This window comes from Pezoporus occidentalis, unplaced genomic scaffold (assembly GCF_034315485.1).
Source record: "Pezoporus occidentalis ecotype Australia unplaced genomic scaffold, CSIRO_AGI_Poc_V1 ctg266, whole genome shotgun sequence".
Taxonomy (NCBI): domain Eukaryota; kingdom Metazoa; phylum Chordata; class Aves; order Psittaciformes; family Psittacidae; genus Pezoporus; species Pezoporus occidentalis.
In genome coordinates this window covers 288,081-422,992 of record NW_026914567.1, presented here as the reverse complement: position 1 = coordinate 422,992, position 134,912 = coordinate 288,081, and the positions used below count along the sequence as shown (strand labels likewise).

General features: G+C 53.4%; 8 protein-coding genes across 18 annotated transcripts in view; 5 read left to right on the top strand and 3 right to left on the bottom strand.

Moving 5' to 3' along the window:
* CBX4 (chromobox 4) overlaps positions 1 to 980 on the bottom strand; it is a 4,444-nt gene extending 3,464 nt beyond the window's left edge. Inside the window, exons 1-2 of the mRNA XM_062624377.1 lie at positions 777 to 980; positions 650 to 693 (exon numbers count right to left, since the gene is read on the bottom strand). Coding sequence (XP_062480361.1) covers positions 650 to 693; positions 777 to 845 — 113 coding nt within the window. The 5' untranslated portion in view covers positions 846 to 980. The remainder of the gene's footprint in view (positions 1 to 649; positions 694 to 776) is intronic.
* A 16,368-nt stretch (positions 981 to 17,348) lies between these two features.
* TBC1D16 (TBC1 domain family member 16) lies at positions 17,349 to 47,795 on the bottom strand. Of its 8 annotated transcripts, none has more exons than XM_062624372.1 (13): positions 47,669 to 47,794; positions 41,297 to 41,532; positions 39,921 to 40,335; positions 39,705 to 39,755; positions 26,603 to 26,800; positions 25,951 to 26,098; positions 24,749 to 24,916; positions 23,945 to 24,093; positions 23,059 to 23,193; positions 21,804 to 21,990; positions 20,510 to 20,689; positions 19,804 to 19,950; positions 17,349 to 19,305 (listed from the first exon to the last, which is right to left on the bottom strand). In XM_062624372.1, exons 2-13 carry the CDS (start codon positions 41,472 to 41,474, stop codon positions 19,060 to 19,062), a joined length of 2,202 nt encoding a protein of 733 aa, XP_062480356.1. In that variant the 5' UTR covers positions 41,475 to 41,532; positions 47,669 to 47,794; the 3' UTR covers positions 17,349 to 19,059. The 8 variants fall into 8 exon arrangements, 7 of the variants coding, with proteins under 7 accessions (XP_062480356.1, XP_062480353.1, XP_062480355.1 ...); XM_062624369.1 differs by lacking the exon at positions 47,669 to 47,794 and adding exons at positions 45,985 to 46,200; positions 47,067 to 47,258 and having other exon boundaries at positions 39,705 to 40,335; XM_062624371.1 differs by having other exon boundaries at positions 24,749 to 24,913; positions 39,705 to 40,335; positions 47,669 to 47,795.
* CCDC40 (coiled-coil domain 40 molecular ruler complex subunit) lies at positions 47,636 to 59,912 on the top strand. Its single transcript, XM_062624365.1, has 20 exons — positions 47,636 to 47,905; positions 48,038 to 48,151; positions 48,634 to 48,744; positions 49,135 to 49,300; positions 49,459 to 49,628; positions 50,135 to 50,218; positions 50,307 to 50,526; positions 51,367 to 51,524; positions 52,362 to 52,484; positions 52,849 to 52,970; positions 53,679 to 53,922; positions 54,030 to 54,212; positions 55,220 to 55,465; positions 56,176 to 56,389; positions 56,823 to 56,992; positions 57,115 to 57,206; positions 57,764 to 57,884; positions 58,531 to 58,719; positions 58,873 to 59,031; positions 59,612 to 59,912. Exons 3-20 carry the CDS (start codon positions 48,637 to 48,639, stop codon positions 59,855 to 59,857), a joined length of 3,015 nt encoding a protein of 1,004 aa, XP_062480349.1. The 5' UTR covers positions 47,636 to 47,905; positions 48,038 to 48,151; positions 48,634 to 48,636; the 3' UTR covers positions 59,858 to 59,912.
* A 211-nt stretch (positions 59,913 to 60,123) lies between these two features.
* GAA (alpha glucosidase) lies at positions 60,124 to 66,028 on the top strand. The gene is made up of 19 exons (XM_062624366.1): positions 60,124 to 60,525; positions 60,613 to 60,758; positions 61,022 to 61,187; positions 61,519 to 61,615; positions 61,698 to 61,817; positions 61,960 to 62,078; positions 62,196 to 62,327; positions 62,453 to 62,563; positions 62,706 to 62,819; positions 62,931 to 63,015; positions 63,130 to 63,247; positions 63,568 to 63,701; positions 63,796 to 63,947; positions 64,066 to 64,214; positions 64,290 to 64,431; positions 64,642 to 64,740; positions 64,866 to 65,030; positions 65,414 to 65,566; positions 65,640 to 66,028. The coding sequence occupies exons 1-19, from the start codon at positions 60,139 to 60,141 to the stop codon at positions 65,697 to 65,699; spliced, it is 2,649 nt and encodes an 882-aa protein (XP_062480350.1). The 5' UTR covers positions 60,124 to 60,138; the 3' UTR covers positions 65,700 to 66,028.
* A 133-nt stretch (positions 66,029 to 66,161) lies between these two features.
* On the bottom strand, positions 66,162 to 69,515 carry SGSH (N-sulfoglucosamine sulfohydrolase). Of its 2 annotated transcripts, XM_062624374.1 has the most exons (9): positions 69,380 to 69,515; positions 69,006 to 69,166; positions 68,671 to 68,776; positions 68,111 to 68,261; positions 67,723 to 67,879; positions 67,465 to 67,546; positions 67,176 to 67,379; positions 66,749 to 66,906; positions 66,162 to 66,655 (listed from the first exon to the last, which is right to left on the bottom strand). In XM_062624374.1, exons 1-9 carry the CDS (start codon positions 69,471 to 69,473, stop codon positions 66,347 to 66,349), a joined length of 1,422 nt encoding a protein of 473 aa, XP_062480358.1. In that variant the 5' UTR covers positions 69,474 to 69,515; the 3' UTR covers positions 66,162 to 66,346. The 2 variants fall into 2 exon arrangements, with proteins under 2 accessions (XP_062480358.1, XP_062480359.1); XM_062624375.1 differs by having other exon boundaries at positions 66,162 to 66,906.
* Positions 69,516 to 69,542: 27 nt separating this feature from the next.
* On the top strand, positions 69,543 to 75,978 carry SLC26A11 (solute carrier family 26 member 11). Its single transcript, XM_062624376.1, has 15 exons — positions 69,543 to 69,851; positions 70,059 to 70,251; positions 70,432 to 70,517; positions 71,342 to 71,421; positions 72,093 to 72,235; positions 72,501 to 72,676; positions 72,821 to 72,893; positions 73,272 to 73,322; positions 73,882 to 73,942; positions 74,211 to 74,266; positions 74,373 to 74,513; positions 74,612 to 74,739; positions 74,851 to 74,959; positions 75,143 to 75,276; positions 75,591 to 75,978. The coding sequence occupies exons 1-15, from the start codon at positions 69,543 to 69,545 to the stop codon at positions 75,753 to 75,755; spliced, it is 1,905 nt and encodes a 634-aa protein (XP_062480360.1). The 3' UTR covers positions 75,756 to 75,978.
* A 1,056-nt stretch (positions 75,979 to 77,034) lies between these two features.
* On the top strand, positions 77,035 to 123,652 carry RNF213 (ring finger protein 213). The gene is made up of 66 exons (XM_062624407.1): positions 77,035 to 77,283; positions 78,985 to 79,295; positions 79,800 to 80,480; positions 80,573 to 80,748; positions 81,445 to 81,603; positions 81,886 to 82,079; positions 82,310 to 82,590; positions 83,669 to 83,937; positions 84,983 to 85,171; positions 85,561 to 85,759; positions 86,411 to 86,466; positions 86,873 to 87,026; positions 87,529 to 87,681; positions 88,298 to 88,396; positions 88,975 to 89,097; positions 89,491 to 89,671; positions 90,270 to 90,443; positions 90,691 to 90,849; positions 91,129 to 91,706; positions 91,967 to 92,132; positions 92,737 to 92,954; positions 93,483 to 93,623; positions 93,715 to 93,876; positions 94,288 to 95,428; positions 96,453 to 96,646; positions 97,031 to 97,183; positions 97,720 to 101,307; positions 101,523 to 101,659; positions 101,926 to 102,021; positions 102,314 to 102,432; positions 103,010 to 103,132; positions 103,510 to 103,592; positions 104,301 to 104,448; positions 104,815 to 104,950; positions 105,365 to 105,553; positions 105,975 to 106,114; positions 106,526 to 106,680; positions 106,858 to 107,079; positions 107,405 to 107,586; positions 108,308 to 108,428; positions 108,535 to 108,635; positions 108,906 to 109,085; positions 109,390 to 109,553; positions 109,648 to 109,750; positions 110,438 to 110,552; positions 111,440 to 111,650; positions 112,606 to 112,796; positions 113,127 to 113,255; positions 113,998 to 114,108; positions 114,340 to 114,582; positions 115,212 to 115,293; positions 115,910 to 115,944; positions 116,238 to 116,332; positions 117,092 to 117,251; positions 117,580 to 117,760; positions 118,457 to 118,551; positions 119,141 to 119,392; positions 119,703 to 119,835; positions 120,237 to 120,320; positions 120,688 to 120,868; positions 120,985 to 121,186; positions 121,326 to 121,403; positions 121,684 to 121,881; positions 122,632 to 122,721; positions 122,833 to 123,011; positions 123,436 to 123,652. Exons 2-66 carry the CDS (start codon positions 79,065 to 79,067, stop codon positions 123,587 to 123,589), a joined length of 15,417 nt encoding a protein of 5,138 aa, XP_062480391.1. The 5' UTR covers positions 77,035 to 77,283; positions 78,985 to 79,064; the 3' UTR covers positions 123,590 to 123,652.
* A 373-nt stretch (positions 123,653 to 124,025) lies between these two features.
* Positions 124,026 to 133,655, top strand: ENDOV (endonuclease V). Of its 3 annotated transcripts, none has more exons than XM_062624364.1 (9): positions 124,026 to 124,098; positions 124,508 to 124,679; positions 125,723 to 125,857; positions 125,980 to 126,019; positions 126,122 to 126,234; positions 126,330 to 126,398; positions 126,989 to 127,117; positions 132,237 to 132,313; positions 133,378 to 133,655. In XM_062624364.1, the coding sequence occupies exons 1-9, from the start codon at positions 124,055 to 124,057 to the stop codon at positions 133,403 to 133,405; spliced, it is 807 nt and encodes a 268-aa protein (XP_062480348.1). In that variant the 5' UTR covers positions 124,026 to 124,054; the 3' UTR covers positions 133,406 to 133,655. The 3 variants fall into 3 exon arrangements, with proteins under 3 accessions (XP_062480348.1, XP_062480347.1, XP_062480346.1); XM_062624363.1 differs by having other exon boundaries at positions 133,375 to 133,655; XM_062624362.1 differs by having other exon boundaries at positions 132,237 to 132,402.
* Positions 133,656 to 134,912: the final 1,257 nt, after the last annotated feature.

Here is a 134,912-nt window from a genome sequence, read left to right as displayed (position 1 = left end):
CCCGCCCGCAGCACCGGGCCCGCCTGGGAGTTGGTGATGGGCGCGGGTCCCGGGGGGCGGGGGGGATGGGCGGGGAGGGGGGGCGGCACGGGGACGGAGCTGTTTATTTAGCGCAGTTATTATTCCGGAGGAATTCGAGGCATGTCATGATGAAATTTTCCAAATCCCCTTTCCCGAACCCAGGAAAGCGGCCACGGCGCGGAGGAGGGACCGGGCCGAGCCCCCCCGCGCCCCCCGCCCGCCCTGTCACGCAGCTCCCGAAGCCCCCGCAGCGGCCGCGCTCGCTCCGCCGCCGGTGCCTCCGCCTCGGCGGGCTCCCGGGGCCGCTCGCCCGCCCGGGCTGCGGGTTATTTTTGCGGTTATTCCCCCTTCCCCCCTGCTCGCCCCCCCCCCGCTCGGTTCTGCAATATGGAGCCCGGCTCCCGAGGAGGGAAAGGGGGAAGGAGCCATTTTCTGGTGCACATCAGCCGCCGCCTGCCCGCCTCGCTCGGCTCCCGCCGCCGCCACCACCGGGCCCCGCGGCCGCCTCTCGCTGCCCGTCCGCCCGCCGCCCGGGCCGGGGCCCTGCCCGAGGAACGGAGCGCGGCGCAGCCCCGCCGCCGGGCCGGCCCTGCCCCGGCCCCGTCCCCGCTGCCCGCTCAGTACTCACTTGGGCGACCATCCCCTCCATTTCACCAGGTACTCGACTCTGCCCTGCGGAGCGCGGGAGGCAAAGACACGGCGTCAGCTGGACCCAGCGCCCGCTCGGTCGCCCCCCGCCACCCTCCGCCCCTCACCTTTCGGATCCGCTTCTTCTCGATGCTCTCCACCGCAAAGACGTGCTCCCCCACCGCCGGCAGCTCCATGCTGCACCCGGGAAGGGCCGCGCCGGGCCGGGCGTCCGCGGCCGCCGCTGCAGCCGAGCTGGGCTCCGGCTCCCGGCAGCTCCCGCCGCCGACCCGACAGACACTGAGCCGCGGCACCGCAACCCGTGCAAATCCCGGAGCGAGACGTCAGGGAGGCGGCGCCTCCCGGGCCCGGCTGCCCGTCAACGGCGGGGCCGGGGGATTGGCGCAGACCTGCCGGGGAGCGAGGCGGGGAGGGGGCGGGCGGCGGGGGGGGGGTGCGGGCAGCCCGGCCCCCGCCCCACGCGTGACTCAGCACGGCCCCCGCGGGGGGCGGTGGAGCCCCGGGGCAGGTGCGAAACCCGCAACACGGGGGGGGGGGGAGCAGGCGGGGGCCTCCCCACGGGGTCCGGCGACGGGGGATGCGCCCTCGGGAGGGCTCCACGCCACGTCGCGGGCTGCTGTGGGCGCGGGGAACGGCGGTGCCCACTCCTTGCACGGCCCGAGCCCGCTGCCTGCTCCCGGGGCCCGGCCCGCAGCGGGCCCTAGCCCGGCCCGGAGGATCCTTCGCCCCGCTGCGAGCCGGGCGCTGCTCGGAGGGTCCCCGTGGTCGCGGGAGCACGGCCCGAGCCACGCAGCGGCGGGGATCCTCTGCTGCAGGAAGGCCGGAGCGCCCCGGGGAAGCGGGGCCCGGGCAGGTGGCGATGGGTTTCCCTCGCCCGGTGCCGGAAGCCGCAAACGGCGGCGGCGTGCGGGGACCGGAGAGCACGGGGCGGGAGGCTCCGCGCACTCGTTCTCGTTCGAGCGGATGACGGGGAGCGGGCTGTGGCCCACGCGTGTCCGCGCGGAGCTGCGGCTTGACAGCGGGGACGCCTCAGCCGTTCCCTGCTCTGCACCGGGAAACGTGGCGGTGCCGAGCGGAAGCGACCTTCCTAGCCCTGGGCAGGTGGAGCGGGGCCAGCCGGGCACCTCCCGGTGCGGAGCCCCCGCCGAGGGCACGGTCCGCTCCGGGCCTTCCGCGCCGCCGCTGCGGGAGCTGTCCCTGCTGCCGACCCCCGCGGGGCAGGACGAGAACGAACGTGGGGCAGGTCCCGGGGGTCTCTGCTCCTGATGTTGGCCGGGATCGGTCCTCGCAGGTGCCAGAGGACCGGAGCCGCCGCTCCCTGTGCGCCCCGGGGCCGGGGTCCTGCTGCCGCCGTCCCCTCTCCGTCGGGACTCTGCCGGTTCACGGACGGAGCTGCCGCTCCCCGCAACTTTCGCGGTGGTGCCGGAGCCGCGGGGCTGAGCCCGAGCGGCACCGGGACCCGGAGCGGGTCCTCTGCCGGGGGTCGGGCCGTAGCGCCCGTCCACCCGAGAATGCGCCGCGTTCCCTCGGGGCCGTCCCCTCCTGGACCCGGGGGCACCGCTGAATGTCACCGCATCGGGGACCATAACAAAGACGCAGCCGCCGCGATCGCGGAGCCGAGCCAATAAAAAGCAAACTGATATTACAATTTTGATTTCCCTGGAGGGCCGAGGGGGCTTAATGTAAGAATTATTATCCATTGTGAACCGCAGCCCAAAGCAGCGCACGTGGCCACGCTTAAAGTCTTATTTTATCTATTTTTTAACTTAGCCGTTTTCCTAAGAACCACACATCCATTGAAATTTATGCCAACGGAGTTTGTTAACCCTCCCCTTTGACATTTCAAGCTTCTCCTGTTGCCAAAGGAGACAAGCCGAGCACAAGCCACTCACGCTGGCAATAAAACTGGATGCCCAGGGATGAGCAGGATTTGGTGCAATTCATCCCCAGCTCCGGGCCCAGCCGGCCGGGAATGCTGGGCTCTTCCCAGGCCCCCGGCAGGAAGAGGAGATAAGGAGGGCAGGGCTAGCTGCCTGCGTATATATATAAAATACATATATATTTTTAACCGTGTGAGCAGACATCCTTGGCATCGCGGCAGAACCTGCCTCGGGAGCAGGCTGAGAGGTCACTGATGAAATATTAAATAAATTTAAAAAGGTGAAAGCAACACCGAAAACCAACATTAAAAGCATTTAATGCTTCATAGCTCCCACAGCTCAGTGCCAGCTCCCGTCCTGTAGGCTTCTGCAGGATGTTCATCTGCTTTCTGTTACCAGGCTGATTGCACATGATTCACAGTAATGATTGTAATGGTGGTGATTTTCTCTCTCTTACCTTGCTCAGATAACAGCAGCTCATGAACTGATACATCATCCCCTTTGTCGAGTCGAAAGAGGACACCTTATTTGAACCACGTAACATACCCTAAATGAGGAAAGGAGGCAACGCTTCCAACTGTTGCCTCCTCTTGACTGGCTGGGGCATATCACAGGGATGAGAAAAGGGAGAGGAAGTTTCCAACCTAAAGAAACCAGAACCAGCTGCTGCCTGCTGGAACCAAGAGAGTGGTTGTTTCACACCACACAGATTATGATTTGCCCGTTTGGGGGAGGCACAAAGGGCAGACACACGTACTGTGGCTGCCACACACCGTGCAAGGTCTCAGGTTCCTTTACACCCACAGAGCATCAGCAGCCACAGGGCCCTGTGCCCAGTGAAGATGCCAGGAGTGGGCACAGACCAAGCACAGGGGCTCCAGCAACCCCCCCATGTGCCCTGATTCTGCATGGGGCAGCCCCGGGGCAGCTGTATGACAAAACCTCCAACAGCCAGAGCCAGATGTGCTTCCTGCAGGTGCTGGGAAACCCACAGAGGCAACTTCCCCTCAGATACTCGCTGGCCATGTTCCCTCCTCCTGCCCAGAGCTGAGGTCTGTCTGGGTTCATTGTTTTCATCATAATTTACCAAATTCTTACCCCAGAGCCAGGGCCAGGTTCTGCCCCTGAAACACGAGGCACTCACTTCCCCTCGCCCCTGCTTGATGCTGCTATCATCGGCACTGATTACACACGCCATCATTTCTGATGTTGCTCATTAGTCTGTATCATTATTAGCAATTCAAACCAGCAATTCTTCCTCAGCTGTAACCCTCCAGTGCCACCCACATGACTCCAAGGCTGCAGTTGGGGTGCCCTGGTGGGGCCAAGGGTTCCTCCTGGAGCCCCAGAGGGCCAGGATCACACCAGGCAAAGCACCAAAGAACAGAAAGTTAATTCATGAGTAGTTACAGCATTCCTTCCAAGGCCACTTGCTGGGGCCAGACACAGATTTTGTGACTCATATGAGGGTGTCCTTGGAGGGGGGGAGTGCTGGTCCCATTCATTCCTCCTACCTGGTCACCCACAGCCGTGGCCAATGGGGCTCCTGGGTTTGCCCTTCTGCTTTTGTCAGCCCTGGTTCACATCTGGAGTTGTGGCCAGTTTGAAAACCAGGTTATAATAAAGCCTGTGCTGAGGTCAGCACCGTGCTGGAGACAAGAAAAGGACGAGTAGGTAGGCTTGGGGAGGGGGAAAAAGCAAACCCACAAAAACAAAACCCACCACTCAATCAATAGGATGCCATGAGGTAAGATGCAGACAATGAAACCCTGCTCCAGGTTGCCAAGGCAAATCTGTCAATAGAGTATTGAACAAGCAGATCTGACTTGCAATTATTGTCTCCTTCTAAACACAAGCTGCCCCTTTGCCTCACGGTTCAAACCCACCACTGGTGCTGAGTGACTGCTGGCCAGGGCTGGTTCAGATGATGAGGGAAGACACAACTGCTGGCAGCTGGGCTGGAATTCACTCCAGCACAGGCGCTGAAAACCCCTGGAGCATCCCAGCACCTTCACTCCAGCAGCTGAAGTGACGCGCGCCCTGCCCCCAGTGTAACGGGCTTTCTAATGCAGCAAAACCCCCTTTGCACAAACCGTGCGCTTCTCAGTGCTCGCAGGAAAACATCCAGGGCCGCGGAGCACACACGAGCATTTTCAGACCCTGCAGCAGGAAGAAAACCGGTGCTCGGGGTGCCTGGCGCTGTAACGCTCGCAGGGTCTGAGCACTCGAGGCTGGGGCTGTCAGTGTGGAACGAGCCGGTGGCTTTAAACCCAATCACAGCAGCAGGGTCTGGAGCTGCCAGCACCCACACAGAGGCAGCAGCAGTGGGAAAATCCAGGGGCAAACCCCCCCTGAACTGGGTCATCACGTGGAGCTCTAAAGGGCTTCACAAGCGCATCGCTGCAGCCGCTGCCGGGCCACGCTGGGTGGATTTTCTCTCTGGAGCTGCTTCCGAGCACGGACGAGGAGAGGCTGCCTGCAGGATGCCCCCGCATGAGGCACGTGTCGGTGCACCGTGTGCTTCCCCAGCGCTTCAACAAAGCACAATGGAGCCTGCTCCCGTGCAGGGGCTGAGGCACGGGGTGCGCCTGGCACAGTTACCCGGGGTGCTCATTGTGTGGGCACCCTGGAAGCCCCCATGGATGGGGCAGCCCTGACGGAAGGAGGTGACTGCCCAGCCCCATGGAGCTGCAGGGAGGGCAGCGCCTAACAGCAGGTTCCAGGAGACCCCATCCCTTGGGAACTTGGATGGGAATAGCCCCCCTTCCCCAGGGCCCTTCTCCGCTGTGTCTTCACCCCCAGCCTTAGGCATGGGTGCCTCAGAGACCATCTGTCCTTAATCTTCTTAGAGTCAGGCAAGTCAGGAGAAATCCAGAGGAAAGAGGTGCTGGAATCCCTCTGTCCCCAGCCATGTCCATCCTTCCACAGCACAGGGCTCAGCACCCACCTGATGGGAGCAGATCCTGCCTGCCCCGTGTCCCATGGCAGTGCGAACTGCCTGAGGGCACAGGCGGTGAACACTGGGAAGCATTCCCACTCAGGAAGAGAGCAGGGGGCTGTGGGGTAGAGGGAGATGGGAACTCTTCCCCTGCTTACTGCAGGGAGCCCGGTGAGCATCATCTGCCCTACGAGCAGCCCTGCTGAGGGCTGAGCTCCGAGCTCCCTTCCACCTCGTGTCACTTAAGCAGATGCTGCTCCTTGCAGCCAAGAGCAGTGATGAGATTTCTCTCCATCAGCAGTGGGGCTGCGCATGTCTCTCCATGAGGCTGCAGTCACTGGTGGCAGCAGCGAGGAGCCGCTCAGCCCTGTGAAAGGACCGAGATGTGAGCACGCTTCTCCAGTCTGCTCCATGCACTTCCATGGGAAAACAAACAGCACCCACAGGCTGCAAGCCCCAGGCCGCTCCGCTTCGGAGCTGCTCCACAAAATCAGACAGGAAGCCACTGGAGTCGGGTAGAATTGTGGACACAAACCCAAGTGAAGCGCATTGCACAAAGGCTCCTCTGCAGCAGAAGCCGCACAGGGAACACCAGTGTCCCACACACAGCCCAGGAGCCAGGATGGCTCTGGCTGGCCCTGGCATAACAGCCCTGAGGTGAGTCTGGGTTTTCCTCTCCCCTCTCCAGGCAGATGGGAGCTGTGCTCCCCTTGCAGAGAGCGGGAGAAAGCAGGAGGCTCTGCCGAGGAGAGCAGAGCTCAGGTGGTGGTTTGGAAATACCATCAACAGAGGCTCTGGGAAGAAGTTACCCCTGTGGCTTCCCAGGGCTTCCCCCGTGACTCTCCAGCAAGCTCCAGAGGAGAACAAGAAATTCCCTTTTCCTTGGGAGCCGGGCGGAGAAGCTGCAGCTCGTTTCACACCAGAGGTGCCAGGACAGAAGCCTCCAGGCAGACACTTCCCCCATCAGAGCAAGCAGGAGCCAGGCCTCCGCACTCCTTAATGAGCAAAACCACCAACCTGCTCCCAATGGAGTGAGTCAAAGCCCAGACCTGCAGGAGGGTCCCCATCCCTCTCTAGGAAACAGTCCAAGATTGGGATCTAGTACAAAGCCTTGACCACTCAAAGGAGTCACTGGGCACTGGTTTCACCCCGTGTGGTCTGGTGGTGGGATGAGGGCAGATGATGCAACTGCAGTTGCTGGACAGTTACAGGAGCTTCCAGGGAAGGATTTTGTCTGGAGCTTCTCAGGTTGCTCTGACTCTGCATGGGCGGCCAGGGAGATGGCTTCAGTGGGAGGGCTGGGCCTCTGGAGCACAGAAGCATTAATCTGACATTTCAATGAGCAAACTGAAAGAAGATCAGAAACTTCGACCTGAAGTTTGTTTTGAAAGCATTAAACACAGGGAAAACCAGTCCCCAAATCATCCCTGGGAGATAAACACCACCTGAACCTCAGCAGCAACACACCGCTGGAGCTGCCACATGCAGCAAAACCTGATTCCTCCACTCACACTGCTGCAAAGCCAGCTTGGGCTGCACACACCCACAGGGATGGCAGTGCCAGGCTCTGCTCACCCTGCATCAGGCTGCTCCTCTGAGCCAGGAGAAGGGGCTTCAGCTGGGCTTCTTGGGGGGCAGCACACCCAGAGGTCACCCAATGGACTCATCCCATGCTCAAACTCCCTTAGCACCCACCCAAGCAACTGCTCCTCCTGGCAGGGACAAGCACCCATGAAGCCTTCTCCAGCTACAGAAGGAACTGTGCTGGTCATGCCAAGATAGTTAAGTGCAGACACTGATTGATGGATGGATTGGTTGCTTGATTGATAGGTTGATTGGCTGTGATTGCAGCGATTGCAGCCGTGGAGAGCGTTCCTGCACCAGGGTGCTGCCATAAGCTGCCTGGGAAGGGCAGGGGGACTGGTGTGGTGGAGAGCTGCTCCCAGGGTACAGGGCACGGGGAGGAGGGAAAGGGAAGCAGGGAAAGCTGCAGCCCTCCCATGCCAGGACCAGTGCTGCGGGCACCACCCGCTGCTGGGACCGGCTCCTCTGGCAGAGCCATCACACCCCGTGGTGCTGATCCCAAGTGGAGCCGCGGCCTCCGCTCCCCGAGCAGTGATGGGTAATTGCCCACAGACAGGAGTGGTAATTACTGGTTTGGGCTGGGACCGCTGGGAGAGCTGCAGGAAGAGGAGCAGGCGAGGGCTGTGTCAGCACTTGTCCTGGCCTGCGGTCCGGGAATGGCACATGGCGAGGCTGGCACATGGCGAAGGGTGCGTGGTCACGGGTAACTCATGGAATCACAGAATCCCAGCCGGATTTGGGTTGAAGGGGCTCTAAAACCCACCCAGTCCAAACAACCTGCCGCGGGCAGAGACACCTTCCCCGGGGCTGCGGCGTCCTGGCCGGTGGCACAGTGAGCTGCAGCTCCCGGTGCTTGGTGCTGCGCCCGTGCAATGAGCGGGTTTGTGGCTGCACTTTTGGGTCCCTCCTCACACAGGATCCTTGCTCCGGGCATGCGGTTCCCTTGGGAGTGACCTGGGAGCTGCTGCGGTGGAGCCGGCAGCCACAACTCGGCCGAGTGCTGCTGCCCCTGTGCTTCTCCCCTGGCTGATCCATGGCTGTGACCAGCAGCCACCGCACAGCGTGCGACAGCTCTGAAGGCGCTGCCGCCTGCGCGCAGGCTGTGCCGGTGCAGGCAGAGGGAGGAAGCTCGTGTGGCTCTGTGGTGAGGCCGTTTCCATCCTCCTGCACCTGAGCGAGGCAGCGGCGCAGCTCTCACAGCCCTTCCCTGCGATGCTGCCGCTTCCTTCCTGCTGCTGCTCGAGCATCACCTCGGCTGCTGCAGCCGCAGCCCATGGCCGGTGCAAGGAGGTTCCCCAGCCCCTGCCTGGGCACCTTCCCTGCAGCGGATTGCACCGAGTGCTGCTGCTTCCAAGGGTTTCACAAAGATTTTCCGGCCGTGCTGCCTGCCCTGTGCCTTGCGCTGTCACCGCAGAGCTCCTGCCACGAAGCTGCTTAGTGCAACCCAAGCCCAGCTACATTAAACCCATTAGAAGGACATGCTTGCCTGGGGGAGGGAGCCCGTCTGTGTTTGTAGACTGAAACCCACAGGGTCATGGGCCCCAAGACGAAGCAGCCATCACCATGTATCACAGTGCTGGGGTCCCCGCTCCATGTCCCTGCTCCTGCCAATCTGTGGGGCTCAGGCACCCTGCGTGGGTCCCTGCTGCAGACAGCTCAGCCCTGTGCCGGGATGCGGGTGGGACAGTGAGTACATCCCTTAGACCTCAAGGATAACCGGCAAGTCCATCGTGTGCTGTACAGGGCAGAGCAGGCGCTGGGCTCCTGGCTCACACCGGGGTGAAACAGCCACGCAGGAGCTGGGTGAGCACTACTGGGGAGGCACACTGGTGGCTGACTGGTTAGACTGGCTCCTGCAGCCTCGGCCCCTCCTTGGACTGGTGTATAGACAGGACTGCCTGCATTTGGAGGTACAGAGCTGAGTATTTGCTAAAGGACTCAAGTTGGCCCTGCCCCTGCCTGGGAGAGAGGTCCTGGCCCATACTGACATTGTCCTGGGCGCTGCGGGCGCTGGTGCCTGACCTTTGGGTGCTTTTCCATGCTGGATGTTCAGGTGAAGGTGTTGGAATTCACACACGGGAGAGTGGCAAAGCAGCATCACGGTGAGAGCAGGGTGTTCCTGTCCAGAGAGCCCTGCAGCCCGAGAGACCCCACATCATGGACCTCGCTGGGCAGGGGAAACCTCTCTGTGAGGCTGGGCAGGGCCTCGGCTGGGCCAGGGGCTGTTCCTTGGTGAGCTGCGGACCCTTCTCATTTCCCTTTTCTCTGTGCCCCGGGCACCTATTCTTAGGCTGCTGCTCACTGCCTGGTTTCCCCTGGGGATGCTGGGAAGGGTCTGGGAACTCCAGCATCCACACGGGCAGCATGAGCGATGCTTCGCTTCCGGAGCTCACTCCTTCGCCCTGCAGCGCATGCAGCAGCTCTGCTGCCCTCCTGCAGCCACCCCACGTCCCCTGCTGCTGGGGATCCATGTGCCGAGCACCCATGGGAGCACTGTGCCTCATCGTGTCCTCGGCACAGCCCATCCCTGACCCCCACTGCCACTGGGCAGTGGAGCAGCTTTTCGGCTGCCCATGGACCTTCTCAGGGAGCTCTGTGCAGTGGGAGCTCCACCAGCTCGGTGGAACAGGTTGAGAGCTCTTTTTGGAAACGTGCTTGCTGCTTCTAGTCACAACAGGGACAATTCTGTGCTCCAGCTGTTGGATCTGGTTGGGTTTCCCTGTGATAGATTAAGGAGCTTTCCCAGTCTGGAGAACCATCCTCCAGGTCGGCAGCACGGGCTGTGGTCACCCTGCTTGATCCCTCACGGGGATAAGCCACTGGCACTGGGCTCTCTGGGGGCTGAGACAGTCTCAGCTTCCAGCAGCTGGGAAGGGTCAGAACAATGTGAGAAATGAGCCAAGCAAAGCAGCTTGGCTGCTTTGACCAGCAAAGAACAGCAGGGCCCAGTGTGAGAGCAGAGGATGCAGGTGAGCATCAGACCAGGGCAGAGCTGTGGCTTCAGCCTGGGACCGGGGGCTTTGGTGATGCTGATGGTCAGCTCAGCAGGCGGGATTGCAGCGTGAACACAACTGCAGAGCTGATCCATGGAGCTCTGTCATTAAAACACAGCCACTGTCCCAGTCCCTGAGGATTTACTGCCCGCAGCCAGGAAACAACACGTGCTGCCTCCTTGTGTTGGAGAGGACAGTGGGGTTCAGTCCTGGAGCACCCCTTGCAGCAGCCTCGTCCCCCCTGTGAGCAACAGGGAGGTGTGAAAACACAGTGAACACACTGGGCACAGTGTGGATGGAGCACGAGGTGGGAATGGATGTGGAGATATCCAAGCCAGGGATAGGTGTAGGGATGTCTGAGCCAGGGATGGATGTGGGGATGTCCAAACCAGGGATGGGTGTAGGGATGTCCAAGGCAGGGATGGATGTGGGGATGTCTGAGCCAGGGATGGATGTGGGGATGTCCAAGGCAGGGATGGGGCTGTATGGGGCAGGGATGGGGGCTGTGAGGAGCAGGGGGATGGGGATGCAGCAGTGCAGGGGCTCGGGGACCCCCCAGGTAAGAGGGGTGCTGCCGACACGGGCACGGTGCTGCTCAGCCCTGGGCTGCTCCAGCTCCGCCGCTCCTCAGCCCATGTTTGGGCTGGGGCTGCAGCAGGGCCATAAAAGGCAGCGTTGGGAGGGCGCTGGGGCTGCTCCCGCTCATCGGCCGCTGCGCTGGGGAGCCCCGGGGGCTGCCGCCATGGGCAAAGCCTCACCGCAGCACCCATGGGTGCGCGGGGTGCTGGGAGCGCGTCTGCGGGGTTCTGCAGGAGCGCGGCCCGAGCTGCAGCCAGGATCCCGCTGGACACAGCCTCCAGTGTCCTGCCCAGGCTGCGGAGTCAGGGCTGCCCCTCTGGAATGTTGCTCTTCGCAAGGGGCAGTGACAGTCCATGGGTCAGGGAGGGTGTCTGCAGCTGAGACTGGCTCAGGAGGGGTGGCACACACCCAGACATGGGAATCGGAGGGACTGGCACGGGCTGAGAGCATGGAGATGAAATGCAGGCTGAAATCACGCTGCGAATCCATCCTGGGGGATGCTTGGGCTCGGAGGAGTCGAAGGGGAGAGGATGGGGCAGGAGCTGAGGCAGAGGGGAAGGAGCAGTAACCTCGACAGCTCATTATGGGGTGGCAGATACAGCGGTGGTGTGTCTGCGTGTTTTGGCTGAACCAAAGTGATGTAGGAGCTTTTGTAACACAAGCTGAGGACCAGAGCTTGGAGGTGTTCAGTGAGCTGAGGTCCAGCAGATGTGCGGTACCTGCACTACCTGCAGTAAATGCAGTCGAACCAGCCAGCTCCAGAGGACAACAGTGGGGAGCAAAGTGGAGGCAGTGGAATTTTGGGGTGATGCAGGACTCATTCCCTCTGCGAACTTGCTGTGGCTGACGCCAGGGACCTGAGCACTGACCAAAGCCCAGAGGGAACAGCAGCGAGGGGCAGGTAACAGCCCCATCACGCAGCAGGGACTGTGAGGAGAGCCCGGACGTGCGGCAGCGCTGCCGGGTGGGTGTGAGCCAGCCCGGAGGAATGCGAGGAAGATAAACAGTGAGGAGGAAGGGCGATTCCCAGGTATCGGGGTGGGCACCGCCAGCAGCAGGGCAAAGTGTGGGTGCTGCGGAGCTGGGGCCGTGCAAGGGGCCGCGATCCCAGCCAGCGGCGCGGGGGTTCCCTCCCGTATGGCGCTGCCTGGGGCCTTTGGCAAAGGCTCCCGCTTGAGCTGGCAAAGGGGCTTTGGCAGCGCAGTAACGCTCAGCCCGGCTGCAGCCATCTTAGACCTGGCATTACACAAAGCAAAGCGGATGCCCGGTGATGGCACCTCCTCGCACCCCACACGTGGCTGCCGGGGTCTGGGGGCTGCAGCCCCGGTGAGACCGGCTCCGGGGCCCGCTCAGCCCCTGGCTGCAGGGGACACGGGGCTGGTCCCTGCCTTGCCTCGGCTCGTGCTTCCGTACGGTCACACCGCTCGTTCCCTGCCTGAACGGCGAAATTAAGCCCAGCAACAATGGGCCATCGATTATCCCATTACATTGCCTCGGGGCCCGGCTCCACAGCTGGCTGCTGGAGGGGCAGCACACGGGGCCGGGGCAGCAGCTCTGCCCCGCCGAGCCCTCAGCACCAGGAGCCGCACACCCGGTGACGCGGGGCCCACAGCCCCGCAGCAGCCACTGCCCCATTCCCAGGAGCAGAGCCCGGGCCCCAGCCTGCGAGGGAAACGGCCCCAGTTCCGTGGGGACCGCCCCATCCCGGAGGGCTCTCGGGGCCACCCCAGCCCTGGCCAGCACGGGGCTTGCTCCTTCCATTTGCATGTGCTGGGGGGGATGTGCCCTCCTTGCTCCCCGCTTTCTGCGGGGCTGTTCTCCCCACAAGGTCCTTCTTCTTCCCTTGTTGCTTCCTGCTTGCAGCCATGGCTTCCTCTTGGGTGTTGCCTGTGAAGCTCAGAAGAAGCCAAGTGATGTGGTACCATGGGCGCCCTCATCCCATCCCCACTTCCATCCCATCCCATGCAGGGGAAAAGCCCCAAAAGCCCCAGGTCTTGGTTGGCCATTTCTTCCTGTGTCACCGATTTCAGCCTTGTTTGTTCCAAGTCTTTTTATTACCCAAACCACTGACAAGTGATTTTTCAGGACCAGGCACTCAGCACGTGTGGACCCTCATTGCCTGCCCCACAGCGCCCAACCCCTGCAGGGCTCCAGCTCTGCCTCCCCTTGTGGTGCCTGTGAGCATCCAGGTACCACGCAGCATCCTTCCAGCAGCGATTTGCAGGAGAAGGGGTGGTTTCAGGCCATGTTTTGGCAGCAAGAAACAGGGTGGGCACCCCAGGGTGCTTGTGGGTGGCAGCCAGGTCCCGGTCTGCTCCCTGCGTGGGGTGTTTGTCGCCCATTCACAGCCCGGTCAGCGGTGCCGGTGATGGTGATGCTGCGGTGTCTGCGTGGGGATGCTTTGCCTGCTGATCTCCCACCTGCGTCAGCAGCTGAATTCCCTGGTCTCATCCTGGCAGCTCCTTAACCCTTTCCTCCCAGCAGCGGTGCTGGAGCAGGCTCCGCACAGAGGCTTCCCTGAGCTCACATCACGGTGGCTGCGACCCTCTCCTGTGGTCACCAGGCCTGACCCTGCTCTTACACAGCTGCAGGAGGGGATGGAGGCACAGCCTTGGCTCAGTGCAGGCAGGACACAGCATCCCCCTCCCAGCCCTGTGTGTCCCTGCGGATGCTGAGCTCCCAGCATGTGGGAAACCTCCGGAGCAGGGAGGACTTTGGCGAATTCCCAGTGCCCAGAGCCTCCTCCCCGCTGCCCCTGTCACCACCAGGGCTGGCCAAGCACCAGCCGCAGAGAGAGGCGGCTCAGCTGGTTTGTGGCTCCTGAAGGACAGACCCAAGCCAAACAAGGTGAAAAGTGCCCGCGGGAGGCTTCGGCTGCTCCTCCTCCACGCTGCTGCTTCGCCGCATGAAGCGGAGCTCGGGCCGGGACTGGGCTTGCAGCCAGCTCAGCTCAGAGGGACCTGCTCTGTCTGGGCACCGCGGAGGTTGGGGTGGCCGGAGGATCCCTTCCAGCCACCAAAAAGCAGCCCTGGAAGTGCCGGCTGACACCAGGTCCCTTTCGCTGCATTGCCTGGGCTGTCCCTGGGCTCACTGCGGGGGCTTGGGGCACGCCTGGTGTCACTGGGTCACCCCAGGAGTCATGGACGGCTCCATGGGTCCCACCGGGCTGCAGAGACCCAGGTCCCTTCAATTTCCTGTCAAGAACTCGCTTGGTTAATTCTGCTTCAAGGAAGCGCCTGCGGCAGGGTGGTGGCTGTCTCATTGGGGCTCCTCTGACCTCCCTGAACCCAGCAAAACACAGGAGGACTCCCCACGGTGCAACGGACTGGAGCAGGTCCCAGTGTGAAAGCAGATCCCAGGCCGGGGTTCACACTCGCGTGTCCCTGCCCCAGGGGCTTTAACGGGAGCATGCATTTCACTTTGGTTTTCTGCTTTCTGCCCCATGGCTGGACGGGGACGGCCGTGTGCTGGGCAGGACAGCGAGCTGGGGAGGAGAAGCAGGGAAAACCACCCCTGCGGGACCCCGGGCCGGGGCTTTGCTGCAGAGCATCACTTGAAATGGCAGCAGCTTGCAGACAGTGACGGGTTTGGAAACAAACCAACATAGACAGGGGGATCCCCCCTGTTCCCCAGGCATGGGGCTGAGCTTTCCAAGAGAGGGAAAAGGGCCTGGGCACGGTCCCTGCCCTGATGCCACGGGTGAGAGCCCAGCATAGCCCCTGCTTCCCTCTCCAAGCCCTGCTCCGCCAGCAGCCAGAGAGCTCAAAGGCTTGCACAGCCAAAATCCACTCTGGAGCCTCTCTCCAGCACTGTTGCCATCATTCCCTTATCAGTTTCAAGCTAACATCTGTTCTAATTACCCCTGGGCTGAAGCGCCAGGGTGGCATTTGCCCCCAGGACTGGTGAGGGATGCTGCAGTGGGGCTGGTCCATGGGCGCTGCCCCTGTGGGCGACCTAGAGCTGGGTGCATTCAAGCATCTCGCCCCAGACCCAAACCAGTCTGTTGGGTTCCTCACCCAGAACTTGCTTCGTGACAACATTACCCAAATATTTCCTTATTAAAGCGCTCTGTGCTTGGCAGGTGAATGTGCTCACACAGAACAGGGCTGGGGAAGCTGCTCCCAACCACGGCACCTTCGGGTAGCTCCTGCAATAGAAAACGGTGCCCAGCTCCCGTGGGCACATCAAGGCAAACACTGCCACTGGTTACAGGTCAAACGCTTTCAGACTGAAAGTTCTGGCCTCTATTGGAGCAGGGCCGCAGCAGCGGGGCAGGGGCCGGGAGCAGCGGTGATGGGCAGGGGCTGAGGGGCGTGGGCAGGCGACGAGCTTGGGAAAGAGCCTGATTTTTGGTTAGAAAACATCAGTCTGCAGAGGAGGGAGATGAACCAGGACGTCAGGCACCCGCGCTGAGGGATGTGGGACACGGTACAAAGCCCAGCGCGGCAGCAGGCATGGCCTGACGGAGGCCAGAGCTCAGCAATGGCACCCGGAGAGGTTCTGAAGCAGGAGAGCCCAGACCTTCACAGCAGAACTGGATTTCAAAGCCCCTTTTCAGCTCGAACTAAGAGAGAGTCGCAGTTCATAACCAGGAGAAGAGCCGAGCTCCGCTCGAAGAGCAGCGATTTGGGGTCCTCGGATGATGCTGGAGCTCTTGGCTGAGGCACAGACTGCAGGAAAATTGGTCACAAAAATACTTAAGGAGCAACCTGGGTCTGGAGCAGCTCCAGGGACAGGGAAAGGGGGGGACCCAGCAGCTTTTGGGCTGCCACTCAGTTTGGGGAAGGGCTGAGCACGCCCAGGATGGGCAGCACCAGCTCCCATGGGATCTCCGGTAGCCCTGTGGCAAGTGCAAGCCAGTGCCTCTGGCGCAGCTCCTATTGGCCTCTGCTTCTGTTCCCCCATTGCACATTGTGGTTCCGACTGCTTAAATGAGAGAAGTAAATGGGGAGCAGAGCCCTCCCCAAAGCAGCAGCACCAGCAGGGCAGGACCAGCGCCCTGCAGCAGGATGTGACCATGAACTGCAGCCGGCCAGACGGGTCCCTTTTCATGACCCAAGCAGAGGCATGGGGATTAAAGAGGCAGCCCACGGGGACAAGCCAAGCTGGGTTTTAAATTCTTTGGGGCTTGCAATAACTCAGGTGAGTCTCTTTGTTCTCGGGAGCTGTAATTGTTCATTGGCCAGGCAGCCCTGTCCAAACACAGCCCGAGCGGGCAGCGAGGCCGAGGCCGCTCAGCCGCCTCCTGGCTCCAGGCACAGCCGCAGACCTTCCCCAGTGCAGCAGCACGGGCGCATCCCTGCCCCGTGCCCGGCGCCGCGGCAGGGGCTCAGTGGGGCAGGACGCGGCAGGCCCAGCCCCGGGCTGGGTGCTCGCTGCGCTCTGCACGCAGCGGGCTCCCCGCCGCAGTGCTCTTCGCTGCCAGGATCAAAGCCTTGGTTGGCTCTCTGCTGCTCGCCCCGCTCCCCTTCCCCCCGGCAGCGGGAGGCAGAAGGATGCGTCAGCTCGAAGCGGAGTCTAAAGAGCCTTATGCTGACTATTTACCTTTGCAAGGGTCTATTTTTGGCTGCTCAGCTGCAGCTAATGCAATGAACAGGGCAGCGGCTGAGGAGAGAAGCCACATGAGGGTCATGGCTCCCGGGATTCACTTCACTCCTTTGTCAGGGACAGAAGCTTTGATTCTTTTCTGTTCCTTGCGTCCACTCCAAAGAGTCACAAAGGAGAAGGGGATCCTGGGGACAGGTCAAAAGGACCCCAGAAACCTGCTCTCCTGTCCAACACTTGACGTGTTGCCTTCCTTCACGGCAGAGGAATTCCACGGCTGCTGGTCCCAGTGGCACGCTGGAACCAGTGATGTGCTCCCACACAGCCGAGCACCACTTCAAACAGAAACCCCAACTTTTTCCACGTGCTGGAAAACTGCAGTGCAGAATCCTTAAACAAATCCTGAGCGATTTCCACATTGCTGAGTGTCATTTTAATAGTGGAAAAACAGTGCTCAACATTATCTCCTTCATCTCTTCCTATTGTCTCTGAGAGGCTGGGAACAAGGGCTGCAGCAAAACCAGCTCCAGATCTCCTGGTCAGTGTTTGGTGGTGTGTCACAGCCCACTGCAAGTGTCCGGTAAGCCCAGGCAGGGTCTGCCCACACCAGCCTCTCCTTGTGCAGCCCTCCCAGGGAGGCATCCGTCAGCTTTGGCGTGGCCATTGAGCCACAGCAGTGCGGTGGCCTCTTGGTGATGTCCATCTGGCATGGGGAGGCAAGGTGACAGCCAGTGGTACCCACATCCTGCTGTCCCCATGGGGAGCTGGTGCCTGCCCGCTGCCACCATGTTGCTCCATGGGAAGATGCTTCTGGTGCTTTCTGACTTGTGGTTTTCCTGACCTTAATTCAGCCACCACCACTTAAGACCTTGAATCTTGATGAATGCACTGAGCCACACAGCCCCAGGCTGGAAGGGCTTGGAGCAAGCTGCTCCAGTGGAAGGTGTCCCTGCCAGTGGCAGGGATTGGAGCTGGAGGAGCTTTAAGGGCCCTTCCAACCCAAACCAGTCTGGGATTCTATGAAATCAGCAGAGCCCGGGGAGAGCAGCACAGCCCCAGCACCCAATACATCTTGTAGAGCTGCAAAAGGAACCACTCAAGCAGCATCCAACCAAGTGTTGTCCCCCCGCTGTTAGGTAGAGAGCAGCCTGCACAGCAATGTACCACACAAACGCCTCTCACAGACCTTTATTTTCATATGATGGAACATCATAAAACTGAAAGAACCCCCCCCTTTGCAGCAAAGCAGCCACCAGCCCTTATATGAGGTGTCACCTCCTACAACCCCAGCACATCCTGCAGCCTCGGCACCTCTCGAGGCTGGGCCGTTCTGAACGTGTGCCATGCTGCAGCAGGTTTCACCACTGCTCTCCTCAAAGGGAAGGTTTTCACCCTCTGAATTAAAGGCACACAAATAGGAAGCCAAACTGTCCTGCCACACAACAGCCTGTCTTTGGCATGTGCCTGCACTGGGTCAAGTCATCTTCCCCTTGTGAACGCAGCATGCTCTTGGTTTCACAGAAAGCATCCCAGTTGGCAGCCTCTTTTGTGAGGGTGCAAGGCAACTAGGAAAGGCTGCAAGGCCTCATACACCATGCAGAGGGATGCAGCAAACCAGCACAGTCCACTCTCACCTCGTCTCCTTTTCATTCTTACAAGGAGACTGTTTCCCTGGCTCCGTTTGCACTGGCTCAGGATGCACCTCTGGATGTCACTGATGTCACTGGAGGACGTTTGGCACCACGGCTGTGCTCAAGGCCCCAGCTCCCCTTACAGGAGACAAGAGGAGAAACGTGCTGTCCTTTCAGAAACACTCAGGGAAACCTTTACCAGAGACAGAGCTCAGCAAAAACGAACCAAGTTTCATTTTCACTTTGGGCAGGGGAAGCGGGTGCATAAATGGCACCAAGTGAAGAGCCCAAAACCCACTTGGAGTGTATGCACTGCAGCCTATGGCAAGGACAGGTAAGGACAGTAAATACTCAGTAATCAGGAAGAGCCAAAGGAAACACAATGGGAAACACACTGGAAACAACAGACTTCCATAAGCAAGTGTTGAAAGTCTGTAGTTGTCAGCATAAAGAAACAGCTTTGCTGTAATGTCATGAAGAAGTAAACTCTGAAAGGTGTCCATGAAAACCCTGACTACAGAAAAGCAGTGCTGTAAGACGTGTGGCTGTACATGTCCTGTACAAATGGGAGATAAAACAATCACGCCAAGCAGAACACCATATAAAACAGGCAAGAGACAAGACCTTTAGGTGACCAGTTCTGCCCCGCCAACAAAGCAGACACCTCCCCTGCAATCCCAATAGTCTGCAGGTTTATTTTTGGCAGATTATAATTAAAATGGTCTTTATGGCTTTTGAGAGAAGCCACAAAGCTGCACGTTTTGGTTGAAGCAGAGCACGTGTATGTGGTGTGCTCTGGATGAAGGGACATCACAGAGGCCGGCCTCGCCGCCGCTCTGCTCCTTCCGCCTGACCCACAAACGCTGCTGGTTGCACTTGGCTCTCTTTCGTGTTCTCATTTCTCATCAGCAAGTAGCAAAGTTCTGGTTGTGAATCAGTCCAGTCCCAGAGGCAGGATAAAAACTCCTTGTTAAGAGCTAGAAAAAGCATGTTTCTAACAAAATCAAATCCAAACACGTGCAAACACTGTTCCTGGTTTGATGCATCTTGTTCAGCTTCCAGCGCCAGTGCACTGGGATTTGCTTCTCCTGTAGAGGGATTTAATTCCTTTTCCATTCTCCACCTTTCAGTGTTCTCAGGAGTCTCGACAAGACCCCCCTCCATTTTTGTCTTCGACATTTATTCCTATGCACATCCTTCCTGCCCTTCCCTCTTCCTCTGCACACCCTGTTCCTCCACAGCTATTTTCGGAAAGCAAAGACGTCCCGTGTTTTCAAGCTTCTCTTGCCTTCACTTCCTGGTTTGGGAGAAGACACTTCCACCAGTCCCCCATACGGGCAGCTCTCAGACTCGGGGTGATGGCCAGAGCACTCCACAGCAGGGATAAAGCCACTGTCCCACATTCCTGTCCCACACAGCTTGCATAGGTCATGCAGGCTGCAGGGGATGCGGGGCAGCAGGTGGAACTGGTAGAGCAGACTCCTTGCCTAGAAAGGAGAGACAAAGTCATTCCTCACCAGGGATGAAGGACAGCACAGGTACCCATGGCCTCGCATCCCATCCTCCTGTTTCGCTACCTTAGAAGACTCAAAGCTTCAGGAAAGGAGCATCCCTCCTGAACACAGACCTGAAGGTCACTGGGACACTGCCATGTCACAGTAGAAGCACATCCCATGGCCTGTGGTCACTCCCAGCCTGAGATAACTGGGGACCATGGCACAAAGATGAACAGCTCTGTCTGCTGTTTCCCTCAGCACATGCAAGGGTCATCCCAACCATCCTGTTACCACCCGAGCACTCCAGAACTACCTCTTATTTCTCCAGTCTTGTTTTCCAGCAAACAGCAGCATCCCACCCTCCCAGGCTGCAGACAAGCAGGGGAGACCGGAGATGAGAAAGATGTAGCATCAGTCCCTGATTTTCTCAATGCTCTGACTCATCTCTTGGACCCGAGACTCAGCCCACATCAGCACATAGGCATTTACCTTCCTGAGTACAAGTTCTCCATTCATGTGCATAGCCAGGTTGCTGAAATGCAGCAGCATCTGGTCAGTGGGCAGCTGTTGTTCAATCACATCGTCCCCATAAATCACCACAATGGCCACACAGATAAAGAGGTGGAAATAGTCTGTCTGCAATGAGAAACCAGGGGCTGAAGTACAGCAGGTGGAGGCAGAGTCTGGCTTAACCTCCCCCCTCTCCACAAGCATGTCCTGAGTGACACTTTTTTGCTCCTTCAGTTTTGCCTGGTGGTACAGAGAACATGAGTTACTGGTGAATTCTGAACCAGAGCTGAGTCAAAGTCTCCTCCCTTTCCAGCACAGCAGCAAGCTTTACACCACAGCTTTCAAAGCAGACTAGTGATGTTGGGGAAGGCATTTTCCAGCTGTGTAAGAGAAGTCTGAACTTCAGAAGCGAATGTGGAGAAAACAGAACACAACCAAACCAAACCAAACCAAACATCTCCTTTTCAAGCCCAGAATCCTGAAGTAGGAGAGGCAGGGCTCCATCCTGCTGCCACACAGATAAGCCTCTTTGCTGATTACAGACCCTCTGTAGCACCCACTTATTTTGGATGCTTTGCTACTAAGAACCTTTACCGCAACGTGCAGTGCTTGCTGAGCTGGTGAGGGCTCAGCAAAGGCCCTGCTGCTGCCCTGTTTGCCCTGTGCCCATCACCAGGTGTCTTACCTGGTAGTGAGCCCAGCACGCTTCCCACATGCGCAGCGCCTCCGCATCTGGAAATTCCCGTTTGAAGCAGAGCAGGATCCAGCGGTGACAGAAGAGCATCTGCAGCCCATCCTCTCCCAAGGACCAAAGGTGCTGGTAGAACCGCGGGTGCATGAGGCGCAGCAGCTCTCGCAGGTACATCTGCAACAGATGCGCTGAGCACAGGGACCTGCACCCTCCGGCACCACCCCAAGGAGCTCCCCCTCTGTGTGCCAGCCCTGGGCTCCCGCAGAGCTGGCCACAGTCCTCTCACAGCCTGTTTCTTACAGCACAGCCAGCAGCATTATTGGATCTATCATTAAAGGCCAGAGCTTGCAGGGCACAGCAGCTATTTCACAAGGAAGGATGGAGGGTGAAAAGAAAACCCCCTGACAGGCACATTGTGAAAAGAAAGAAGGGGAGAGATTCAGGCTGGGGAAAGCAGCTAAAAACCAGAGAAAAGAAAGGGCACAGCTATCTCTGGCAGTATTTCATTTCAATAGAGGCTGAGCAATATGGAAGTGATTTTGGAAAGCCTGACTATACAGGCCCACTACAGTGCATAAATCTGTGCAATAACCAACTGCTCCGCACCAGCAGCCTCCCAGGGGGGTTCCACCACAAATTTACCACTTTAAATTGGTGCCATCATGATCTAGGCAGGATTGTTCAGATTTAGAACGGCTTTTTCAGGATTTTAACCAGAAAACAATTGACATTCATGTTAGAATCTAAAAAGTTGCTATTTTTTAACAGGATCACCTTATTTTAAGGAGCTCTCTCAGATATACCAGGCTTTTCTTTTGGACACAATTTAAAAAAAATCTGTTTAAAATGTTAAAACCTCAAAAAAAACCCAAGCAAAACCAACCCCACAGAGGAGAGGGCTGCAGCTCAATCAGTTCCTCCGCCTCATTCACACCGAATGCCCCAGAATCAGGACAAAAATGAACCTGTGAGACTGCACTGCCTGAAGGCAGTACAAAGAGAAAGCAAGCAGCATCCTGAGCACATTTGATCATAAAAGATTCCTTGAATCAGCAGCCTTTAGCATAGCCAAGGTAACCTCTCAGATGGTTTATTGGCTATAACTGCCTCAGGAGTGCCCTGATCCCCCAGGATCAATTTTATCCATCAGGTATTTTGTGCTTTGGAGCCTGATTTGGCATGCTGGAACCCAACAGCCCAGGCAACTGCTGTATGGCATCCTTCTAACTTGACTGGGGAGAGGAGAAGCTAAAGACAGGGCTGAAGGGAGCTAAGCATTCAGCCTCACCAGCTGCTTCTCCATGTCCTCATCCCGGGGTGAGCTGATGAAGATTGTGTTCTGCATCAGTCCTACAAAGCACCAGAAAGTATCCGACTCATCTAGAACCTCTGCCAGGAGTGGGGCAACCAGGTCAGACATCCCCTGGGAGTAGCCAATTGTTGGGTTAAATACTGCATAGTTCAGCAAGATCCTCCTGGAGAACAGATGCAAAGGGAGAGGTGAGACACGAGAGCACAGGGCCCTTTCCCTTCTACCACACAGGCTGAGACAGGCAAGGTGCAAAAGAGCAACAGATCACTCCTGCCATCTGAAACATTAACCTCCGGTTGCACCCGGAGGCTTGTGAACTCCTGAGCAGCTCTGCAGCATGCTGCACCCCACAGAACTGCATTCCCTAAAGGACTGTACCTAGAAGCATGCACTAACTAGCACAGATACACTAATACTATACCTAACTCTCTTTAGGATTACAACATTTTGCATCAATCAAAGAGGCTCCCGGATGGACATGAAGAGCTCTGGACAGCACACAGCAGCATAAGACAACTGATCTGAACAGAACTCTTTAGGGTTCTGTTTTCCAGCCCACTGGGAGCAGTGCAGTAGGAACAAGCAACACAGAACATCTCAGGTACAAGACACACAACCCTACTTTAACACATAGAGATATACCCTGCTGCAAACATCAGTCCAGTGAAATAAATGCGGGGAGAAGGTTTTGCATACACAGACACCAAAAAAAAGAAGAAAAGTAGAGTGAAAAAAGCCTAAGAGGACAGAAATGAAAGACCCAAGGGAAAGGAAAGATGGTACCTACACACCTATGGGGCTCCAAGCCATACTGTCAGATGAATTCCAGCTGTTTTGTAGGCACACATTCACAAGTGACACAGCCATGAAGCAGATTGTTGTGCTCATCCTCCACCCCATCAGGAGAACCACAGACCCAGGCAACTGCCCACAGCCCTGCTGCAGAATCCATGACCCTCCCACAGCCACAGAAGGCTCATATCTCTTCCATGCTTGTGTGTGCAGGGAAGCCAGGTGATGGGAACAGGGTTATTATATCAAGAAGTACATGGCTAAAGCAGCAGTGGAAGCACTGGAGAAGAAGTCCTCGTGTTTGCACCACTTGGTACCAGTTACCATACACGTGGTGCTCTTCAGCCCTCCCAAGGCAGTTGACCAGAGCCAAGCTTACTGAGATTTCTATGCACCCAGCAGGACACGTTGCTTGGGACACTGGAATCAGACACCTCACCTCATAGTTTCCACATTTGGGTTGTTCTCCCCTCGAAAGAACTGGTTGCTGCGGTCAGTCCTCACCACGTCTTTATCCACTGTGAACTGTACTTTACGCCAGAAGTCCTTCTGCTCCTCTGCAGTCATGGAGAGCCTGGAAATTGAGCAGCGACAGCACTATGTTGCCAAGAGAGGGATATGGTTGAAACAAGGAACAAAAAGCCTTATTTCAGCTTTAGATTGCAGAGAAGAACTCTTCCTGTTCAGAGTTTTCTCATCCCCTGGAAAACAGACAAGCAGGTCTGTCCAGAACAGCAGTGTCTGTCCAGTGGATCACCAGAAGGAGCCTCTTGGGCTATAAATGGGATGACATGGTGGGTTTTCTGTGATAAACTCCACTTCAGAAGCAGCTGAACTCTCCTTTGCACTGCTCCTTGTGGCTGGCACACCAGAACTAACCACTCTGTTTTGATTGTCTCCTAATTAATAAAACTGCTGTCCCTCTCCGGCTTAAATGTACCCACAACTGGGTTACAACATGCAGTTCTTGCAGTAATAACTTCTTTGAATTAGATATCCTTTTTTTCTTCCCTATTTTTATTTACAGATATATTTATAAAGAACTGTAAGTTTCCATTTCCACCTTCAGTGCATGCTAAGCTCGTAGTCTTGCCTATGAGATAAGCTTCCCTGCGTGGCACTGATGAGTATTAGCTGGTATTAGCTCCAGACCCTCAAGAGTTCAGCTGTGCCCATACACCTCCCTTACCACCCCTCTCACTTCTCTACTCCAATCAGCTTCTGCTGAGGAGGAGGAGGCAGAGACTCCGTACGTCAGCAGCAGTATCACTGCGACGTCAGGCCTGAGCAGGGATGAGCAGGGGAGGATGAAGCTGGTCTGTTACCTTTTCTCCTGGATCTCAAAGTATTCTTTCCTCTTCTGCAGTCTCAGTGCCTCCCTCTCTTCAGAGGTGGACTCGTAGCTGTAGTAGTGCAGCAGGAAGGGCCACACTTCCCCACGGATAGAAATATCAATCCCACCAAAGAAAATGGCCTGGAAGAAAGAGCAAAAGTTATGACTGGTACAGTTTTAACACTCCCCAAAACAGCAACAAGAAACTGCCTGCCACTATGCTTTGGTGGCTTTGCAGTTCTTTCCTGACAAGTGACGCCTTGATTCAAGCTCCTGCAATTTGCACATGTTTAGAGGGAAAGTGCTGGCCTTCTATTCCCAGACCAGACACAAATCGGGCTCATTTCAATGTCAATAACCCCCCCTGGAGAGGCTCTATGATTAACGTGTCGTTCTCATGTCACGGCTTAATCCCCAATCTTAGAGACACTGCATTTCACTGCAAACTTCTCTCTCAGGACCTGCACCCAGTGCTCCCCCTGCACTATTTCATACAGCAGTCTCCATTTTTCTCTCTTTGATTTGTTCACACTGCGTTTTGCAAACACGTCTGGCTCTGGACACTTCGGTTTACTCACTTCAAGCGGCAGCAGAAGCTGGGCAGGGAGATTCTCTACCATCCAGACTCACCTCCAGTCACCAGAAGACTTCCAGCCAAGCACTACACACCAGTCTTTACACCCTAACACCCAGTTCTTGCCCCCACCATGGAAGCAAACTTTTGCAGCTTCCACCTGGGGACTTGCACTCCCTGGCAGTAGCAAAAGGCTCAAACCAGCAGCACGCAGCCCCTCACCTTCTGCAGCTTGTACTCCTCTTCCACCTGTCCGGATTCATTCAGGTGATGGAGCCAGGCAGACACATCAAGGCGCTTGTAGGCGTTCTCCTCCGGGTGGGTTTCCGAGGAGGGCAGCTTGGGGCGGCGGATGGAGAACTGCATACACGTCCTCTCGTCTGTAAGCTGCTGAATGGGGGCAAAGACAGCAGAACACTGGAGGCAGGAGCCAGGGGTAGCAGCAGAGTGTGAAACCCAGCAATTTTCAGAGCAGGAAAACCTTTTTGCGTGGTTCCCGCAGGATTAAGCACTGAGGCACCGCACTCGGGGAGGGGTTTTTAGACTCCAACCATTACAATAGCGAGAGTGATTAGAATAATTAAAAACCTGAGAGCCACAAACCAGCTTCATCCTGGAAAAAAATTGTTTCCATTCCTCCCCCAGTCTTATCCCTGACCTGAAACTGAATTAATGCTGCTTACAGCAAAACTTCACCCTGCCAGGAATGCCTGCAATAAATTACATATGATTGGCCATATACAAAGGGATTGCTGTTAGGCAAGCAGGGAACTGCACTGCCAGGCTCTCTGAGGGCACTCATGATCCCAGTGCAAGACTGCAGCTGACATTTAATTTAAAAATCAAAGGTTGTTCAATGCAAAAAGTGAGCCCATGCGACCATAATAAGAAAAGCAGCAGGGGGCTCTGTGGGAAGGATGGAAATTTAAAAATCACTGTTTCTAATAAGCACATACAGTATCTTAAACAGATAATTAAAGAGCTCTTATCACATTTGTATGTAGATTGAACAAAATATGGCAAGATGCCTTGTCAAAACATTTCCCAAGCAGTGTGCTATGGTGCACAAAATGGATGAAAGACTCTTGACAGGATTTCAGACCTACCACTGCAGATCCCCCCCTTCACACACCTGAAGCCCCGAGCTGACCTGTTGGGTCTAGCAAATACCTACCTATGCAGGTCCCTGGATTGTCTTCCCCCACATTCCACAGCCAAAACGGGAATGGATGGCGACAAGCAAGTACAAGAGAGACCACACGTCCCACCCACAGCTCCAACCTAAACGTGCAATGCATTGTATCTATCTGCTTGACTTGGTGACATGAACTCATTGCTCCACTTCTCTAACACGCTTCCCTGCTTAAAAACCTGTGAAACACCTGCTGGAAACCCTCGTTGTGCCATGAACCTTGCTCAGGTACCTGGTCCTTGAGGTGGGTCTCTGTGCAGTACTTCCATTGCTGAAACACCTCGGACAGCTTATCCAGGCCACCATGGTGAAAATGGAAGATCTTGTACTGGCTCTCCCTGCTCGCAACAACCAGCTGTCCACAGGTACACGCCTCATCGCTGTGGGACGAAACAACGGGGAGAAGAACCTGCATTTATTGCCCAGGACAGCAAGGGGCCTGGTGGGAAGGGGAACACCAGATGAGAGGGAGTGGAAAGCAAATTACAAGGAAGTGTAGCCCCAAGTTATCCCTTATAACAGGGCACAGAGGTAATTTTATACTCTGGGACTTGATGATCCTTATGGGCCCCTTCCAACTTGAGATATTCCATGACTGCATGTCATGGCCATAGTGACTATTTTCCCCAAGAAGCTCCACTCCTGGTAACAGTATTTTTTTGCCATTATCTGAAATGTTTTTGGTAGGACAGGCAAGAGCAACCTTTACCTTACTAGGCAAAAAAATCCTTTAGGCCCTATAACTGTAATTCAAAGGCTCTCCTTGGGAAGGCTGACAACCAGGAACAGTCTTCCAAGGAGGATGGCAGAAGCCATCTGCCCCCAAGAGCCCAGCATGCACTGATCAAGAGCACACAGAACTGCCACACAGAGGAACACATTACCTGAAGAAGAGGCGAAGGGATCTCATTTGTCCCAGGTCCACTCTGAAGACACCACAGACCTGCTCGAGGGCAAATACTTTCTGCTGTTCATCCCATCTGGTGCTCTGTGTCTGCCCGTTATTGTCCTGGAACTGGGCACTGGTGTCGAGGCTGGAGGCAGAGCTGGTGGAGCAGGTCAAGTGATTGTCACATGTGTCCCTGCAGACAGGAGCATGGAGGGAGAAACCCCACAAGACATCAGCCAAGAGGACTACAGTTACATGCAATAACCACAGATGTTCCACGTTAGAGATCTTTCGTCAGAGCTCTGGAACTGGAATTCAGTGCAGGTCTATGGAGTCAAGAACTGACAGCCCACACAAGAGATGATATTATTTTAATGTGAATTAGTTCCCTACCATCCCTAAAAACGATCCTGTTTTGGGTCTGTTCATAAATTGCACACAGACCCAGGGAGAGCCAAAACCAAACTGACTTTTGAGGAGGCAAAATGAAGAAGCCCAGCATGGGAAGAGCCGGGCTCCTCCAAGGAATAGCCTGTCCCTGCTCCTTGGCACAGCACAAGGACCAGTTTGGGGAGCCGGTACAACGGCACTTGCCTGCTTTCCAGCCACGCCACAGAGCTCTGAGCTGCAGGATCCCTTCAAAGTGACCTGACGAACCTGGAATCCTGTGTATGAACTTCAGGCAAATGGTTTCCATTGCAAAAGTGAAACTTTGGAGAGTTAAGGAGTGGGAAATCACACAGGAGCTCTTTAGCTCACCACAGAGAAAGTGAAGCCGACTGCTCGCAACACACTAGGAGCTCACTGCACCCCACATAGCCATCCTTAAGGGTAAAAAGAGTTTAGATTTAAAGCCCCACAAACCCACCACCAACCCTGATCCCCAAAGAAAAATATCACTGCTTTGAGAATTAAGTGAATCTGAAACTGTGACCCCTTGATTCTTAAAAAGGCCAATACATGTGAACAATCTCAGCACAAGCTCTGAATGGGTTCCGCTGTGAAATCAGGGTTTGCAAAACAAGGCAAGTAGCAGGTATAAAGACAGCCCCCTGCAATGCCACTTTATGCAATGTTTTCTAATCCGCTTATCTAACAATGTAGGCACTGAACGCTGAAAATCACACACTCAGCATGCATCTGCAGCACACCACATCAGTATGCTCTCCAAGCCTGGCTACAGTGCCTCTTCCACAGGGACGAGCCTCATTTGTAGCATCCACCCATGGTTCAGGTCACTGCATTCCAATGGACAGGTCTCCGGACATCCCAGTTAGTTGTGGGTTAAATTTTTATCCATGCCCCTGTGTGCTGCCCTGTTCAAACGTGTGACTCAAAACCTCAGTGCCCACACGCAGGGGAAATAAATCCTCAGGCCCCCTCCTCTAGTTCTGCAGCATTATGCAGATGAGACCAAGCCTGGGTTACCCTCAGCTAAAAGAGCAGCTCCACTACTCTGTTCATAAAGTTTTGCTGCTTCAGGTTGCTGAAAGAAAGCATCAAAGCAAAACCTGCATTCAAGCCATTCGGAAGGTGAGGTCCTAGATGGGGCATGGCCATATCTCCATGTGAGCAGGCTCACACAACATACCCAGAATCACTCAGTGAGGAATGATAGCAGTTTTTTTAGGTTGGACACTGGGATACTTCCAGGCTCAAGCTTGGCTATACACCATCACCTGGGGATTTTTCCATTAGAATTGTATCGGCCTTTGTGAAAACCCTAGAATCACAGATCCACAGAACACCAGGTTGGAAGGGACTTCAACCTTGAATCTGGTCCAGCCTCTCTAGGCAAATCGAGCATTACTTTCTGATAAAGCTGCAAAATACACTTTCCAAAACATTCAGCACCTCATGCTAACACCAAAGTAACAGGAGTCCTGGTACGAGACACTTGTGCTGGGCTGCTCGCTACAAGCAGCTGGTATTTATGGAGCAACACTTCACAACAGCCACAGCTGGTTCCACAGGATTTTCCTGGAAGAGGTGACTCAAACCAGCTCGAAGACTAAGCAGAGGCAACACATTTTCTAAAGCTCTTGCAAAGATGAACTGGTCAGGATGACAAAGGGCTGCAAGCCAGGTTGGCTCCGAGGATTATTGTCCTGCGGTTCCCTCATCCCAGAGGCCAATGTGCCTGTTCTTCAAGAGCATCATCTGGAACAACCAGCAGCAGAGAGATACTGCCAAGAAACAAGAGTTCCAGTACAGCTGGGCTGGCTCGCTCTGATCCCGGGAATTGTGTAGCTGCTATTGCCAGCTGCAGTTCCTTCTGCTCCACAACCAAAATCTGCTTCAGGTACAAGCAGCTACCCGGGCACGTGGGGGTTGGAGCACCCAGCCACAAATGTGCAGTGTGGTATATCCTGGAAATGCTTCTTCCAGACAGATGTTTGCAGCTCACATTCAGCCACTGGTTACAAGCTTGCACATGATCCCAACACACACGGAAGCGATGTGAGGCAACATGTGTAAGTGGATTTACCCTTTCTGGACAGCAGAAAGCCAGCAAGTGAAAGCACAGAGCCTCGGAGTGTGCAGCCCAGGAAATTCCAGGGCTATCAGTGATGTAGAAACTGAAATCTGAAAGAGACATCTGTGCACCCTGTGCCCTTTGGGAGGCCGATGGACATGTGCATTCACACATACTGCAGATGCAGAGTCCAACCTTATGCACTGGTGCAGACTGTGGAAGTTAAGGAAAAAACCTTACTGCTTAAAATTACTTTTCCCTGTCTATATTGATTGGGAAAAAATAAAGAAAATGATCTGCTGGACTTCTGTTTAAAATCATCTTAATATTGAGATCATTCTGTAAGTAAGAACAATTAGTGTGATCAATGCTAACAGTGTGGATGTGGGGAGTCCCTTAACCAGGCACACACGATACACAGATGCAAGGGAAGAATTCGTTGTTTGTCAGACTATTCAATCTGTTAGATGAGGAATTTGTATCAGAGTGCCCTGCAAAAGCAGGGAGCTGGCACTGCAAGGAAAATAGCTGGAGGAACATTCCAGAGAGATTTGGGTTGTAGGACCCAGGAAAAACAGAGCAGCAGTTAAGATACAGCACTGCTCAAAGGATAAGAGAACAAGTGCAATGGTCCTTGGGAATAAAGGTCCTGATCTTAAAGGTCTTTCCCAACTTCAATGATTCTGTGATTCTATGATTCCGCTCAAGCCTTTTCCCCCACCCAAGTCCCCTTACTCTTTTGTCTCAAAATACATCTCATTTCTGCTGCTGCGCAAGACCACTCAGCAATCAACTACAGCCATCAACCATATCTGCATCCCCCCAGCTTCGCAGCCCCTGTGAAAGCAAGTGCTTGTGTCAAGACCCACTGTCGTCCCACCACACGCTGATCCAAGGGGGTCAGCCGCTCTGCAAAGGAGACCTCTGATATTCAGCAATGGGACCCAACTTACTGTGTGGTCAAAGCGTTTGCACACACCTGGAGCATAAAGAGAGACAAACCCCATTATTATTTGTGCTACAGAGCCAGGGCAGAGACCTGAACCGACTGCATGGCAAGACTGTTTCAGCAACACAGACCTAAGAACTCATTTTACAACACGATGTGACAAATGTAATTATAAGAGGGAAAGGGGCTGAAGATTACAGCTGTGGTGTGGCAGTTACCTAAGCTGTCAGGGTGCACCACCCAAATCCCAGAGAGCCTCTTGCAAGAGCCAAACCCTCCTCCTTGGCTCTCCACCACCATGGTACCAAAGCATGCCTTCACTAATAACAGCTCTCCTTACAGCCCGAGCTGCTCCTGCATGCTGGCTGCTGAAGCATCATTTAAAGACAATAGGTATCATCATAATGTATGAGGATCCATGTAATGGGAATTACATGCCCCTTTTCCTCCCCAGGGGTTAGCATTTCTCTGTTTCTCCACTATTCCCCACAGGCACTGACCTTCCAGGTCTTTCTTCTTTCCAGCAAGGTAAAATAGTAGCGGCTGCATCAGCTGCCTGAAACGCCTAAGACAGGTACCTTCAAAGGAATAATCCATCAATAAAAGTTCAAAGCTATCCTGAAATGCCCAAAAAATTAGTGCAATGACTGTACAAAGTCAGGGAATATAGGGAAGCTGGAACCCAAATCTATTGTTCTGGTAAAACAGTGCCCCTGACGATATACATGTATTATGAATTGTGAAACATGCTGGGTGAAGAATTGTGTCAAATTCTCCCTGTGGCTGGAAATGTTTGGAACCTGAAGTTTAAATACTGAACAGCCCAAACAGAACCCATCTCCACTGACATCAGTGAATAGGGGAAAAGGTGCGGGATAATCTGGACAGAAGCCTGACCAGAATTGCTGAAATTGAATGTCAAACATCCTCCCACGGAAGCGTGTCCATAGGTGGGCAAACACAGGGAAACACATCCAACAATTCTTCCTATTTGTGGGGGAAACCTGGGGAAAACTGCCCAGGATGTCACAGTACAAAGTACACGAATGTCAACGTGGACTTTCCAGAAGCTCGTTCCACAGCTTCCCATTGATCTGTTTGCTTTCAAAACATAAATTTCCTCACGTTGAACTGCACTAAATGCTATTTAGTAGCTAATTAACTTTCTGTGCTGAAAACCTCCTGTAATTGCACTTCTTTCACCTTTTTTAGCCTGTGTCCTCCAGGGAACCCAAGCTGTCCTATGGCATTTGTTCTGCTCATTTCTATCTCAGAGGCACAAGTTCCTTCCCGACACCAGACTGCCAATCACGGCTCCAGAGGTCACTGGAGACCAAATTAGGAGCACTCTGCCCCTGACAAACTTGCTTTGCTTAGCTCACCGTAAAGGGAAAATAAAAGGTTATGAAAAATAATTGTATCCTTTCATGCTGGGCACCAGGAAGCAGATTCAGCAGCGCTTCTAGAAGTCAGCGTATTGTCGTTAGTCACTCTCATATTGTTAATGTCATTAATGCTATTCAAAGAACACGCTGGTTACATCTTAAAGATGCTGGAATCCCTCCCCTGGTGAGCAAAGGCGCAGGAGGTGGTTTGTGGTTACCACCTTGCCGGCACTCACTGCGGGGCCAGCAGCAACTCCTACATCCCCCTCTGACCTTGGGCCGGAACAGCAAGCTCATGATCGGGGACAGAGCTTTGAATGAGCATCAACTCTGCGACCACGAGCCTGGGAAATAAAACATTTTAACAGGATGAAACCAGGGACTCAAGGAAAGCCGATTACAGCGCTGCCTTCCGATGGGCGGGATCCGTCTGTCCTTGGGAAATAAAGATCAAAACAATTTGTTATGCTTTACATGGCTATCGCAATCCATGCTCACAGCACCCTGCCTGCCTTCCCAGAGCACACACACCACCCCCAGCGCAGGCAGGACCCCGCGTCCACCTCTATGGCAGTTCATCACCCCAAAGCTCGGGGGACAAAAGCAACCTGTGTGGTGCCCGGGGTGAGCCACCTCCGCAGCTGGGTGCTGCCTCCCTGCCCGCTGCTGAGCGAGAAGCCTCACTACACTGCGGGCTTTGTGGCTCCTAACTCCTTCCTCCAAGTCCTCGTGGCCTAAAGGGAAGCCAAGAGATTTTAGCCAGCAAGAGGGGGGCACTAAGAAAAGCAGCCCTGCTTACCTCCAAAGGGTTCCCCCAACTGCTGTGTGTTAAACCAGAGGAAAACAAAATAAACCAGTAATTCTTGAGTCATTTACTTTGACTGTAAATGGGAAGGAGAAAAAGAAACATCATCAGAAGTTTGTATTGAATTAAGGCGTGTTTCACCCTTCCACCCAATCAAAGTCAGGAATGTGATTCACACCTCCAGCTAAAAGACACTCAAGGTGTTTTCTGCAGGTGAGACTCCAGGCAGGCGGAGGTTCCCCAAGTAAAACCCAGGCGAGGCTTTTCCCTGTGACTTCTTCTTGCACTGAGGTAGCAGGGGCAGAATTAGCAGTTTGATGCTTATGACTAAAATACACCTTTGGCTCCCGAGGAGCCAAACACAACAAATCACTTGGAACCGAGCGTATGCTGCTCGAGGATGCAAATGTTACCTTCGTTCTAAGGAAGGAAAACATTCCCGCTGCTGAATGGTGGGTTCCCACAATCCAGACAGGGAAGGGGCACCTCCTGCCTGCCTGCAGCTCATTAATAAATCAGTCGAGAGGCAACACTTAAAAACCCCAGCTCCTTCGATGGAAAAAGTGATTTCTCAGCAAAGCCCCCAAAAGAATGTTTGCTTTTCAGCCCACTCCAGCCTGGCAGAGGGGACCTTTCTTGCCGGTGTTTATTTGAGTTGGAAAATCAATGGATTATTTTGCTTTTTCTCTTTCAGTTCTCTCCATGCAAAAATAAAACTCCACACTAATTATGCTAATTCCAATCAAGGCTCAAGCCCGGGCCCCGGGAAGCCCTCAGCATTACCTTTGTTCCTGGATCCCGGGCTCTAAGCACTGAACCGGGCCTTTTGGGGGGACTTTTGCTGCGAGCTGCGGTGAACCCATCCCCGGCGCTGACCCATCCCCAGCGCCAGCACCACCCAGGGAGGGTTTCACTGTTTCCACCACACAATGCGGATTTCCCAAGGGAAGAGCTTTCTTCAAGTAGCAGAAAAGGGAGAGGAAAAAGGCGAGCTGACTAAAAGCATGTTTCAGAGTTATTGTAAATGCTTAATGCTCTTATAATTGCGAGGACCCAGCCGAGCCGACAAAGACTATGCAGATTTATTTGCATATACAGTTGTACTTCAGAGGGGACATGCTCTTTATTTTGATCCAGTTAACGCAATTCTTCCCTCACAAAGCTGTGGATACCTGCCAGCGCCATTTATCTCCACTCTCAATTAGGATTTCTGGGCGTTGCAGCCATATAAATAAGGAACAGAAGAAACGCAAGAATATCCTGGGAAAAGGCGTTTTATTGCAATGCCTCCCGCAGAAAACGGCCACGGTGGCAGATTCCTGCTCCTGCAGCTCAGCCAGCCCATGGTGCCGACCTCCCAGCCACGCCTGGGGGTCAGGGGATCACAGGATCCCAGATTGGTTTGGGTTGGAAAAGACCTCAAAGCTCCTCCAGCTCCAACCCCTGCCACTGGCAGGGACCCCTTCCATAGAGCAGCTTGCTCCAAGCCCCTGTGTCCAACCTGGCCTTGAGCACTGCCAGGGATGGGGCAGCCACAGCTTCTCTGGGCACCCTGTGCCAGCGCCTCAGCACCCTCACAGGGAAGAGCTTCTGCCTAAGAGCTCATCTCAGTCTCCCCTGGCAGGTTAAAGCCATTCCCCTTGGCCTGTCCCTACAGGCCCTTGTCCCAAGCCCCTCTCCAGGTTTCCTGCAGCCCCTTCAGGCACTGGAGCTGCTCTCAGCGCTCCCCTTCAGGAGCCTTCTCTTCTCCAGGCTGCACAACCCCGGGGGTACCGGGGACGGGGCGGGGGGGGCAGAGCGGCCCCCGGCACCGGCGAGCGCCGGGCTGCGCCTCTGGGCAGAGCCCGCCCCCTGGCGGCCACGCCGCGCCCGCCGCCCGCCCCGGCACCCAGGGCCCCTGGAACAGGCCCGGCCACGGGCACGACCCCACGGCCCGGCCGCTCCTTCCCGCAGGCGTCAAGCGCTTCCCCTCCTCCTCAGCCACCCCTCACAGCCCTGGCACCCCAAAACCCTGCGGGGCAAAGCGGTTCCTCCGTCCCCCCACACCGCTCCTGCCTGCGTGGCCATAGGGTCTCTTTTCCAGGCATCACCTGCTCTCATTCCCACTGTTCCTCCCCAGAAACCCCAAATACAGCTTCCCGATCCCGCCAGCGGCAGTTCCCAATCGCGAGTTTGCTGTCACTATTTCCTTCCACAGAAATCTGGCGTTGAACCAAAGGAGGCAAAACCCAAACCTGCTGTAATTAATGCTCTTGCTGTTCAAATATTGATGTAAAGCCAGATCAAGCTGAGAGCCTCGGCAAGCTCCGGGTCTGCCAGCCTCCTCAGCTCTGCTGCCGTAACGACTCCTAACTGATTACACAGCAATGCCACGGTCATCCCGGTGCCCAGCTCCCTGCAAACCACCCGAGAGCACTGCCTTGGATGAGGTTCACACCAGCCCTATGGCTCAGAAAGGGAAGAGGGACCATCTTTGTGATGGAAGAAGGATTTGGGGATGTTTTTTTCCTAGGCCTGAATTTGGGTGCAAATGGTATGAGGTGCTTTGGTGTCTTACACTGTGATCACACTTGTTCAGGCCATGTCCTGGGGAACTGGAGCCTGACCCAGGAGCAGCAGAACCCTGTGGACTCATCCCCAAGGCTGGAATCATCAAAAGTAAGATGCTGCAAGAAGTGTGTGCCCAATTCCCCTGGTTCTGAGAATATAATCACCCCTGTTACAACAGCAATGATTCCCCAGCCTGCCGGTGGCTCCAGAGCTCCTGCCAGTTCACACTAATTTCAGCTCATTTCCCCTATAATTTTCCCTCCTGTTTATCCTGCAGAGGGCTGAGCAGCACTGAGCCCTTCAGGTGAGCTGCCAAAACAACATGATGCAACTCCACACACTGTTACCACTGCTCCCACCGGCACTGCCACCCTCCGCAGCGCTGAGCCTCCGCTCCCTCCCGAGGAGGTGATTTACTCATCAGCTCCCTGGGAAGAGGCTTAACAACAGGATGTGCAACACAGCTGTAAAAATTGCATCAACTGCAGCACCAGAGCAGTTCCCCCCTGTGCTGTGTGGTTCGCCTGGGCCGCCTGCGCTAGCTGGGTCAGGTGAATTCACCTCTGCTGGAGAACACCAGAACTGGGGCTTTGTTTAGCTCCTGTGGAAACCTGTCACTATTTTTATTACTGGCAGCTAAAATCACCACCTTCTTATGGAAGAAGGCTCCTTCTCCATTGGTACCCGTGACCACATCACTCACATCACTTCTGCCTGTCCTTTAAGGCTGTGGAAGTGTGAGCTGTGTCTATTCCACCACCTGCAGGACCCTTCACAGAGCTCCAGCCTCTGGCCGATGTTGCCCCAAGCTCTGCTCATGTGATTGCCCCACTGAGGCGTCTCCAAATTCTCACTGCACCAACCAACATCTCAACCTAATGCTAGCGAAGGAACCAACGCCAGCATTTATTTGTCCTCTTCAGCATTTTTGCATGGTGCTCATCAGATAATAGCAATCACAGTTGACTACTGAAGCAAAAAGCCTTTAGCAGCCTGACCGCTCACTGCCAGGGGAAGCTCCTGTCAACCAGGCACAGCACAGAAAACACCAAACCCCCAAACAAACCCCACTTACAGAGCACTAAGTGCTTCTGCAGCAACTGGTATAGATCTGATGTCATGGTCAGTTAAAATAACTTGAGGCAATGGTTGAAAGACATTATATTGGTGTCAGATACTATTTGGTTGCCAGGATATAACAAAAGGCTTCTAGTTTCACTTTACTGATGGGGAAAATGGAAGCTGAGTAATTGAACAGGGCGGCAGCAAGCCAAAGCTGAGTGTAGAACACAGCTCTCCTCAAGTAGTGCCCTTCAGACCACATGGCAAATGTTTCCTGAGAGTCAGCAAACAATGGTGACAGGGGAGAAAGGGAACAGAATGGAATGATTTTATTTCTAGCATCCCTCCTTTCCTGCAGGAATAGTCAATAATAAAGCCACCACCAGTCCAGGGATTTCACATATTAGCTACCTCCCTGCAGGAACCATGTATCACAAGCACAAAGGGACCCCCAAAGTTAAGAAGGCCACAAACCCCAAGAGAGTAAAGCCACCTCTCCATGCGAGAGGAGTGCACTATGCAGAAGTGCTGGGCTCATCTAAAAAGAAAAACAAGAATGTGTATGCTGGTGATGGGACACTCCCATAGCTCCTAGCCTGAGGACTTGTGTAAATGGGAGGAAAGCATCGGTCGCTGCATGGGATCCCTGGCAGGCTGTCAGCTGAGAAGCAAAGAGGGAAAAAAAAAAACCAAAACAATGGATATGTTTTTATTTCCTTATGTTCTACCAGGCAAGTTGTTAACTCACAATGACTGACTCGCTGCACAACTCAAACACTGCCGCCTACCTCCCTGCCCCTGCACGCCGCTCTGTTGTCGGCTCCCTTCTGCCCCACAGTCAGGTCACCTCGGAGCACCCCTGGCAGTGCTCAAGGCCAGGTTGGATGGGGCTTGGAGCAAGCTGCTCTAGTGGAAGGTGTCCCTGCCCGTGGCAGGGGGTTGGAGCTGGATGAGCTTTAAGGTCCCTTCCAACCCAAGCCTGTCTGGGATTCCATGATGCTCCAAGAGGCATAAGGGACCTGTGACTCCTGGTTATGTGGATATTTTGGTAAGCAGCTTGCTGAGCCCCTGATCTCATCTGATCCAAGTCCATTCGTGCATCCTAATTCTTCTACAGTGTCACATTTTTCTGTTTCTGATACCTGCTTGCACAGAAAGACTGGACTGAAACACCCAGCAATGCTCTGCTTCAGCTCCTGAAGCAATCCCAGGGGAAAGCAGAGCTCTCTTCACATCAACTCCCCGATGCAGAGGGGAATAACCAGAAACATTTGTTCCTCTTTGCAGGGAGGAGATGGTGACCGGGAGGTAGGGAGGGAAAAATGTTCAAACCATCTGCCAGCAGCACAAACTTTGTTCACACTCCAGTTCTGGCTCAGATGGGAAGCAGCCAGCAGAAGGAAAAAAAAACCCTTAAGAAACAAGGAAGCTGTTCTCACGCTGCAGTGACTTCTGAACCGGCATTCTCCCACCCCCAACACACCGGGATGAACGTAGGGAATAAGGGAACGCCTTATGGGACTTCTGCAAAGTATTGTATGCAAAATCTCCTACTCAGAGAGCTGGTAAGATCCTGCAGATGCCAAGCAAGGGGGCTCTGTAGGGAAGAACAGACTGGCATAAAGCACGGCCACGCTGGACAAAAGCCGTTCAAGTCTGAAGTCCCAAACAATGAAAGGTCTGTTTTATTAATCTGCTGCAAATGATGAGTGCTGCACACGCTGTGTGAGGCTTCCAGCCTGGTGCTGCGGGAGGGAAAAGGAAAACGGAGAAAAATAGGAAAAGGGGGGGGAAGGGAAAGGGGAAAATCTCGCAGGAGCAAGAGCTGTTTCCCAGCCAGGCGGCAGCAAAGCCGGCAGAAGGCTCGCCCGAGCCAGGCTGCAGGGATTCAGAGCAGGGGGTGAGGATGCAAGAGCAATGTTCCCTTCCTCTCCTGACACCGCCGCAGCTCAGAGCATCAGCGCTGCACAACAGTTACACCACAAGGCTCCTCAGCTGCCTGCCGTGCCCGGAGCCCTGCGCCCGCAGCCGCTCACACCTCGCACTGCACATGGGCCAAGGGCTGGCATTTCCCCCGGATCAGTTCAACCTCCTGGTTTCCAGCAGGAATAGGATGTTGTTTGAAATGTGTCCTGCACTATTCCCACTCCTAACTGCTAAAGCCAGGATAATGCCTCGGGGTGTGCAGTGAGCAGGGCCATAGCTTCCACACACACACAATAAGGGACAGGAACATTTGCCCTTCAAGAATCTTATTTGGAACTCAGAAGCATTGTAATTGTACTTTATCTAGCAAAATATGCTTAATCCCCCCCCCGCCAAACTTTTTTCAGAGTAACAGAGACAGGTCAAACACAAACTGTTATGGAAACAAGATTACCAAAGAGACGCTTTGGGTGCAGAGGATTTGGGGGCTTTCTGGTTTTTAGCTCAATGCTGAGAAGTTTCTAACGCAACATGACACTCTCTAAAGGTGTGTGTGACTGAAGTTTCAAGCCCTAAGCAGTAGCCCAGTGCTAGAACACAATCTGAATGGGACAAAAAGCCTGGAAACCAGCAAAATCAAGCCAGTTCTTAGTAGTGGTATTTAAACATTCAAAGGCCTCTCTAAAATTCTTTTCAAGGGTGTTCTGTGACATCTATGTAGTTTCCAAAGTCTTTTACATTGAATACTTGTCAGGCATGATTTAGAAAGCTGAGAGAGATGCCGTCAAATTGACCTTGTTCAACACAAATTGGAAACGAAAACATGACAAGATGGGATGGGCTGGAATGGGATGGGCTGGCCGAGGTGCTGCTCAAACCACTGCCCACCCAGCTGCTGCAGAGCTCAAGCCAGAAACCCCTGTGGTTCGTGGTTAATTAGAAGCATACTGGTAAGACATGTATCAGTGTAAAGCTGATCCAAAGTCTGACGTCACTGCTCTGAAGTGGTTTAAAATACCCAGAGAGAGATGAACCAATTTGAATACTTCCTTCACAAACCCTGTTCTTACCAGCATTATCTGGGCTTGAATTAGCCATAAAATAAGGGGGCAAAACCTCTTCAGAGGTCAAGTCTTCATGTAGCTGTACATTGCTGACACACAAAGGAGAGCTTGCTTTTCCTAGTTTCAGGTGTAGTTTCAAAGTTGAGCCTTAAAATCAGCCCCATGGTGCTTCATGAACACAGCACACGCATCCTCCCCAAGATGGAAATGAGGGATACACAGCACAGAGCAGAAAGCCAGAAACATTGTGTGTCAGTAGAGGGAGTTATACAGGCATCCTACTCTTCATTATTCCTCTGCCAGGGTGCCCTCTTTCTCCTAGGTGAAGGTTGCTGCAGATGCTGTTGAGAAGCATTGCCATTTGGATATAGCAGCACTGACTAAAACATCCAGGATAGACATGCAAGAATTAATATTTGTGTGTCATAAGTGGAACCACGCTCTGAACACCAGCAAAAACAGTCCCACAAACAGGCTTCATGTCAACACAGTGCCTTGCAGTGAGGCAGCCATGGCTCAGAGGCAGTCAGGTTGACACTTTGATGTGGTTCTCCACAAGCAGTAACTTGCATCTCTCCTCAGAGAGCCAATTAGACCAACAAAGGACCTTTTTAATTTAGTGATGGTGCTCAAAGGGCTCAAGACAGTTCACCTGTAAGACTGTACATGCACAGCCCTGAATATTCAGGGCCAGGGTTCACTGAGCAGAAGCAGGACTGGCTGTCAAACAATTCCCTGTGAATTATACAGGTGTCTGAAGCGAGACAGGATTTTCAGCTCAGTGCCACTCTGAAGCTTCTCAGTTTCCTTCAGCACCTCCAAGCTCAGCTACCAGCACCCCAGCTATTCACCCAGAAACTAGAGAAAAAGATGCACTCACCTGCTTTCATTATCCAGGAACACGGAACTACTGCTTTTCCCGAGGGCTTCACTGATGGGAGAGAGGCAAAAGGGGGAAGAGAAGGCATCAGAATCAGAGTCAAAAGTACTGTCCCTGCTCACGTCATCAGCAGACAGCTCCAGGGAGCCCTCGTCCTCCCCTGGCTCTGGCCTGCAGTCCAGGCCTTCCTCTGTCCCCTCCACTGACAGCTCCGACCTGTTCTGCTCCTCCTGAGAGCTGATTGTCAAGAGGATTCCTGAGTCACTGCGTGCAGGCTGGGGGGACCGGTGGGTGCCATCACTTGCGGGGCAGCACTGCGGGAGCTTCTCCCCTTCCGAAGAGGGGGAGCTGATGTAAGCCACGTCTTTCACAAGCTGTGACACAGTCAGGATGTCTTCTCCTCTCAGGACCATGGCCCCTCTCTGCTCGGTGGGGGAAGGCTGCCGGACAGTGCCGAAGCCCGCAGCGTGGCGGCCGCGCTTGCGGGGGGCTTTGCGCACAGGGGAGCTCTCGGGGGTGATGTAGCGCAGCGCTTCCTCATCCTGCCGCTGGATGCGGGAGTTGGGCACCCAGGCAAGGATCAGCGTGGTTCCCAGGAGCTCATCCTTCTCCATGTACAAGCACAAGTAGCCTTCAAGAGAGCAAAGAAACCATCGGTTATGATGCAGATTTAGTCTAAGGAAACTCCATAAACTTGAAATTTGCTCTTCCCCATCTCCCCTCACTTCACCACCATTACACAAGGGCAAAACAAACCCTTTCATTAACCAGGACAGAATTCTGCCAAATGAACTGCAGTGTGCTCAGCATTACTCAGTATTTACAAATAATTTCAAGTCTCCATATGGCTTTTGAACAGTCTAAATTCCCTCTGGCCTAAGTGGACAGAGAAACAACATGCAAATACTTCAGCTTCCTGCGTGGATTATTACATTCTGAAACATGTTGGCACATGAAAAACTTCCACTGTTTGTTAGTTAAACGATTCCAAGTGCCAGCTAAACATTTCTTTCTCAAGACTATTTACCTTGGTGTAGCCAAAGGGCTACAATATTCATGACAAGCCAATAGAAAGAAGAGAGTCACACACACAAAAAAGGAAGCTTGGGTCAATGTTCAGAGAATAGTTTTGTGAAGCTAAGCCAGCAGCCACAGCTCTCTTTGATGAGGACATGAAAGAGCAAAGGAACAGATGAGAATAAAGGGATAGAGCTGTATTTATATTCATTTACTCCATGTTTTCTTTCTTTTCCCTCTATCAATGGTTGTTGAGGCTTCACCAGCAACGACAGTTGCAGGATGATACTTGGCTTTCCTGAGCAATACACATATTTGAAAGAGCAACAGGAGTTACTGTCCTCAAACGACAACTGTCCATCTTCTAGCAATTCAAAAGGACCTACTAGAAGAGGTAAACTGATGAAGAAAAGAAAGAAATAGCATGGCTGTCCTTAGTCTTCCATAAGACTGCCTTCCCCTGTCCCCTACTGGCACCTCTTCATTCTTTAGAGCCCAAGAGGTAGAATTCCATACAAACACACCCCCAGGAGAGAGAAAAGAGCAAGTGAGCAGAGTCTGCAACACCCCATCACCTGGGTGATGCTCCCCGATGCCTTGCAGCAGCTCAGGTGGGTGGACACAGACATTGTTCTTGGAGTAGATGATCTCCCCATCAAGTATGGAGGGTGAGCTGCTGCCACCACCAGGAGTCAAGGTCAGGAGGTCGGAGGCTTTGGAAGAGGCGCGTCGGAGGAGTCGCCCCAGAGACATCGCCAAGGAAATGTTTCCATTATCCGTCAGCTCTGATCAGGAGCCAAACTGGGAAGACCTGCCAAGAAGGTGCAAAGAACAGTGTTAGAACAGACACGACACCACAGCACATGCCCTCCACTGTCTGAGAAGGAAGAGGTCTCCCGTAACTGCTGCATCCATCGTACAGCCCAAGCAACAGCCTCCAAGTGCTTTGGAGCTGTAACTTTACATTTTAAAGATGAAATACAGAATCCCAGGATGTTTTTCTCTGCAATGAAGAAATATGAAGGCAGCGAACCCCCCACGTTTTAATACTGTGGGGGAAAGAGAAAAGTAATGCTTGTCACTGCAAACTGCCCATTAAGGGAATAGCTCAGTGATGCAGAGATGCCCGATGTATCACTGTCCTGGGAATGCCAAAGAGAGTCAGAGTAGACCCTGGAGGATTCCTTCATCATGGAAAAACTGCTGAGACCATGACATTAAACAAGGGGCTGCTGCTTTGCCTGCAGTAACCACTGATCTCCAAAGAAAACATTAAGCAAAACAAGTTCATGTTGTGCTCACCATTTTTTGGCATATTCCTGCTGTGTGTCTGAGGGTTTTGGGTTGGGATTTGGGAGTTTGGGGGTTTTGTTGTTTGTTTGAGCAGTGTGGTGACATAGAGCCTTTGCAGATATAAGTGGCAGGAGGCCCACATTCAGCAGAGCAGGCAGGCTCCAGGAGCAGAGCGTGGCACACTGCCTCCAGCAGACAGCTCATCTATGGATAGGTGACTCCAGCTAACCAGGGAGTTCAATCCCCAGCTCATCACTGAGGAAGCTCTGTACCCAAATGAGACGTTCTCTCCTCCAGGGCTCTGGATGAGGAGCTCTACAGTGAGCCCAGGGGGGCCACCCAAACTGTAAACTAGCAGATGGATCAGGAAGAAGACTTGAGGTGTTGAAACAACAGATGGGTGTTGCGTCCCACAGACAGCCCAGCCCAGCTCAACACGGAGCAGGCTCTACCTGCTCCTGCTGTGCCCTGCTGGGAAGCAGACTGTCCGAGGCACAGCAGCTTCTGTTCTGTCAAAAGTGCACGAGGAGAGGCCCCATCTACTTTTGTTCCTTTGTATTTACATGGCCTCACTCGCTCGTGAACAGGCCAGTCTGACCCAGCAGACACCACACATCACCACGGTCCCAGGTCCAGGGGCAGCCCACTGTGTTCCTCATGACAATTCCCACACCATGACCTGCAGAGCATGCAACAAGGGCAGCCAGCCATAAAACCAAGAGCAGACAGGCCCTGACTTGTACTATCCGGGCACTATATGCAGGAAACATGTAGGGGCCTAAAGCATCGTCAACCACTGAACAGCTCCGGTTTCTTGAAACATGCTTTTAAAGGTATCTCCAGGCAAACACGAAGCGAGAAGGCAGAAAGAGCCAATGGAAACGAGTGCTTCTCAAAGAGCAGAATGAAAGCTGCAGGGAAGGAAAGTAACTGTCCTGATTCTGACAGATTTGCACATACAGAAGATTGCAAATGAGGCTGCCAAGTGGTTGACAGAGCCTTCATTAAAGGACAAACCATTGGTTTAACTGGCAATCACTGCATTTGCCAGCTTGAATCACAGCATAAGCAGGTCCTGCATTTCAGTCTTTGCTGGAACTGGAGAGAGAAGCCTCATCCCTCCTACATCCTGTGCCCAGCAAGTGTTTGGGGTAAGACAAGTACTTTGCAAGCCCTTTGCACTCATGTTGCCTTCTAGCGCCAAACACAACATGTATCTTCACTTCTCAGCCCCCAAAACCAAACCCCAGTGGAGCCATATGCTCATTCTTGTCCAGATCATCAAAAACCACAGCACTGTTTGAGGCTCTGGGTCACATCTTGGAAAAAGTCATTTACCTCAACCACATTTAAAGAGCAGGTCACCTTTCCTCTCATTGCACTGCAAGAGCACACAGCAAACTGCTGCAATTCCTCCCTGCCACCACCGAGTTACAACACACCATTTCAACACAGTGCTGAGGGAGTCCATAGCAGTGATGTGGAGCAACCTGTACGGCATCAGAGGCCCTGAGCCTCCAGCACAGCTGAGGAGGGTACCGCTGCCAGGCAGCGCGGTGTGTGCAGCTCTGCCCATTGCTGTCAAGCCCGGATATCCGGACCTTCAGCTGTGCCAGCTATTTCATGAGAGCTCGAAGGCACTAAACCTGCAAAGGAGGAGGGTGGTACACAGCCGCTTCCTCAGGAAACACTAGTGAGCTTTTCCCGCTAGGGACAGCAGATGGAGATGCAGGTATGAAACGAGCTGGTGTAATGCTTTCCTGCTGCTCTCCAGGGGCTCTCAGAGCACAGCAGAGGTGCAGGATTCACTGCCAACAGAGGCAGCATTTAATTAGCTTTACCTAGCCCAGAAAGAACAAAGCCACAGGTAAAGATCAAAAGCTGCTCCCTGGAAAGCAGGAGGAATTTAAAGGGAAATACTGCTGTGATCCTGCAGAACACGTGTTGCTCCAGCACTGCCCTGATGTGCAGTTGGACGGCACTGCAGGTACACACATGGATACGTGTGCTGGGAAGAGGAAACAACAGCAATGACAGGACGTGAAGAATATGGTGTCCTGCCAGCACAGAAACTCAGCCTGTGGCATCTGACTTGCCAAAGAGCCGCGCATCAGAAATCAGAAACCACTACAGTGCTGCAACCAAGCAGGCAAACATACTGGGAGATAGAAACATCACCAGCAAGACTGGAATTAATCCTCTCACAGCTGTTAAGCTGTGGTAAGGAATATGTAGTTTACTCATTCCAATAGCAGGGATAAAGGTGTGAAGACCAGGGCAAGCTGGAGAGGCCATTTCCATCACTGAGGGGTTTCAAAGACTGGCCACAGAAATAGATGGTCCCAGCAAGGACCAGATGATGGAGTGGACCTTTGAAGGTCATCAAGTCTATATGTACAACCCCAAAGTCTCTGAAACAGCTTGTGAAGAAGGTGCCTCTCTTTCCCGAAAGGCAAGAGTTCATACAACAGAAACCAGCAAACAAAGAGACCCGGTCTGCAGGGTTTGCTCTATTCTCAGTCCTTTTTGTGTGGAACAATGTCTGCACACACAGGCCACGGGCCTGGAGAAGCAGCAGGATTTGCTGCTGCCTCTTGTGTGAGCTTGGGAAGGCCAGCAAGATCTGTCCTGCTGCTCAGTCAGCAGTGAATTAGCACCATTCACAAAAAAAGGTTCTCTCCTATTGGTTTTCTATTTATGCCCTGATCTGAAGGGATCCTTTTCAACGTGGCAGAGACAACCCAGCTCCCCAGCAGCTCAGGCACCGAATTAGCTGAAAAGCTCTTGCTGAGTGCCAATATTTATTAAGCACACATACATTTTCTTCTCCCACACATCAACTGTCGCCGCTAAAGCTCTTTGCTACAGCTACTGAGTCTGTTCACGCAGCCCTTGGCTGCTCTCCCAGGCAGTGCCAGCACTTCTCAGCTACACCAGAGCTCACAAACGTGCTGGGGAGCCAGCTCCTGAAATCACCCCAGGAGACTCTTCGCAAGAGCCTGAGCAGTTCCAGCCAGCAGCAGCTCAAGTAACGCCGGCTGCTCGCCTCCCTCAGACGTGCCCTTCTCCCAAACCCACCACCAACAAATGCTGTTTGCCTTGGCAGATCACACCCTCACCTTGGCACTCGCTGCTGGACCAAATGGTGCTGCCTCCGGTTGCACAAGATTCCTGTATTCCAGCACAGGAGGGCAATGCAGGGCTTCTGCACATTACAAAGCTGACAAGGAGCATACAAGGCAACAAGGCTCCTCTCACAAATGAGTTTAGCCCATAGAGGCAGATGACAGCCACGCTTTGGGGTCGGCTGCTGCCGACACTGCTGAGCACTTGGTGCCTGGCAGAGGGTCTTGTGGCTCCAAGGACAAACTTGCTGTGCGAGTTTAATAGCTTTACAAGCAAAATAAGCTGAGCTACAGGGCTCTTGAAGCGAAATATGAGACCTACAGCATGTCTGGGCGCAGAGGAGAAATGTGAGCCGTCAAACATCGGCACGGAACTGAAGCATGAAATGCCTGAAGTAAGAAAAATGGAACAGTCTTTTGTCTTTTCTGCCCTTAACAACTTCAGTTTGATGTTACATGTTTAAGGAGTACAGAGTCACTGCACCACGGAGGTCTCTGACACTGCACAAGCTCCTGCCCCTTCCTCCCCTTGGGAAAAGCAGACGTGTCTCTGTATCTCTGGTGGTTCAAGCACAGGTTACAGCGTGCTGGAAGGCAGAGCAGGGACTGGAGCCTGGGGTCAGGACTCACAGGTTTTTTCCAGTCCTCTGAATGGATTATCTGTGTGCCGCTCAGCTAGTCACTCCCTTCATCTCTACTACTCTAGTTATACATGAGAGCTGTGAAACAACCTTCCTTTTGTACTGCAATACCTCTTCATTAGAGGGAAATAAAGCTCCCAGAACTACTAGCCATTAGCTGGAGCTATTTAAGATGACCTAGCCAAATCGAGGAAAAAAGTTTACCACAGGAAACCATTCTGAAGCCATCCCATTGCATGGGGAGAATTATGTAGGTCACCAGAAAGTCTTTCATTCCTGAGCTGCTGGTGCAGCAGTGGCACGTGGAGCACAGAGGAAAGGCAGAGAACCAGCAGTCACCAGCCAGGGCTGGGATCCTGACAGGATTCAGCTCTGATCCCAGTCGCTTCAGTGGAACAGCTTCACTCAGATGTGTCTCAGCTGAGAAGGTAAAAAAGGGACAGCAGACTAAATACTGCAAGATTGTGACTCAGAGACAAAACGGGAAACCAAATGCTATGGTGGGAGCCTTCCTGCTGCTTCCAGCCACACCTGCTGAGGCAGAAAGAAAGCAAACAAGAAGCTTCCCTCCCTCCAGCACCAGGAGCCAAACCACAACACACGCTTCTGTGCAGGAAGTTATTTGTGCCATATGTCCCTCCATCTCCAGATTAAACATAATTTCATGTCACTTAACTGCAGCGCTTGTGCAGTAGGTAACTTTGTATGGCCTTTGATTCCCAATGCCGTGCAGCTGTGGCATGGTAACGCCCTCAGTACCAGATCCCCAGTAACAGCAGGTAAAGAATTCCCGGAACCTGATATCACAGCTGAGCCGATGAACTAATTGCAAAGTCGTTTCTTAATACAACAGAAGTCAGAACAGGTGTCTCTGATGCTTTGAAAGAGTCACCTTTCCTCCTGCCCCCCATTCGTGCCTGCCGGACAACACTGCCCCATCCCAGCAATCCAGCAAAATTATCACGAGAACAAGGATGAGCTCCTCTAAGCCCACAAACTTAAAGGAGCAAAAGAAGCAGCAAGCCCCAGATCTTCGCCCTGAGCTGTCCTGGTCTCAATATTTCTATCATTTTCTCTTAAAAGATATTTCATTTTTATTACTTCTTATTCAGAGTGGCAGCTGAGAACACAATACCTTTGCAAGACAAGCTTCCAGCCTGAAAACCAAAAAGGCAGACTTCAGAGAGGAAGAAGCAGAGTTATTTTAGTGTCAGCAGCACAGGGAGCAATGTATCAACATGTAATCCCTGCCCCGGAGCGCCTGAGGGCCGCACATCAATAATTACCAAGGATCCCAACATCCATCTTCGTGTCTCCGCTGAACTCGGCAAAGGAAGAAACAGACAACGGGGTGGGTTGGGAGCGGGGCCTCCTCCCGAAGGGAAGGAACGGGGCCGGTAGCCGGGGCTGCGCGGAGCCGCTGATGAAGTTTAAGAACTGTTCCTCATCCCGGTTTCACAGCCCCTCCCCAGCGACTCTCGGGAAGACAAAGAACGGGGTAAGGAAATGGTGCCCCACCGGGCGGGACACCGGGAGCCGCGGCCCCGTGTGACAGCCCCACGCGTGAGGAGCGGCCGGGCCGGGCCAGCGCCGCTGCACAGAGCGAACCCCCCCTCCGCGGCCCCGGTGCTTTTACCGGCAACGACGAGCCCCGGGGAAACTTCTGGCGGAGGGACGGGACGGGACGGGCCCGACCCGACCGGACCAGCGCCCACCCCGGGCCCCGCACCGGGACCTCCGGCAGGGGTGTGCCCGCCCGACGGCCCCGCCCCGCCCGCTCGCCGCCGGCGTGACCCGGGGCTGCGCGGAGCTGCCTCAGGTGGGGCCGCCCCAGGGAAGGAAGAGCAAAGAGCGACCCCGGCACGCCCCGCCCGGCCCCCGCCGTTACCTGCTGCCCCGCACCGGGGCCGGCGCGGCCATGGCGGCCGGGACACAGCCAGCTCCGGCCCGGGCCCGGCGGGCTGAGGTAGTGCGGCCCGTGCACACCCCCACCCCCCCCCAACGGCTGAGGTGGTGCGGCCCGAGTTCCCCCTCCGCGGGCCGAGATGGTGCGGCCCAAAGCCAGCACGTGACCAGGTGTTGACGCGTCGCCGGGCAACGGGGAAGATGGTGCTGCCGGTGGCGGGTGAGTGCGGAGCTGGGCCCCACCGGGGCTGCTCCGCCGCGACCGGGGCTGCTCCGCCGCGACCGAGGCTCCTCCGGGGCCCCACTGGGGCCTGCGGCTGGGGCTCACTCTCTCTCCTGCCTCTGGTTGCAGGTACAGGCCAGCCCCGTTGATAAGGCTCCTGCTGCAGCAGCAGGGGGGTCTGGACCCGAATTAGGCTCTGCTGAGCAGGATATAATCCAAGTTCCCCCGCATCTCGCTGTGGAGGTGATTTCCTTTGACACGTTTCTGCTGCAGGCACCTTAAAAAGGTTTTCCATGTTTCATAGATACATATACTTGGTCTTTTTTTATTGGGCTGCGTTGGTGATAAGTTTTCTTCTTCCGTTGCACAATACTTGAATTTGGTAAAAAGGGTATGGGATGTAACAGTGTCTCTTTGAAAAGAAAACAAAAAGAGAACAATTTGGCTACATGTGTTGCATGCCAGAGGCGGTTCTTTAATAAATGCCTAAGAGCATTTATTTGTTTCACAAGATGTAAGCTAAAATCACATGAGATCACAAGGTGTGAAGGACTCTGTCGGGTCTGTCCTGTCTCCGTCCTTGCTGTGTGACTGGTTTGTGAATGAGAGACTTCTAAATTGAACGCCTGTGCCCAGTTGTTACATTCCTGTTACAATAATGTTAAACAAAGTACACACACCTTCTAATGCTGCCTGTTCTACTCTTCCCCTGTGTTGTATGCTAGGCCATGGAAGCAGAGAAGGGGAAGGAGAACGAAGAGGAAGAGTCTGTTCCTCTGGAGAAAAAAGAAAAGGTGCTTCCCCCAGCAGAAGGAGAGGTCTCTGGAGCTACAGAAGTGAGACACTATAATATTACCTATAACCTTATTCACAGAATGTGTGACCAGTGTTTGTAACTTCACATTCTGCTGGTGCAGTTTCATTGCTGCAAACACAAACCCAATGAAAGCTGGGACAGAGAAGCAGTGAACTGGTCAAACACAAAGTATAGAAAAGCTCTGACAAACCTGGGGAGGTTCCTTTGTTGTGCTGTGTATGTGCAAGGTTTTCTTAATGAAGAGTAACGCAGCTTTGCCAGTATCTCTGTGCACTGATTTTAGAAAAAGGCCTCTTGCTGATCCTTGTCTGCATTGTTCATGCCTCATGTTGACAAAAATAAGGAGACTTTTAGGGGCAAATAGGGTTAGATTGAAAAGCTGTTTCAGGTGCTGAGTCTTATGTTTCAGGAAAAACCTCCTGAGACGTTCTGGGACAAAGCAGAATGTGACAGTTCTCCTGGGCTGGGTGACATGGAGCAGCCAGTGACAGACAGAGGAAACACTCCCCTTCCTGCAGGAGCTCCTCTGCAGGCATCTGCTTTGTCAGTGGAGCTGAGCAGCTGCACAGAGTCAGGTATCATTCAGTTCCTTATTGACAGCACAACACTTGATACCAGCTATTGAGCACAGTTCCTGGTTTTCTCTCTTTCTGATCATTACTAACTCAACTGAAGGCACAATACTATGACATCTAAGCTTTTATCTTCTTATTTTGGGGGGTGTGGGGTTCAGGTAACACTGGAGAACCCAGTTCTCTCTATTCAGAATCAGCACTTACTAGTGAGCATGGTGACCAAAAATGGGAAGAGGAATGGCAGCAGCATGGGGCTGAGGAACGTGAAATATGCAGAAGTGAGAAAACCACAGAAGAAACAGAACTGGTTGTCTTGGATCCAGAACATGTGAGAAGTCTTCAAATCTTGTCACACTCCTTTGCAGGCTTGAGATTTTTATTTGTCTAAAATGTGTGAGGTAAATTGTAAGCAGGGGCTTGGCTGTCTGCTAAAACTGTGTGTTTAAAAATAGCTTTCACAAAAGTAGGGAGTGTGTCTGCTCCCTCAGCATTAACCCCGGAGCTGCAGGTTCAGAAGTAGGCAATGTAAAGGGTAAACCTGATGCTCTTCAGGGCTCCTGAAAGAGCAGTACTTGCAGTGAGTGGACGGGTTCTCAGATATAGCTCTTCTGAGATGTTTCTGACTTTCAGATATTCTCAGTAGTCCCTTTCTGATTTCAGCTAATACCCACTATGTAACTCTCCTTGCTTGCCGAATGAGTGCAGCTAAATTAAGAATGGGAGTGTCTAGGGCAGAAAATAAGATGTTTTATTTCATAGTGGGAATAGCAGCAAGGTTTCTTCATAATTTATTGACAAAAGTATGTTAAAGTTTATCAACATCCTACTTTACAGCCTCTGATGAGAAGATTCCAGGCTGCTCTGAAGAATTACCTTACTAAGCAGATGGAAAAAGTGAACCTAGAGCTTCAGGAGCTGGTATGCAGCATCCTTTCTTTGCCCTCCTGCAGCAGCCCGTCCCTGTGCAAGCTGAAGTGAGAGAGCTGATTTCCTCTTGTGTTGGCAGAGGGCAGATACGAGGAAGGGCAAAGAACAGTGGGAAGAGCTCGGGGTGGTTCTGTACGGAGCACAGCAGCAGTTGGCCCATTTGCAGCTGGAGCTGGAGAAGAGCCAAGACCGCTGCTCACAGGCGGCCGCAGTGCACCAGCAGCTGGAAGAGGAACTGGAGGGCCTGAGGCTCACTTACAAGACCATGTGTCAGAACGCAGATGAAGAACGCAGGAAAGGTGACTGAGGCAGTATTTCCTAATTCTGGTATTATAAGGAGAAATGAATTTGAATCTGAGTCAAGCATTGGGTTGAAAAACACAGTAAATTAAATGGGAATAATGCACTCGCTGAAAAGTTTCACAGCTATTCCTGCTTAATTATATTCCCTCATATAATTTCTGTTGTTTCCAAGACCATGGTTTTATGTTGTAATTCTCAGAAGGTCTTTAGGACTAAAACTAAGTCCATTCCTGGCAGGTGGCTGTTCTGCAACTTAGCAGGGACAAATTCCTAGCAGTGTAATGTTGACCTGTGTCTCTGCAGGGCTGCGATGAGATTGCAAATGTCATTAGGGGTATCCTGGAGTATGAGAGCACCGTCCATGTGGCAGCCCATTCCAGCCCCAGAATCAGACTTGGCTAATTCTTTTTGTGCTGCAGGCATTTGGATAGGAAACAGTAAAACAATTGCAATGGCAAGGATAGCAAAGCATTCAAATGATTGCCTGGAAAGTTTCTGAAGGTTATTGAAAAAAATTAGGGAAGCATTGAACAGGCTGAGAAAGAGACAGTTCTGGTTTGGGGCAGAGGAGTGGACTGCCAGCCTCCTGAGGCCCCTCTTTGATTTCCTGGGATTTGTGTGCTGGGGGTCAAGGGAATTGCTTACCAATCATTTTAGCTTTGCTTGTGGAGCTATACTTCAAAGCTGATGCAAATTGCTATTTCAGGGAGGGCTGATTTACCTTGTATGCGTGTGGTTTTGTTTTGGGTCCTTCTATATTCCTTTCCCTTTTATCACTCTTTAAAGTCTATCCTACAAATGCGTTTCTCTAAATATTTTTTCTCCTGCCTCCTCAGTTTCTGCAATGCAGACCCAGGTTGAAAACCTGGCCTTGCACCTCATCTACATGCAGAGTATGGACGAGGATATGCAACATAACATTTTGCTTATGAAAAAGTCAACAAAGAAGGCTGAGGCAGAGAAGCTCCAGGCTGAGGTGGAAAAGAGAAAACAGGTACCAAGTAAAACTGTCTTTACAGTAAGCAACTAACTACAGATGACAGTGGTGGTGGTGGAGGACGTGCTGCCTTGCCAGAGGAAGGCTGCAGTGACTCAGTCAGGGAGCATCGGTGGGGACTTTTTTCCCAAATAATTGAGAACAACCCCAAACCCCACAGGCTTTTCTAAAACTGAGAATCCTCACCCCAAGACAGTGGCACTGCCCAGAGGTTTTTGACGAGCATTATAATAGTCACTCTGCACTGAAGCGAAGGGGGTGTGGGAGAACAAAGATATTTAATGAAGAAGTTTCATATGTTCAAGTCTCGAGAATTGTTCTGAGTCACAACGAGTTTCACAATGAAAAGCAAACTTTGAAGCTGAGCAGAGCTGGTTGGTGGCCTGGAGCTCCCTCTGCTGCCTTCTGCCTGCAGCACGACGCAGGCTGAGGGTTACTAACGGAGAACTGGATGCAAACAGTAGAAATCAGTGGGTTTAGATGTTTCTTTAACAAAGGATTTAAAACCAGAAATCATTAAGGTTCCCGGCTGCTGGGGAGGTGGCACAATATAATGCATGCTGACAGGAATGGATGTTGCTTCAGACCTGAAGTATCAATTACTACTGCAAATACAATAATAAAAAAATAAAAATGGAAAAAAAAGGTCTTAATCTGTTGACAATTGTCACTGCTGCGTCCATGAGCCATTTGCATAGGAATGGGAAGTTTTATCAGGAATACAGTCTAATCCAGTTGCCAATATAATTCCTTTTCTAGCCAATGTTATTCTTGCAGAATATAGCTGGTTAAGACTGGATTATGTTACTCATCCTGAGCTGTTTGGCTCTTTAGGACTTTCTCCTAGACCGCTTAACCAGAAAAGCGTATGAACTCCAAGAACAGATTGCTCTGCTTGAAGCTCAGTTTGTGGCACAGGCAGAGGACACAAAAGTAACTCGGCAAGCAGTAAATGAGGTAGGAGGGTGCTTTATTCACTTCTGGTTAGTATTTCCCTCTGGAAGGACTGGCCCCTTTGGTTCACACTCACGTGGTACGTACAAAGTAGGCCAGAGTTGTATGGTTTGTTTCTGCTTGGAGGAATGAAAACTTCTCGTTTTTCCCTCTCCCCCCACCTTTGTCACTAGGAATTGCCAGTAAATCTCTTCCTCCTCCAACTTCTCAGCATTTTTCTTCCTGCAGACGTATGCTCTGTGGTCTGCTGTGACAGTAACCCAGGCACATGTTAGCTGAAGCTGTTCCTGCCCAGGATATTATGAACAGAATTTGGTTTTTCAACACAGTATAGGTTAATCCCATCTACCAACTCTCTCTTCCCTAGGCTTGTATGGAGGTACAGGCTATTAACATGGAGAAAAAGCGACTGATGAACTACTGGAATAGTAGCTTGGCTGGAATGAAGCAAAGAGATGAGGCCTATGTTGCCACACAGGAGCTGCTGAGGTAGGGTGTCTGTAAACAATCCCAGGAGAAGGCTCAAATAATCTGGACAAGAGGGATTCAAAAAGGGACAGTGTGTCTTTGTCAAGTTCATTAATGTAAGTGCAGGATATGTCAGTCAGAACAAGTCTGCTGCTCTAAAGCACATGATGAGGTTAAGGATAAGAAGCACACTTCTTTGTTATTATTTTCTTTATTCAAAACACAGCTCTCCCTTGAAATGTGTGGGGCATTTTAAGCTGTTTAGAGTTTTTCTATTCTATTTTATTCCTTTAAAAGAGTTCCATCACCTTTGCAACATCTCTCAATCCAGAGAGCTCAACATCAAGAAGGATTTATCTGCCACTTTTAGTTAGGGCTTGTGATGGCTTTAGGAATCTTCAGGAAAGCCTTCCTATTGTTGCCAAAGGAAGTGTTTATTTGGTCTGGAGTCTTAAAGCTTGACTGGTTCTCTGTGAACAAACAATATGCTTTTACATGGTGGCATCCTGATAAGAATGGGAGGTGGGACATGTCTGTAGGAAAATTAATTCCATCTTTGTCATTTCCTTTTAAATCTTAATGCCTCCATCCATCTTCTGATGATTCTGCACTGTCGCAGCAAACTAGCCTTTATAAAGATCTCCCTTCTGGGTGAGTTGTTGCTGCAATAGTATGTTCAGCACACAAATCAACCCCTGTGGTGATTTTCCATTCTCTTTGCCCCTCCAGCAAATACAGTCGCGACCTCAAGTCCCTAGAAACGGACATCCTTGGCTGTAGCAAATCGATCAGGAAAGAGGAGGAGAAGAATGAGACTCTTGTCAGCACCCTGAGCCGGTCACAGAACCATGCCAGTACAACAAAGAAACTGATTGCCCAGTGCCTTTCAGCGCAGGAGGCCCTGAAGATTGAATTTAGCACCTATGATCGTGTTCTGCGTGAGACAGAGCAGGCTATCAATAGGACTAAGATGGTGAGAAGGGTCCATGAAAGAAGAATCTTTTAGAATTGGATACAGGGATTTAATACCCTTCCCCAAACAGTTGTCATGATCCTGTCTCTGTCTTCCCTGCTTTTTAGGATCAAGCTGCTCATCTGAATGAGCTGCTGTTGATCATTAAGGATATAGAGAAAGGAACCAAGGTCAAAGAGCAGACGGAGAATGAAATTGTGGCAAAGCTTCAGGACCAGCTGATATCCAACAAAGCCACAAAGCACTTCTCACAGCTGATTGCACAACTTCAGAGGAGAAAAACAGATCTGGTATGGTATTGGGAGGGCAGGGAAAGGAAACTGCCCAGAGCAGTGTTTCTCAAGCATGTTTTGTCAGTGTCTTCATTCTGGTTTTCAGGTCTGCAATTGAGAGTCTGCTGAGTCTGTGACTCCAATTTGGTTCTTCCAGTGTCTTATTGCAGGTTTCTGGTGTATGTGAAAGAGCTCGGCCAAAGGGGCCTGGCACATAACTTACTATTCCTTCTTTACTTAAAAAATGGGGCAGAATAATGAATTCTGGAAGTATTTACCATAAAGTATTACCAGTACTTCTGTACTCCACATCAAACTAACTTAAATCTCTGTGCTCTACCACAGAATGCGATATTAGCATGCTTTCAGTTCCCTGGTGAGGATTACAGTCCAGGGAACAGTCAAACCTAGACCCACAGTTCTTTATGGCATGACAAGTTGCTCTCTTTGGGTGTGTACAATGGGTACAGATAGGAAAAGCTAGAAGCCTCAGTGCGGTATTTATCATACTGAGCTGTGTAGGCTGGCACTAACGCAACATGCTCGCGCTTCTACATTTCCATGTGTTACTTCAGCCTGCTCCTGGCTCTTTTAAATCGAGGGCATATCTTAAGTAACTGGAAGACTTCCAGGGTTGGCTTCCATTGTGAGAAATTGTTAGGTGGGGGGGGTGTGTGTGTCAGGTATGGTGGAGAAGGTACAATATAGCAATGTCCTACTACTGTTAGCTAGATAGAGATGGGCAAGGAAGATAATTGCAGAAGTGAAGAGTGTGGTCTGTTAAAGGGGGTTGAGATGTTTAGGCTCCTTAATGCTTTCCAACAGCCTTATGGCAGAGGTAAATATTGCTATCTTCTGTCAACAGATGAGGAAATAAAGGTACAGAGAAGGTAAATAGCTTGCTTATGGCTTGTAGCACAGACCTGGGAGCAGAATCTAGAACCTGTGTTTGATAAGTGGGCATTACAAATCACTGAGTTGCTGGTGGTGACAGTAATTTGTTTTCTGTCTGTTGATATTCCCAGGAGCTGCATTTTTCCAAGGTTGAGAATGATATGGCCCAGGTTATTCTGAACACAACTCACACCACCTGCAGGCTGGCAGTGCTCCAGAAAACACTTTGTGAGCTGGACAAGGAAATAAGTAATATCCATAATCTGGTCAGCTACAGGCAAAGAGAAATCACAAAGGGCAACCTCCTGGCTGAGAGCAAGCAACGGGCCATCAGCCAATACAACAAGAGGCTGGAGGAGATTCTTTCTGAGCTGGGAGTATGTACTTTTGTGTTTCAGTCCCAAATTTGATTTTTTCTTTGTGGTGACCACAGATCCTTGCTAAATGTAACTGGTGGGTGGCTCACACCTACCAGGCATCCGCATTGTGAGTTAACAGCTGCAGTATTTAATGTAAGTGTTTACATTTGTCAGATAGCTCTTAAGGCATGGGAAGAGGAGGTGGCATTAGGGAACTGTGCAATGAGGGTGTGCCTGATGAAAATACTGAGTGGCATCCATACTCTGGGAGTAAATAGGATCTCCTTATGGAATCTGCAAAGGCTGGCAATGGGGAATGGAGTAGGTGGAGTGATTTAAGTCACTTGATGGTGGCCCCATTCAGGTGATACCCAGCTCTGTCCATAGCACTGTGAGCCCTTTATGGATACAAGTGTGAAGATGGGTGCTATGGCATATACTCTGCAAACTTGTGTGTGTCCAGATTTACATGGTGGGAGAGCTTAGTTTGCCACAGAGTTTGAGAACCTTTAGGGCTTCTGTTGGATTTATTCCTGCAAGGTCAGGAATGATTGCTCCCATCCAACTCATGGGAAATGGAGGCAGAAAGTAACTAACTGGCAAATTAACAGTACAGCTGAAGTATTTAGTTGGCAGCTCAGCAGCTGGATGGGCTTTCTGCAAGGGTGCTATAAACAAGTGCTCCAGCAGCTTCTGCCTGATTTATCCCAAACCTTGCTCTTGTACAGGGGCAAGAATTGGGCCCACTGGAAATTGAGATTAACAAGCTGAATAAGGAGATAGAAGAATGTAATTCTGAGGTGATGACACTGCAGAAGAACTGGCTGAATCAGCAAAAAGAGCTGGTCAAGCTAACACATGAACAGGAGGAGCAAATTGCCTCCTTGGATATGTTAAAGAAACGGTTGACCATAATGCAGCAGAAGAAACTGCGCACGGAAAGTAAGTCATTCCCCAGCTCTTCCTTAAGATGTTCATCCTTGAAGGGAGGAAAAAGGGAATGAAGGCCTGCAGATGGGTGATGCTAGGCCTTCACCAAAGAATTCTCTCTGTCCTCCTATACATTGTGTGAACAGTAACACCAGTGTCTCCAGTGCTATATCCTGGAGCTCTGAGCCAGGCACCTTCTGCTGCTTTGTGTGTTATTTCCTCTAACGATTGATCCTACTGTCTGAACTGACAGTTACACCCTAGTGACCATGTCATGAGTTACACCTCTTAAAACCAAGTCTGCAAGTAGTTGTAGGTATCTCTCGCAGTGATAGCACTTTCCTTGGCCAAGAGCAACTGTGGTCTAATGGCAGCCTGTCACCCCCTGGCTGTAGTCAGCCCAGTGCTTGAGAGAAGTTAAAGACATTTCTCTGTTCACCTGTAGATGAAATTCAGCAGGAAACAAAAGAACAGAAAGACATCGAACATCACATGAAGAACATGTACAATGACTTGATAAAGTTGAATGTGTTGATCAACAAGAATAACAGCAGCTATGAGGAGCTGCAGTGTAACAACATAATAACAGAGAACGAGTTCATACGTGCTCTCAAGGTACAGAGGGTGACATCTCATTTCCAGGCCTCAACCTCCCATGCAGATTGGAGGCAAATAGTGATCCTGTCAAACTTCCTCAGTCTGACAGTGTCCTGTTGTTCTATGCTTCCCCAATCTAGGAAGCAGAAAAAGAAGCAGTTGAGATGCAGGAGAGACATAGTCAATTGTCTGAGGAGAAGGAAAGACTCCTGAACAGCCTGGTGGAAGCAGAGTAGGTACCAGAGAGGTTCCTGCTTTGTGCCACAGTCTTTGAACTTTTGTATCTATGTCCATGTTACAGCACCAGCAAATGTGCTCTGTCCTTCTTGAGGAGGATGAAAGGGATTTAATTAATTTTTGAAAGACAGAAACTGAAGGATGCTTTAGTTAACTCTGGAACCAGCAAGAGCTGAAAGATGTTGGCTTTAACGATTCCAGCACACTTACTTGTGCTGGATGTTGCCAGGATCTCTGTGGGAATCTGCATGCTGTCCCCCATGCTACCTCTCAGAGTGAGTGTGCTGCTCTGGGCAGTTAACTGGGATCCAGCAGCCCTCTGGCAGTCTGGGCACGCCTGTTTTTACAGTCTTCATACCATTTTCTGAGTAGTGGAGCTTCCTGTGTGCTCCCACACTGCTCTGCTCCTGCCCTTTTCTATGTCCCATGCACAAATCCTCAGTTTCTGCTGAACCATTCCCCTATGTTCAGAGTGGCTTTCAGGAGTGTGCACACAGAGAGCATCCTCCCTGTCGTTTACATAGGCACCACTTTCCCTTTCTGTCCTTGAAGGCATCAAATCATGCTATGGGAGAAGAAGATCCAGCTGACAAGAGAGATGCGGGCAGCAGTGGATTCTGCAACAGGAGAGGGTGAAATCCCAGCCATGAAAATAGAGATTCACAGGATGCAAGTAAGCCTCTGGGAAAGAGGGCTGAGGAGGGGAAGCTGCTCACAGCATATTCAGCTTTGGTGGGCTGACATGCAAGGCAAGAGGTGAGAAACAGGCAGGAGAGGTAGGATCTTCCAGGCCGCAGCAGTATGGGAAATCTTAGCACCCTGCAGCCAGCCTGAATTAAATGCACCCAGCACGTGTGCCCTGGCTGTGTCTGTGTGCTGCATACCAGGCTGCAGCAGAGTGCGTTTAAAATGCTGTATGTGCCTCCTTCCTCCATGACCCCAATTTATAAGCAAAGAAATGCTGACTACTAAACACTGCATCATCCTCATCACGGGTTAGGGAAGTTGTCTCTCTTCTGGCAAAGCAACTCTTCCCTTTCATTCTTGGGATGCTTCTGCTCTTCTGCTGCTGCTCTTGCTAATGAGTTCCAGTGAAGCAATTTGAAGGTTACTTTATACAAGTTGATAATCCAGCCTTCTGCCTTCCAGATCCACACAGGGCAAATCAGGTCTGGATATAGAACAGATTTGGCTTGCCGACACTCACGTGTCCCATGTATCTGGTTCATGCTGATGGGATGGGCCGCACAGGAGACTTCAGTGAGGGGCCATTTGTACACAGTCATTTTCAGCCTGTTTTGTATCGTGACAAATGGCAGGTCCGCTACAGCCAGCTGATGAAGCAACAGGAGAAGATGGTTCGTGAGATGGAGGCATGTGTTTCTCGCAGAGAGGCAGTAACAGTTCGTGGAGAGGGGCAGAAGACTGCAGATAAGAAACGTTTCACCAAGAGCGACTTCCACCGCAAGAAAGAGGAGCTGAGAAAGAAGATCAGTGAGACCCAGAAGGTGAGCAAGAAGGGCAGGGCTGTGAGAGCTGGTGGGCTATGGCCCATATGTGCCTTGTCATTAGCACCAGCACAGGAGTTCTGGGAACATGGCCAGGAGCGCAGCTGAACTATGGAACCAGAACCTGCCATTTCCTTATCTTCCATTAACCAGAGTACTCAGGACTGTGACAAAACCATCCTGGAGCTGGAGAGCACCCAGGCCTCCCTCAGTGCTGCTGTCTCCCAGAAGCAGGAGGAGGTGTGCAGGCTGCAGGCAGAGTCTGATGTCCTTGATTCGGATTCAGAACATCTTCGGAATGAGAAGCGATGGGTGAGCACATCCCCTTAGGTGCAGCATGTGAGCCAAACAGAACCTGCTGCTTTCTTTGCTGGCCACCTCCCTGTCTCATCACCCCCCTGAACTGGGCACACTGGCGTGGGCTTTAGCAACACTTGGGGAACTGAGCACATTTTGAGGGCTCATGGTGGACCTGAACGGATGCTGCAGTTGTACTCTTGGCAAGGGAGCATTCACCTGGAGGGCATTGTTTCTACCTTGAAAATATCTAGTACCAGCTTTCCTGTAGGAGCACCAGCTGCCAGCTCCAAGGATGTGACACATCTGAGAGGCAGCTCCAGGTCTTGAATGAGCTCCCGTGGGGTTTTTGAGTTGGTGAAACCCTGTCCTAGCAAATTGCCTTGTATGCACGGGTGTTCCTCTGATTTATAGAGTTCTGTGACATGATGCTGCATCTGCAAGCCACAGAATGAGGCTGCTGTTTGGCTGTTGAGGGGGACTTCACAGCACTGGCCTTAAGCAGCCCTCCCAGTTCACAATGGAATGGTTACAGCAGTCTCTTAGTTCTGTGTGCAGCCTGCTGTCAAAACCATTTCCTTTCTGCTTTCCTCAGAACCTTCTGGAGCTTGTGGCCCACCAGACCCGCCAGAAGCACCTGCAGGCACTGAAGGAAGGGAAGTACAGTCCCCTCTGCCGCTCTGAGCAAGCCTGGAGGAACGAGCAGCAGAAACTGCAGGCCCGGCTCCGCACCGTTCATGCCATCATCAGTCGGGTCCAGCAGGAGCACCCTGAGCACCAGGGGACTCTGCAGTGGCTCGGCCGGTGCGTGCAATCCAGGCTGACCCCGCAGGAAGCCTGAGGGGCCCCAGCACCGGCTCCTGGTGTTTGTAAAGAAAGAGAACCTGCCTCAAGAACCGCTCCGTTTGCTGCCTTGCACCTTTCACTTGGAACCGCTTTCCCCTCTCCCCGGGCCAGCGGCGGCCCCGCCTCGCTCCCTCGCCGGCGGCTGCCGCCCAAGTGCGGCGGCTCCGGGGCGGGGAACAGGAGGGTGAAGGCGCCCGCCCGGTGCCGGTGCCGCCCCGGAGGCGGGGGCAGCGGTGACGCGCTCCGCTCCCGCCGCGCCTGCTGGGAGCCGGGGCCATGCCGCGGCCGGGGGCCGCCGCCGCGCTGCTGGCGCTGCTGGTCCCGCTGGTCCCCGCCGCGGGGCTCGGCGCCGGGGCCGCCGTCTGCGATGTGCCCCCGGGCAGCCGCTTCGACTGCGGCCCCGAGCGGCTGCTGGCGCGGGAGGGCTGCGAGGCGCGGGGCTGCTGCTACGTGCCCGCCGCCCCCGACCCCGGCTCCGGCCCCGGCCCGCCCTGGTGCTTCTTCCCCCGCGGCTACCGCAGTTACCGGGCGGAGAACGTGACGGGCACCGGCAGCGGGTACACGGCCCGGCTCCGCCGCGTCGCCGCCAGCTTCCTGCCGGGGGACGTGGGCTGCCTGCGGCTGGACGTGCTGCTGGAGACCCCGGCCCGCCTGCGCTTCACGGTGCGCTCCCGTGCCCCGCTTCCTACTCCCGGTGTCCTGGTCCCCTGGTCCTGGTTCCCAGCCGATCCCCCCCTCTCTGCCTCGCAGCTGCGGGACCCGGCCCGGCAGCGCTATGAGGTGCCCTTGGACACACCGCGGGTGAGCGGGCGAGCGGCCACCACGCTCTATGGGGTGCAGATCAACGAGGAGCCCTTCGGCCTCGTCGTTTACCGGCAGCGCGGTGGGCAGGTCCTGTAAGTGCCCATCCTGCCCTGGGCTTCCCAAAGGGATCTGGTGTGGGACCTGACTCCGGTAAGGGAGGTTATGGGACACTGGTGCAGGCAGAAGGCTGGCAGCCAGTGGGGCTTTGCTTTGCCTCCCCTTTGGTTCAGTGGCTGGGAAGGGAAGCAGGAGTCCCAGATCTGAGACAAAACCTGGGTTTGTTTCACACGGTGACGAGCATCTGTGTCCCTGCGTGGTGCTGCCTCCAGCTCCGTGCTTCCCTCTCCCTTGGCAGGCTCAACACCACGGTCGCGCCGCTCTTCTTTGCAGACCAGTTCCTGCAGATCTCCACCTCCCTGCCCTCCCATTTCATCTCTGGGCTGGGGGAGCACCTGACACCACTGGTCCTTGACACAGCGTGGACCAGGGTCACCCTCTGGAATCGGGACATGGCACCCATGGTATGGAGCAGAGCTGAGGGACAGGGAGACGGCTCAGCTCTACGTACAGGGGTGGCCTCTTACGTCTTGTCCTTGTCTGGGGAAAGGTGTCCAGCTGCGCTGAGCCCTGGGTAAAGCCCATGGGCCAGGCTTTGTCCTGCTGGGGCTCGGCAAGGCTCTGAAGCTGCAGTCCAGGGCTCTTGCTCAGGGCAGAGCTCGGCCAACTCGAGCAGTGTTTGGGGCTGCAGAGCCGGGGTTTGTACCCCAAGGTCTCCTGGCTGGAGGCAAGGGGCAGGTGGGTGCTGTGTTGGGGTCTTTGGTGGAGCCTCACTGGCACCGTGCTCTGCTCCAGCCCCAGGTCAACCTCTACGGCTCCCACCCTTTCTACCTGGGAATGGAGGACGATGGCTCTGCCCACGGTGTCTTTCTGCTGAACAGCAATGCCATGGGTGAGTCCCGCGGAGGCACTGGGCACAGGCTCGGTCCTGTCCCCATCCCCACCTGGTTCCTCCGGTGCTTGTGCTTCCCCAGACGTGCTCCTGCAGCCCAGCCCGGCCCTGACCTGGCGCACAACGGGTGGGATCCTGGACTTCTACGTGTTCCTGGGCCCCGACCCCAAGAGCGTGGTGCGGCAGTACCTGGATGTCGTCGGTAGGGCTGAGCTGGGGATTTGGGGCACGGGTGCTCCCGGGATGGCTCTGCCAGGAGCAGTGTGGTGGAGGGGGCTGCAGGGATCACGATGCCCAGCCATCCCTGATCCCATCTGTCCATCACCTGCCCTCCTGGCTTCCAGGGTTCCCCTTCATGCCCCCATACTGGGGCCTGGGCTTCCACCTCTGCCGCTGGGGCTACTCCTCCACCGACATCACCCGGCAGGTCGTGGCCAACATGTCGGCAGCCCGCTTCCCCCAGGTACATCGGGGCTGCTCCCCGGAGCCTCTGCCCCAGAGCAGCCGTGGGGGGCTGATAGGGAGCCCCATGGGGTGGGGGTCCCTGCTCCTCCCTGGTCACCGGTTCCATCGCCCGCAGGATGTGCAGTGGAACGACCTGGATTATGCGGATGCCAAGAGGGATTTCACCTTCAACAAGAGAAGCTTTAAGGACTACCCGGAGATGGTGCGGGACTTCCACCGCCGCGGGCTGAGGTACATCATGATTGTGGTGAGTGACCCCCGGTTGTGCCGGGGCTTCCAGCTGCCCCCAAGGGCGGTGATGGAGCTCCCTCACAGCAGAGTGGAGGCTGTTCCCTGCCCTCGCTGCTGAAGCCTGGCTCTGTGTCCTGCCAGGATCCTGGGATCAGCAGCTCGGGACCTCCCGGCACCTACAAGCCCTACGATGAGGGACTGAAGCGGGGGGTGTTCATCTGGAACGCCACGGGACAGCCCCTCATTGGGAGGGTGAGTGCAGGGAGGGGGCTTGGGTGGGGCGACTGCAGCAGGACCGGGAGCTGGAGGGCACAGGGAAGGGGATGGCTCCAGTGGATGGTCAGCGGCACATGGGGGCCGTGGGGCTTTGCCTGTTGCTGCCTCCCTCCTGCAGGTCTGGCCGGGCCCGACGGTCTTCCCAGACTTCACCAACCCAGAGACTCAGGAGTGGTGGCACGACATGGTGAAGGACTTCCACGACCAGGTGCCCTTCGATGGGCTGTGGATTGTGAGTGATCCTGGCAGAGCTCCTGCCTGCAGCTCTCCGCATCCCACCCTGCATCTCTGCTGGGTCCCGGTGCTGCAGCGAGGACATCCCGTCCTTTCCCTCCCGCCCCAGGACATGAACGAGCCATCGAACTTTGTGGAGGGCTCCCAGGACGGCTGCCCCAACAATAACCTGGAGCATCCCCCCTACGTGCCAGGTACGGGAGCGGCACCGGCCCCTGCCCAGGGTGGGAGCACCGGGAGGACCCCGGGGGATGCTCTGACCCCGAGCAGGCTCTGAGCTCACCCTCATCAGCACCTCTCCCATGCAGGCGTGTTTGGAGGACGCCTCCAAGCTGGGACCATCTGCGCTTCCAGCCAGCAGTACCTGTCCTCCCACTACAACCTGCACAGCCTCTACGGGCTGACCGAGGCCATCGCTTCCCACGAGTAAGCCTGTGGCTCCTGCTGCACCTCCTGCTGTCCAGGAGGAGCCGATGCACATCCCAGGGGATGCCAGAGCTGGGAGGCTCCTCCTCAGTGGGCAGCTTGGATACGGGGAAGGCATTTGATGGGTGGGTGAGGGTTTGGTCTGTAATGCAGTAACGGGCTGGGGGCTCATGTCCTGTGCGCTGCCCATGTCACCTGCCCCATGGCCGTGGTGGCACTGGCTGTCTGCCCTGGCACACGCCAGCCTCGTGCTGCTGCTGAGAGCTGCTGAGCCTGCTCCCTGCCTGGGCAGTGCTGAGTGGGGCCCATCCTGCCCGCAGCGCGCTGCTGAGGATCCGGGGCACGCGCCCCTTCATCATCTCCCGCTCCACGTTCGCTGGGCACGGGCGCTACGCAGGGCACTGGACTGGGGATGTCGGCAGCGACTGGGAGCAACTCTACTACTCCATACCGGGTAGGCTGCAGGGTGCCGGGGCTCCATCCCCCCTGCACCTCCTCGGCAGGCTCCGTACCCCAGCACCCCGATGTCCTCTGCGCCTGCCCTGCAGAGGTGCTGCTCTTCAACCTCTTTGGGGTGCCGCTGGTGGGTGCTGACATCTGCGGCTTCGCGGGCGACACGTCGGAGGAGCTGTGCGTGCGCTGGACCCAGCTGGGCACCTTCTACCCCTTCATGAGGAACCACAATGACCACGGTGCGCGGGTGAGCACCGGGAGCACCTCGTCCCGTTGGGCAGCACGCGCTGCGGGGAGTCCGTCCGGAGTCCCCAGAAGGCACCCGTGCACGGCCTGAGCATCGCCCTTTGTCCTCTCCCCTGCAGCCACAGGAGCCGTACGCCTTCAGCCCCGCTGCCCAGGCCGCCATGAGGAGCGCCCTCCACCTCCGCTACTCCCTCCTGCCCTTCCTCTACACCCTCTTCCACCGCGCTCACTCCGCGGGGGAGACGGTGGCGCGGCCGCTGTTCCTCGAGTGAGCGCGGGGCCCCTGGCTCGGGGGGCGGGTGAGGGTCTCCCGGCGCTGCACTGCCCTCCCCTCCTCGCCCAGGTTCCCCCAGGACCGCAACACGTGGGCTGTGGACCGCCAGCTGATGTGGGGCGCGGGGCTGCTCATCACACCCGTGCTGGAGGCCGGGCAGACCAAAGTCAGCGGCTACTTCCCGGCGGGGACGTGGTACAGCCTGGCAGGGGTAGGTGCTCCCCCGCCATCCCCAGTGCCTGCACCGGGGCTTTGCTGCGGGGCCCCATATGCATTCCTGTACCCCACTGCGGGTTCTGCCCCCCCCAGTGCTGTGTTGAGGACTTGTACCTCACCCACCTTCACTTGTGGCCGTTCGAGGACCACAACATGGGGCATCAGCGCCCTGCACCTGCTGCTTCCTCTTTCCGTTGTCATTTAGGACTCCACCATCCACAGCAAAGGGCAGTGGATCCTCCTGCCCGCTCCCCTGGACACCATCAATGTCCACATCCGCGCAGGGCACATCCTGCCACTGCAGGTGAGTCCCCTCTGTGCTGCGGTGACCCTAGAGCCGGTGCTGCCGAATGAGCCTGCGGTGTCCGGCTGGGCCGGGGCAGAGCTGCTGCGGCAGCACCCGGAGCTGAGCCCGGTCCTGCGCCCCAGGAGCCCGCGTTCAACACTGCCGAGTCCCGCAAGAAGGGCATGGCCTTGGTAGTGGCGCTGACACCGGGCGGCTTCGCCAGGGGAGACCTGTTCTGGGATGATGGGGAGAGCTGGCAGAGCTTTGAGAGGGGCGACTACACCGAGCTCCTCTTCCTGGCCACGCACGTGAGCGATGGGGGTGTCTGGGCACGGGGCTTCACTGGCACAGGCGGGTCCCGGTGCCCGTGGCTCACGTGTGGCCATGGGCAGCACCGTGCCCTGGTGCAGCCGAGCTGGGTTGTGCCAAGAGTGCCAGGCTGTGGCTACAGCACTGGTGGGGGCCAGGAGCCCCCTGTAGGAGCTCTGCGAAGGGAAGATGCTGTGCCAGGGACGTGGCTCTTTCTGCACCAGTAGTGCTGTGCAGCCTGGTAAATGGCTTTGCCACTCTGTGGTGGCAGAGCAGCCGTCGCCTCGAGCTGGGGGCCCTGCAGTGGGTAGGACCCATTGAAGAGTCCTGGGTGCCTGTGGGACCTGGGTGCCTGTGGGTGATGGCCATGCTGTCCCCGCAGGGCGCCGTGCTCAGCCAGCTCCTGCAGGCAAGTGCCCACCTCGATGGGGTCCTGCTGGAGGCTGTGACTGTGCTGGGTGTCACCAGCCCTCCCCGGCAAGTCCTGGCCAACGGTGCCCTCGTGGATGACTTCTCCTACCGCAGCGACACCCAGGTGAGTGCTGCCGGCCGGAGGCCCTGGGCTCCATCCCTGCTTCTCCCTGTGCTGACCCTTCCTTCTGCCCCAGGTGCTGAGAGTCCCCGTGTCGCTGCCCATGTGGGAGCAGTTTGTGATCAATTGGTCCTGAGCCGCTGCTGGAGGCATCAAGCTGCTCCCTCCTGCTCTGGGGCCAAAGCCATCCCATACAATGCAGCTCTTGGGCTTTGGCTTCCCTCCTGGCTAACAGGAGTTATGAGGGTATAGACTGGACCTGCACCGGGGGTCCTTGCACACTCCCTGGGAACAGGGGAACCCTCATCTTCCACAGAACAGGGGAAAAGACCCAAGTGCCTTGGGAGCCAGCAGCGCTGTTCAGTGTGGCGCTGGTGAGCTGGCCGGGAGCTCTGCCTGTGCTTTGGGGGACTGGGATCTGCCCAGGGGGCGAGGGAGCTGTAATAAAGCTGCTGTTTGCTGGGAGCAGCCCAGGCTGTGTCTGTGCCCGTGCCCCTCTGCTGCTGCCTGCCCTGGCTCAGCACCCCCTGGCCGGGAACCCCCAATCCCTGCCTGGGAGCTGATGGGGACATGCTCAGCTCTGGGTAAAAACAGAGACTTCTCCCTCAGAGGCTTTACTGAGGAGCAGCTCATCCCTATGGCTTCATAGGAGTGAGATTCAAAGATCCCTGAATGCTCCAGGGCCAGGCAGTGTTTGTGATACAGAGCAGAGGTGTCCCCCAGGGATGTGGGACCGGCCCAGCCAGGACCCTGCTCACAGCTGTCCCATGGCAGCGGGGATGCTCACAGCTCGTTGTGCAGCGGCCGGCACTGGGGACTCAGCTTCTCCTCCAGGACAGCATCAGGAGCACACACCCAGGGGTCCCCCGTGTCCCACTGCCACTTCAGGAGCTGTGCGCGGAGCAGCTGGAGGATGGGAGCATAGCGGGGCTCCAGGGCCAGGTTCTGGCTCTCTGTGGGGTCAATGCTGCAGTCAAAGAGCTCCCAGCGGTCTCTATAGTAGTACTGGTGCAGGGTCTTGTTCCAGTGGGTCTGCTGCCCGGCCCTGGTGCGGTTGAGCAGGTCTTGGAAAGTGGGTGAGACGTAGAAGTCCTGGTCGATGGGAAAGGGCATCTTGTAGTTGAGGTTGTGAACGAGGCGGAACTGTTGGTGCTGGATGGCTCGCATGGGGTAGTACATGGTCACCTCGTGGTGGCTCTGGCTGCTGAAGGTGGTGTCCCAGGGCTGCTCCGACTCCAGCGCTGGCAGGAGAGACTTCCCAGTGAGATGTACCCGCCTCGTGCCAAAGATGCTGTAAGAAGGGTAGGGGATGGAGAACCAGTCCAGAATGGTCGGCGTCAGATCTGGAGGGGAAGAGAAGGGTGAGAGGAGGAAACAAAACCCCGGAGAGAGGCAGAAAGGTCCCTGGGGTCTGCTGCCACATGGGCTGTGGGTGCTCCCAGGGCTGAGCCCCGGGATAACGTCCTTGCAGGGGACCCTGCCGTTCTTCATCCTTCCTCCCCCTGCCAGGGCTGTGCCAGTGCCCGGGCCTGCAGCCTGCCCTATGGGACAGGACCCCGGGTTTTGGTGCAGGGAGGATGGGGACCAGCTCTGCAGGACTCTGCTCCCTTACCCAGGAGGCTGGCAAAGGCCTGGCTGACCTGCCCCCAGCGCTCCCTGTGCTCCGGGGAGGAGAGCAACAGGGGCTCAGCTGTGCCCGACCGGTAGAGGTTGGTCCTGCCGCCGGGGAAGGGGATGCCGTTGTCGGAGGTGTAGATCACCAGCGTGCTGTTGTGGAAGCCCGCTCGGCGCAGCTCCTCCAGGACCAGCCCGATCCCTGCGGATGGATGGAGGGGCGGAGATGAGGAGGGGCAGGAGGGACGGCAGCGCCCACAGCATCAGCCCGGCCCCGCGGCTCCCACCTTGGTCCATGCGCCCGATGGCTGTGTACTGGGCTGCCAGGTCCGCCCGGGCAGCCGGCGTGTCCGGAACGAAGTGCGGGACCTAAACAGAGGCGGGGAAAGTGGCCAGCCCGGGACGGGGGTGGGTACAGCACAGTGGCCCCCGCCGGCTCTCACCCATGGCGCTGATGGCAGTGGCTGGCTCCAGCAGAGGCTGCTGTTGCACGCAGCCCCTGTGCAGTCCCATATAGCCCCGTACAGCACCATGCAGGCCCTCACCTGCACTTGCTCCGGGTGGTAGAGCTGTGGCTTCCAGTCGGGAATCCAGCCCATGCCGCTCTCTCCATTGCCGAACTTCTCACAGAAGGGCCCGTACTGGGGCTGGGAGTGCCCGCAGCGGTGCGGGTCGTGGAAGGCGACGTAGAGGAAGAAAGGCCTAGAGGTGAAAGGGTGGAGGTGGAGGCAAAGGGCGGCCCCCACCCCCGAGCCCTGCCCTGGGGTCGGCAGGAGGATTCCCCCCTAATGGCTTCTGGATGTGGGGTGACCCAGAGACAAGGTCTCCCAATGGGACATGGACACGTCTTCAGCGAAGCCGGTTTTCCTCTTGTTTCCCCCTCCTCTCCTGCACCCCCGTAGCAGCCTGGCCCGCGGACACAGAGCCCATCACCTCTCATCCTGGCTCTGCAGGAACCGCCGGACGAGCGCTTTGATTCGGGTGATGTTCCTCCCGACCTGCAAGACCGAGCTGTTCTCCTCTGTGTAGGCGAAGTCGAAGGGATAGACGGCCTCAGGCCCAACGTGCTTCTTCCCAATTATGCCTGCAAGAACATGTGCTGTGCCAGAAGCCAGGGGAGGACAGGGGCTGCTGCAGCTCCTCTGCTCCAGCCCCGGCTGTGCTCAGCCAGCGCTGGGGACAGTGGAAGCTGCCACCGGCTTCCCCAGTCATCTCTGCCAGTTGCACTTCCACATCTGGCTGGAAAATGGGACCCAACCGGGACCACGCTGCCCCAGGTCACAGGTTTAGTGGAAGTGGAAGTTTGGGTAAAGCAGGAGCCTTGCGTGAACCTTGAGAACCAGGAAGGAGAAGGATGAGGAAAGGAAGAAAAGCTGAGGTGTGATGAGGGTGGCAACAGAGCAGTGCGCGGGGGGGGAAGCAAAGCGAAAGCCAGGGATCAGCACAGAGCATGGGCACAGGTCCTTGGTGCCTGTCACAGGCCGTGTCCCTACCTGTCCGGATGCGTGCTTGGCTGAGCAGCTGGGGCAGGCTGCGCACGCTATCGAAGGAGTTGAAGTGGTGCACATCCTGGTGCAGCCCGTACATCCCATTCTGGTGCTGCAGGCAGGGGAGACAACAGAGTTGGATGATGCCTCGGCGCCTGGCCCCAGCACAAGCCCAGATGTGCACTGCATCTGCGTGCGTGGGGAGCAGGACCCAGGGGGCTGGGAAGAGGGGATGTCAGCGGGCAGGGGGGGATGGCCAGGTCCTGACTGTGCCACAAAGCCAGCTCTGGTCAGCCCTGACCCCCGCTGTGCCTGGAGCCCAGTGCGTGCAGGTGCCCTACCTGGGGCAAGCCGGTGAGGATGCTGGCCCGGCTCGGGGAGCAGCTGCTGACCGAGGTGAAGGCGTTCTGGAAAACCACACTGCACCGGGCCAGCGCGTCCAGGTTGGGTGTCCGGATGGCAGAGTTGTTGTAGGCGCCGCTCTCGAAGCCACCGTCATCGGCTGCAGCGGGAGGGGAGCGGGGTGAGCCCTGGGCACCGGGCCCGGTGACTGATGGCACCGGGAGCATCCCTGCAGGGGCCGGTGCTGCCGTGACCGTCCCCGCACGGAGGGGCTGCAGCGGGACCCCGGGGCCGGCCCCGCGCTGCCCACGGGAGCAGAGGCTCCCCTCCGCGGACCCGGCACCGGCTCCGTGGCTCCGGGGGCCGCGCTCACCCAGCAGGAGCAGGACGTTGCGGGCCGGGGCCGAGGGCCGGGTCCCGCCGCTCCGGAACGCGAGCAGCAGCAGCGCCAGCGCCCAGGGCCGCATGGCTCCGGCAGCGGCAGCGGCACCGGCACCGGCGGCGGGGCTCGGCGGCTCCTCCTCTGCCCCGGTCACATGGGGCAGCCCCGGAGGCTCAGATCCGGCCCGGGCGGGGCCCCGTTCCCAGGAGCGGGTCCGGAGCGCGCTGGCGGCGGCCGGGCAGGGGGCAGCGGCGGGGCCATGGCGGCCCCGGGGCCCCGGCAGCGCGGCGGGGGCTGCCCGTGCCCGTGGTCGGCGGCGCGGCGGCGGCTCCCGGTGCTGCGCTGGCTCCCGCGGTACAGCCCGGCCTGGCTGCGGCTCGACCTGGTGGCCGGGCTCAGCGTGGGGCTCACGGTGGTGCCGCAGGCGCTCGCCTACGCCGAGGTGGCGGGGCTGCCGCCCGAGGTGGGTGCCGCTGCCCGGAACAGCGCTCCCGAGCGCGGGCAGGGCCGGGCGGACCCGGGCTCTCCGCTGCCGTCACCCGTGCCCCGGGGCAGGAGCCCGCCGGCGCCGCGGGTGCGCTGGGAGGGAGCCCGGGACCCCGTGTCCCGGAGCGCTCGGGCATCCCCCGGTGCCGCGCGTTGTGCCAGCGCTCGCTTTGTCCCTGTGCAGTACGGCCTCTACTCCTCCTTCATGGGCTGCTTTGTCTACTGCTTCCTGGGCACCGCCAAGGACGTGACGCTGGGTCCCACGGCCATCATGTCGCTGCTTGTCTCCTCTTACGCGTTCCATGAGCCTGTCTATGCCATCCTGCTCGCCTTCCTCTCTGGCTGCATCCAGCTGGCCATGGGGCTCCTGCACCTCGGTGAGATGCTCTTGCCGTGCAAGGGTATCACTGTGCAGCCTGTAGCAGTGTCCCCATCCCCTGTGCTCTCTGAGACACTGGGGTTGTCCTGCTACCACTTGTGACAGCTCTGAGTGTGTGCAAACACCCTGTGCTCGCTGTCGGGCCAGCAGCGTGCTTACTGCTGCCCATCCTGTGTAGGTTTCCTTCTGGACTTCATTTCCTGCCCCGTCATTAAAGGGTTTACATCAGCTGCTTCCATCACCATTAGCTTCAACCAGATCAAGGTAGGATCTGCTGCTCCGCCCTGGCCACGTCACCTGCCGTCTCCTAGGGCTGTCATGTTTGGCATCAGGCTGGGTGATGTGCTCGGTGCAAGAGCAAGGAGCCCCAGAGGGGCTCTGGTTTCCCCCCGACGGCAGTTCTGCTGGCTCCATGAGTGCTGTGCTCTGAGCAGACCAAGCCCAACGCACCCTCTGCCTGTGGCCAGCTGGCGGCATCCAGGACACCAGGAAAGCCAGGACGCTTGATCTGGTCCCTTGCAGGGGGTGCTGGTGCTTCTCTCATCAGGGTGGGTTTGCAGCTCCACTGGTCCCTCCCCGGCCTCTCAGGGCCCTGAGGCTCTTTGGGGCTGCAACGCTTCCTCTGTGGTTAACCAAAATCAGAGCCTCCGGGAGGCGGGCTCAGGCTCTGCCAGGAGCCAGCAGCCGGTGTTGGTCAATGGCTGTGGTTGCAGCGGGGCTGCTGCTCCAGCGCGGAGCAGGGGGATGGCTGGGCTGCAAGGGCTGGGGTGAGGGCTCCAGCGTGAACCCCTCCTGGGGGCTGCACAGGAGGGTGCCGGGCGGGGTGGGGGCATCTCAGGGCCTGGGAGTGGGTTAAGAATCAGAGCATCCTGAGGCCCTGTCTGCAGAGACCCTGCAGGTAACGGGCTGCTGTGGAGGGCGCGCAGGAGCATGGGGTGCTCACTGAGGAGCATTCCTACCAGCAGCGCCAGCACTGTGTGTGTGCCACGGCCCTGCCAGGGCTGAGCCCCGGTGCTCCTGGCAGTCTCTCCATGGCACCTGGCACCTTGAGAGGTGCCAGGCTTTCACCAGGCTTTGCCTTCCCGTAGAACATCCTGGGGCTGCGGGGGATCCCTCGGCAGTTTTTCCTGCAGGTGTTTGAGACTCTGCGGAGGATCGGGGAGACCAGGTCAGCACCATCCCTGCTCTATCCCTGCTCCATCCCTGCTCTGTCCCTGCACCGTCCCTGCTCTATCCTTGCTCCATCCCTGCTCCATCCCTGCTCTGTCCCTGCACCGTCCCTGCTCTATCCCTGCTCCATCCCTGCTCCATCCCTGCTCCGTCCCTGCACCGTCCCTGCTCCATCCCTGCTCCGTCCCTGCACCGTCCCTGCTCCGTCCCTGCACCGTCCCTGCTCCGTCCCTGCTCCATCCCTGCTCTATCCCTGCTCCGTCCCTGCTCCATCCGTGCTCCGTCCCTGCTCAATCGCTGCTCCATCCCTGCTCTATCCCTGCTCCGTCCCTGCTCCATCGCTGCTCCATCCCTGCTCTATCCCTGCTCCGTCCCTGCTCCATCCCTGCTCTATCCCTGCTCTGTCCCTGCTCTATCCCTGCTCCATCCCTGCTCCGTCCCTGCTCCGTCCCTGCTCCATCCCTGCTCAGTCCCCGCTCTGTCCTGCAATCTGGGGGTCCCCCCCTTCCCTCCCCTTCTGTCCCCCCAGAAGTGCCACGTTTTGCTGGTGGGGCAGAGGTGCGGGCAGCATCCCTGCAAGCTCTGCACCTCCCTGGGGACAGGCTCTTCCTCCAGGGGGCTCTGGGGTAGCTCTGCCTGTGCCCCGCAGCGCTGATGTGCCTCTTGCAGGGCTGGGGACGCTGTGCTGGGGCTGGCCTGCCTGGCCGTGCTGGCGGGGCTCCGGGCCATGAAGAGCCGCCTGCCCCGAGCCGCCCGTGTGGAGCCGCTGCCCGTCAGGGTCAGCTACCTCATCGTCTGGACCACCACCACGGGTGCGTTGGCCACCCCCTGCCTCTCTCCTCCTGCTGCCATCCCCCCTGGGGTCTTGTCTCTTTGGGGCAAGGGAGACACAGCCCCAAACTGGTAAAGCCCCAGGTGAGCAGGAGCTGAGAGCTGGAGGTGGGTGAGGAAGGGCAAAGTCCCAGGGATGGCCCTGCTGCTGTGCATGCCCCTTCCTGAGGCTTGAGAGACCCCAGCAGCCTGGTACCCACCTCCTGCTGCCCTGGGCAGGTTTTCATGGTTGCTCTCTCACTGCAGCTCGCAATGCCCTCGTGGTCCTGTTTGCTGGCCTGGTTGCTTACTCCTTCCAGGTGATGGGCTCCCAGCCGTTCACACTCACCGGCAGCATCCCCCGGGGCCTCCCGGCATTCCGGCTGCCACGCTTCTCCATGGCTACACCCAACGGCACCATCCCCTTCCGGAGCATGGTGGAGGTGGGTGCCAGGCTGGCTGGCAGAGGATGGGCTCCCCTTGGGCTGACTCCTGCAGTCACTGGCTCCCCATGCAGCGGGAGGAGGCTCTGCTGTGGGGTGACCCTCATCCCTCTGTGGCTACGCTGACCATGTCCTCTCCCCCAGGACATGGGGGTCGGGCTGGCCGTGGTGCCGCTCATGGGCCTGCTGGAGACCATTGCGATTGCCAAGGCTTTTGGTATGGCTGCACCAGGCTCCCGCGCCTGCGCCGGCACGAGGGGTTGGGGAGCAGGGAGGGTGCTGGTCCCATTGGGGCTTGGGGAGCCGGGAGGGTGCTGGTCCCATGGGGGCACCGGGAGGGACTGGGCTGCCTGTGCTGAGCCCAGTTCATAGTGTGGGGTGGCAGGAGGGGTCCATGTGGGGCTGCTGATCCCCTCCCCTTGGCCAGGCAGCTCCCCCATCCCTGACTTGGGAGGGGGCCGGGGGGTCCCTGTGTTGTGTGTGGGATCTGAGTGCTGGGTGCTCCTGTGCCCGGGGATGCTGGGAATGGACCCGTGGCTGTCTCCATGACACGTGCCCACGGGAAGCTTGGGCAATGCCGCTCCTGTCCTTTCAGCCTCGCAGAATGATTACAGGATTGACCCCAACCAGGAGCTGCTGGCTATGGGTAAGAGACTGCTCGGAGCAGGAGGGCAGGGGTGGGGATGCAGCCCGAGCACCACTGTGTGTCCCACAGCCCCTGGGTTGTCAGAGATCCCCATCCCAGCAGCCCTACCTCTGTCTGAAGGTTTGCCCTTCTTACCCTGCCTGCTGCCCCCGCCCCAAGCCTTTCTCACGGTTCAGCAATTTCCAGAGCAGCCTGAGCAGAGCTCACACAGCTGCATGGGCTCTGGTCCAGCCCTGGGTACCTGCATGGGCTCTGGTCCAGCCCCGGGTACCTGCATGGGCTCCGGTCCGGCCCCGGGTACCTGCATGGGCTCTGGTCCAGCCCCAGGTACCTGCATGGGCTCTGGTCCAGCCCTGGGTACCTGCATGGGCTCTGGTCCAGCCCCAGGTACCTGCATGGGCTCTGGTCTGGTCCTGCGTACCTGGATGGGCTCTGGTCTGGCCCCAGGTACCAGCTGGGGATGGAGGAGGTGATGACAGCAGCACAGACCCATCTCGTGGCCCTGTGCAGTGCCTCCCCTACCTGCTGCATCTCCAGCCCCTCTCCATCCCCTCTGCAGGCTTCGCCAACATCCTGGGCTCCTTCGTCTCATCGTATCCCGTCACGGGCAGCTTTGGCCGGTGGGTAGCAGGAGCCCCAGCCCTCCCCACGCTGGGGTTCTGTGACACCCTGGGGGGAAGGTTGTGTCCGATGCATCCCTGAGCTCATGTGCTGGTCCCCAGCTGCCCACCTTGGCTGCTGGGCTGTGCAGGGTCCTGCAGGGACCTTCCCTCCCCTCCTGCGTGCTCTGCGGTGCTGCCGCAGGCTGGGAGCTCCTGTCTCTGCCAGTGGGGTTCTCCTGCTGCTCCATGGGCGGTGCTGGGCCCAACGAACTGCTCTGCATTGCAGGACAGCGGTGAACGCGCAGTCGGGTGTCTGCACCCCCGCGGGAGGGCTCCTCACAGGTAGAGCCTCCTCCCTGCCGTGGGCTGCCCTGCAGGGCCCCGTGCCCAGCACCCCAGCACCCTGGGCATGGGGCCCCGTGGCTCAGGGGCTCCCCGTGTCCCGCAGGCGCCCTGGTGCTGCTCTCGCTGGCGTACCTCACCTCGCTCTTCTACTACATCCCCAAAGCGGCGCTGGCCGCTGTCATCATCTCGGCTGTGGTGCCCATGTTTGATGCTGGCATCTTCAGGACGCTCTGGCGGGTTAAGAGTGAGGGCACGAGTCGGGGAGGGTTGATCCCCCGGTGCAGCCCGGCTCTGCCTGTGCCCTGTGGCACGAGGACAAGGTGCAGGTTGTCTCCCTTGCAGGGCTGGACCTCGTGCCCCTCTGCGTGACGTTCCTGCTCTGCTTCTGGGAGATCCAGTACGGCATCATGGCAGGGATGCTGGTCTCAGGGGTTCTCCTGCTCTACTCCGTTGCCAGGCCCCCAATAAAGGTGGGATTCAAACCTCCCCTTGGCTGCAGGGAGGACGGTGCTTTGCTTTGTTGCAGGGGCACAGCCCTGAGCTCCCTGTGACTCATCGCCCTGCACTGGGGTCTTGCTCAGGTGTCAGAGGTGTCAGATGGGGACGTGCTCCTTGTGCAGCCGTGGAGCAGCCTGCACTTCCCTGCTGTTGAGTGCCTCCGGGATGTTGTGTGCAGCCATGCTCTCACAGGTACAGTGCTCCCGGGCCCACTGGTAGTCTCCCTGGAACCTGGTTGTAACCTGGTACCTGCCTGGATCATTTCTGCCCGCTGCTGTCTCAGCCTTTCCAGGCACAGCTCTGGGCTTTGTTCCCTGGGCTGGTCACGTCTGGACTGGTCGTCAGGAACGTGACCATGTGCTCTTTGTTCAGCAGCATCTCCACCGTGCTCCGTCATCCTGGACTGTTGTCACATCAGCAGCATTGATTACACGGCGGTGGCGGGGCTGGCAGAGCTGCTGCAGGAGCTGCGCAAGCACGGCCTCTCGCTGGCCTTCTGCAGCCTGCAGGTACGTGGGATGCAGCCTCAGCCGGCCCCGCGCTGGGTCCTTCTGCCTCTCCCTACACCAGGCATCAGCTCTGCTCCTCGGGGCAGGGTCTGTGCTGGCCCCTGGCACCTACCCCGAGGACGCTACTGCCTCTCCTCTGGCGGAGCCTTCATCCCAAAGAGCTGGAGGCTTTGGGTCCTGAGCCCAGCTGTGGGAGGAGGAGCGGTGGGGAAGGGCTGCATCCTGTGTCCTGGGCTGACTGGGGGGCTCGGAGCCCCGCTATAAGGGAAGTGGCCAGCAGCAGGCTGCCCCAGCCCTGGTTCCTCTGCCTTCAGGACCCTGTTCTCCAAGTCCTGCTGTCTGCAGACTTAGAGGGATTCCAACACTTCCCCAGCCGGGAGGAGGCAGGTGAGGCTCTGGCTGCCCCTGGTGCTCTCCTGGGGCTGGGACCCCAGGCTGCTGCTGAGCAGGGGGTCTGGAACATGAACAGGGGAATGTGACCTTTGTCAAGCCCCAGAGCGGCCGTGCACAGCCCCTGCTCCCTCACCCACCCCAGGCCCCAGTTTTACTGGTCAGCGTGAGGCCAGACAGGCTGGAACATCCCTCTGGGGTCGGCTGTCCTGGCCATGTCCCTCCTGGCTCCCTGTGCCCCACAGCAGCCCCCTCCCCCTTGCTGCAGGGCAGAAGAAAGTCCTTGACTTACGGTAAACTCTGCTCAGAACACCCGTGTGTTATCAGCATTGCTCTCATCCTGAATCCAAAACACGGCACTGGGAAGGAAATTAACTCTATCCCAGCTAAAACCGCCTTGTTTCTCCCCATCTCCCTGGCTCAGAGCGGTGCAGAGCAGAGCCAGGGGGCAGCGGGGCAGCCCCCAGCGCCAGCACCAGCACCAGCACCAGCCAGAGCTCACTGCTGCCGCGGGGCTCATCCAGTGAGTGGTGACACCGACACTCTGGTGACATCCAACCACCATCCTGCACTGTCCCAGGGCTCCCGCTGCTCCCACGCCAGCTGCCGGGGCTCGGGCACCTCTAGGACAGACAGTCCATGGAAGGGATCAGCGAGGGAAATACATTTCCTACCCCAGTCATTGGGAAAAGCCACCCCTCCTCCAGGCCTTTCCCCATCCTCAAAGCTGCCATCTTTTAAATCAGCTGTTTTAATTCTGGAGCCTTTTCTTATTCTGGGATATTTTATGGCTCAATGATTCAAACACTGAACTGTGATGCACAGCGTGCTCGTGGCAACGCGAGCTCCAAGGGTGCTGGTGCAGCCCTCCGAGCCCACGGCCGTGCTGCAGCTCTCACCCTCACGCTGCTGGGAGACGAAAACCAGCACTGATTTTGCTCCTTGCTGATCCCTCTGGTTTCGTGGGCCATTCTGCCAAATGCTGCCACGGGGCAGGGCTCTGCTGCCCCTCCGGGTGCAGCCTGACCCCAGCTTGTGCTTGCCTTGCTGTAAAATGGATGTAAAAAGCACAGGCAGCAGGGCTGGGGCAGGGTACAAGGGAGGACAGTTTTCCCGACTGCCCTTGGCTGGCAGCCCTGAAGGGGACGGTGCAATAAAGCGGTGATTGATTGCACATGAGTCAGTGTGAGCTCTGCACTCCTTTGAGGAAAGCTTTTCGCTTTTGTGTGGGCAAGAAACACTAAACCGGGCACTGCTGAGCTCACCAAGGAAATGAAACTGAAAGCAGGCTCCGGGTGCGGGCGTGCTCCGCGCCTTAGGGCAGAGCCCCTCCTCTCAAAGGCCCCACAGCAGCCGAGGTGCCCGGGCGACACGGAGCTGCGGGGCCGCCGGAGCCTGCCGCGGGAGCCTGGAGCGGGTTGTTCCTCGCTGCACCCGCGGCAGCACCTGCAGAGCTGGAAGGGCATCCGTGCCCTCTGTTCCCACCCCTCCGTCCGTCCGTCCGCCTCCCGGCACCGGGAGTGACCAGTGCAGACGGAGCAGGTTTCTCTTCACGTCGTGTGCCGCCGCCTGTGGTTGTGCGGGGAAAGCTGCTCTGCGTGCCCAGGGGGGGCTCAGGTAACCTCAAAATGGAGCCTGGGGTAGAAGAGGGTTTGGGTTCGTGTGTGCTCAAACCGTGTGTGCAAGTGAGCGTGTGGGGGCTGCTGGGACCCATCAGCAGCTCAATCCCGGCTGGAGCCGGGGATGGGGTGACAGCCGCGTCCCCACTTCGGGCTGGTGGCTCCAGTGGGATGAATTTCCCTCCATGCTCTTGCCCTCGCACTGGTGTGAAGCACCCCACGGCCCCGCTCCTGCGGCCCGGGGAGCCTGCTCGGGGCCGGTTGCTGCCGCTGTTCCAGAGGCAACGAGAACCGACCGACGGCGGACGGAGGGACGGGGAGGGTGGGGGGCGCGTCCCGGCTCCACCGGCCCGGAGCAGGGCCGGGAGCTGCTGACCTCGGGCTCGGCGGGGGGAGAACGGGCTCCACCGGCCCCTCGGAGCATGGCGGGGGGGCACGGGGAACCCCTCCCGGCCCCGGCGGGGAGGAACCCCGGGGGGCGGTGACGTCCCGAGACCGAAACTTGGGGTTCTGCGAGAACAGGTGAGGGCCGCGGCTGGCTCTGAAGCGGCTCCGGTCCCGGTCCCGGTCCAGGTCCATGGGGCTCCGGTCGGGAGGCAGCGCCCTGAGGCTCCCCGGAGCGTTCTTCACCTCCCGCTGATGGCTCCGTTTCTCTCTGTGCCCCGTCCTCCTCGCTCCCCCCGGGGGCTCCCTGCGGTCGGTGCCTGGGGAACGTGGAGTGCCGCCGGTGCCGCTTTGTGTCTGGGGACGGGTCTGCCGGTTCCTGCAGTCAGTGCGGGGCCCGGCACCGGGGAGCAGGAGGATGCAGGTAGGAGGAGGCGCTATGGGGGAGCTCCAGCCCTGCGGCACGCTCGGTGGCCGGTGCTGAGCTGGTTCCTGCCCTGCCAGAACAGGGCCCATTTCTGTGGGGTGCTGTATTAAAAAGTCCGTTTTGGTCTCTCTTGAACCCAAATTTCCCATCTTCAGCTTGGGGTTAGAATTCACCGTGTTCCTGTTTGACAACACAGAATTCTCTCTATGGGCAGTAACAGAATGAAGTACACATTTAACACGGTTACACTGCAAGAAATGCTTCCTAATCCTTTGACTTCCTAAAGGAATGACCTGGGCCACCAGAGCTGCGTTTGGGTTGTTGATAGGAAGAGTTAGGGTCCTAAAAGAATGCCCTAACCCAGAGTCAGCCTCCTGGCAGGATCAGTTCTTAGCAAATCCCTCTGCAAATGTGGAATGGCAAGGTAACAAACCCGGGGCCTCCAGCTCTTAAATGCTATAGGGAAAGCATCCAGAACCTCTGCTGGCAGGTAGCCCATCAGCTGGAGGTAGCGTGAGGATGGATCAACACCTCAGCACGGTGGTTTCTTACCTTAATTACTCTGCTGCTGACTGCAGGGGCCTTGGGGAGGGAAGGAGGCTGTGCCAGGGAGGATGCTGTTATTCCTAGCAGTAGCTGCTGAACAACAAAGTGACTCCTGCTAATCCATGTCCTGTTTTTATCTGGGATGGAGTTAATTTCCTTCCCAGGGCTGTTTTGGATTCTGGATGAGAGCAGCGCTGATAACACACAGTCCTGCTGTGGGGTGGGCTGTGTGGTGTTTAGCTGCCTGCCTGAGTAATCCACAGCAGTTTGGTACACGGGTCAGCAGCAGACCCTGCTTGCTCACCACCAGAGCTTTAACAATACACCTTGCCTCCACTGCAGAAAGAAGATTGGTGAAGCTCGCTCAAGTCCCTGGTACAGGAGTGGAGGTGAAAGGAAAAGGTGCTGCTGGGCCTTCTGCTATGGAGCCAAGTGATGCTGAGGGAGGGTTGCTGGTGGAGAACGCAAGAGCTCTCATCAATACCTCAGTGACCGCACCTGAATGTGCCGAGCGTGGGCCTCCTTCCTCTGCTGAAACACAGGAGGAGGAGGAGAAAGGAGCATCGCTGCTGGAGGGTGCAACAGCTCCGAGTGATACCTCAAAGGCTGCACCTGAGGCCATGGCTGGGGATACTTTAGAGAAGTCACAGAAGGTGAGGCTCTGTGGTGCTGAGGAGCAGGGGCTGCTGGCCACTTGTTGCTCTCTTTGGTCAAGCAGTGAGGCTGGGCTGCACTGGCTGCTGCTGCTTGTGTTCCCAGGCAAGCTGGAGATGTCTGTGCTTGGTTCAGTGGGGAGGATGCAGGCGGCCGAAGTGCAGAGCGGGGCAGCTGCCCTGAGCAGCACAGGCCCCTGTGCTGTGCTGGGGGAAGCAGGACACAGTGGGCTTGGTAACTGGCCTGGTTAGTGAGCGTCCTGCTTGGTGCTGCTTTGTGTTGCTGCTGGGGAGGTCTTAGCAGTAGAAGTAGAGAATGCTCAAGAGTTACTTGCATTTCCAGCTGCTATAGAAGGCAGAGGCTGGTCTTGTCTGTTCTGTTCCTGGTTGTTCTTCATTATCCCAGTGTAGCAGGAAGGTGTCACTTCCTCCTCTCCAGCCAGCTCCACCAGTGGCCATGAATAAACAGACACTGTGGTGTTCCTTCTTTTCTGTTTGCTATAGAAAAAGGAGAGAAGTAAATCCAAGAAGGGCCCGTCGAGCTCTGAGAAGCAGGACTCTCTGCCTTCTCTAAGCCCAGCACCAGCTGCAAGCCCGGAACTGCCCGATACCTGTGTGATTCCCCAAGAAACCCAAAGCACAGGCAGTGAAGTAGCCAAAGCGGGTGGTGCTGTTCGTGCTGGGGACAGTGGAGGCCCTCGTGGAAGCGAGGGGGCCTCGTGTCACTTGGGAAGGGAAGCTGGAAGCGTGGAAGCAGTTGCAGAAGACGGTCCCCGGAGCGTGGATGTGATGGCCCCGGGGAAGCAGAGCAGCACAGACAATGCGGCTGCCCCATCTCCAAGCCCTGCGACCCCCGAGGAGAAGGTGGAGGGTGGAAGCACCACAGGGCGTGGAGAAGTAGTCAGGGGTGATGCGGGAGGGGGCAGTCGTGCCCCTGCTGCTGGTCGGCTTCCAGCCACGAGACCGGATTCCCAGCCCTCAGATAGCAGCAAGAGCCTGACCTCAGCAGGGCCGAGAGCGAGCGCTTCCTCTGGGCCATCTCCTGGAACCGGAGCTCCTAAAAGCAAGTCTGCAACTGCTTGGGCTGGACATCAGAGTCAAGACCCAAAGACTCCACCTCGCAGCTCGCAGGCTGGGAAGGATAAAGCAGAGAGCAGGCAGAAAGTGAGCCCTCCTGCCCCCAGGGTAAGGGTGTGAGTGAGTGCTCTGGGCAGTGTTTGCTTGAGCTGGGCAAGGTTTCCTTTTTTCAATGTGTGCTCTTTGTCTTCCTGGCGCAGAATGAAGATGCAAAGGAGAAAAAGGCCACAAGTGAGAAAACGCATGCAGTAACCAAGACAGCAAGTCAGGCCAAAGGACCTGAGGTTCCCAGGAAGGGCGGTGCTGCGGCTGTAGCAGAGAGTCAGAAGAAGCTGCGCCAAAGGAACCAGCAGCCAGCAGAGAAGTTGAAAGAAAGGTGAGAACAGCCCTGCTGGTGTTGGGAGGGTTTGGTGTGAGGAGGACCAGAGGACTCCAGGCTGAGGCAGGGGACTGAAGTACTATGGTTAGGTCTGCATGTATCTTGGATATGTGGAACTAGAATTGCCTTAAACCTGACGTGAATTGCTGCTCGTGCAAAAGGGACCTGATGTTTCACTGGGAGTTGTGGCGTGAGTCGTGTCCTGGGACATGTGATCCACTTGGTACTTGAAGCTTTTTGAGTATCTGATGGCTAAACCCAAGATTGCCCTCTGATTTCTTACTCTCACAAGCAGCATGTGCTTCACACCTGTAACTCTGTGGATTAATGGGGTGAGGAACTGTTTTCATTAGTATAACCTGTTTTGTTTAATGTGTATGAGCTGAAAGAGGGAACAAAGTGCAGTCATTTCAGGTAATTCTGCTGGGTCAGGTATTTCTGCTGGCTTACCAGTGCAGGGGCCCAGATGCACATGGTCAGAGCATTTCACGGGACTCATTTCTTCCTTTTTGCACTAGGCTTTATGCTAGGCCTGCCACATAGCATCAGTTGGAGTGAATTGCTGACAGAGCTTCTGAGTCCCGCATCTGTTAAGCTGTGGCTCAAATCTTACTTGTTATACTGCTTTGTGCAATTTGAAAGAAAAGTAAATGTTAAAATTCTTTCTATTTTCCTTCTAATTTGTTCTTTTAGTTCTGTGAGCAGAAATGATGGTGTCACGGTGTATTTCCATGCAATATTATCCAGAGACTTCAAACTAAACCCTGACACCCATAAAGTATTCATCAGGGCTGAAGGCATTTCTCCTTATGCAGACTGGAGTGACAACATCTGTGAGCTGAACTGCACCAAGTAAGTACCCTCTTGAGTCACGCAGAGGCGCAGGAGAGTTTTGGCTCTGGAGAACAGGATGCAATGTGGTACCTCCTTTAATACAACACACAGTAGCTGCATGTGCATAGGTGGGTTTTGCCCCAAAGAGCTTTCATGGTGAACTATTTTAAAACTTTAAAACTTTATTTTAAAACTTTTAAAACTTTAAAACATCATGAAAGAATAATCACCGTTCCTATGAAAAATGAGAGAAGCATGGGAAAGGCTGCCATGTCCTTGGCAGTGTTTCCTGTTCCGCAGGTACCTGGGAGTGCATGGATACCTCATTGAAGGCACCGTAACTCTTGCAAAAGAAAACGTGAATAAATCAATTCCTTACAAGTACTGGGTTGGCTGTGGAGAAGGGGAGTACGAGTTTATTTACAAGCGCTCCGTCGGAAATCACCACGTGAATCGCCACTTGCTGATAAGAAGCAAGTTGCTCAGCAATGGAGGTGAGCTGCCCTGCCTGCATCTGCACCTCGGGGTGATCCATGGGGCCTTTTGTGGTGGGAAGGTCTCCAGCTTACGTGGGCTAGCACTGTTACGAGAGCACTGGCTGAAGGTGGACACTTAACGGGTCAGTGGGGGTATCTCTGTGGACAGCTGAGAGCGAGGCATGGGCAAATGTGTGTGTGCTCCTCAGATGATTGCTTCCCGGTGCTCTTTGTGTTCCTCATTCCAGAATGGCATCAGTATGATGATATTGTGTGTGCAAAGCCGTCTGTAATGAAAAACCTCTGGCATATGCTTTCTCGCAACGGATACAAGGATGTGGTGGAAGGAAAGAAAATAGCTGCAAATATTATGTTAGAAAGTATCTTCAGCATTCTTGGAACCTGGAGTTCCAGCAACCTGAGAAGCTTTATCTTCCAGCTGAGACAGTTTTATGTCGTTACAAGTGACCCATGGGTATTTGATGGTGAGGGAATGCCATGGGTGGAGTTAAACTTTGGCCAAGAGCAGGTAATCTTTTCTTTTAGCAGGTACCAGAAAACAGGCGTTGGGTTTCTAACCACAGGATTTCAGTTTTGCTGTTGACTGTGCTGGGTTAGTTTTGCTTTTGCTGTCAGAAGGTTCAGGAGGGACAGAACGGGTGGGGATCCTTTGGGGTGACGGCCATGAACCTCAGTCACACCTTTGCAGTGAGGTGGGGTTCTGAAGGTCCCGTGTTGGGCAGCAGCAGAGCTGTGATGTGGTGACTTCTTAAGTGGGTTTTCTGTCTGGATATTGATTTCCTAAGCCTGGCCCTGCAGTTTTGCTGTCACTAACTTACCTGCACTTCTTGTTGTCTCCAAACCTGCCTTTTCTTGCGGCAGGCTCCTCCTGGCCCAGTTTTAAGCAGCATAATTATGAACTATGGCAGAAATGCCACCTTATTATTTTTTTTTAAGGTCTTCAAACCTCATTTCTAGCTCTTAACAGCCTTTCTCCTCCTGGTGACAAGGGAGAGGCCACAAGATGGCATAACTGCCTGGCTCAGCAGAGGCAGCGGGTGTTCCGTGTCACTGCTGGTTTGTGGAAGGATGATTTTGGTGTCACCAAGCACCACAGTACTATGGGCCCCCGGGTGTGCTTTCAGAGTAGCTTCTGGGGGCTGTGGATAAGGACAGAAATCTCTCTCCCTTTAATGACTCCCAGTGAAGCTGGAGTCTACCGGGAGGGTGCAGTCACGGGACAGAGACCTGAGGCACTGTGGGGTGTCTCAGCAAACTGGTTCCCCTCCCAAGGGCTGCCCCGGTCCCTTGATGCTCCTCAGCTCTGCTGGGCACGGGAAGGTGCAGCAGTAGCTGAGTGGTGGGAGCTGGTAGCACAGCGAAGGGCACCAAGCCCTCGCAGGTGCTGCAGTCCTGTGCCTGATGCTCTGGTGGTGGTCAGTACCGTGTGTGCTTAGGTCCTGGTACCACCACGGTGCCAGAGGGAGTACAGGGCTAGAGTGTCCGTGCTGTAGCTGGCAGAAGAAAATGGCTTCAGAAAAAAAAAAGACTTATTGGGGGTCTGATGCTGCGGTTGGTTTGTAACTTCCCTTTTTGCTTTATCCTAGGTGAATGAGCTGCTGCTAAAATACATGAGGGAAATTGCTCGTCCTTTCCTTGCACCTGAAGATGCAACAGCATCGCAGGTGGATATAGTAATAAAAAATAAAGTAGCTCTGGGGCTCACCATTCTCACAGTAGTCAAAATACTTGAGCTTCCAGCATTTAAGAGCGATCTGGCTAACCTGTGTAGCCTCCTGTGCTTGGATAATGCACCACAACAAGCCGTACAGGATGAGATTCGCAGTATCGGGAAGGCTTTTCCAGGGCCTGCTGGGTATGTATGTTACTGGAGCACTTACAGGGTACCCAGCTGGGCTGGTTTTGCTGCAAGTGGAGCACGCTGGGATAGAACAATGAGAAATTCAGTTCTCCAGTGTCAGCGAATGAGAGAAACCCCACAGGTTTTTGAAGGTGTCTTTGGAGGTCTCTGTTCCAACCTCTTGCTCAGAGCAGGGCTAGTGGGCAGGCAAGGTCCCAGGCGAGTTCTGAAGAGCTCCAGGGGTGAACATTGCACCCCTGCCTCTGGAGCCCTCTTACAGTCACAGACCTTCCGGGATGTGAAAACTCTTTTCCTTTTGTCCACATGGGCTTTCCCTTATTTAACTTGTCACCGTTGTCAGAGTAGTACCTTGGGTGACAAGTGTTGTCTTTTCTTATACATAAAAATCTAAGTTACCCTTTCCTGTCAAGCCATTTCTCGCTCCTCACCTGTTTGCTATTCATACAAACTCCAGTGAGCAGGATCATCATGTATTTACTCCTTTAAAATTGAATGCACTGTTTGGGTGGTTCTTGTCTCCTCTGATGTGCACCATTACATGTGAACTTTGCTGACTTTTTCCTCAGTGCTGCTTCTTAGGCTGTTACCACACTGCTTATCTGGCACTCAGATGTGTAGTTCTTCACCTGCACTGCTGCAGGTATTACATTTCCTTTTGGAGGCTTTGTGGTGCTTCAGCCCAACCAAGGAAGCTGAGAGTTGCCCCTTGGATGCTGGGCTCTGCACATCAGTGTCGCCCAGTCCCCAAGTGAGCTGGGGGTTCATGTGGAAACTGTAGCTGCAGTATTGGCACTTCTTAGGGCTGTGTTAGTGGAGTTTGTGCAAAGAGATTCAGGTAGGTTTGCAGCTTTGAGCCTTATACTTCCACTGTGTGTACCCTTCAATGAAGGGAAGATTGAGCTAAAATAATTGCTAAAAGTTACTGAAGGTACATAGCGAGATTGAGATGTGGCCTTCCCCTCCCACCCCGTGGCATCCCTGCATCCTGTAAAAAGCTGTTCTTTCACTGCCTGTCTTTGCTTTGGTATTTTTCTTTTAGTTGGAAGTTGTGGCTGACAAACTTGTGCCAGAGGTGCATAGAGGAGCAAGTGGACCACTGGGTGTGGGTTCTTCCTCTTCTGCATTTCTTTGGTACCCCTTTGCAGCGTGACCACTTGCTGATGGAAGAAGATGCCTGGGCAGGGCTGGAAGGGATTCCATTTGCTGAAACAAGGAAGAGGCAAGATCCGTGAGTCTTCCAGGATTATTACTTACATCCATTGTCCTGCCACTGCAGTTGGTGGTGATCATCTTAATCTCTCTTTTTTCTTTCTTCTTTTTATAAAATGAGAACCGTGGCATGGTGGTGGTGGCTATTTGGGGTACATGAACACAGGCATTGATTGCTTAGAGGTTATGGTGTATAGCAAAGCTGTGCAGTATATAACCTTTCAAACACAAGGGCTTCTGCTTGCTAGTTTGGCATTGCTTCTGTGATTGTGGGTCTTGGGGTCTTCTACTGATCTTCAGCTGTAAATTGAAAAAGCACAGGAGTGAGAACGAGTCCTCTGGGGCTGAATGAGCTCTTAGGCTTTTGCGCCTTGAAAACTTGAAGGTTTTGATTTGTCTTTCCTTAAGGAGGACGCTACTACAGCTAATGAAAGCAAAGAGCTACTTGCTGAGATTAGATAAGACTCTGGTCAAATCCTGGATCTGTGTGCTGCCCCTGGAGAGCCTGGCTGAATTTATAGAAGACTTCCCCAGTGACTTGTTGTGCATTCTTCAAGGTGTTTCTTACAGATTAGAGAACACTGACCGTTTGTGGGCCACTTCTCAGGTTTGTCTTTCAGTAGCTTTCCCCAGCTAAGGATAAAGGCTGAAACTGGGCTGTACCGTGGCTGTCACGGAAGGGAATGTGCTTGGTAACAGGTCAGGGCACAAAGAGCTTAAATTTGGCTGAAAGCAAAAATAGTTGCTCTGAATTATTCTTGGGAGAATCCGAAGAGGCGATGAGGGGTTGTCTCGGTAGCAGAGAGTGTTGGCGTGGGTGAGAGAAGGATCTGCTTCTCTGGATTTGCTCTTAGTCACTGATGGCAAATATCTTAATCCTGAGCTCCTCCAATGGCTGCTTGAAACTGCCTTGCACAACCTCTGGGGTTGGTCACGGTGCTGCTGGTTTGAGAGACTTCCCTGCCTGTGGCAAAACCGCTTTGTGTGTGAGGACAGCACTCTACACTGCACGTAATGATCAGTTTAAACCCCCAGACTGGAAGAAGTGCAGGCTTTGTTAGTACAAATGATAACCACCTCTGTGGTGACCCTGGCAGCCAGCAGGTAATTTCAGCAATTTCATAGTGTACTTCTAAAAGCATTGGAGAAGGCACCTGAAAATAGGAAATTCCCTCATTCACAGCATCCCCGTAACTAATGAGAAACTGCTCGCTAAAATCCCTTCCACAGCTGAACATCCCTGTCTTTCTATTCTTAGGCTGTAGAGAACCTTCTAATGACAGTGCTGCGTACCTTGGATGAGAAACAGGCCAGGTAACTGAAGGGCAAGCTGTGAGAGCGGTGTCCTTTTCACTTACACCCTGCCTGCGGGGTGCTGGTACGCTTGTAGTGTGAGCGCGTGCACTGAGCCCTGTGTGAGTGGAAGATTCCTGGGTTTCTGGCTCTGTCAGAGAGCAGCATGTTTTAAATCCACCTGAGGAGGGTGATGGTTGCCCCACTGCACTGAACTTGGAGGTGGCTTTTACTTCTCCTTTGAGCAGAGAGGTTGTGAATGCTCCATCCCTGGTGGTGTTCAAGACCAGGTTGGGCGAAGCCTTGGGTGATATGGTGTAGTGTGAGGTGTCCCTGCCCTTGGCAGGGGGGTTGGAACTGGATGATCTTAAGGTCCTTTCCAACCCAAACTGTTCTGTGATTCTCCCTCTTCATTCCTGTCCTGCAGGGCTCTGGAAGCTCACTCCTGGCAGTCCTGCCTGACCTGTTGCCTCAAGCTGCACAAGAAGATCTGCATGTACATGAAGTGGGGGGAGTTGTTCATGTGTCCTGTCACTTCTGCCATGGTGCTTTCAAAGGTTGCCGGACTTCAGCCCACAGCAGTGAGTACCAAGGAACCATTCAGGGCTTGATAGGAGCAAGACAGGTTGAAGTATTACAGCAGTGGTACGAGAGGCTGGGTTTAGATCATGGCCATTCTCAATTTGGAATCCTTGATACTCTCAGTGAACCAAGATTGTGGTCCTTTCAAGTGGATGTGAAATCACTTCATGATTTTGATTCTTGCTGGAATCAGGTCCCACGCCTCAGCTGCCTGTCAGGGGGTTCTTTTACCTGGGTTTTTTACCCTTAAACACAGGTTGTCTTTACTCCCTGGAGTAAGTGATCTTAAGCACAAGCTATTTGTAAGCGTTGTGTTTTTCCAGCCTCCCTCTCTCTTTTACTCAAATAGAGGTGGGTCTCTGCTGGGCGTGTTTGTGCTTTGGATGCAGTTGGGCCTTCTCTTTTAGGAGTACTTAAATCCCTTGTACGTTGCTGTCCTGCTTGAACTGTTCTTACAGTACTTTATTTCGGTACTCGCCCCTTCCTTTGTATGTGTGGCAGGTTCCAGGAGGTGCTGTGCAGGAAGCTCCAATGGTGGAAGTATTCACTGAAGCTCTGCGAGAGACTCGAACCTGGTTCAGAAATGCTTTAAAAGACAAGTTAGTGAAAGAACACTCGGAGTATATGGTGTTCTCTTTTCATTGGGAACTTCAGGTTTGTCATCTTATTATAATATGGTGTTTTACTATAGCTTAACCGTGTAGTCTTGAGTCTAATGGCTCTTGGGTGGGAAGTGTGGCTGCTGTGGCTGGGTAAGGAACGAGATGGGGACAGGCAGTAAGGACTACAGGCTGTGAAGCTGCATTGTTTTAAACACTCTTGGGTTGGAAAGCAAAGGGCTTTACCGGTGCTGCTGAGCTCACTTTATTTCTCCTTTTAATCTGTTGTTCCAAGAGGCATTCTGGGGTGAGGAGCTGCCCCTTATTGGTGTGTAGCTGGAGTTGTTGTCCTGCTCATGCTGTACGTCCTACTGGCTTCCAGCAGGTGAAGTGCAGAGCAGATCCTTATGGCCTGGCTTGCTCTGCTCCCAGCCCTTCCTGGGACAGTTTCCAGCATCAAGGTGGAAATGGTTCACCCAAGTGCCTCCTTTAGCAGCTGGGGCATTATGACCCTGGGCTTTAAAGATACCTTTTGCAGCTTTGGGAGTGCTCCTTTTCTTCTGGGCAGGCTGAGGAGCATGGGGCCTCTCCTCAGCACAGTTCTCATTTCCTTATTTGAATGTTAAATCTAAGCACTTAGTGGTTTGGGTTTGTTCGCTTCTCACCTGCAGGCCTGGGATGCATTTGTGAGGATCAGCTTTCCAGACGAGCACTTCACTGTGAAGTGGAAGACAACTTTACTTGAGGATCTGAAGAGAAGAATTCAGGAGGTAGGGGGGGACTGCAGGCAGGCACTGCATGCTGGTGGGCCACATCCAGAGCAGAGAGACAGTCTTCTGCTGTGCACAGAGAATAGCTTCTAGAGCCTGAATGGGCACGTGAAAACACTGTAGCTTTGGTCATAACAGTGCCATTGCTGTTGTAAACTGTGCTCTGGAGGCTTAAAAATTGGATGTGAAAATGTCCAGCTACCACCTGTACAGTTTTAAGAAACAGTGAGTGTAAAACAAGCACCCAAGGACTTACAGAGCAAAGTTGGTGCCTGTCTCTCTTCAGTCATTCTACAGAAATGACAATTCCTGTCCAGGCTCCCAAATGCACACCCACGTGTGTAGGCTGTTTCTAAATTGAGCTTCTATATCTCCTCATCTCCTTTCTACATCAGTTGCAAAATACTTGAAGCCATTGATTTTCATGGTATAATCAGGAAACAAGTGTTTCCTGGTGGAAGCTTGGCTTGGAGAGGTGCATATTAGTTCTTTTTATTGTCTTTATAGCAGCACTCCTCTGTGCTTTCAGAAGAAACGCTTTGGAAACTTTAAGCTGACATCTCCCTTTTGCCCTGTAGGAGCCTCCAGTTAACCAAATCCTGGTCTACTGCTGTCAGTACTACCGATTTCCACAGCTTGACCCTTCTATTGACCAGTGCTTCTGTGACTGTGCCACAGAGGCTGTCACTGCAGCTTGCCAGGTAGTGTATTTTCACTCACGGTAGGAAAAGTGAGATTTCCTGTTGCATGGAGAGCCTGTTGTGCAGTACAGGGCCGTGCGTTGGGGGGGAAGGAGAGGGGTGCATTGCTGTCGTGGCTTGAGGCGCTGTGGGTTGTTTCAGTTTGTTAGACCAACAAAAAAAGCATTGATAAGAAATCAGGATGTAAGGATCCACTTATAAAGGGTCCATGAAGAGTACTTGTAATGCTCTCGCCATCCTGGCTTCTGGTGTCAGTCGTGAGCTGAGGCTTTTCTGCAGTGCCTCAGCGCTGGAGGTGTGACTTCTTGGCATCAATGTCTGACCTTGAGAGAGATGGGCCCGGTGTAAGCCAGACCGCTGATGCATTCCCCCTGCCTTTTATTCCTTGGGCAGACTCAGAGCAATCTCCTTGAGAAGATCTCGTCCTACAACTTGGACAGGTTCAGCCAGCTTGTCTCAACAATCATTGTGAAGTCGTGGCCAGTGAGGCCTGGGCAGTCCAAGGATGATTTGGATGAGATTTTGCACCATGTGCTCACGTGGCCTGACATCAAACGTGTCTTCAGCTTTAGTGGTATGTGTTAGTTGCTTTTTGGGAGCCTTATGAAAAGCTGTTCTCGGCCTCACCGCTCCCACTTCACAGAGCAGCAGATACATAAAGATTGTCCTGTTCTTGTCTTATTCCTCTTCTCAAAGCTCAAGGCATTCAGCCTGGTTTTGGAGAGCAAAGGCTAAGAGGAAGCTGGTATTCCTCTTGTGCTAATCCGCTGCAGCCACTTCAGGATTTGTACTGGACCACTGAGCCTGTAGCTCAGGTGGATTTGTGGAACATAACTTCTTCCTCTGCGGTTCTACTAAGTTCTTGCTACACAAAAATGCTGAAGTGTTGGTTGTGTGACTGGATGGAAATGGCTCCATGGGTTTTGGGTATGGGCTGTGCACGGGCAGGTTCCTGAGTTGCTCTCCTGAGGTCCTGGCTGTTTCTGCTCAGGAAGACATGAGGGGCTGGAGGGTGGTGTGATGAGTTCACAGGCTTTTGGGTAGGGATTTGAAAGGGAAGTGGAAGGACTCTAGGATTCTATGACTCTGTATCGTGGCCCTGGATGTTGGTTCTGCCTGGTGTTTGTGGAGCAGGGCTGATCTGGCTTTTGCATGCTTTGTTTCTGGAACAGGAACAAACCCAAAGCTTCTAGAAAAGCTTACAGATGAGGCAAAGAATGTGATGGCCACTGCAGACTCTGTGTTTGTGAAAGTCACCAATGACCTTCAGAGTGGGAGTATCCTTGTGAAACATCTGGAAGAGATTTTCCAGCATCAGGGACGGTTCATGTCCATCTATGAGATAAGTAAGAGCACCATTCAGTCTTGGCTTAGGGCATCATTGTGGTGATCGATGGCCTACTCGGTGATTAGTAATGCTAACTAGGAGCTTCAGCAGTTGGTAGTGCTGCCCTTTGTACGAGCTCCCAGCTCCAGCTGTGGGTGTCTGCGTTTCACTGTGTGTGTGACTCTGCAAATCCAAACCTGGATGATGGGTGCAGGGGGGGTGGGAAGCCTCTGCCTTGTGACTACAGATGAGTATTTTTCTTTCAGAGAACCAGCAGCCGTCACCTGAAGGCAAAGAACTGCTTCGGAGAGGACTGAAAGAGCTCCTGCAGAGGAGGCAAGAAGAAGTTGCACTTCTCAGAAGAGAGAAAAAAGCAATAGGAACCTTTCTGAGCATGTGTCGGAAGGTGCAGGCATCTGTGAAAGGTAGCGTTTGAGGAGCAGTTTGGAATGGCAACCTGGGAGAACATGGTTTGCTTTGACAGTGACTGGGCTTTGTAAGCAGGTTTTATTCTAAACCACAGCAGGGATGAGGAGGGGTGGGGGAAGTGTAAGCCTGGAGCGTTTGAGGGATCGAGCAAGTGCTTGTGCATCAGATGGTATTTGTAGGGTGCACATGCCCAGTAGCATCTCAGCAGATTAGATGAAGTAAGCTGAAAGCAGGCTGCACACCTGATCTGTCTCTGACCTGTCTCTCTTTTAAAGTGAATGTAGGTGAAGTGGAATTCCAACATTTGGAAGATCTTCGCTTAAAAAGACTCAACACAGTTGTGAATGTGGGAGAGACGCCCCTGCAGACCTACTACAGCTTGAGCCCCGAGCTGAAAGAATTTGCCCAGAACATGCACACTTTCAGGGGCAGCCTCATCTTCCAGCAGTTCTGGGAGGAAGCAGCCCAGGAGGCAAGAAGGGAGCGTGAAAGTTCGGGAGAGAAGGAGCATGTATTGGAGCTTGAGGATGTTTTCGGTGCTCTGATCAGCCCTTGTTTTGAGAGCTATCAAAGGCTGTGTGATGATCTCAGAGCTGGAAGCCTCACACTTTCTGCAGTTGATAAAATCTTTCAGAAATTCAGGAATGATCCGGAAGGTATCGAGAGCGAACTGAACATCATGTGTGAGCTGAGCCCTGCAGGAGACAGAGGCTGGGTCAGTCAGCGGTTTGAGCAGATCCAGCAATACTGTGAAATGCATTTAGCTTTCGATGCTGCAAAGATCATTGCCAGTGTCAAAGAGAGTTTAAACCTTTCTGGTGACTTCAGTGTCCTGGAGAACTTGCTGCACATAGTAAGTATCCACTTTGGCTCTGTACTGTCAGGGTGTTGGCTAAAAGCCTGGGTAAATCTGATCGTTCCCACAAGTCTGTCCCGTTCTGCCAACAGCCATTCCCTGTCACAAGGTGCTTATTTGAGATAAAAATGAAGTATTCAAACAAAATGCTTTGGTGTATGCCTTAGTTCGGGGCATGGTTTTCCTTTCCTGGCTGGAGAGCACGTTGTATTCCCTGTATCTAGAGCGAAGGTTTGTTTTTACTGCTTCTTTTCTAGACAGAAAAGCTTGAATCATGCAAGACACAAAAGCTGGATTCCATCAGCCCCGAGCTTATGCATGCCAAGGAACTGCTGCAGGGGATCACTGTGGACCGTCGTGGGTGCCTGGGGGAGCTGGCCCAGCAAAAGGAGTTTGTCTGCTGGGTCAGAGAAGCACTGAAAGGTGTGTGCTGCCCACCCAGCAACGGGGCAGATAGTGCTAGCAAGGATGCCAGTTTGTGTGCAGGCAGAAGGAATGCTGTATCCCTGACCCATCTGCTTTATGCCTTCACAGCTTCTGGAATTGATAGTTACAAGCATCCCTTCCAGGCTTTGCTGTGGATGTGCTATGAAGCAGTCCCTTTAAACGTGCCCACGCCACTGTAGTCTCGTGCAGCACTCAATAGCTACCCTGGCCGATAGCTGGCTTGGTCTGAAGGGTTGTAATAGCTGTAATAGTTCAGATGAGTTATTTCAGAGGACAGAGGCCACCCATTTAACAAGATGACAGGGGTCAGCTCAGTTGTCTTAAATGCAGAGGCACCCTTGGCACTGCTTCCATACTGGTTGTGAGCCTGTGGCTTGTGGCAATGCAGAAAGAAGCCAGGGCCAAGGGTATCACTAATGCAGACGAATCACCTTGGGAAGCTGCTGGTGGGATGGGCAGGGGAGGCTGCACAGGAGATGCTGGTCAAAGGCATTCTTCCTGGTTGTTCTGTAGAAGGTGGTGATGTGGAATTGCATTGAAGCTGCCTCGTTTGTTGTTCACTGTGTTTTTCTCACTTAAGGTATAAACGAGCTGAAGGTATTTGTGGACTTGGCATCCATCTCTGCTGGGGAGAATGACATGGACGTGGACCGTGTGGCTTGTTTCCATGACGCTGTGCATGGCTACTCTTCACTGCTCTATGAGCTTAGGCAAGAGTCAGGGTTTGATGACTTCATGCAGTGCTTGAAGAAGCTGTGGCGAGCCCTGGACAGTGATAAGAATCTTCCCAAGAAACTGGTGAGTTCTGCTGGAGCAGGTCCTCTCTGCATCCTCTTCTGTTTCTGCCTGCCCTGAATGGCTGGAGGATTGACTGCACAGGGCACATGGCACTCATGTGGGGAATCACAGCAGCTCTTGGGATTGGAAGAAAAGTATCTTTGTTTCTGTGGCACAAAAACTCCCTGTAGCTGCTATAGCATGGATCGCTGCAGAGCACTGCTGAGGCTTTCATGCGTGACATGGTGTGGCTTTGCTCTTTCCAGAGTTTGAGTGGTGGTGCAGAACTGTGTCCCACTCTGCAGCAAGGTGTGTTCTGTAGCAAGAGGCATTGAAGCACTGCGGGCTTGGTTCCGTTCAGTCTCCCATGGTGTTGGTGAAGAGCAGCCATGCAGAAAGCTGAGCTGTGGCCTGCGGTCATTCCTCTTTTCCTTCCCCATCCTGTAACTGTTATGCCGGCCCAAGCTGTTTGTCCCGAGCACAGATATAATCCTGGAAAGAACTGTCAAGACAGCAATTAGAGCAGTGCCATGTCTTCTCTTCCCACAGCGTGCATCAGCTCAATACTTGGGGTGGTTGAAAACGGTGAAAGAGAGCCATGGGTCTGTGGAGCTGTCATCGCTGTCACTGGCAGCCGCCATCAACAGCAGAGGAATATATGTTGTGAGAGCACCAGCTGATGGGGAAAAGGTGAGGCCTGCCCCTCCTGCAGGCAGCACCCAACCCAACCTCAGAAGTAGGCCCTCGGTGCACAGCAGCACTAATGGCTTGTTCTCTGCAGGTCTCTTTGGACAGTGTCCTGCGCTTCACCCTCCCGGGGAGCTCTGGGGATCACGAGGCATCGTGGAAATACTCCCTGGCAGAGCTCCGTGAGCTGCAGAACAAACTGATGCTCATGTCAGCAAAGGGAGAGCAAGGCTTGGAGGTGGAGAAGTTCTCTGAGGTCAGGCTTCAAACCCAGTGGGTTGCTGACGTTGAGGCTGGGGTTGGATTTTGCTGTGAATGTCAACTTTTAGGACTTCGTTTAGAGCTGAGTTGCTGGGGATGAGTGGGAGCAGGCAGAGATGTTCCTGCTTCTGGTTCCATGTGAAGGTGAAACTGAGCTGGAGGCTGGACAATGGACTGGTACCCTCATCCTCTGGGAAGGCTCCTGGCTGGGAGGGTTGCTGGGCTTTTGTAGCAAGCAGGGGGTTCCTTACTGGCTTTTAGAGAGTCTTGTTACTGTGCAAGCCTGACGTACCTGGCTTGGGACCAAAGCCTTTAGTTTCACGAGACTTTCTGTGGTGTCATGACTGGGAGTTGTGTTGGTAAATCAGCTTAGTGTGTTTTTAATCTCTCCTCTATCCTCACACAGATCTTTTTCAATGTCCAAAGACTTGCACAGGCCTTTATAGACCTTTACTCAGCTGGGAACATGCTCTTCCGCTCCTGGCTTGCCCATGTGTATTGCTCACCCCAAAATGAATCGTGTGTTCTCATGGACTTCTCTCTGGGACCGATCCCAGTGCTAGAAGCACAAGGAAATGCGGCAGCTGTGCTCCCAAGCCTCTGCAAGACAATGGAGAGCTTCCTGGAGAGCTGGAAGAGCTTCATGTATAAGAAACGATTGCAGCATTTCTACCTGAACTACTACACCACAGAGCAGCTGGTGTACTTGTGCATGGAGCTGGGGCAGGGGAAGCTCAGCCACAACGCCCTCATGATGCTTTCGTTCCTGAAACACGACTGCACTGAGGTGGATGTCCTTAGAGCCTCCATGAATGAGGTGCCTCCCAGCTCAAGGAAGGCTGTTTCTGACTTCCGAGTGATGCCGGATGGGGGGAAGGATCTGACTGCACAGCTGGAGCACCTCTGGCAGTGCTACATGGGCAACATGGGCTCCTTCCTCCCCAGCTGCCTGGACATCGACGCGCTGGGTGAGCGGCTCAAGAACCTGGCCAGCTGGGAGAGGAAGCAGGTCACACGAGACTTCCCGCAGGATGTCCTGCGCGTGGGTCAGCCCAACCTCATCGCGTGCCCTCGCTCTGAGGTGCTCACGTCTGCTCTGGCCGTTTACATGAACAGCCCCAGCCAGCCCCTTCCCACCTTCGACGAAGTTCTCCTGTGCACTCCTCACACCACTGCTGAGCAAGTGGGGCTCTTCCTCAGGAGGTGCCTCATTCCCTGCAGCGGAGGAGAGAAGATCTACACCATGCTGTATGCAGATGAGCTGAGCTATGATGTGAGCTGCAGAGCAGAGGAGCTGTTCCGGCGCCTGCAGCACTACAACAGTTCCTATCGCCTCATCATTCTGTGCAACTGCGAGAGGGAGCACAGCTACATCCCTTCTGTCTTCAGCCAGTACAAAGTGCCCTTGATACCCCAGAGGCAGCTGCCTGAAATCCAGCAATACCTTCAGCACCACTACAGAGTCACTCAGCCCTCGGTCTCGGCTGCTTCTGTGTTCAAGGACAACATGTGTGTTGGGATCGTGTCCTCCAAAAGAGCTGGTGTGGGTAAGGTGTCACATGTGAAGTGGGGTCCCTTGGGTGTTGAAAACCAGAGTAGTGTTCACCTTGCCAGGTTTTGTGTCCAAGTCGTAAGCATCTAGTGAAGAAGAGTGATTCCGACCGTAGTCAGTGGAGTGAGGTGGAAGCTGTAAGGACAGCTCGTCTTGTCCTGAGATAAGCATCTCTAGAGATGGTTCATCTTGTTAATCTGACCTCTGTCTCCTACTACTGACTTACATAATTAACACAAACTAGAGAGCTAATGCTGGGGAAGATTAATCTGACCTCCTGAGGTTAAAATATGCCTGTGGGAAAATGTATGTGAGATGGGGCAAGGACTGTAAAAGCCTGCCTACTCTTGCGTGGGAATGGATCTTTGGCTGTCTCTTACTGCAGAAACTAGAGGGCATTAAGCAGAACTACTCAGCAGGATGAAAAGCAAACAGAAGAAGGTGGTTCTTCAAACAGTGCTCAGTTAAATTGTGGAACCCAAAGCTTTACACAGGCTTAAAAAGTGATTAGGTGTAGTCACTAGAGAGATGTCCATCAGGGGTGATTAAACACAGAGATGCATCTCTGACATCGGAGCTCCTGAGCTGCAAATCACTGAGGAAACACTGGGAAAGCTGCTGACAGCTGAGCTCTTGCCCTGTTCCTTTGCTGCTGTTGCTGTGGGAGGTGGGCAGCCCAGGCACTGCTTTGGCTCCCCAACATTTTGACTTTAGAAACAACCGTGTAATCGAATAGGTTCAATCCAAATAAAGAGGGAAGCCTTCCTCGGGTGACCTGAGCAAAACCAAGCCGGGTGGGTAATGAGAGCCTTCAGTAGCCAAAAGCAGGAACGGCTTTGATTCCAGGCTGTCGCTGCTTTAACTGGATTTAGGCTTTCTTTTTCTGCAGTGCCTTCCTTGAAGGTTCAGAGGTTTCAAGGATAGGGTACTTAAACGTTTGACTTTTTTCCGTTATGACTTTAGTATGATGTAGTCAATGTTGAGGGCTGTAATTCTTGTGGTGTTTTTGATGATAACAGGGAAGTCTCTGTATGTGAAGAGGCTACATGAGAGACTGCAAGAAGAGCAGCCTGACTGTACAAAACTTCTGAAAACCATCAGACTCATTGAGCCAGAAGTGGATGAAGACAAAGTGCTAAAATCTCTTCTGCCTTTTCTGAAGAGAAAACATCAGACAAAGCCCATGATATTCCACTTCGATATCACCTCTTCAGTAAGTACATCCCTCCCACACTGACCTGTCCTACAAATTCTGGATGAATCCTTGCAGAATTTGTTTCTTTAAAGCTTTCATTTCAGTAAGCCATTTCACTAGGATCTGTTTTGTGATTCTTGTGTAAGTAACATAAAGAACCCTTTACCATCAGTGTGGTTCAGCTCTGGAACAGGTTGCCCAGAGAAGCTGTGGAGTCTCCAACCTTGGCAATGTTAAAAACCTGACCTGACATGGTCTTGGGCAACTTGCTCTGGCTGAGCCTGTCCTTGGGGTTGGACAAGATGATCTCCAGAGCTCCCTTCCATCCCCAACTGCCCTCCGATTCTGTGAACTTTTGATTAAATACAAAGGGAATGCCCTTGTGTTGTCTTTTTGTGATAGGTGCGAAGTGGAATTCCAGAGTTTCTCTTCAAGCTGTTGGTTTTGCAGTACCTGACAGATGCCAATGGAAACATGTGGCTACGACAGAAGTGCCATTTGTATATCATTGAAATCCTGGAGGTATCACCAGTGCCAAAGAAAGCAGCAAGACACGTATGTATACAGCAGTAGCTGATTTCTTTGAATCTCTCAGTCACTTCGCACATGTTTGTACACAGCTGCACATGAGTTACAGAGATTGACTGTAAATGTAGCACAGGAATCCCCTGTTTGTTTTGGGGGTACTGTGCATCTGCACTACAAAGTAGTGTCCCTGGTGTCATACAAAGTGATGTTAAAAGCAGCCAGGAAACTCCAGCTGTAAGAACAGAGTGTAGAAGTGTCAGGATAAAAAACAGTTTCCGGAGTTAAGTTTTCTTTTCCTTTGAGGCAGCACTGAGAAGGGGCGGGCGGTAACAAAGGACTGATGTTACAGGAGGGAGACTGTAGGAGGGAATAGGGTGAATTGTTGTGATGAAGCAGAAATGATGTACAGGAGAAGAAGTGTTCCAGCTGCATAGGCTACCTGCTGTTACTCAGATAGGCCTGTGATTTTTAGGTAAGAACACTGATAGGACCAGATTAAACAGAATGAAGATGCTTAGGGCTGCACCTTTGTGATGATGGATTTTCTTTTCCTCTTTCCCAAGTCAGCAAGCCAGAACTATAATTTCTTGGATGTGTTCCCTAAAGTAACATGCAAGTCTCCCAAGGAAGTACTGGAAATGGAGACACTTTGGAACCAGTTTGGGGATGTTTCGAACCCAGGAATGGATGAGGAGGAGTTTTGCAGTGAGGCTTTCCAGAGACCTTTCCAGTATCTGAGAAGATTTGACCAGGGGTGCAACCTGGACACCTTCTGTTACACAGCAGACTCTGTGGAAGGGAGCCCAGCAGAATGCCTACAGCAGTTCCTCCTGCACTGTGGTATCATAGATCCCTCCTGGTCAGAACTCCGGAACTTCACCTGGTTTCTCAACACCCAGTTGAGAGATTGTGAAGCTTCTGACTTTTGCAACCCTGCGTTTGTCCAGGACGTTTTGCAAGGCTTCAAAAACTTTGTTGTTAGCTTCATGATTTTAATGGCAAGGGATTTTGCAACCCCGTCCCTGAACATTTCTGACCAGAGCCCAGGAAGGCAATCCTCCAACCTGGAGAACGCTGCAGAAGAAGATCTTCTTCCTTTCCACATTCGGAAGAAGTGGGAGTCGGAGCCTCATCCCTACTTGTTTTTCAATGCAGATCGTGTGTCAATGACATTCATTGGTTTCCACCTTCAGCCTCATGGCGCACGGGGTGTTGATGCCCTTAATCCTTTGAATGAAGTTATCAAGAGAGATGTCATGAGTTTACAGCTGTACAATGGCTTGTTACTCCAGAGAGTTCCCTTCAATATCCCGTTTGATCACTTGCCCCGTCATGAGAAGCTCGAGAGGCTTTGCATGGTTTTGGGAATCCCCTGGGTGATAGACCCCGATAAGACGTACGAACTCACAACAGACAACGTGCTGAAGATCTTGGCTATCGAGATGCGATTCAGGTGCAACATCCCAGTGGTGATCATGGGAGAAACGGGCTGCGGGAAAACCAGACTCATCAAGTTCCTGTGCCAGTTACGCAGGAGCTGCACGGAGGTGGAGAACATGAAGCTTGTAAAGGTCCACGGGGGTACTACTGCAGAGATGATTTATGCCAGGGTCAGAGAAGCAGAAGCCCTTGCCAAAGCCAACAAGGAGCAGCATGGGTTGGACACAGTCCTCTTTTTTGATGAAGCCAACACGACGGAGGCTATAAGCAGCATCAAGGAAGTCCTGTGTGACCGCACAGTGCAGGGGAAGCCTTTGGTCTCTGGCTCTGGCCTGCAGATCATAGCAGCCTGCAACCCTTATCGGAAGCACACACCAGAGATGATTCAGCGCCTGGAATTAGCTGGATTGGGCTACCGTGTCAAAGCAGAAGAGACTAAGGATAAGCTGGGCTCTATTCCGCTGAGACAGCTCGTGTACCGGGTCCATGCACTCCCACCCAGCATGATCCCACTGGTGTGGGATTTTGGGCAGCTGAGCAACTCGACTGAAAAGATATATATACAGCAGATTGTCCAGAAAGTAACTGAGCACGTCCCCATGGAGCAGAGTGAGGCAGAGCTCATCACAAAGGTGCTCTTTACTTCCCAGCAATACATGAGGCGGAGGGATGACGAGTGCAGCTTCGTCAGCCTGCGGGATGTGGAGCGCTGCATGGAAGTGTTCAGGTGGTTTTACAAGCACAGTAAACTCCTGCTGGGGGAGCTGGAGAAGTACCTTGCTGAGAAGAGGTCCCCAGAGAGCACTGTTGAGAGAAACAACATTGTCTGGTCCTTGGTGCTGGCAGTTGGGGTCTGCTATCATGCATCCTTGGAAAAGAAGGAAGAGTATAGGAATGCTATCAGCCAGGTCCTTCCAAAGCCTTATGATACCCAGAAAAAGATTTTGGAAGAAATCTCTCTGATGCAGGACTTATTCCTGAGTGGTGTGCCCCTCCGAGATACCATAGCAAGAAACCTGGCCTTGAAGGAAAATGTCTTCATGATGGTCATCTGCACTGAGCTGAAAATCCCTCTTTTTCTCGTTGGGAAACCTGGGAGCTCCAAATCCCTTGCGAAAACCATTGTGGCCGATGCTATGCAGGGCCAGGCAGCCTATTCAGACTTGTTCAAGGACCTGAAGCAGATCCATCTAGTGTCGTTCCAGTGCAGCCCTCTCTCTACCCCAGAGGGAATCGTAGGCACTTTCAAGCACTGTGCGCGATTCCAAGAAGGGAAGAACTTGGAGGAGTATGTCTCAGTGGTGGTCTTGGATGAGATTGGGCTGGCTGAAGACTCTCCCAAAATGCCCCTGAAGACCTTGCATCCACTTCTGGAAGATGGCTGCATAGATGATGTCCCTCTTCCCCACAAAAAGGTCGGTTTCATTGGGATTTCCAACTGGGCTTTGGACCCTGCTAAAATGAATCGAGGCATCTTTGTCTCACGTGGTGACCCCAGCAGAGAAGAGCTCATAGAGAGTGCCAAGGGGATTTGCTGCTCAGCACGAGGGGCTCTGCAGAAGGTCGAGCAGTACTTCTGCCACTTTGCAGACGCATATGAAAATATTTGCAAGGCCCAAGACAGGGAGTTCTTTGGTCTGCGTGACTACTACAGCCTGATAAAGATGTTCTTTGCCTTAGCTAAGAGCTCCAAAATGGAGCCGACGCTTCAGGACATAGCCACAGTTGTTCTTCGGAACTTTGGTGGCAAAGATGATGTCAATGCCTTGGAAATATTCACTTCACAGTTACCGGAAAAAGGGGAAATACATGCTCATGATATCAGCAGAATTGAGCTGGTACGGCAGAACATTTACAGCAGCGGTGAGGATGGTGACTGCAGGTACCTGCTTATTTTGACTGAGAACTATGCAGCTCTGCAGATCCTCCAGCAAGATTTCTTTACTGCCCGACAACAGCCAGAAATCATCTTTGGCTCCAGTTTCCCTAAGGACCAGGAGTATACCCAGATATGCAGGAACATCAACCGGGTGAAGGTGTGCATGGAAACTGGCCAAATGGTCGTGCTCCTCAACTTGCAAAACCTCTATGAAAGCCTCTACGATGCCCTCAATCAGTACTACGTGTACCTGGCTGGCCAGAAGTACGTCGATCTGGGGCTGGGCACCCACCGGGTGAAGTGCCGAGTGCACCCCAAGTTCCGGCTCATAGTCATTGAGGAGAAGGATGTGGTCTATGAGCACTTTCCCATCCCTCTGATCAACAGGCTGGAAAAGCACTACCTGGATCTCAGTACTGTCCTGGACAAGGGACAAAGGGAAACTGTAAAAGAGCTGAAGAAGTGGGTGCACGAGTTCACTGCAGCCAATACAGAAGAGCACTTCATAAGCAACCAGGAATACAGCCCTTCTGATGTGTTTGTGGGCTACCACTCCAGTACCTGTGCCTCAGTGGTGCTGCAGATGACAGAGAGGCTGAAACCAGTGTGTCCTCCCGGTGAGCTCGTGTCCTGTGTGAAGAGAGAAGCCCAGCTGGCGCTGCTGAACTGTGCCACCCCGGACTCCGTCATCCGCCTCTGCAGCTCGGTGCTCTTCTTCATGGCAGAGTCTCTGGCCAACACCTACTTCAGGCAGCAGCAGCACACGTCCTTTGCAGACTTCCTCCGAGCTCACGTCCACGCTGGGGCTGGGAACCAGATGGTCTTTACAGAGGTGAGCGTCCCGCAGAGACCTCTCACACCCTGCCCTTGGGAGCCCTGGGTTGCTGTAACAGCCAGTGTTGACCCTTTGCCTGCTGGCAGGGCAAATAAGCGGGGTTTTTCGAGTGCAGTCCAGCTCTTCAGCATCTCGGAGCATGGATGAGCCAGTCTCTACTGCTTTCCTGCTGCGTTCAGAGCAGAGGACAAACCTGCATCTTGCACTCCCAGGTCACCACCTTCTCGAGGCTTCTCACCAGTGCTGATGCTGCTTGTCTGGAGAGAGAAGTGCAGGGTAAAGCACAAAGGCCCCAAATCCTGTTCTTGCAGCAGTTTGACACAGAGTACTCCTTCCAGAAGGGCATCCGGTGAGTCTGGTTTTGCATTACCCTGCTCTAAATAGGCTGTCAGCTGGGTGCAGGATGGGTAGAACGTTTGGAGTAACACACATGGCAGAGGGGGGGAAGAGGCTGTGCTGGGATGAATAGAGGACTGGCTGGGGCAAACTGGGTGTTAGCTCTGTCATTTTGACCCCATAGGCTGCCTTCAGCAGCCCCAGCTAATGTGGAGTGACTTCTAGAGGAACAGTTTGGTTTTAGGCTCAGTTACTTCTAAATCCCCTTTCACTCTTCAGAGATTTCCTTGCTGCTGCACCAGGAAATAAAGTCCTTATTGTTCAGACAGACTTTGAAGATGGCTCTCAAAACGCCCAGCTCATTGCTTCAGCCAGGTAAGTCAAGCGTGAGGTGGTTCCCAGGCAGCTCTCGTGCTTGGTGGCTGCTCAGCACCATTCGGTTGTTAGTGCTGTTTGGGGATTGCAGGATCAGGCATGTATGATCCCTCCTGTGTGTTCTGTAGGGGGATGGATGTAGAAGCACGAGTTGTGTTTCAAAGAATAACTCCTAACCCAAGTCAAAATAACCTAGACTGGGTCCATTTACCCAATAACCTCCTCTGCAGCAGCCCCGTGGCTCTGAACGTTTCTGCTTTGACCTGTCAACAGCATTTCCTCTTTGTTGTAGGTACACTGTTGTTAATGAAATCAACAAGGTGGATCTGGGAGAAGTCTCTGTCTTTGTCTACTTTATTGTGAAGCTTTCCCGAGTGGAAGGGGGAACGTCCTATGTGGGATTCCATGGAGGTGGGTCTGCTCACCTGTCACTCCTCACTCTTCAGCTGGCTTCAGGCTAGGATAGCACAGCAACATCTCTTGCTCACCCTCCTTTTTAATGCTTAACATCAGGAATCAGTGTGTCCTCAGAGCTGCTTCCCTTACCCTCTGCCCTGGGGGGATGAGTACCTTGGGGTCCTGGTCTCCTTCGAGAGCATCTTGCCTTGCCCACTGGTGGATGAGTCTTCTTCCTACTCAGCTGGAGAGCAGCAAGGGAATATGATGCAAACTGCATTGGCATTTTGTCCCCCAGGAGGCTCCTGAGTGTGTGCTTACGTGTCCTGCTTTCAGCAGCAAGGCTCCTGCTGTGTGCAGTGGGTTCCAAGCCTCAAAGCCCCAGCAGCATGCACGCTGTCTCAGTCAGGGCAGTGCACATTAGCATGTTCAAAGTGAATTGCTGCTTTCCCTTTCTGCATCAAGAACTGAGAGTAAATAACCTCTTATTGTGAGCTGCTAGCCTTACAGGTACTGGGAGGTAATTCTTGGGAAGCTCTTCTACAAGAGCATGCTGCAGGCATGAAATGATTCTTTTCTTCCCTGTCTTTAGGGCTGTGGCAGTCGGTGCATATCGATGATCTCCGCAGATCCAAGGACATGATCTCTGATATGACAGCCCTGCAGAACCTCACCATCAGCCAGATGTTCTGTGAGGATTCAAGCAAAACCAGAGGTGAGCTGCAGGCTGGCTGTGCCAGCTGTGGTGGCCGTGTGCCAGCCGTGGTGGCCGTGTGGCAGGGGGGAGAGGGGGAGATGCGGTCCCAGACTCGGTGCTGGTGGAACTTAGGCTTGGTACAAGGCACCAAACTGCCCCACAGCATCCTAGTGGAGCTCAGAGCATTAGCTCAGTGTCACGTTGCCTCCAGCTCTTGCTGCATGAGGCTTGGCAGCCCAGCAGCTGCAGCTGTGCTTGGAGGGGGGATCTCAGCTGCTCCTGGGGGTGATAATGGATCTCTGCAGATGTTCTGCTGCTCTGTGCTGCTAAATAAACCCTTACCTGGCTGCTGCAGGAGTGTGCTGCTGCTTTCTAACCAAACCTCTACATCTTAGTTGCAGCTCTGCATGTGAACGGAGAACAGGAGGAAAAAGAGGAGGAGGCTGAAACACCAGTGCCAGAAGCAGAGCACTATGAGGTCAGTTCAGAATACATTTGTTTGCTTCTCAGCTTTCAACACGGCTCTCTGCTCCCTGTCATCCATAGGTGCAGCACACCTTTTGCATCCCCATTCACTTGAATTCCATCAGGAATATTATTTGTATCATGAGTGTTAATGGTCAGCCACAAATTCCTCCCCTCACTTCCCAATCAGCATCGCTGAGGCAATGAACCATTGCAAGGACCCTCATATTTCTCAGTCATTTCACACTTCAAACATCAGTTTTAAAAGCTTCTGTTGTCCTTGTACAGCCTGAAGCTGAGAACTCTGGTTCTGAGCTGCCACTCCAGCTGTGGGTGCTTTGAGGTGTCATTTGGAGCTGTCCTGGGGGAAGCCCAGTACGAGTGGGGCTTTTACCCCTCTAGTGCCTGAGCATCTCCCGGGGAGCGAACATCTTCCCATATCACATCACTTCCACTTTTTTCCCTAAACTGCTGCTTTTTTTCCCCATAGCAGTCTTAATACAAGCGCTGTGTTGCATTGGCCAGTTTGGAAAGCCATGGAAGTTGCATCATGTACTTGATAGCAAAAGAAGAACTAAAATTTGCAGCTTGAGATGAGAGGAAAACTGGGAGAAGGGATGCCAGGGGCACAGGCCCTTTCTATGGGAGCACTATGATCATTTTAAGAGGGCTGGGGGTAAGCCTGGAGTAATGAACTTGATTTCACACTGTTCCTGGGAAGGGGAAAATCCTGGACACCACTGTACTCCTGAGGACCTGTGTACAAAGTGCTGTGGGGATGCTACGGGACCAAAATGAAGATCTTAGTCGAAGCAGAAAGCGAATTGAGATCCTCCTTGGCCTTCTGTCCAAAGAGGATCACTTGAAAGGTATGTGCTCCCTGGCTGCTGCAGGTAGCGTCCCACCCAGGGACCACTGAAACATCCCAGTTGGCTCTTTGGGGACCCAGAGGCTGGTGGTCCTTGCTGTAGTGTAGACAAGGTGGATCTCCCAGGCAGTCTCCCAAGTGTGAGTGTGTCTGCTCCAGTCTATCCCTCCTTTGGCTTTAGGGCTTCTGGAGCTCTACTTCACTATAGGTTGTGGTGTTTTCTCTGGCTGTGCCAGCTCTGGTGCCTGGTCTCTTTTCCTGGTTGGCTAATTGTTGAACCGAGTGTAAAATGCTGTGCTTGGTGTGGTCCTTGGGTTTGGGAGGACCCAGTAGAAGGGCAAAATGCAAGTTCCCTGTTGTTTTCCAGCCTCTTTCCTGAAGATAACCAAGGCTCGCCTTGCCAGCCTTTTGAAGAAGCAAGAAGAAAATTCCCTTTACCCCAAAAACTGGGTGCTTCGGGAGGCTTCCAACCTCGGTGCTCTCCAGGAGGCAGGCACCTTCAGGTGAGGACAGCAGCAACATCTTGGAACCTGCAGGATCCCAAGAGCAATCTGCACATGGCAACTCTGCAGCAGAGACAGCAGTTTTGAGTAACCTGACTACGTGCAGTGTCAGGCTCCAGTCTGTGCTGGAAACTCCCTGAAGGCAGTTCTGTCCCCTCCTGGCTCCTGAGGGGAGGGTGACTTGCATCTCCCTTGGCTGTGCTGGGACAGGAATGCACAAGTGCTTTGAGTGGAGCAGTGGGATTAGGGGCAGCCACCAGTGGGAGAAGCTCAGGGTATTTTGGTGCTGGTATTTTTATCCCTTCAAGGCAGGATTAGGACTTCCTCACATGGAAATGCCAGCAGGTTTTCAGAACAACCACCTCCCGATTTGCTGATAGCGTTGCTCACCTCTCTGGGTTTCTGCTCCCAAAGGCACACCTTGTGGAAGCGAGTCCAGAATGTGATCACTCCCATCCTGGCTCTCCTGATTGCTGTCATAGACAGGAATGGCAACCTGGAGCTGCTGGTCAGGCCGGCTGCTGAGTGGGTGACAAAGCTGTGGATGTTCATCTTCAGTGATACCAAACTCCTGACCGTCCCTTTCGGTGTGGGCAAGAACAGGTGAGCCCCTGGAGAGAGCAGCAGGAGGCCTGGGTGGCAGCACCGACACCAGCACTGGTGTTAAATCCAGTGCTGGTGCTCCCCTGTGCTGTGCTGAAGGGCAGCTCATGGTGCCTTCAGAAGTCTGCCTTGTCCCCAGTACTGGACTTTGCTCTCTGGCTTGTGGCATGCTCACGCTTCTTACCCAGCCCCTGGAGTGCCCGTGTCCTGCCACTACAGCCCTTTGGCCAGGGAAAGCCTACTAAGTCCTAATGCTACCAAGTTGGCAGGATGAGCTGTATTGATGAGTCCTTCAGTTCTTTCCCCTTCCTTTGTCCCCTTTCAGGGCTAATTTCTTGCTTTCTGCAGCTTCCTGCCTCTGCTGTCTGAATGTGTTTTCCAGGCAAAAGCCCAGAGCATTAATGACCTTTTAATTTCCTAGCTCTCAGCCAGAGATAATTCTGGTGCAGAACAACATGGTGGTGTCTGCTGCTGCTGGGAATAAGATGCCCTTCAGCTGGAGGATAAAGGAGTACTTGGATGAGATGTGGTTGGAAGCTCAATACATCCAAAACACTGAAGGTGAGACCCTGGCTTGAGCTCATGACACAGAGCATCTCCATCCACCTGCCCTGTAACCTCTGGTTTGTCACTACCATGCCTCTACCTTTCTGTGACGCTGGAGTCACCTTCAATACCTCTGTGCTCATACGAGCCAGAGATTTTTCTTTGTGCTTCTCACTATTGGCCTTTCTCCCATCTATTGTGTGCCTTTGTGGAAATGCCAAGAGTTAACGACAAGGTGAGATTCCACAAATACAACACCGGTGCCTGTGCTGGGGAGGCTTGGCCTCAGACCCCTGTTAGTGCTGTGAACGAGGGGAGTGCTGCATGCATCAGTGATTAATGAGGTGTCAGGCTCTTCAGACAGAAGCTGTGTCAAACGCAGGCTCCTCCTAACATTCGGCTTTTCTCTGCATTCCCATTTTCCAGACCTTGCTGAGAAGTTTGTGGATATCTTCCAGAAAACTGCACTGGGAAAATTTCTCTCTGCTCTGCCTGAGGAAGACAGGGAGATGCTCTTCCAGTGCTATACCACTGACTTCATTGCCTTGACCATTGGTGTGTCCTCTGCAAAGGAGCTGCAGGTCAGTGTGCGAATGGCTGCTGAGATTGAGGAGACCTTACTCACGTTGTACATTGTACAACTGCCACATTTCAGGCTGTGTGAAGTACCGGTTCTTGTCTGTCAGAGAGCTTTGCTGGGGTTTCCAGTACAAAAGGAATGACACAGGTTTTCTTTTAACTTTGCTCTAAACTTGCAGTGCCTGCGAATTGCCTTCTTATCCTGTGTAGAGGAGCTGAAGGCAGCATCTCCCATGAGAGAGGAGTCGGTGCTGTCCTTGCCTTGGGTCCACCTGGGATACAATCAGTTCAAGAGCCGCCTGCAGAACCTAGCCAGGATCCTGGCTGTACACCCCCGTGTGGTTGCCTACCTTGGTATTGAGGAAGGAGAGGAAGGACATGGAAGACCACATTCAGAGATGGTAGAGTCACTATGAAGCATTTTGTGATGCTCAGCACTACCAGGGACCTCTATCCACTGAATTTTATCTCGTGTTCAGTCTCCTTTTGGTTTCTGCAACAGTAAAGTGGGGAGCCCAAGCTCAGTCAGGATCCTTAGTATCAGGAATAATCTCCTATGTTATCACTGTTAGGGCAAACTATTTCAAAATCTGCTCCTTATGTTAATCAAGTAGAAGGTTATTCAGTAGAACACATGCTATAGCAAGCCAGATTGAGAGCCCACGGCTCAGAAGTAATTCTGGAATGCAACTGTTGTGTTATACGTACCCCCTGTTGTGTGTCTAGGTTTTGGATGTGTTTGCTGCGATGGTATGTGCTGAAGAGCTGCAGAGTCAAGTGCAGACAGACCCCCCTGTGATTTGGCTGCAGAAGGTGAAGACTCTTCGTATGCCCATTGAGTTTCTGTGTAAAGAGAAGGTTTTACAGAGGAGTGGGAGTCAGTGCCATGAGCTGCTGAAGAACCTTGAGTATGTACCACACATCTGCCCACAATCTTGATCTTTTGCCTTGCTGTTAGTACAGGCTGAAAGCTGCTCTGGTGCTGCTTTTCTCACACAAAGACTTTGCAAACCTTTCCAGGCTCCTGCTAGGCCCAGTTACAGAGCAAGCATCAAGAATCAGATCTTTTTTTCCTCATCTCATGTAGATTCTCCCTCTAAATCTGGCAGCACCATCCAGTGCATTCCTGCTGGGTTCAAGGGTTAGTTAAAGCTCTCCTTAGGTTCCTGGTAACCAGCAATATCTCCCCACTTCATTCTCTCTGCATTAAGACTCGGAGAGACGGAGCCTCATCTCTTGGCAGAAAAGGCCTGAGAGCTCTCCCAGTTTCTCATAGACCTTGTTTAGTTTAACCAAAATTCAGAAAATTTAGTTAATAGTGATTATTGTTAAGCACTTCCTTGATGTAGAACTTAGAGCTGCAGGAAGGTCCTTGCAGTGGTCCTAGTTCTGCTGCAGTGCTGACTACAGGAGCAGCTCCTGTGCCACCAGCTCACTGTGTTGGGTGCTGTGATGCTTTGTCCTTGACAAGAAGCCAGGGCTGATAATCAAAGGGCAAAGCAAGAGACTGCATAAGAATTGCACAAGTGCTGTAGTGGTGAGCATGAAAAGCAGGGAGGTCGTTAGAGTGGCCTCACACTGCACTTCTATTCATGCTCATAGCTTATAATTGTACTTTCCTTGCCACAGAGTCTGCTGGAACCGGGTTTTCTGCATGTCTCTCTTTGTGGAACACGTGTTGCTTGGCATCACCACTCTGATACCAGAACTTGAGGATTTAGTGAAAAAATACACTTTGCTTCTTGCCGAGGTAAGCAAAGATGGGATTTCACCTCTTCCCTGCTTCTGCTGACCATGTGAATTGTTGTCTGTGGTGCGAGAGCTGACTCATTCAGCTTTGTCCTTTTCCTCTGCAGTGTTTTCAGCACGATTCAGACATGAAAACCCATGCAACTTTTGTGGCAGTGATGAGAGTGCTGTGCCAGTGTAAGGAAGAAGTCAGCAATGGGCTTTGCAGGTAATGACATTGAGACAAGTCAAGCGGCCAGTTGGGAATATTGCCAGCGTTGCAGCATGTTTCTGGGTGTAAAGCAGTGCTGCATAGAATGGAATGAAAGCCAAGTGAAGAGTAATAACTTCCTTTTCATTCTGCGCCCTGAGGCTAAGCAGTTAACCAGCTGGTCTTACATTACCTCCTCGTGGTTTAGTTGCAGATAAACATCTTATTAAAGGCTTTTGCTAAGACAACATTGAAGCAATTGTGTCCATTGCTGTTTCTGGATTACAGCTACAGTCCGAAGTCCTGCAACATCTGCTTCAGAGAGCTGAAGGATCCCGTCCGCCTGCCCTGCAACCACGTGTTCTGCCAGAACTGCATCAGGATGTGGCTGGTACCAGCACAGATGCATTGTCCGTACTGCAGAGTTGCCATGGAGGATGTCGATTTAAGCGTCTCCAAGGAGCTCAGGTACTTCCTCTCCAAGGTGGAAGCATTGCAGTGGGGCTGGTGGTGTGAGCAAATTCTGATTTGCTACCCTGAAGCTGTGAGCATGAGCAGAATGGCTGGAGGGGGCCCTGCTCTGTGTTCTGTTTGCTGTGTCAAAAGACAGCCTTTGCAGACAGTACTGCCGAAGTCTTGCACAAATCCAGCCTTTTGGGAAGCTGGAAAAGCATCTCACCTTGGTGAGCTTTGCCTGTCTGCTCTGCTTTATCCATTACTTAAGTGGCTCTGTATTTGAGCATTGTCCTACTGCTTTTTCCCCTTCTCCTAGTGAAGCCATAGCAAGAAATGCCGAGTTCCGGCAGAGATGCAATAATTTCTTCATCGATGTGGTCACTACCATGTGCTTCAAGGACAATGAACCCCCTGAGGCAGAGGTGATCCAAGAGCTCTTCAATCTGCTTTTTGTTCACAGAAGGGTCGTGGAAGGTTCAGGTGAGCTCCCGCCTTCCTGCTGCTCAGCCTCATGGAGATCTTTCTCTTGCTGCTTCCGCTCGCCTGCCAAACGTGTCCTTTTCTATCTGCACAGATCACCCTACTGTCCACACAAAGCTTCTGTCCCCGTTTAATGAAGAAGTGGATGAAACTCCCATCATCCGCTCAGTGATGCTGAAGCTGCTCTTGAAGTACAGGTGAGCACAGTGAGACAGCTCATGGCCGTTACGTGAGGGAGTGTTCATGGGCTCATGAAACCAACCTCACTGTTCCCCTCACTGCCATACTGTTCACTGAATTTGAATCATTACAGGTGAAGTTCATCCTGTGCCTTTTATTAATCATGCAGCTTGGCTGGCTTGCATGTAGCTTGTGTTGAAGTGTCTGACCGGTCGGTGCCAAGGTGTACCTAAACTTACACTGAATGTGGATGGCTTGGGTGACATAGAGGTAGCTGGCTAACTGATGTGCTCTAGAGCAGCAAAGCAATACTCATCCACAGACACTAAATCAAGAATGATCTTTTGTATGCTCACACAGACCTCTCCATTCACACTAAGCTCTTCCAGCCTCCCTTTGCAGTCAGTGCACAGGAAGCGATTTCTCAAGTGTGATTATCTCCCGATTCAGATGCTTAAAATAGATCAGATGAGTTATGCCCTAGAAATGCTAATTTAGTCTTGTTGAGGATAAAAGCCTAGCTCAAACTGTGAAGCGAGGTGACATCTGGCAAAACATGGCACAACAGCTTTTCCAGCTTCCAGGTGGATCCAGAGTCACCCTCACTTGTCACAGGGACGCAATCAGTAGTTTGGTCATGCTTTAGAACACAAGTAGTAGTCAGTATTGCAGTTGTGGTAAGGGAGTGTTTCTGTCTCCTGTAGCTTCAATGAAGTGAAAAGCGATGTGCAGCACTACCTGTCCCGGGTAGAGCACGATGAGCTCCTAGAGAACAATGATAAAAAAGAACTCTACTTGCTTTTTGTCAACTGCTTGGAGGTAAGAGCTGGTGGGGAAGAGCTGGGAGCGAAACTGGTGCAGGGGAAGCAGCAAGGCCAAGAACAGAAATTCTTCCACAGTTTGACAGGTTTCTTGTGCACACAACCAGCTGCCCAGCTAGAAAGCCCAAAAGGAAGCCTATATCAAATCACCTGCTCTTCAGTAACTGGCCTTGCTTTTCCAGGGAAGGTTTGCGTGCCCGCAGCATTACAGCAATCCCTCTTTCTCTTGGACACCTTGGGCTGGTATTTAAGTGTTAAGTGAGGCCTGATAAGAGTCAAACTCCAGCGCAGAAGTGCAGTGAGCAGGGGGATTTCTAGTTGCAGTAGTCTGCTACTGGGCTACTTGTTTTCACAGACACTGTTTGTTTGCAGAGCTGTAGATTATGATGCTGTTTGGATTGTTCCCTCTCCTCCCTTGCATAACTTCTAGTACTATGGACAACTTTAAGCAAACTTGACAGCAGGGCAGAGGTTTCATTTCTTGCAGTCTGCATTACAATGGTGACTTTGTAGATAAGATCAAAGTCTGGATTCTTGCTGAGGGTAAGTCAGCTAGAGCTTGGCATCTTGGAACGTGTGACGTGTGTTTCAGCATGCGTGTGGCCAGGTAGCATGCTCATAACTCCTGCTCATCTACATGCTTAGGAAATATGGGAAAGCTTGGGTGCCTTGCTGACAGTGGTGTTTGATCTGGCAAAGGTTTAGGATACGCACTGGAGAGATCACAGGGAGGAGCTAACAGCATTGGGGTGGAGGGTGCTGTGAGATATAAAAGTTTAATGTGCTTATTGCAGTGTGGATGCATTGGAGATGGGAAGTACCAATGCACAGGACATCAGATTCAAGTGGTTCTGCCACTCATACAATGTTCTGGCCCATCTTTAGGATGCCATGTGCGAGAAGTCTGAGGGCAGCCTTGGATATGAGCACAGAAACTCTCTGCCTGGAGATGGAGGCTTTCTAGAGAGCTACCACCCAGAGAACAGTCAAGAAGCTCCTCGGGAATCATCTGTTGAATATCTGCAGGCAGTAGCCAAGGTTCGCCTGTACCTGAGCCGGGCTGCAGAGCTGCTCTTTGACTTGCATGAGCCCAGAGGTAAGTCTATTCTGCTATCAAATAGAAATGCTGTATCCAGAGCAAAGTCATCATGGGAGATGGGCTGGATGTGGCCAATACACTCGTGCTGTGCTAGAACTTGTTTTGATGTATGGCCAAGGGCAAGTGCATCAGTTTTCTCCTCCTTTTCTTTCATTAAAAGTGTCAGGCATTATTGGTTCTCTTTACCATGCATTAGAAGTGCTCTAGAACTTGCAAGGCTGTGCTGGTGACCCCTGGGGTGTAGTTACATAGGAGCTGGGCCTTTGGAAGATTTATTTTATCCTCTAGATGCTAACAGTGAAATTTTATTTAGAGCCAACCCAACTGAACTTTACTGAATAAATGAATAAACTGTAACTGATGCTCAGATACATGACTGCTGTAAGGCTGATCGGTTTATATGAGTGAGAGCTCTGAGCAGCTAAAAATGATGAGGAGATACTTAAAACTAAGTAACAGAAGTTTTGAGCTGATTTGCTGACCCAGTAAAGGAGAACAGCGTGTGGAGAGTCTTGGATACACAGTTTGTGAAGCACTGAAGTGCAGTAATGTAACTAGTTCCAAGGACTTCAGTGTCCAGCCCTTGCATTGAGGATGTCAGGCTAGTGAGATACATCCCAGAGACTGTCCTTAGTGAGCACCATCACCTTGGCAGCTGAGACAATGGAAAGCCATAATCGAGCAAGACAGAAGAGTTCTGAGAATGAACTACCAGTAAATGGGAAAACTTGTCCTTGAGAGAAGGAAATGGAAGCAGAGTATGTCACCCTCTGTCAAAGACTGAACTCCGGCTGAGGAAACGCTCTGGACAAGCATAAGAGGAAGAGAGGGCTCTCAAGTTCTCCTGTGTACTTAGTACCAGTAGGATGGACTTGGTGCTGCACTGCTGCTGACTGAAGTTTTACGAGGTAGGGTGCAGCTTTGCCTCTCTTTTTCTCTCTTCCCTTTACAGAGCAAGAGCAGGTAGAGGAGAAGCAGCGTTACCTGGCAAACGTGAGGGCGTTCTGCAGCCGCACCAGGAATGACTGGCATTGTGTTTACCTCGTCCGGAAAGTTGCTAGTCACTATGGGATGGAATTTGCTCAGAAGCTTGCCACGGAGGCACAGTATAAGTGGGTGTTCCCAGAGGAAATTCTGCAGCAGGTAAAGGTGTCTCCTTGGAGATGGCTCTGGTCATCCTCTGCTCTTCAGTTTGTGCTGCTTTTGGGGTGTTCCTACAGTTGCATGGCTCCTGGGGGCACACCACAGTGGGAGTGAAGGTGACTTACACTCACTCGCCGTTGAATGGAGTTTCTTAGGGCAGCATTTGGGTTGCCGTGCCTGCTGCCTCTTTGCAAAGGCTGAAACACCACAGTTCTCGGGAGGAAGAGGAGATTCTTCCTTGTCCAATGGCTGGTTAATGTCCACAGTGCTTTTGTGGACATTGATGTGGTTAATGTGCGCAGTAATGTCTGTGGGCTTTTCCCCTTGTAGGTGCAGAACAGCCAGTCTAATCACATCGATCGCTACCTGGCATGTGGTGAGAGTTACAGGGCCCTGCGTGATGCTGTGGGGAAAGCCATGATCGAGTGTAAGACTGAGGGGCTTCTAGAGGCAGAGAAGGTAGGACACATGCTCCTCACCGCAAGCCTTGGGGGATCTGGGTGGCCAGTGTTTGACTTCGTGTTCCTGTTGGCAGTGTCTCTTCCAGGGGAGATAACCGAGTTGCTTTTGCTTTACTCTGGTTTATGCTGGCAGACACACGCACGTTTGCTTTGCTTTCTCACCTGTGTTCTAGCATAGGTAACTGAGGTTATTTCTGTGGGTTATTCCTTGCTTTCCTCCCCTTCTGATCTACCACAGAGGGTTGTTTTACAGCGAGCAGCACTGGCACCTTGTAGCCAACTGATAGGACAGTAGGCAGATAGTAGGAGAAGCTTTCTGCCCCCTCCCTGCCTGCCCATAGCTGGCATGCAGAACTCAAGCAGGTGATTGATCTCTGTGTGACTGTAACCTTTTTCCAACAGGTATTTTGTGTAAGAAAAGAAGCTTGCAAACAAAGGACTATGAATGTTTCCATACCATCTATTGCACGCTGGTTGTGATTTATGTTTTCACTTTTGATTTGAGGGAAGGCATGTACAGGTTGCTGCCTATGAAGGCAGCAGTTCTGACTGGATGTTAGAAGAACAAAACACTTGGGAGGTTTCTGATGTAAAACCCTCCTGGCAGATTTCAGTCTGAACAGCCATTCCTGTGCTATTCCATTTGGTTTGTGGGGAGAGGTTACCAGAGCATATCCAGTATCTTTAGCTGTGACAGCCGTAGCCTGTTCTCTGCCGTCTCACGCGTTCTTCTTTCCTAGGCATCCAGCAGCTCCCCGGCCATACAATCTGCCCATCTGCTCCTGGCTATTTTCAGAGAGGTCACTGCCCTCTATGGAGTTAGTGACTCCAGTCTTCATCCCAAACAGCAGGTGAGGTACTTCACTTTGGAGGCTTGCGACAAGCATTGCTTCCTTGATAGGGATGAATGAGATTTGAATAACTGGTAGAAAAGCCTTTTGTTCCTCTGCCCCAATATGGTTATGTGCTGATCTGAGCAGACTGGAAATGGGCAGCAGCAGGGGCAATGCAGCTGGGAGGCAGCTGATAGTTTAGTGAGCGATATCAGGCTGGTTTTAATTCTTTTAAATATGTGCTCTCAGCAAACAGCTGCTATGAGTGACTTCATCCAGAGCTCCCAGGTCCTGAATTCTGCAGACGTGCAGGACTTTGCATCTTCTCTCGTCATGAATGCGCTGCCATCTCTGAGAGTGGACCCTCAGAGCTTCAGCCACCACGGGGCCCTGACTGAGATGGCTGTTCACACTGCAGCAGTCCTGCTCTGCGGGAGGAACCCCGTCCTGGGGGCCCTGAGGAACCTGGCATTCCACCCGCACACCATGCAGGTAGAGGTTTAACTTGGATGGCAGTTCATGCATCTGCTGGACCCTCTATAGCCCAGCCTTTGTCAACATCAAGAGCACCAACTTGTTTTAGCTGTGATTTACCAATGTGTGATTGTTTCGGTGTGGTTGGGATTATTTAGCACAGCCACAAGGTCTGGACTGGTACCTTTTCAAGGCACCTCTGCATCCTGAGCAGTCAGGCAAACACTTTTGGTATTTGAGTGAGTCTGAAAGCAATGGGTCATACTGGGGAGACCTGTGTGCTCTGTAATGGCTCCTGGAGCCCTAGGCTGAGTAGAGCAGCAGATCCCTCTGCCCCTACTTCTCCTGGCTGTCCGTGGTGTAAGGAAACATGCTGGTACACAGCAAGGTACGTCAGGCCACCCCGAGAGAAATCCAGTTTAGGATGTCTAGAGAAGTGCACTTTCAGATCTGAACAACGCTGACAGTTCTTAAGAGTGGATTTTCAAAGGCAGAACTTGAAAATGCGCATGTGTATCATCTGCATGAGCTCTGCTCTCAGATGTCTCTTGTTCCCCATTGTGAGTTAAGAGCCAGGAAGCTACTGCTACAGGGAGCAGGTGATCTGTGTATTCGTTTGTCACCTTGTTTCCTTTTTCCTCCTTTAGTACTCTTTTCTGCCTACAATGCCAGAAGATATCATGGCTCAGGCGAGGACCTGGGAAGGACTGGCCACTCTGCGCTGGTACAGTAAGTGCTCCTGACTGGCTCTGCAAGAAATTCAGGGATAATCCTTGGGTTTTGAATGAAACTGTTCCAAACGTGAGGACAGACACGCTCCTTGCCATGAGTCATCCCCCGTAAAGTACCGTTTGTAGCTATGGTTTATGTGGGCAGTGAACCAAAGGGCACTGAGCTTCTGTTCAGTCTCAAGCTTGTAGCTGTTTGCAAAGTCTGAGGGTGCAGAGGAGCTGCCCTGTTACTTCTGGCAGGGGTAAAGCAGTGTGAGCAGAAGAGGAGCTCTCAGCCACCTTCTTGGCCAGCTTTCAGTTCTCTGCTTTCTGCAGTAGGATCCTACTGCAGACCAGGAATCTGGGAAGGGAGTATTCATGTTTACCAGCCCATTGGTACTCAGTAGCAGAATCTTTCAGGCTTCCATTCCTTGCTTTTCAAGGAGAAGCACTGAAAAATGCCTTGTGTTCCTATGGGAGCCCTGTCACTCCTCAGAGCTTTGGAACAGTCAGTGCTTTTGGTTAGATCTTGAAGCAGATTTATTGCTCCAAAATGATGGTCTCTACAAAAGGGGGTAATGGGGGCTTTATAAGCGTCTGTCTTACAATACTGTCCTGTTTCTTTCTCTTGATAGTATGTCCAAATGGCCACCCTTGCGCTATAGGAGAGGTAAGAATTTGGGACTGGGGGGTGTGGGGTTTAAGCAGGCATCATTTACAACAATAAATGAGTTTATTTATGGGTTTAATGCTTAATGTTCTGTTGCACAGTGGTTCATTTGCTAAACTCTGTAGTATTGATTATTTTGCCATTGTAAAATTTACAATAGCTCTAACACAGCTTATACCATAGCTCCAGGAAACGGGAGAGGCACAGGTCCTGTGCCCTGTGTGTGTTCTCTGTCTGTGCTGGAGAGGGGCTCCTGCCCTGGAATTGAGTGTTCTTCTTTTGCTTTTTGCCAGTGTGGGCTCCCCATGGAAACCAGCCGTTGTGTGGACTGCGGGGTCAGAGTTGGAGGGGTAGCGCACAAACCGCTGCAGGGCTTCCAGGAATTCCGGTATGCTTTTGATTCCTTTCCCTTTTCAGTGCTAAGTGATGCAGTACTTGCCTCTCATGCTTACAAGGCAAAAGGTACCGACCACTTCATGCTGCTCTCTGGAAGCTGGCACATGGGATTCCCCCATTAGCTCAGACATTGGCTTCGGAGGGGGAAGAGGCTCAGCTGCTAGGAGTGCTGGTGTAACTCTGACCTTGCAGAAACTGCCTTAACATCAGATCTTGTCAAGCTGCTGGTTCAGAGTTTTCCATCTCCCTGCTTGTCCAGGCCGATACAGTTTGTGGTTCTACACCAGCATATAGTAATGGGCAGCCTTTCCTGAAGTGGATCAATGTGACTGAGGAAGTCCTTCCAGAGCTCCAGTAACTATGGCTTGTGCTCCCTGCTCCTCCATTCTCTGGGGAAGCACGCACAGCCCTTGTGTAAGAATGCTGAAGTTACGAGTTCTAGCAGCAGTGGTTTCTTATCTACCTAACGTGGAGTTGCCCAGTCTTGCCCTGCAGGGCTGGATGTTGCCTCTTTCATGTAAAACTTTAGGAAGAGATGTCCAAGCAAGAGTAATGAGCCAGCAAAACCAAATAAATCACCTTGTTTCTGTACAAAACTCACTGCAAGTCCTCATTCCCCTGTAGCGCTTTCAATTGGCAGCTTTTGTGGCATTCAGAGATGCTACCGGTCAAACAGACGTTGCTGGGTATAAAAGACATCTCATGTTTGCTTTGTCAAGGCAAAAAACCCTGTGCATACACTTTCCAACAGGAGTAAGGAAGACAGAACTCGGACTGGCCACGTGCTTGGGGATGTAAAAGACAGAAAAACAAAAGGAGTGTCTGACCGGGGCATGTCCCCAGTTGTCTTTGTTCTGACACGCTTGCTCACACATCTGGCAATGTTCCTGGGAGCCACCAAAGATCCTCAGGTACCTTCCCATCATAGTGCCAAGTAACTACATAAAATGAAATGAAACCTTTGAACGGTGCAAGTCCCTTTCAGCGTATTGCCAAGTAACTGGGGCAGTCTTTCAAGATGCAAGACCCCAGATTCACTTCCCTCCTTGCCCTGCAGTGATTTTGGTTCCTTCATGCACTTCCATGCATGGAAATGCATATACACACCCTGCTTCTATTCAAGTGGTAGGAACTGTATGGGACAGAGTTGCCTCTCTGGTGGCACTGTAGTTCTGCATGGCTTGTGCTTGAAGTGGATGTTATCGGTGATGCTCATTCTTGCCTTTTCTGGCTCTTCAGTCACTACAGAACATTATCAAGCCACCAGTGCACAACTCTGTGAGTTTCCTGCAGCAGCACATTCAGGAGGACCTGGCACAGCTGACAAAGATCCTGGGGAAGAGTGTGGATGAGACTATCAACATCTTTCACCTTGTCCTCAGCAGCTTTCTCAAGGACCCCCATCAGCACCCAGGCCAGTGTAAGGATACCTGCCATATGACAGCTGCAGGCTGTGTCAGCACTCGAAGGGCAGCAGTCATCTGGCTGCTTTGCCAACAGACAGTAGCTGAACTGATGAGGAAGATCCAGAAATGTGAGGCTTGTTTCTCAGCGTAGGGAGTGAAGAATTTTTGGCTGTTCACTTCTTCAGTGGAGTACGTGGGGCTTACAAGGTTTGGTGCATAATTCTGGAAAGGAATTACTGCATAAATAACCTCATGTTGTGTTGACAGAGCTTTCAGCTCACCAGCAGGGGTGCTACTCAACTCAGTCATTGACTCATTGTGTCATACAGGGATTTATATGCAATAGCCATATTTTTAGTGTGTGCCAGCTGAATCCGTATTCTGAGCTCTGTTCCTTGGTCTGTCATTGATCATGGTCTGACCTTGGACAACTTGTTCAACCTTTCTGGGATTATGACTGACTGGTGTAAATGTCCCTGTCCTTCAAAGGAAGGACTGGACTGAAGCTGCTGAAAACCTGAGATCACTGTGGGCTGTTTTGGGTGACACTATCCAGTTAGACCAAGATAGTTAGGTCATAGGACCTCCATAATTGCTCGTGGGTTCATGATGCTAACTTGCAAGGATGTCACATCTGAAAGCTTAGAGAATGTGTGCTTTCTTTAAACTAAAATGTTGCAGTTGTAAGAGATTAAATATTCCTGTTGCAGGGCCAGTTCAGTTTGATGATGTGCTCTCCACCAAGGAGAAGAGAAACACATGGGAAAAAATTGTTGCAAAAACAATTATTATTCCTGAATTGGAGGTGAGAAATCTTCTGTATCAAACTTGAGCAGCTGTGCAGTTCAAAAGCCACTTACTGGAAATCTGACTGGCTACAGTATCTGTGCTATATACTTTTCACCCAGCTATTCCTAAAGCCAAGCCATCTGTGACACAGCTGCAGGTTAGCTTTCATTTGTGAGTGTCAGCCAGCTTTATTTTACTTGTGGAAATGAGTATCTGAGACTAGAGCTGTTGAAAGTACTTGTACAGGTGAGCACACGGTTGCCCCAAATGTATCCTGTCTGCTTTTTGTTCCCTTATATACACCATCTCAAGAATGGAAACCCTGTGAGCTGGAGAACAAAGAATAACGTTATTATTATTTTATTATTATCATTTATTTATTATTATATTTATTTTTAACATTAATTGTATAATATTTATTTTATTATTATTTATTATGCTGTCTTGCAGTATGTTTTACATGGGATCCCTGGGAGCTCATCTTCTGTTCTGACATACTTGTGTCAATTGGTCATCAAGCTCTTAGGGAAACAGACTCTGGCGGTTCTGTGTGGCAGGACACTGCCAGCTCTGATCTCGCTCTTTGGTTGGGTTTTTTAATGTAGGATTTGGACAAAAAACTTCTGAAGCTAAACAGACAAATACAAAAGGACGAGAGGATTTCTTCCAATCCAGTAGTGAAAGTCGTGTATGGTGACCCAGCCACTTTCCTGTCCCAGCTGCCAAGGGACAGTCACATACATCACTCCAAGATGTGGAGCTGCCGGAAGAGGATTTCAGTGGAGAACCTGGGCCATGTAGTCCAGCAGAAGAATGCCAAGGACAATGTCCCTCTCCTTTGGAAGTTCCTGCAGAAGGTGGGTGCGACACAGGGATGAGGCTGCAATGGTCAGAGATCAGTTCACAGAACCAGACTGGTTGTGGCTGGAGGGGACCTCTGGAGGTTGTCAGGTCCAACCCTGCTCGGGCTGGTTGTCCCTACAGCCAGTTACCCAGGACTAAGGCACCACTTGATTATACAGTCTCTATTCTCATAACTTTAATCTCGAGTACTGCACATGTAAAATAGTTTTTATTACAAATATTTCAAAAGTAATTCCATGGGAAGTATTCAAACCTGGTTCATCCGGGAACAAGCTTCCTCACAGGCCCCCTTTCCTCTTCCAGGAAACAGAACTGAGGCTGGTGAAGTTCTTACCAGAGATTCTGGCTCTGCAGAGAGAGTTGGTGAGGCGATTTCAGAACACTGCTGATGTCAAACATGGCTCCATCAGAGACTTCCTCAACGAACCCCTCTCAGGTGAGAAGACTCTGAAAAAACTCTAACTGGGGAAACAAAAAGCACCGGATAGTCCAGTTGGAAATGAAGGTGGAAAGTTCTCTTGAGCTGCAATCTTAAGCCCTCATTTTCCTTTCTTATGGAGACCTTAACCCTGGAGTTAAACTTGGAAAAGTCATCAGGTGACTTTAAAGACAATTAAGCACAGGAAGATTGTGCACAAGGGACAGAGGGGACTCAGTTCAGATAGGCAAGATAAATCCCTCAATGCAGCAGTGCGTTTACTTAACCTTTTAAGCTCTGTCCTAGAGTAGGGCCTGCCTAAAGGTGGAAGAGATGTCCTTCCATTCATGAGCAGCATGCAGATGGTTTGTGGTAACTCCTTCAGTTGGACTTAAGCACATCTTTCTGTTACTCCTCAGATGTGATGAGAGAACTGTTACAGAGGAGAGTGAATGTGTTTCTGTCTGTCTGGAACAAGCTGAGAAGCTCACTGGACACCAATGGTGAGTCCTCTTCTTTCCCAGCATTGTTTTGAGGGCGATAGGAACAAGGGCTTCCCAGCTGTTTAACAGTGCTCCTCTGCTCTTCACCAGTTCAAGTTCCTTCTATCAAAGATGTTGAGACATATGCTCAGAACTGACCCTGCCCATTAAAGGTTTGGGAAGATCTGGGTGCAGAGGGAAGAATTTGTTTCCCTTCTGTGAAAGTCTCGCCTGAACTTGTTCCCTTTCGTGCTTATCTATAAGGGAAAGAGCACTGCTCTGCTCAAGTTCTGTACTTTCTCCTGACATGGGTCAGCTCAGGAGAGGCTTGCTCATCGTGGGCTGGCTCTGGGTCACCTCAAGCAGTCTTCTCTGCCTTTTATTTCAGGGGAAATTAAGCTTCCTGAAGGCTACTGTAAGGCTGACCTGACCCTGGACAGCAAGTTTGAGGTCCTTCTGCCACGTCGACGGGGACTGGGGCTCTGCTCCACAGCGTTAACCAGTTACCTCATTAGTCTGCACAATGACTTCATCTACTCGGTGAACAAGCACATCAAGCAAGATGATAGGTATGTTGCTAGGCATTTTGGGGGGGCTCTGTTGTATTACCTGCTACAGCACAACCAGCTTTTCCTGCTTCATAAAGGCTTCTTGCTCTAAATGGAGACTGTTTTCTCTTCTGCAGGTACTTGATCAGTCCTTCAGAAGTGGCTGACCTGCACTTGATCAGTTATGAGGCTGAGAAAGACCTGATTCCTCTGATCCTGTCCAACTGCCAGTACAGCATGGAGAAGGGAGGGGAGACGTTGCAGGACTTTGACTTGGAGAAGATCCAGCAGCAAGTCATCAGCAAATTCCTGCAGGGGAAACCACTCATCACCCTAACGGTAGGACAAGGCAGCTTAGCTATGCTTCCTGCAGACAACTTCTCAGCTGCTGCTGGAGCCCTGCAGTGTTTGCTGCAGCTGGGCATGCGCTGTAATGGGACAAGCAAAGCTTTACAGCTGTGGGTTTCTCTCCTGACAGGGAATACCCACCCTGGTGTACAGACATGATCGGAATTACGAACAGCTCTTCAATGATGTCAGGAATAAGGTGGATCAGGTGGGTTTCTGCACTGGAGGAAACGGGGCAAGCACATGATCCCTGATGTCCCAAGAAATGTCAGGTTTGTCCTCTGAAGGCTGGTCCACTAATCGCTCACCATGCCTTGAACGGGTGCCCTCTGTCAGTCAGGATTTAAGAAAGAAAGGGATACACTTAAGCACTGTCAGTTTCCTAAATCAGGGCCTCTGCCATCTTCCATGGCTTTAGCAACTTGAGCAGCAAATAAGGATTGCCTCCAAACTAATGCTGGCAACTGCTTTGACTTCATGGTTTTCAGAGTGCTCTCCCCAGTTCTGTGATGAACATGATCAGTGGGGAACTACAGTCTTACAGTGATGTCTGTGATGCTCTGTCTGTCACTGAAATTACCCTGGGATTCCTGGCCATGGCTGGAGAGTATCCAGAAATGCTTTTGACAGACTACATCGAGAAAGTTCTGCACATGGGTGACCAGACAAACCCTCACGTACTGCAGGTGAGTCCTGAGAGCAAAGCTCTTATTATTATGGGATAAAATCCAGCCAGTCTGATCTCCAAGCCCAGCACAAGTTCAGCTTGAAAAGGTGATAGAATTCCCTCTCCACTGTATTCAACATCAGGGAGGAAACAATTTTCACTTCCCCTGCAACCAGTGGGAGCATCTAATAGTTTGTGGTGCTCAGCAGGTTCTTGCAGAACCCTACAGAAGGGTCAGGTGCAGGATGTGCAGAAGGTCAGACTTCTCTGCAGATCCAAGTTCTTCTGTCAGCACCAGGAAGGAGAATTCTCAATTGAGTGTCAGCATAATTAGTTGCAGTGCTAAAACTGAGAAAAGGGAGAACTCTCAATTATGAGTCAGCTTTCAGTGACACTGGTTTGCTGCTGCTGAGCAGGATTGAAAATATCCCTTTACCTCTCAGAAGTGGTGACAGGGCAAGGTTTTATCCACTAATGATGTGTGAAGAGGCCCTTGACTGATAAGGGCCAAAGGCACCATGTTATAACAAGTACTTGTGACAGGGCCCAATCACTTTCCCACTCCCTTTCATGATGCCAGAAAGATGGCTTATTGAAGGCAAAATGGGGAAGAGGGAGAGAAGCCTATTGCAGACCTGGGTGAAAAGGGCTCAGTGAACTCCCTCCCTCTGCCTTGTGCTCGGCTGCATGGGCATGGCAGGATGTGGCCAGGTTCCTAAATACATCCTTTACACCCAGGGTCACTCCATAGATGTGTTTTCTCTTTCAGGCCCTCAGACAATGCCACCTAAAGCACAACATAGCCCTGTGGCGGCTTCTCTCTACCCGCAAATCTGAGCAGCTTCTGCGCCTCAAAAGGGTAAGGTACCCTCATAACGTTAACTGTCTCACCAGCTTTTCCCTCTCCTCCAACAGAAGTTGCTCACATGTGTGTGTTCAGTTTGGTTTTATTCCCTAACTGCATTTTTAGGACCCTTTTGTGGACATCAATGCTGTCTACAAAGCCGAGCTCACTCCAGAGGCCTCCAAGCTCCTCACCACCTTCCTTGTAAACTCAAGGCTGGAAACCTTCCTGCAGGAACTCCATGAAATGATAGTCTTGCAGCTGAGACACATCCACGCTGTGGATGAATTCAGACCCAACTGGAGGTAAGAGCTGTGTAGCCCAAACACACCACAGTTGCTAACTTAGGCTGCTCTGGCTCTGAAAATGCACGTGATGGAAATGGTTCCCTTGGCAAATGACTGCCCTGCCTGACACCAACATTAAGAGCATTCAGCTCTGAGCCATACTGCCTGTGTCTGGTATGCATAACTCTTCCTTATTTTACACAAGGTGTTTTGGGAGCGCTGCTGGAATACACCAGGAGCTGCTGTTCATGGGCACCAGACACAAGCCCTTCTGCAGTCACCTGGATGAACGCACCCAGCTTGGTTGTGACCTGCAGCCTCCCGTTGCTGGGTTCTCTGGCAGGCTGTTAAAACAACTGTGCTCAGGAACACGCTACTGCCATGTGGCACTTGCAGTTTTCTATACACCGTTTATTAACACTACTTCTGCTCTGTTTTCCAGCCTGAAGGAATCGCTCCTGCCTTATCTTGATGCAAAACGCTCCGAGTTAGCCACAGAGCTGGAGGAGCTCTTCCCGGACGAGATTTTTCTCTCTCAGGTTACCGCTACCTGGAAAGCGGCTGCTGTCTTCAAACGGGAGCGCAGGGAGCGCTAGGCCGGGCAGCAGCACGGGCTCGGACCGACGGGCCCAGGCAGTGCCACTGCCGCACACACACGGTGCTGGCGCCCTCCCGTGCCTGCGCTCCGGGGCTTTGGGCTTCGGCTTCTTTGCTAACTTCTGCACCCCTGGGCTGGGGCAGAGAGCGGGGGGGGGCTGCAGGAACACGAAGGCCGCACCTGCGAATGGAACCTTCTTGAGGCATCCCCCCTGGCCTGCTGCAGGTGAGGGACTCCCGCAGAGCGCCCTTCCCCGGCGATGGGGCTCAGTTTTGCACTCTCCTTTCCCCTGTCCCCTCGCTCTCGTGCGGCTGCACCGGCACCACGGGCCCAGCCCGCCTGAACCCCGCCGGGCCCCGGCGCTGTTTCCCAATAAAGCGCCTTCTCTCTCCCGCGGCTCCTCCCGTTCTTCCCGGCCGCGCTCCGGTGACGCGGGCGGTGACGCGGGCTTCCGGTGTGCGCCATGGCGGCGGCGCCACCGCCCGCTGCGCTCCGCCGTTGGGAACGGTAACGGCAACGGCGCGGCCTGCGCATGCGCGGGGGGTGGAACGGGACGGGGGGGGTGGTGGCCATGGCAACCGTGCGCCACTGCGTTCCGCGGCGGGGCCCTGTCCGCGGTACCGGGCTGGGGTCCCCTTCCCCGGCCAGGCCCAGGATGCCTTCACCCCTGCCCCGCTCAGCCCTGCCTCTCATGAGGGGTGTTGCCGTGGGCAGCTCCTCCCTTGAGGAGAAAGCGCAGGGCCTCCGCTGTCCCCACAGACCCTGCGGCCCCTTGAGCTCTGCCTCAGAGCTGGGGCCTGGGGGCTCCCCCTGCGTCTGCCGGCCTTGGGGCACAGCCTTGGAGCCGGCTGGGCAGGGCCGGGCCGGGAGCCGGGGGAGAGGCACCCGGTCACGGCGGCTGGGTGCTGGTTCTCAGGGAGCAGGCCCGGTTAAGAGCCAGCGTGGTCGAGGAGGACACGGAGCAGTGGCAGAAAGAGTCCAGCTTCCCGGGGCTGGAGCGGGTGGGAGGCGTGGACTTGTCTTACATCAAAGGAGATGAGAGCAGCGCCTGCGCTTCCCTGGTCGTGCTCAGCTACCCGGCTCTTGAGGTAACCCTGGCTCCGAAGGCTTGTGTCCGGGTGTGGAACAGCGGGAGGGCGGTTATAGCAAACCTACACAAAGGCCATCACCTGCTGAAGGTCCCTTCCAGCCCAGAGCTCTCTGTGCTGCTGGGTAAGCTTGGCAGGGTGGGGTGTGAGCTGCTCCTGACTGCACGAGGGTTGTAGGAACGTACAAGGTGGGGAGAGAGCTTTAGCGTGCGCTCAGGTTAGCTATTGCTTGGCTTAGTGACCTCATGAGATGGGCTCCATGGTCAGCACAGAAGACTTTAACTGATTTAAGTGTGTGCTGGAAAGAATCGGCCTCAGCCACTACTCAGAAGGAGATGAAAAGGACCATTGTTACTCAGTGCTGATCAAGAGAGGGAATTAAAGCATGTGTAGCACTCAAACTGCAGCTGTCTTGGTTCTGAGTTCTTGCTGGGAATCAGCTAATATGGGATATAACATTTCAAAACCTCCATCAGTCACACCACCCCACAGTCATTTTACTTGAATTAATAAAGATTTTTGGTTTCTTTCCCAGCTTTCAATATGATATAAAAGTTATCTTTAACTATAAAACCTCTAACAAGCAGAGAAATAAAGTTTGATGCTGGCCACTGGGATGTTTATGAACTGAAGTTCAAATCCTGCCTTGCTTCTTGCCTTGCCCTGCACACTTGTGAGTGTTGTCTGGGCTGACAGGGATGCTTTGGGCTTGCCCTGCATGGAGCCAGACACCCTTTGATGATGCTCTGAGCGGGTGAACTTTGAGCTCCCCCCTCTGTCAGTTTAAAGAGCTGCCCTAATGTTTTCCCAAGGACTCTGCTCTCAAGCAGGGTACGGTGATGTCCAGCCCTCCTCTCAGCGATTATTGTCCACCCCTTCTGTCACTGAGAGGCTGACACAACCCAATGGCCTCAGCGCTGCGGGAGAGAGTCAGAAGCTGTGTATTTTAAAACAGATGGGATGTAAACCAGAGGAGAGGCCTCTGAAGCAGCCAGGAACAGACCACAAAGTCCTGGTGGTCACTGGCTCTGCTCTGCTCCCAGGTGCTGTATGAGGATTGCCGGATGGTGGCTGTGAGTGCCCCGTACGTGGCAGGATTCTTGGCCTTCCGGGAGGTCCCTTTCCTGGTGGAAGCTGTTCAGAGGCTTCAGCAGGAGGAGCCCAAGCTCAAGCCTCAGGTGTGGCACATTTCTCTGTCCTGAGCTGGGATGAAGAGAGTCTTCTTCCTCACAGGACCAGTTTGCTTGGCAGAGTGGTGCTCAGTGCATAGGAAATAACATTTTTGTTCTGGCCTTTTCAGGTACTTCTTGTAGATGGGAATGGCCTGCTCCATCCCAGAGGTAGGACTTCACTGGAGAGCCCCACTCTGCAGGGTCCCTGTGCTGCTGCTTGAGATTCCAGTTCTCTGGCATCCTGCGGTTACAGTGACTCGTTGTTGGCAGGGTTTGGTGTGGCTTGTCACCTCGGAGTCCTGACAGATCTACCATGCATTGGAGTGGCCAAGAACCTCCTGCAGGTGGATGGCTTAGCCAAGGATGAGCTGCACAGAGAGCAGGTGAGGCCAGGCTGGGAATTTATTTCCCCAAAGAACTGGGACAGCAGCATACAAGCACTTCCTGACCAGCTGAGTTTGTGTGTGTTCATCCCTAGATCCGTTCCCTGCAGAGGGAAGGAGATACATTCCCGCTGACAGGCGCTTCGGGGAGGCTGCTGGGCATGGTAAGCAGTGTGGAATTTCCTATTTGCTTGGCCATCAAGTCTTCCAGCTTTGTGTAGCTGGGAGCACAGGAGGGTGTTGTCTCTACAGTGGCACTGTCTCAGTGTGAACAGGTTACTGCCACCCCTGCTTCCCTCTTTCTGCGAGCTCAGCTGCTTGCGGAGTTAACAGTTGGGACGATGGATGTATTCACATCCATGGCTGCAGTGTCTGAGGTGCCATGCTCCAGCACCCCTGTTCATGAACTGCGGTCAGGGAGAGGTGCCAGTTCTCACCAAGGTGCAGTATGGGAGTATCTGCCTCAGGAGAGCTCTGTGCAGGAAACAGGCAGATGTAAGAAACTGCCTGTGTCTGGTGGGATTTCAGCACAGTTTGCATTAGCAGCTCTGTTCCCAGAGCAGCGTGAGGCATCTGGGAAAGGGCTACAGCAGGCCAAAAGGGCTAACAGAAGAGGTTCAAGAAAGCTGGGAGTTGCCTTCAGAAGGTGGGATGGTGGCTCTGTATTTGGCACCTGGCTTGTAATTCAACTGCCACTCTCGCTGTTAAAATAAGCTGCTTAAGTATTTGATCTTTCTTGTTTCTGGATGCACAGGTCCTGCGTAGCTGCAGCAACAGCTCTAGGCCGCTTTACGTCTCGGTGGGGCACAGGGTGTGCCTGGGGACAGCTGTGCGCCTGGTCCAGTCCTGCTGCCGGTACCGCATCCCGGAGCCCATCCGCCAGGTACGGGAGCAGGGAGCTGAGGAGCAGCCTGGAGCAGAAGAGCGAGCGGTGGAGGGGCTGTGGGTGCCGAGCCTGTCACGATGTTTAAGGGCCTCTGCAGCTGGCACCCTCTGTTCTAACCTGTTCTCCCAGACTGCTGTGGTGACGCAGTGCCCCCAAGCACATCCAGCCCTTACTGCAGACCCAGCCTGACTGATCTCTTGGTTCCTTTCTGCAGGCAACTGCTGTGATGCTGATGTTAATACACATGCTGGAAATGCAGTTTTCCTGGGCACTCTGAGCCTAGCACAGACTGTGGGGTTGCTTCTCTGGGCTTTTCCCTGCTACTACACTCCACAAGGAACTGGAGGCTCTGGGGCAGCAGCCAGCCTGTAGGTGACAGCACTGGATCACCATCAGTGAGCCACAGCTATCACCAAGACTCAGCTTCAGACTAATTAAATCACAGCAGGGTTTGAGGAAAGGATCTGTGGAAGTGTAAAGCCTCTGGGACTTCAGCCTGGCGAGTGCTTCCCTTCTTGCAGGGTCACCCCGCTGTTAGTGGCTCAGGCAGGCCAGAGCAGGGCCTGTTGGAATGTCTGTGGTGGTGCTGTTGCCCTGGAACACACTGTTCACGTTGCTGCAGCACCACACTTGTCAGGTGTGTGGCCACCTTTGCTCTCCAGCTCCTCAGAGCCATGCTAAGGTGATGCTGCTGAGGCTGTTGTGCAGTCTGCACACAGGAGCTTCTCGTTGGTGCTGCAGAACATGTTTTCTTAAAACAGAGCCTTGAGTCTGTAGTTATAAACCAGACACAAATCTAACACCTCAGAGCAAAACAAACCTTGAAGTGTCCATACCAGAACGGGGGTTTCTAATCCCATAAACCACTACCTGCCAGACGGGAGTAGGCTGAGAGATTTTCTTATGTAATCTCCTCCAGCAAGGGACAGATGCCTCTGCAGAGCTCTGAGCCAGCTCTGAGCCAGCTCTGCAAAGCGGCATGCTCAGAGGGAAGGGGAAAGGCATTCCCTTTGGAAACAAAAAGGTGTCTTGAAGCTTTTCATCACCCTCATTTCATTTCCAGCTATCTAGGATTTGTCTGTGTTCTGAGACTCTCCCAGTCCTCTAGCTGCAATCTTGATTTGGAGTGATGGAATGAATTGTCACTTTCCTTGCAGAGATTAAAAATCCAGAAGGGAGTGTGTTTACTGTAGAGGTAGAGGGATGGCAGGAGAAAAGGGCACTTAAAATGGGACTTCTCCCTGTTGCAGTTCCTCTGTGTGGTAACTCACAGATCTTGACACAGAGCAGTGCTGGAAGCCTCAGCTCTGGAGCACCTCAAGGTGGAGTTAGGAAGTGGATGGCTGTGGGGGATCCTGCCTTGGCCTTTTGCTGTGGTGTGTCCCCAGCACAAGCTTGCAGACCTGATGGGTGATGGGGCTTATGGCTTTCTCACTCGTGAAAGACTTCTGAATCAGCAGCTCTTAGTTTGTAAGTTCTGGTAGTCTTGGAAGTATGTTCTTAACAGAGCTGTGCTGCCCATACCTTCTTGAGGCTGGGCTTATAGCTTGTATGCTGCAGCACATGTAGTGCTAGGAAGCTCTTGTGGGAGCTCAGACCTTCTGCTTTCCTAGAGGTATGGCTGACCCATCTGTTCAGGGTGTATTGTGCATGCAACAGCCTCCAGGCAGTGATCAGAAGTGGTTTGATTTGCATTCAGCCCACACTGTGGCCATGCTGCCAAAGGTGAGAGAAGTGATCTCTCCGAGAAAGCAGTCGGTATTTACCTCCCACTTAGTCCTTACTCCATGTGGAAGTACCAGGCCAATCTGGGAGAATTTTGCTTGCATGGGGGTGATCTCTTGTGAGATGTTGAGGTTCTTCTGTAGAGAGTTGGTTATATGGAGACAGCCAGACAGGGACTGAGGTAGGCAGGAGCTGTCATCCCAGGACAATAAGCAAAGCACTCAAACTGAGTGGCAATGGAGCCATACCGAGCCCTCCAGAGAGCAACTGCCCTTGCCTGCTTCTCGCAGAGGTCAGAGGGCCTCTCCAGTGCTTACCCACGCTCCCGGCCTGCTCAGAGCCAGGATCACTACACACAGCAGGGCAACAGCAGCTTTTAACACTCTCCAGCTGAGAGGATTGCACTGGGTCTGACTCTGGCTCTCCCTGCTCCAGGTTCCTGGCTGGCTGCACACCAGCCTCCAGCTCACTTGATGATCCTTTTAGCTCCAGCTGGCACCTTGCCTCTACTGGCTCAGAATGGGGCTGGTGGGACAGCCTGGTTGCTCCAGCCCACCAGGGAGGGCAGGAGCCTGCCTGGAGCTGTGGGTATGGCACTTCATGTGAAATATCAAACACATGCCCTTAGGAGAACCAAGGAATGAGCCATCATTCCTCTTTGCATGAAGAACTCCTGCTGCCCAGCAGGGAAATCAGTAGCTGATGCCCTGAAACTCCAACTCTCTTCAGTTGTACCCCCACCCAGCTTGCTGTGTGCACAGGGATCACCGCTGCCCCTCACAAAACAGGCAAAGCAACAGTTCCAGACCCTAATGCTAGGACTAGTTCCCTCTGAAAATAGAAACAGCCTGTGAGGATTATTTCTGGACTGTTATCCATCTTATTGATGAGCCTCCTGGTTAATCGCTGGGTTAAGCTGTGCCTCAGTGCTGTGTTAGGAGTGAGGACTGGCCAGTAACTTGCTACCTAATCAGGCACTGGCTTATGTGACCAGCACAACGTGGTAGGGTTTTCTTCCCTAGAAAAATGGTTTGTAGATGTGACTCTTGCTACCTTGGTCTCCCAGTAGGGGCTTTATTGAACAGCCTCCTTCCCTGTTATAAAATACATCACGTAATCTCTTATCCTGAAGAGTGATCAAAGTTATTTGTCAGTTCAGTTATGAAACTGTCCAATTATAGAGAGAAGGGAAAAAAAAAATCTCCCAAACAAACCATCCCTTATGTAACTGTGTTTCATTCTCAGGCTTGCAGATGGTTAAGCAGTGGTGGATGAGTGTTTCCAGCCCTGAGCCCACAGAGCCTCCACTCCAGAGGCCTGATGGAGCCATGCTGGGTGCTTCTGGAGGGGGGGAAAAGCTCTTCAGAAGTAGCATAGGGGTGGGAGTAGCAAATGCTTCACTGCCACTGGGGGATGCATTAACCCCCTTTATTAGCATGATCATGGTGTGCTCTGAAGCTTTCCCAGCTGGAAAGGTCACATACTGCTTTTTAAGTGGAGAGAGACACTCTGCCTCTGAGGAGGGGTACAGCAGCGGTTCTAAATGCCGCAGAGCAGCAGTGGTTTTGAGAAAGGAAGTTTCTAAAAAAGACAGAAACCTTTGAGGGAATGTAAAAATCACCTGCCAATTCCCAAAGTCCTCCAGAGCCCAGGATCCACGTGCTCGTGAGCATCTTGGAGTGCTCTGCTAGCATGGTGCAGCACTGGAAAGCTGCACGGTAACACTTCTGGGACTAAGAACATGCTGTAAATCTCCAGCAGCACTTTCTTCCAGCTCTTGGGATTTCTGTTGGTGCTGTCTTTGCCCCACTCTGCCTTGCTGCTGAGACACAGAGTGCTAAGACACAGCCATCTCGTTTTCCTGGTGAGCTCAGGAGTCACAGGAGAGCATGTTGGAAGAGGAAGGGAGGAGCTGGACCCGTGTAAGGATGGTTTTGATGAGGTTTGGTGATGGCTCCAAGCTCAGTTTCAACAGGGAGGGCAGTAAACATCAATTTGGTAGGGTCTCAACATTATTCCTTTTGATTCTGGTACGGGAAAACAGAGCCCAGAGCACAGTTATGGCCTGCATGTAAACTGCTCCCGTCGTCTTCCTTGGCAGCTTTGCCTTTGGACTCCTAAGTACGACAGTGTGAAAGGTGTGTCAGTCTCTTGCCTTGCAGCTGCTGCCAGGGATGTGCTTGTGTCTTGTCTCTGTTGGTTTCCAGTGGGTGTTTTACCTGCTTTAGCTGCACAATCCCCATGCAGTGCCAGCCCCTCGAGCGCACAGGCAGGGTGAGCCAAGCTTTGCCTAGGAACAGGAGATGCAGCAGACGAGTGGTGAGCTTCCTCCATCTGTTGCTGCACAGCACAACTGCTGGAACAGAGGAAGGAAAGGATGAGTACATGAATGGGCGATGCCAGCTTCTCTCTGTTCATCCCATGTCCTCTTGAGAACTCACCTTCTGGACTGCTGTGCGCCCAAGTGATCAGGGCATGTGATCCCTTGATGGAGTGAGGGTGGTAGGGCAGCTTCTGTGCGTTCAGTGGGAGAGCTGGTTTACTTTCTGGAATGTCTCCTCTTGAGGGAAGGAAGACTTACCCTGCCCTCAAGTCTCTAACAAGTCCGTTCCGTCTCTCATCAGACATTGATGAGCTGTTGCTGGGGAAGGCCTGTGAAGGAACTTTGCTGCTCATTATGTTTCCCTGCATTGCACTTGGAGGTGCTTACGTGTGGAAGGGGTCATTTGGGTCAGTTCAAAGGATGAAAGCACTGGACCAGTCTCAGACTCCCAGGTCTCCTCCAGTCTGGCTCTGCTGCCAGGGTTCATCAGAGAGGGCAGCAGTTCAGGTACAGCATGAAGGCTCGCTGCGTTGCAGTGTGTGCTGGAAGCCTGTGCTAGCTCATCCTCTGGGTCCCAGAGGGACCCTTGGGTGAGGCTGATGGCACTCAGCAGCAGCTGATTTGCTGGAGAAGTCCAGGCTGGGTCCTGCTTTGGCTGTTCCTCCTGCTGTGATTGGGGTGGGTCACGGTGGAGCAGACCTTAGACAGCTGCTGGTGGCAACTGTCTGAGCCTGATGTCTCACCCACCCTGGGACTCCGGCGAGGAGTAAAGGAGCAGACAGCAAGGGTTCAGCAGATGTCATTTCTGCTTCTGAAATGGACCGTAACTGCAGTATGGCTTTTGGTCCAGCACGCTCTGTTTCTTCATTTTAAGTCTCCATTCTCCCAAGCAGCTTGCACTGAGGCACAGAAACCAAACAAGGAAAGAAACATGCAGGTTCCTCTTCACACCGCAGTCATACAAGAGCTATTTGTGATGGGGTGTGCAGGGGCATTCTGAGATGGGAAAGGGGAGGCCCTGAGCAGGCTGATCAATCCATTTTCACTCCTTTTCCTCCTTAATTCCAGGCTGACATTAGATCGAGGGAGTACATTCGGAAGCAGCTGTGTTCACCGCTGGAGGTCGTGTCTTCTGGGGCGCTGAGGTGGGTGTGTGGGCAGCTGCCTCCCCAAAGGGATCTGCTCATGTAATGATCTTCAGTAATGGCATTAAAGGGACAGGCTGGGTAACAAGGTGAGCTCAAGTGACATCAGGACGTTTGCTGCCTCCACGGAGGGTGATTTCTGGTGATGGTTCCTCACACACCTCTCTGCTGGGTGCTGTGTCCCAGGCTGGGGAAGGTCGTTGGGGATTTGGTGCGTTTCCGGTGCCTGCAATAAGCACCAACGCCTACAGGTGTGACACGAGGGGACAGAAATACCCTGTGGGGAGCTGGCTTCTGCCCCCGGAGAGCAGGGGAGGGCCAGCCCCGGCCCCCCCCTTACATAACGTGGGCCAGTGGCTGCTCTGATTAGTGTATATCTGTAGCAAGTCCATTGAGGTGTATAGGAGCTCCTTTGTGTTGTGGCTACGCTGCCTCCTCAGCACCATTCACAAGAGCGCTGTTGGGTTCAGACCTACACCAGTACCAGGCACCAGAGAGCCCTCCCTCAAGAGCTGCTCGGGGATGAATGAAGCATGTCACGACCCAGAGCCTGCCGTGCTCTGGAGGTCCTGATGGACCAGGAGCAGTGAAGGTTGTGGTGGCAGTAGTGAGTGATTACTTACACTGACTGGGGCAGCTCTGACAGATTCCCTAGGACAGCCAGATGATGTAACTCATTGTGCTCTGCTCAGCTCCATTATTCTTTGGGTCATGCAGGCAGAGGTGAAAGAAGGGGCTTTCTCTGCTCTACTACTCATAGCAGTTGCACAGCATGGCCAGGCCATGGGGTAGCCCTGTGCAGAGCCAGGCTGGGCGTCCCCGGTTTGTGCTGGAGCTTTGTCTCTAACACCTTCCTGCCGTGGCAGGTGCCGCAGCTCACACAAAGGCTTAGGTGGTTTGGAGGTCTGTGCAACAGCAAAACTAAACTCATCCCATTTATGGCCGTGTGTCTCAAAACCTGTGAATGTGAGCCCCTTATTCACCAAGTGACTTAGTGATGGGGTCTTCTTGCTTTCTACTTTCTTTTCTGACCCTTCCTTGTCTTCCTTGTTTGTTGCTAGCAGAAAAAAGGAGGCTGGGCTGGATGATTAGGATGATGCCAGAAGAAAATGCAGGACTGCTCTTCACTGGATCCTCTCCTCCACCAAGACTGTGGGTCTGTCAAATGCCATCCCAGGGGAGAGCAGTGCAAGGCCATGTCAGTCAGGACATGGTGCATGGTTCAATGGGGCAGGCACCAGCTTCTGTTGAAGGATAATGTTTAGAATATATTTCTCAGGGTTTATTTTTAAGCATTGTAAAAATATTTGTGTAAGTAAATACCCTTGTAAGTTTGCAACAACTGGCTTGAGTACTGGGGAAATGCCAGGAGGTGACTTACAAAGAGATGCTGAGGCACTTAACAGAGTTCTAAACCAACTCCAGCGCTGGCCTTTGGCACCCACCACCCCTCTGTGGTACAGACACTTCCCTTCTCATCATTCTGGAGCAGCTTCCACCCCTGTGCTCACGTTATTCCCTCTGCACGTCTCTGGGGAACAGAAGCTCCGGCTGGTCCCGACAGACGGGCCGAGGACGTCGGCTTTGAGGTGGGCGAGTGACTCATGCAGAGAAACGGAGCCAAGAGGCTGCTGGGGAGAGCTGTGAGGTCTGAGCTCTGGTACAGGAGAGCTCCTGTCCCTGGTGCCAGTGCCTCCCGCGTGCCCTGTGCCACACAGCGGCCACCACGCTCGGTGGCTGTGTCTGGGTGATGTCTGTGCTGGGGACACGGTGCTCCAGTGGTGGTAGGGATGTGCTCTGCACTGCACGGCTCAGCTGGAGGGGCACTGTGGTACCCGGTGTTGCTGTCACCCTCTGCAGGGCTGAGGCAGAGCACTTGGTGCAGACCAGCTCTTCCTGAAGAAACAGCATCTCAGGAGAGAGGAGAATTTCCCACCAAGGAGGATGGGGAGGAGGGTCCTTCCCATACACCAATCAGTCAGCGCAGGCAGTCCCAGGCCGGAGGTTCTGCAGTTGGAGTGGACCAGGAGCACTCGTGTGTGGTTTTCACTGCCCAGCATACACCAGCACCCACCAGTTAAGCCATTTGTGAAGCTTTGCTGTAGCAGCAGAGCACTGAGCAAACAGCTTCTATCCCTGAATCAATGCAATGAGGCTCCTCCAGTCTGCACAGCTCAAGTGTACCTGCTTGGGGTTCCTGGTTCTCTTTGGCAGGGTGTTCCTGACTGGTCCTGAAGAACAGCAGGAGCAGAGACAGGAGCCAAAACTCTGGCATGTTGATGTAAAAAGCCACAGCTGTGTAAGATTCCAGGCTGAGGAGCAAGAGAGCAGTTTTCCCAGGACAGGAGGGGAGTGCTGGGGGTCAGGGCTCCTGGGGCTGGTTTAGATGCTGCCAAGTGCTTCACTTTGCATAAATTTCTCTTGCAGCTTCTGTTGCTCTTCTCTCACTGCTCGGTCTCGGTGCTGTGGTGGGTGTGAGGACTTCGGCCCCTTTCATGTGCCTGTGCAGCGTCTGCTCAGCCAGAGCCTCAGCTGGTTCCTCCTTCAGTGCTACACCCCGGAATGCAGGTGGCACAGAGGGAGGAAGCACCGAGGAAGC

What these genes read in the sequence shown, in the direction of transcription:
- TBC1D16 (XM_062624367.1), bottom strand. Translation starts at nt 41,474, where the DNA reads ATGTCTCTGGGGCGACTCCTCCGACGCGCCTCTTCCAAAGCCTCCGAC. An exon ending in TCCCTTCGCCTCTTCTTCAG is followed by an intron (nt 26,099 to 26,602) that starts GTAATGTGTTCC and finishes TTCGTCCCACAG; the next exon opens with CGATGAGGCGTGTACCTGTG. An exon ending in TTTGAGATCCAGGAGAAAAG is followed by an intron (nt 23,194 to 23,944) that starts GTAACAGACCAG and finishes CTCAATTTCCAG; the next exon opens with GCTCTCCATGACTGCAGAGG.
- CCDC40 (XM_062624365.1), top strand. Translation starts at nt 48,637, where the DNA reads ATGGAAGCAGAGAAGGGGAAGGAGAACGAAGAGGAAGAGTCTGTTCCT. An exon ending in AGATGAAGAACGCAGGAAAG is followed by an intron (nt 50,527 to 51,366) that starts GTGACTGAGGCA and finishes CTGCCTCCTCAG; the next exon opens with TTTCTGCAATGCAGACCCAG. An exon ending in GAAGAAACTGCGCACGGAAA is followed by an intron (nt 56,390 to 56,822) that starts GTAAGTCATTCC and finishes GTTCACCTGTAG; the next exon opens with ATGAAATTCAGCAGGAAACA.
- GAA (XM_062624366.1), top strand. Translation starts at nt 60,139, where the DNA reads ATGCCGCGGCCGGGGGCCGCCGCCGCGCTGCTGGCGCTGCTGGTCCCG. An exon ending in CGTGGTACAGCCTGGCAGGG is followed by an intron (nt 64,432 to 64,641) that starts GTAGGTGCTCCC and finishes GTTGTCATTTAG; the next exon opens with GACTCCACCATCCACAGCAA. An exon ending in TCCTCTTCCTGGCCACGCAC is followed by an intron (nt 65,031 to 65,413) that starts GTGAGCGATGGG and finishes CTGTCCCCGCAG; the next exon opens with GGCGCCGTGCTCAGCCAGCT.
- SGSH (XM_062624375.1), bottom strand. Translation starts at nt 69,473, where the DNA reads ATGCGGCCCTGGGCGCTGGCGCTGCTGCTGCTCGCGTTCCGGAGCGGC. An exon ending in CCAAGCACGCATCCGGACAG is followed by an intron (nt 68,262 to 68,670) that starts GTAGGGACACGG and finishes ATGTTCTTGCAG; the next exon opens with GCATAATTGGGAAGAAGCAC. An exon ending in CATCGGGCGCATGGACCAAG is followed by an intron (nt 67,380 to 67,464) that starts GTGGGAGCCGCG and finishes ATCCATCCGCAG; the next exon opens with GGATCGGGCTGGTCCTGGAG.
- SLC26A11 (XM_062624376.1), top strand. Translation starts at nt 69,543, where the DNA reads ATGGGGCAGCCCCGGAGGCTCAGATCCGGCCCGGGCGGGGCCCCGTTC. An exon ending in TTAGCTTCAACCAGATCAAG is followed by an intron (nt 70,518 to 71,341) that starts GTAGGATCTGCT and finishes GCCTTCCCGTAG; the next exon opens with AACATCCTGGGGCTGCGGGG. An exon ending in GACGCTCTGGCGGGTTAAGA is followed by an intron (nt 74,514 to 74,611) that starts GTGAGGGCACGA and finishes TCTCCCTTGCAG; the next exon opens with GGCTGGACCTCGTGCCCCTC.
- RNF213 (XM_062624407.1), top strand. Translation starts at nt 79,065, where the DNA reads ATGGAGCCAAGTGATGCTGAGGGAGGGTTGCTGGTGGAGAACGCAAGA. An exon ending in CAGAAGCAGAGCACTATGAG is followed by an intron (nt 103,593 to 104,300) that starts GTCAGTTCAGAA and finishes GTTCCTGGGAAG; the next exon opens with GGGAAAATCCTGGACACCAC. An exon ending in CAGGAGGCAGGCACCTTCAG is followed by an intron (nt 104,951 to 105,364) that starts GTGAGGACAGCA and finishes CTGCTCCCAAAG; the next exon opens with GCACACCTTGTGGAAGCGAG.
- ENDOV (XM_062624362.1), top strand. Translation starts at nt 124,055, where the DNA reads ATGGCGGCGGCGCCACCGCCCGCTGCGCTCCGCCGTTGGGAACG. An exon ending in GCGCTCCGCCGTTGGGAACG is followed by an intron (nt 124,099 to 124,507) that starts GTAACGGCAACG and finishes GCTGGTTCTCAG; the next exon opens with GGAGCAGGCCCGGTTAAGAG. An exon ending in TCCCGGAGCCCATCCGCCAG is followed by an intron (nt 127,118 to 132,236) that starts GTACGGGAGCAG and finishes CCTTAATTCCAG; the next exon opens with GCTGACATTAGATCGAGGGA.